The sequence below is a fragment of the Heloderma suspectum genome, chromosome 2 (genome assembly GCF_057233095.1).
Source record: "Heloderma suspectum isolate Gila_16-S chromosome 2, 16-S_ref, whole genome shotgun sequence".
Taxonomy (NCBI): Eukaryota; Metazoa; Chordata; class Lepidosauria; order Squamata; family Helodermatidae; genus Heloderma; species Heloderma suspectum.
The window spans coordinates 100,885,605-101,029,778 of NC_139459.1; the positions used below are offsets into that span (position 1 = coordinate 100,885,605).

The 144,174-nt window shown below is 43.2% G+C and overlaps 1 protein-coding gene across 6 annotated transcripts; it reads left to right on the plus strand.

Moving 5' to 3' along the window:
* Positions 1-18,542: 18,542 nt before the first annotated feature.
* On the plus strand, positions 18,543-108,144 carry CEMIP2 (cell migration inducing hyaluronidase 2). 6 transcript variants are annotated; one of them, XM_084834320.1, is made up of 25 exons: positions 18,543-18,656; positions 20,098-20,206; positions 44,681-45,020; positions 50,302-50,442; positions 52,461-53,022; positions 59,979-60,148; positions 65,912-66,100; positions 77,325-77,494; positions 78,137-78,346; positions 79,842-80,047; positions 85,730-85,799; positions 87,017-87,145; positions 89,263-89,351; positions 90,664-90,795; positions 92,654-92,689; positions 93,215-93,370; positions 96,731-96,908; positions 97,021-97,236; positions 98,559-98,770; positions 100,187-100,363; positions 102,794-103,013; positions 103,755-103,853; positions 104,949-105,097; positions 107,077-107,180; positions 107,447-108,144. In XM_084834320.1, exons 3-25 carry the CDS (start codon positions 44,693-44,695, stop codon positions 107,641-107,643), a joined length of 4,140 nt encoding a protein of 1,379 aa, XP_084690446.1. In that variant the 5' UTR covers positions 18,543-18,656; positions 20,098-20,206; positions 44,681-44,692; the 3' UTR covers positions 107,644-108,144. The 6 variants fall into 6 exon arrangements, 5 of the variants coding, with proteins under 5 accessions (XP_084690446.1, XP_084690445.1, XP_084690444.1 ...); XM_084834319.1 differs by lacking the exons at positions 18,543-18,656; positions 20,098-20,206 and adding an exon at positions 25,696-26,273; XM_084834318.1 differs by lacking the exons at positions 18,543-18,656; positions 20,098-20,206 and adding an exon at positions 25,696-25,821.
* Positions 108,145-144,174: the final 36,030 nt, after the last annotated feature.

Genomic DNA, 144,174 nt, shown 5'->3' on the forward strand with positions numbered 1-144,174 from the left:
CACAAACCGCGCGTACGCAAATGGCGGCACCCATGGGCGCCGCCATTTGCATACGCGCGGTTTGTTTGTTTTTTTAACTCAGCCGTGATAGGCTACATAAACATTTACGTAGCCTATCACGGTATTTTTTTAAAATCTAGCTGTGATAGGCTACGTAAATCTTTACGTAGCCTATCACTTTTTTTTTTTTTAACTTGGAAATGGCGGCGGTGGCAGCCAGTCGGAAGACCGGCAGCCGCCGCCACCGAACTGCTGCCAGAGCCGCTGCCGCTAGGGACATTCGCACAAGGTAAGTCCCGTCCCGGGGGGGGCGGGGGGCAGACCGTTTCGCCACTGGTTTTGGGGGGCCAAATGCGCTGGCATTCGGCCTCCCCGAGATTCGTGGCGAAATTCTCTGACATCCCTATTTCAGACTGAACTTGAATGCAGGAGAATTTGCCCCGCTGGGGCTGTTCACACAACATGGTAACCCACACTCAGTGGTTGACCATGAGTTGCTTTGAACCATGGGTTGTTTGTTGAACTATGGCTTTTTAACCATGCGGTGTGCCTTATTTTTCTCGAACAAGCCACCTTGAGGACCCATGGTTTGCTGTTGGGTTGTTCAGGGTGGTTGTCTGAACAAGCATTCAGACAACATGATAACGCACCCTGCGGAAAACATGCTGTGTTCAGACATCACGCTGACACAGTTCAACACACAGCCCCTGGTTCAAAACAACCCACAATCACTTGAGTGTGGGTTAGCATGTTGTGTGAACAGCCCCATTGTGTGGTTTGATAATACAGACAGACAGCTCTCACCCTGCTTGACATTGCCTCACAATGACTTTACAAGTGGCTGCTATGTGACATATTCATCTGTATACATCTAGAAGGATCTTGTGTAAAGTGGCCTGTTTGTACAGTAAAGAGGCAGACCATAGGTTCTGGATGTGGCAGACCTGTAGAATGTAACTGCTAGCATAAAAGGCTTTAATAGCATACACACACACCCTTTTCTATATATGAAGAAGCATGACTTATTATGCCATACCATGCCTAGTTCCTGATGATTTTTGACTAACCTGAGTCATGTATGTTCAGCATATATTGACTATTATGACTTGGGAGAACACTGATGCCACCTAGTAATCGAAACACAGGCTACAAAAATACACCTTCTGAAAATGTTGAGAGTAAGTTCAAATTTGCTTTATGTTTAGTAGAGTCAAATAGTGCTATTCAAAATACATTTTGCACAAGGCTTTGAGGAAGAGGAAGTGGAATGGAAGACTGCTGGCCTTTTTTGTCAAGAGAGGTAAGTATGGCTTTTAATTTCTTTACAGTAGAACTCTGCATGGATATTAAAGCCAAGCCCTGCTAACATCCAGTGGAATCTCCACCATTAAAAGTATGATTCTAGTTCTCGGCCATTTTATCAGGTTGCTAGTGGCAAACTTGATAAGTTCTGCAGATCCATGCGCCAATGAAAAGCCATTAACTAGAAATGTTCTGCCATCTTTTTGAGTTTGGTGCTAAAGAAGCATTGTGAGAAGGGAGGCAGCACGAACTATAGGACTGGGAGACTTTTTTTTTTTTTCATTCCTGTGCAATATCGAGCTGGGCAACTCTATGGTGTTCATGACTTTGGGGAAAAGCAGACTGTCCAGTTGAATCCCGCAGCCTGAGAACATAATGGGCATACACTGTCTGGTTTCAGGCTGAGCACTACCTCAAACTGTTCTTGTTACTTTAGGATAGTTGAAACTCCAAATTTGGAAATGTGCTTAGAAGATAATTATGGATGTGCTGTATTATTACAGAGCCTAAACTAGACAATGCAAGGAAGTCTCTGAAATGGAAATAATTTGTATTAAGATAAATCTAAAAAATGTTAGTCAACATTAATTTCTTTGCTTCTGCTCTTTCCCTTCTGTTAAGATTGGATTAATCCAAAGTCAGATCTAAGCTTTATCCACTGTTAACTCTGTTTAAAAACTCTGCTGATCATTGTACATTAAGACAACTCAAATAAACCCTAGCTTTTGACTATGCTGTTTTGACTTTTTGTGTGGTTCTAAACTTTATACCTCTTTTTCTAATGGGGTGGGGAAATATGTATAATTTAGTGCACAGAACTGTATTATACAGGAGAATGGAGCACTGCTTTTTAGCAACAACAATCTGTAGTTTTATAGAATCATGTATCCTACAGTTTTGATCTTGTTCTAGGAAAGATAATTGGAGCGTGTGGGGTTGAATTAGTGGTTGATTTTTGTGTGAATATTAACATGGCCCAAATGACGTGATGTTATTTATGTCATTTGGCCTGGTGTGCATCATTTTTAACATAAATTAATGGCAGGCTGTGGGTGGGGGAAACCAGATTTAGACTGTGGGTACCAGCGGTTAACCCTTGCCCCCTACCACAGTCCCATTTGGAGTGGGGTGGGGAGCAGTTCCGCCTGCAATTTGCAATAGGAAGAAAGTTCCCATTGCAAATAGGCAGCGGGGTGGGTGGGGGGCAATTCTAATTGGGACTGTGGCAGAGAAAAGGAGTAAAGGACCTGCTTCACCACCACACCACAGCCCCAATCTGGGTATTCCCCAGCCCTGCACCAGGAGTGTTTTTTAAAAGCACAAAGCCAAACCATCTGAATAGTATCACATGTGATTAGCCCAAAGCGTTTTTATTTCATTGACTGAATGTTATAAATGAGCTGTTTCATTTGATGAGCTTACACATTTATTGTGTAATAACTAGTGTGCATAAAAGGTATATTAGGGTAGAAACATTTTTCCTATTTAAAATTTAGAATATGAAAATGGTTTTGGAATTTACTATATAAGAAATTAAAAGTATCTAATTTAAAATTTGGTTTCATAATACTAGTAATAGTAATATATTGGGTTGGACCCAAACCTAGTCATGCTTAGAGTAGACCCAATGAAGCCAGTGGGACTTAAATCATTCTATCATTGATTTCAGTGGGTCCGCTCCAATCATGATTAAGTCTGGCTTTAACCCTCTCTATACATTTGAGTACAGCAAAATTAAATAGTTTTTTTTTCCTCCTGTGACAGAAGCATATACTAAGAAACTGAAATATTTAGAGATTCTAAAAATAAGCTATTTTAAGTGGAAGTCCCCCAGAGTAGTACAAACCACCACCATCAGGCATCTGCTAGGAAGGTAACTGGTACGCTATCAAAATTAGAAGTCTATTCCTAATCCCCCATACTACATACATAAAGTCAATTATAGTCTGCGCTGAAGAGTGATATATGGCAAAAGTATAGGAAGCACCCCACTCTAAGCTTGATGCTGGACTGTACAGGTGGTTTTAGTCAGTTCTGGGATTTAGCCCACTTACACCATCTAGTCAGCCTCAGCCTTTTTCCAAAATTAAAACTAGAATAGATGTTTTACCTATTGATTTGGCATTTACCTATACCAACCACAGCATGGAGGTTGAACAGAAGATAGGTGAGATATTAATGATAAATAGCAGGACACAAATGTTTTAAATAAATACATTTTTAAATAGGTGACATAGGAAAAGATACAGGCCATATATGGCCCTTGGCTGTATTCTCATTGTCTTCTCTACTACTTTAATAATAGTGAACTGTTTTACAGAATTTTAACCACATGAGTCTTTACATCACATGATTTCTAGACTAAACGCTGATTTGTACTATCGTTAGGTACATGAGAAATAATCTATGCAAACTGACTAGGGAATTCATGACAAGGGACACTTGAACACTCGCAGGTGCAAGCTGTAGCAGAGCACACTTGTGCTTCACCCACTTCAAGTAGTTTTCACCTGTAACAGGAAGACCTTGTTACTCTGCTTCACTCAGCAGAGGCTACTGTTCTGGTAGCTAGAAGTGGCAGTAGTTTCACAACAAATCTTGCATTTGTGAATTTATTATCACGGATAAAACAGTTTAATGTTATAGTAGAGTGCATTGGGGTCATTTGCGACAGATAACACCAGTCTGCTGCAACCTTGCAGTATCTCCCCGCACTCTTCTGTTTTTCCCCATTTGCAGTAGGGCTGCTTTTGCAATAAGTAGCCTCCTCTTCCCATTCCTAATAGCAGTAGCGCTGTTTCAATCACAATAGTGGAGTAGCCCGTTTATACTTAGTGCACAAAAAGAATACCCAGAGCTGAAGGAGAAAGGGCAGCCAGTAGCAGGAGCCTTCAGCTGCAGTATCTCACAGTCATGTTACTACGATACACCTTCAACTAAGGAATACCCAGAAGGGAAGGTGAGAGGGCAGCCAGCCACGGTGTTTCACAGTTGCACAGTACACCTACAAATTCACAGTTGCGCAATGCACCTTCAACTAAGGAATACCCAGAAGGGAAGGAGAGAGGGCAGCCGGCCACAGTATTTCACAGTTGCGCAATACACCTACAAATTCACAGTTGCACAATGCACCTTCAACTAAGGAATAACCAGAAGGGAAGGAGAAAGGGCAGCCAGTACAGCAAGGGAGCATGGACAGGGCTGGAAACAAACCTCCCCAATCATGGGATTGCGCTGGATCACCCCTTCAGAGGAGTGCAGCAGTTTGCTTTTTCCATTCACAGATGGCAGCCGCTGATTCGTTCATGTCTCCCCTTCAGAATAATCCTGTGTGTGAGAGTTTCCTGTGTATTTGTGGAGAGGAGGAGGAGACTTAATTTGTGCTGGGGAAGCAAAGGCAACAGCAGTAGTCACTGCTGCCAACTCCAGAGAGCTAGCAGAGGGAGGCAATTCTGGCCCTTTCCCTCTGTGCAGGACCTAGGCACCTCCTGTCGGTCTGTCCCCAGGCTTCAGTATTGCTTGTTCACAGTCAGTGGATGCGATGGGGAGAAGTGTAGGGTAAACTATCCAACATTACTCATGTGTTCCATTAAACTTCCCTCAGCAGTGGAGTGGGAGCAAGGCTCTCTCGCTGGCTGGGCAGCATCTATGGAGTTGAAAACGTTCACTTCTTCTAGCGGGACTCTGCCCATCCAAGTGCAAAGCAAGGTGGATTAAAGTGTAGTTTGACCCGTGAAAAGTGGGTTTGAAGGCAGTGTTTACTCTGCATTTTTTTGCTTCATGTGCCTGGGTTGGACCAAAAGCAATTTCATGAAAATCCAGATAATACTGGAAGCGCTTTTCATTCCGTTTCCATGTAGACCCCCCAATGATGATGATGATATTATCCATTCAGTCGTGTCTGACTTTTGGTGATTCTATGGATCATCTCTCTCCACGTTTCCCGATCTTGTACTATTTCTTTGAGCTGTTCCATGCTCTGGTTGGTATCAATTTTGATGGTATCTAGTCATCTTGTTCTTTGGCAGCCAGGTTTCCTTTTGCCACTAACCAATCCGAGCATAACTGCTTTTTCTAGTGAATTCCTCCGCATAACATGGCCAAAATAAGTCAATCGCAAATCATGATTTTTCCATCCAATGACATGTCTGGGTTTATATGTTCCAGTACTTGCTTATTTGTTATCTTAGCTGTCCAAGGAATGGACCCCCCAATAGTAAGATCCTATCAGTGCTTTTCAATGGAATCTCTTAACACACTATCAGTCATGAAATGCTAGTTATTAGTCATGAAGTGTACAGTAATCAAATACCGCCTAATCAAGTACTGTGCAAGTAGGTGTGAGCTAGGCCTTATGACCAGCTAAAGGATTGCAGCAGGCCTTCACGCTGCTCCTGTGAACAACTGCCTTCGCATGGTAGCTCATAAGATTATGCAAGAGTTCCAGCAGGCATCTAATAGCTACCTTTCAAGAAAGATTCCCTCCTGCTTTATTCAGTAGGCTAAGGCTGGAACCTGCCTGTTGTATGGCCGCACCCACATTGGAGGCAGCACTTCATTAAGTCTCAAGTATTGCATTTGGGGGATCCTAAAATGGCTACCATTTCAGGAGGATGGGAGCTGAGTGGCGGTGGTTGGTTCTGTAGTAACTCCAGAACTAGTGAGTTAGAGATAAACTGTCCTGCCTTGTTTGCTGACCATGGAATGCTCCTTGGTTAAAGTGAGAAGAAAATGTCTTTAACTGACTTAAAAGCAGGCATACATAACACATGATTCAAGTATATAAACTGTTGAAAGCAAATACAGTTGCTCCACCTTTCCTCCTCCTCATGCAACCACTTCCTTCATTCTGAACCAGCCTTGTTCTTGCTTAGGTGGCAAACCTGTGTGTAGGCTGTACCATTTCAGGCTGCAAGTGGAATGGGGCAGGGGGTGGGCAGACCCCTTCTATCTGGAACAGATTTTGCAGGGGGACAGGAGAAACTGCAAAAATTATGTTTTCCATTAGCAGAGACATCCGCTGGATCAAAATCTAGGGTGGCCATTCATGCATCACCAACTATTTATTCATTAGATCTATATATTGCCCAACTGACAAATGCCCTTGAGGTGGTTTACAATCATAAAACACCAAAGCGATAATAAGGTAACAAAACAATAATACAGCTGATGAAAAAAAAATCCAGATATTTAAAAAACGGAAAATATTAAAGAGTCAACAATAAAACTGATAATAAAAACAACAAATTGGAAATTAAATACCTGCCAGAAGAGGAAGATCTTAGTCTAAATGCATATATAATGAAGATACCAAGTGGATATCCCTGGGATGGGCATTCCACAAACAAGGGGCCACCACAGTGAAGGCTCTTTCCCTGGTAGTTGCCTGCTGTAAATTGTGGGCAGTGGCACCCAAAGAAAAGCCTCCAAAAATTATCTTAATAGTCAGGCAGGAACATATGAGAGAAGGAGCTCCTTCAGGTAGACCAATCTTATGCCATTTAGGGCTTTAAAGGTCAGCATCAACACTTTGAATCGGATCAGGAAACTGACTGATGACAAATGCAATTGATGCAGCACTGGAGTAATATGTTCAAAATGTCCAGTCCCAGTAAGCAGCCTCGCTGCTCTATTCTGCACTAACTAAAATTTCTGGACCATCTTCAGAGGTAGCCCACGTATAATGTATTGCAATAATCCAGCAGGAGGTTACCAGTGCATGAATAACTGTAGCTAAACTATCTCTGTCCAGGTAGAGTCATAGCTAGTATATCAGCCAAAGCTGATAAAAGGCACTTTGTGTCACTGAGGCCACTTGGACCTTAAGTGACAGAGCTGGATCTATGAGCACCCCCAGACTACCAACCTGTTCCTTCCAGGGGGAGTAGAGCCCAATTTAGAGCAGGTTGAACACCACTTAAAGAGACAGACAAACCATCTACTAACAGAACCTCTGTCTTGTCTGGACTGAGTCTCAGTTTATTGGCCCTCATTCAGCCCATTACTGAGTCCAAGTTCAGGACATCATCTGCATTTGATGAAAAGGATAGAGAGAGCTGAGTATCATCCGTATACTGATGGCACCTTACTCCATCCCTTTGGACAACCTCTCCCAGTGGTTTCATGTAGATGTTAAAAAGCATGGGTGACAGAGGAATCCCACAACAGAGTCTCCATGAGGCAGAACAGTCTCCCACCACCACCTTCTAGCTCAGCTGTCCAAATGGGAGCAAAACCATTGTAAGGCTGCCTCCAACTCTGAATTCAGACAGCCTCCCCAGAAGGATACCATTGTTGATGGTACCAAAAGCCACTGAAAGGTCTAAGAGAACCAGCAGGGACATGCTTTCTCCTGGCAAATGTCATCCCACAGGGTGACCATGGCAGTTTCTGTGCTAAAATTAGGCCGAAAGACTGATTGAAATGGGTCCAGATAATCTGTGTCATCCAGAAGTGTGTGATGTTGACCGGCAACCACCTGCTCAATCACCTTGACCAAAAATGGAAGGTTGGCTGCTGGTCTAAAGTTATTACAGACCTCTGGATCCAGTTTCTTCAGGAGAGACTGCACCACTGCCTCTTTTAAGTAGATTGGTAGTTGCCCATCCCTCAAGGAAGCATTGATTACTTAGGTCCTTAGCCCAGACCTACTAGCTGTAATCAGTCAAGATGAGCATAGAAAAGGCAGAAGTGCTCAATTCCTACTTTGGCTCATTCTTCTCACAAAAGAGGGTCTATGAGCCCCCTGGCAAAGGTGAAGTACAAGCTGAAGGGGCAGGATTGCAGCTTGAGATCGATAGGCATATGGTCAAGGATCACCTAACTACTTTGAATGAGTTCAAATCTCCAGGGCCAGATGAACTGCATCCTAGAGTAATAAAGGAACTGGCAGAAGAGCTCTCAGAACCACTGTCATTCTCTTTGCGAAATCATGGCGGACGGGGGAAGTGCCAGATGACTGGAGAAGGGCTAATGTTGTCCCTATCTTCAAAAAGAGCAAAAAGGAGGAACCTGGGAACTCCAGACCAGTCAGTCTGACATCAGTCCCTGGGAAAATTCTGGAGCAGATTATTAAGCAATCAGTCTGTAAGCACCTTGAAAACAACACAGTGATTACTTAAAGCCAACATGGATTTGTCAAGAACAAATCCTGCCAGACTAATCTGATCTCTTGTTTTGATCAGGTAACCTCCCTTGTGGACTGTGGGAATGCTGTGGACATAATATACCTCAACTTCAGCAAAGCTTTCAACAAAGTGCCCCATGATATCCTGATTAGCAAACTTGCTAAAAGTGGGCTAGATGAAACAACGATCAGGTGGATCCACCATTGCCTACAGAATCGGACACAAAGAGTGCTTAGAATCATAGAATAGTAGGGTTGGAAGGGGCCTATAAGACCATCAAGTCCAACCTCCTGCTCAGTGCAGGAATCTAAGTCAAAGCTTATCAATGGGATCTTCTCAAACTGGGGAGAGGTTATGAGCGGGGTACTGCAGGGCTCAGTCCTGGGCCCAGTGCTCTTCAACATTTTTACTAATGACTTGGAGGAGGAGGTGCAGGGAATGCTGATCAAAGTTTGCAGATGACACAACATTGGGCGGGATAGCTAACGCCCTGGAAGACAGAAACAGAATTCAAAGTGATCTTTGATAGGCTGGAGCGCTGGGCAGAAAACAACAGAATGACATTTAATAGGGATAAATGCCCACTTCTGCACCTCGGAAAATGAAACCAAATGCACAGGTACAGGGTGGGGGATACTTGGCTCAACAAGACTACAAGCGAGAAGGAACTTGGAATTGCTGTAGATCACAAGCTGAATATGAGCCAACAATGTGATGTTCATTGAACTTATTAACAGCGATGCAGCGAGAACTGATTTCTCTACAATGCCAGTTACAAAATTCTGGATCAAGTGTTTCCAGTCATATCCTGTTCTGTCTGAGACTGTGTTGTGCCTTCTTCTTCCATTTCCAACAACATATCTTTGTGAAACAGGGTTTTCCAGCTTGTTGGTTATCAAGTCTAAATACAGAAGTAGACTTGTTGTGGAAGATGATCTTCGTTGTGCTCTTGCAAAGACTGCCCCGAGAATTTCTGATCTGGTGAGAAAGAAGCAATCTCAACCTTCGCACTGACGTTGGCTTTTTATGCATACTGTCGCAAAATGTAGCAATGTAGTTTACTGGTGTTATATTAAGACTGTTACCCATGCTACACCATGCTTCAAGACAAAATTTCATTTATTTGTAATTAGAAATAAATATTTCACAATATATAATTACATATTGTTTTTGTGATTAATCACTATGCTTTAATTATGTTCAATTTGTAACAATGAAAATACATCCTGCATATCAGATATTTACATTATGATTCATAACAGTAGCAAAATTACAGTTATGAAGTAGCAACAAAAATAATTTTATGGTTGGGGGTCACCACAACATGAGGAACTGTATTAAAGGGTCGCGGCATTAGGAAGGTTGAGAACCACTAGTCTATGGAGTTCAAGTCATGATGGATCTGAGTGACTTTATCCTCAAAGTGCACCACAAACTGATCACAACAAGCAATTGAGGGTTCAATTAGATCTTTATTCTGATCAGCCTGTATAAGGCCATGAACTACCCAAAAAAGCTTTGCAAGGCAATTTCATGATGATGCAATGATAGTGGAAAAGGATTTTTTCTTTGCCACCCTCACTGCCACATAATAGGCTCAATCTGTGTTCAGTCAGATTTGGCATGAGTTTTCCTCCATCTACGTTCAAGCTATCTTCCCCTTTGTTTTGTAACCCTCAGCTCCACAGTATACTATAGTACCAAATGCGTTTGGCCAAAGGGAAGAACTCGCTCTGGAGCAATCACGTTAACTGCCCATGTCACCTCTATATCCCACTAGAAGACAAAGGCTTTAACAATGGGCTCCAGCATTCTCTGAGGCCAGACCATTCTAACAGATCACCTACCTTTGCAGAGGGCAAAAGGAACCACAAGTCTAAACCTCAATAGAACATGAACTGACCATGACAATGAGGCCCATGTAGGTCTCCCACTTCCAGATCACCATCCTCCTGCCCAGTAGTAAATACCAAATCCAGAGTGTGTCCTGACAAACATGTTGGGCTGATGACATGCTGGGACAGCCCTATAGTTGTCATGGCAGCCATGAGGTCCAGTACTACCCTGGAGAAAATGCATCACCACTAAATAGGGCATGGATTTGCATAAGATTTGCATATGCTAATTTATATGTATAGATGCACATTTAGAAAATGCTATAATTTAAACAGTAATACAGTCCATCTCACCGCATGGGCCTGATGCTCAGTTTGATGTCCAAGTGCTGTAGATGGGCAAAGTTAAGACTCCTACTGACCTTTCTTATGGTTCTCTTTAAAACAGGCTTGGAATGGACAAGCCTGTTGGACTCGATGGTCTTATAGGGGTTGGGCTCGATGGACTTATAGGCCCCTTCCAATCCTATGATTCTATGAACCCTTCAAATAGAGAACTGTCTTTTGTAAAGTAGGACACATGGCCACCCTATCAAAACCCATTCCATGACCAAAAGGTCACAGTTGGATTTGACCCACAAAAGCATATGCTATGATAAACCTTTGTCAGTCTTTGTCAGAACCTTGTTCTACCACATTCACGTTTTTTGCTGCAAGAGACTAACATGGGCTCCCCGATCCTGGAGCTCTCTAGATGTGCTGGGACTGTAACTTCCATTATGGGAATGATGGGAGTTGCAGTCCCAACACATCTGGAGGGTACCAGGTTAGGAAGTCTGGACTAACACATCTACCTGAATGGAATTTACCATTGAAAACAACAGCCTTTCACTTCTGAAAGAAAGCTAGGCTAGAACTCCTCATCCCGACATCTAACTTTTCCAGCTGGATGGATTTTTATTTTCTACTTTTCAGTATCGAGGTCCCACCTGCAGTCTTTTAATAGCATAGGTTTAAATGGTGAAAACTAGACCTTTGTGGCAGGATTTCTAAGCTGCATTTTAAATCAAATGGTTAGTAAGTCTTTTAGAATGAATATATGCCCTCTGCTGACACATACACGTATTGCAGTGGTTCACTATCAGAAGCATATTTATCAACCAGAGACCTTTACATTAGTGCAAAAAGAATTCCAAAAACTCAACTCACAAATTACAAACAAAAATTTGAAGGGGATCCCCACCCACCCTAGTCAAAACAATTACAAAACAAAAGTAGGTTTAAATCCCCTACAACAGGGGCAGGTAACTGCAGGTGGTTCAGGGGTCATTTTTGCTTCCCAGCCCCCCCTCCCTGGACCACAGTCTGGACCTTGCAGGGTGCCTTTTTTTTTTTTTAATGACAGTTTGTCATGACTAAGCCACCGGGGCCGCGGTGGCTTAGTGGTTAAGATGCTAAACTGCAGACTGGAAGGTCGGCAGGACAGCAGTTCGAGACCCGAGTGCTGCGTGACGGAGACGCGTTCCGTGCACCTCGGTGTTCAGTCATGCCGGCCACATGACCACGGAAGCGTCTTCGGACAGCGCTGGCTCTTCGGCTTAGAAATGGAGATGAGCACCACACCCTAGAGTCGGACACAACTGGTTGGGGACACCTTTACCTTTACCTTTTGCTACTGAAATTCGGCAGCCAACTACTCCAGAGCACTGTACTGCTACACAGGTTAAGTTTATTGTGTTTGTAAGCCAACTTCAACCTTTTTGGTGCTCCATAGCAGCTACTGAGTGCCAAAGAGGTCAATTTAGCTTGCAAACAAGTTTTATTTTATTTATTTATTATTAAATTTATTAATCGCCCATCTGACTGGTCACCCAGCCACTCTGGGCGATGTACAACCCACCATAAACAATTTAAAACAATAAAATTTTACCATAAATTTTTTTTAAAAAAATACCCTAACCCACCCCAAATGCCTGCCTGAACAACCACGTTTTTAATGCACGACGGAAGCTCATTAAAGAGGGGGCATGACGGAGTTCCCTAGGGAGGGAGTTCCACAGAGTGGGGGCCACCACAGAGAAGGCCCTCTCCCTCGTCCCCACCAGTCTAGCTGTCCTGGCTGATGGGACAGAGAGAAGGCCATCCGAGGCTGATCTTGTTAAGCGGCCTGTCTGGTGTTGCTGGAGGCGCTCCTTAAGATAGGCTGGGCCGGAACCATATAGGGTTTTAAAGGTCAAAACCAACACCTTGAATTTGGCCCGGAAAACAACTGGTAACCAGTGCAACTCCTTCAGCACTGGAGTGATGTGATCTCGCCGGCGGCTGCCTTTAATCAGGCGAGCCGCCGCGTTCTGTACCAGCTGCAGTTTCCAAACCGTCTTCAAGGGTAACCCCACGTAGAGCGCATTACAGTAGTCTAAACGAGAGGAGACCAGGGCATGTACTACCAATGGGAGCAGATGGTTGGGAAGGTAGGGGCGCAGCCGCCGTATCAGATGGAGTTGATACAGCGCTGTCCGGCTCACAGCTGACACCTGAGCCTCCATGGACAGCTGGGAGTCCAAAATGACCCCCAGGCTGCGGACCTGGTCTTTCAAGGGTAGCTGTACCCCATTCAACACCAGGTCAACATCCCCCAGCCTCCTCTTGTCTCCCACCAAAGTTAAATTTGACACTTTGCTCCAGAGTACTCCAGCGTGGTTTGCCCTTGAATTTCAGCAGCAAACTGCCATTTTTTTTTTGTTAAAATGTTTTCACCGCCACCTAATTCAGCCACATCGCAGGGGGCACAAGTAATCGATGGGACATGTGTTGCCCGCCCCTGCCCTACAACATAATGTGTCCAGTTTATATATCATTTAAAACCAGTCAGAGTTCTGGGACATGCTAAGCTAAACTATTACTTGGGCGAGCTTTTGAGTTCTCCAAAATATGATTTCATCAGCCTACAAAAAGGCAGGGGGTGGGGGAAGAAACAGAAACATAAAATAATTTTTTTAAAAAATGGCTAGATGTGATGACCATGAGGTCTGCAATTTAGATAGACCCAGTCTCAAAATGGAGGTTATAGACTGAATGAATTAGTCAGTGGTTGGTATTGCAGGTATCTGATTACACCTAGCAATGCATTTTGGGAGAGAGAAGTAGCAATGGTTGATCTCTATTTCTGAAAACACAAAAGTCCAGCTGTAACTCATCTGCTTCTTGCCTTGAACAAAACACATAGGTTTCTGAGCAGAGAAATAGGACAGTCCTTATATCAGCAACATCAGAGATTAATTTTAGGTGGTGCACTAGGTAAAAAAAGGCAATTGAGGCCAAATTGTATTATGTAGTAGTTCGAGATGCAGAACCCTCAGTTCAAAGTCTCTCTTCAGGTAGTAGAAAATAATCTTCCTCTGGTGGCACATTCTGCCTAGAATGGCTAAATACAGTATTTTCCAAAGCACATAAAAGAGCAAAGATAGATGAAGAGTTCTGGAAAGCTTGTATATTTTTGTGGCTCCTAATAAAGGAATTGTCTTACTGTGGATTTTAGATTTTCTTCTCATGGACCAGCACAGCTGTCTTTACTCTTTTTTTTATCTATTACATGCTGCAGCAGAAGCTACCTTTATTCTAAGCACTACCATATTTCTACAGCCTAGCTGGATTTGCAGGAATTTATGCCACATGCCATAACGATTTTTGAAGGCCCAAAGTATGGTTAACTTGTTTCAAGGAGAGCTGTCTAAAAGGTTCATAGAAACTTTGGGCTATCATCTTCAGTTGCCTCATCTCCACAATTTGCCACATCTTTGCTCTACTGAAATAATTTGATGTTTGCACTGTAGAACTCTTGAATCAGAAGATAACATAGGTTTTGCACTTAACATACAGGAACTCTGCTATTAATTCATAATTTAAAGTGTGCATATGATTTTTCTTGAGATACAGAAAGAGCTGAAAAATTAGTATTCTGAAATTACCACTTCCCATGCACATTAAAGGGACACTGATCAGTGGGACTTAAGTGCAGAATTTGCCTCAGTCCTTTAAAGAGGATTTAGGGCTGAAATTCTAGGTATTCCTAAATTTCTCTGGATTGTGCCCACTTGCTTAAGGGGATCATGGAGCAACTGCCCAACTGTTCACAAAAGCAGCAAGTACACAAACTCTAATTAATTGTTTCCTCCTATATTGCTCCTAAACTATTATTTCTTTGTTTTCTTAGATGTTTAGATGCTTGTTTAGAGTTATATCCAATATTGGTCCTTGTTAGTATAGACCCATTACAATGAACGGGAGTTAAGTTCAACTAACATTGGGTAGAACCCATTGGATACAACCCAAGATGTTATTTCACTGCTAATATTAGCCAATGGATTATCATAGCCTTATGTTTGCATTCCCTCACAGCAGGGGAAATAGCCTTAAATGAATGGTAACCTAGAATCCTGGAGGCTTGGTTAACAGTTAAGGCCAAAACAGACACAATTCCTTCCGTAAGATTTCTTTATAAAGTCATTCCTTCAAGTATGGACATCTTGGTGTTGGTGAACATGTGTTCAGGTGAGTCAGCCAAGTATGGGACCCAGCCATGGCCAATGACAGTTATTCGGAAAGTAAATTCTACGGGACAGCACAGCGCACACATGGTTCTTTGCCTTCTAAAGCCAACAATAGGACCTGGCTTGGTACGTGGTTTTCTAGATAGCAGCCAATATTTATTTGATATTTAAGTATGCCTCAAGGTGTATTTTATGGTGCTTCCACACAAACAGGTTTGTGATCGTCAGGCATTCTGAATCAGAATGCTGAGTCATGTCAGAGCAATCCATATGCTGAGGTGGATGATCCCCATTCCAATCTATTTTGATTGTTGTCAAAACAGCAATGATAGCTGGAAACCACTGTGCCAGGAAGTACCACACTGAAGACGCACTTCTGGATGCACTTCCTGACTGAATGCTACCATTGCTCATTGGGGTGACGTGAAGCTGCAGGAGTCCATTCTGTTAAGCAACTTCCAAGCAGACAAGCAATAACAAAGGCGGTAATCAGGACAATGGGTTGGACCCAGATTTAGGCCTGTGCAACTAGGTCGGTGGAAGCAGAATTGCCTGCCCTCCCCCAGGACATCCCCTCCAGCCCCCCTGAAAACGCTACACAGAGTGTCGGGAGATCCTGCTGAACAGGGTAGACTGTTACAGGGAGAAGGAAAGGGTTCCTGAAAAGAGCAGAGACAACTTTCCTGAGAAGAGCTCCATTCACAGAAGGTGCCTCTGCCCAATTTTCAAGAATCCTCCACTTCTCCCTGCACCACAGCGTGCCCCATTGAACAGTCCCCTGACCCTCTGTGCAGCATCAGGGGTCGAGGGTGGAGGTGCTGCTGTGGGGAGAAGGGATCAGGGAAGTCTGTTTCCACCAGCCCAGCTGCACTCGGCCAAATCTTGGCCCAACCCAATGACTCCACAGATGCTTGTTTCTCAAAGGCCCCAATTTGTCCTGAACTGCTTGATGGAAAGCCCCACTAAAGCAGGAATTAATTAATTAATGGAGGGTGGTGTGGATGGAAAGAGGAAGGGTCATCTCTTCTTTACTATCAGCTGCCACCACTGGTACATTCCTTTGTGCCTCATCTCTGCATCCTGATATATGTCAGCCAGCTATTATGTTCTTCTACTAAGTTGCCTTTAATCATAGCAATATATCAAATTTTCAACTGCTAACAGCCTTTTTAAGGGAAAGAGGAAGACAAATTATAAGAGATATTTGTTTAGTTGACCTTAACTTTTATTAGCAGCCACACACACTCACAAACACACACACACACACTTCTTTTATTGGGTCCTGCATTTTTCTGCACTGACAAGTGAGTACTATGGAAGAACTTTATAAAATGTTGAAATTTGTCCACTTGGCTTCTTTAGTAAGTGTATTTTTGTAGCATCAAAACAAGGAATATTAAGAGTCTGGCATGAAATGTTTTGTAGAGAAGAAACAATTGGCTTATACTGCAAGGAGAAAAAGTGCAATGTACTTACAGTTACGCATTTTAAAAATTGCAGTGATTTCATTCAGACAGAATTAAGCAAATGCTTAAAATCAATAGACTTTTAAAGTGCTTAAATCTGTGGCTGAATCATCCACAAAGCTATTATGAAGCAGCTGTCAAATTAATCATTTTCTTCCATGTTCTCTCATCCTATTGAAGTTCCGTATTATGTGTACCCCAAAGAAGAAGAAATACTAGATTCCAGTTACAAATTATGATTTTATTTATTAATTCATTCATTCATTCATTCATCCACTCATCTTGCAAGTTGCCTTATAGTCAAAGCTCTCAGGGTGACATACATAAATGCAAATTAAAACACAATAAAATCAATAACAGACAATTAAATACAATAAAAACTAATAGGAGCCACAAATCCAGTATAAGATAATGGAGACTAAAAGATACAAAAAACAGTACTAAAAAGATTTTTTAGAAATCCGTGGAAATATAAACAGTTAAATCCGGGCAATAGAGTGTACAGTAAGTTAAAAGGCCTGAGAGAATAGAAAAGAATTTTGCCTGACACCAAACAACCAACAAAGAAGGTGCCAGGCAGAGTTCTCTGGGGAGGGCATTCCACAACTGGGCTACCACTGAAAAGGCCCACTCACAAGTAGCCACCTCCCCGCCCCATCTCAGTATGTGGGGGCACTCAGAGCAGGGCCTCAGGCTCTGGTTATGATCTCAGAGCATGGGTAGGAATGTATCATGTCATATTCTTTATTAGGCAGGTTTCCTAGGTTTTATTTTTCCTTTAGCTTACAGTGGTCCTTCAGGAATTAAACAGTGATGTCATGTATCATTAAAAGGATTTGTGTATTCTAAAAGTTGTTGTCATTTTAAATCCCCTTTTTGAAAGATAGGTGTGCATGTAAACCAATTGTATTCAGAGAGGTTCTCCAGGGACCCATGAGTAAGATTGCATCACAGACATTCTAGCTTTCCAGTAATCGTTGGCATAGTTGCCAATGACAAAAACATATCAAGCGTCTTTCAGGAATCTCTGGTCATGTTGGAACTGACGTTTTCAACCTTCTTCCAGACTCTACGTCTGTAGATGTCTGGATGAAGAAAAATATTGTGTAGTGGCCATACATTTTATTCTCAATGTTTTTAAAGCATGGCACTAAAAGCACCGTTGAGGCTCATGCTATTCCGATGCATGCATCAATGTTTTTCATACAGGATAGAAACCAGAAGAGAACCACTGTAACATATAATAGCTTGGATCCAAAGTTACACTGTATGTTTGACAGCTGACACATACACGGTACAACACAAGACAAGCTGATCTATTTTGGACAGTCAGAGCTGCGCACTTGGCAACTTCGTAAATCCAACAATTAGAAAAAATTACAGGGACATTCACGCAGATTACCAGGGCAAAAATAACATTTCAGCCCCAATTTGCACAAATGTGGGGAGGGATTTATTTTTTTAAGCCACAAACTGTGAGCAGGAAATTTTTGGTGGCAGATTTTTGTTTAAGGGTTAGCGAAGAAGTGGTAGACCCTCCAAAGTACCGCTTGGGCACCATTAGAGGGGGTGTCACTCACTCATGGGTGAGGTCACTCGGCAAGAGTGGCAGTGGTTTCTGCTGCTCTTGCCATGCAGCTAACATGCCAGTGCCCACAGTCCATCATGGGTTGGCAGTGCCAGGCCCAGACAACACAGCAATCCATCGTGGGTTGAACAACCCCAAGAACAAGCCATGAGTTGCTAGGGTGGCTTGTGGCCCATGCACAAGCCACCTTGTGGGAATTGGTCCAGGTTCACATGACACAACAACCCATCATGGCTTGTCACCTGCTACGGGTTGTCATGTCATTGCAAACCCAGTCAGCCTTTCATAATCTGCAATGCCAAAAGTATAAACTCGAGTATAGATTTAGGTCCTTACATTAAACAGTGTCATCCTTGTATGCATTTACCTAGGAGTAAGCACTTAACGCAATAGGGCTTACTTTTGAGTAGGCATGCATAGGATTGTGCTGTAACTCACTTTACTTTGAAAAGCACCACTTATGATGGCAGTAATGCTTGTGACTCAAATGGTCGAAGAAGAATCACTTTACTAATATTTGGCTCCCATTAATGTGTCACATGAGACAATTCCTGTTTTTGTAAGTCAGAAAAATAAGAGTCTGCCATGACATCCTGAACAGAGAGTGTGACAGATAATGCTCTTCCTGTTGCTGGATCAAGCCTTTATATTCTTTCTTCTCTGTAAGCAAAAACAATCATTTGCTCATTTGTTAACTCTCCATATAGATAGCAAACAGCAGCTGAAATGACAAACCACTGCTTCAATTTTCTGCATTTTCAGTAGTTTGGATATTCCTAACCAAGCAGGTAAGTATAAAAAGTATTTTATTCTATTATGTACTTTTAAAAATTATAATTATGTTACATTCCATTTAAGTCAAATGTTGAAATATTGTCACAACGATCATATCAGAGTGTACAGGATTCTGACAATTGAGAGATCAAGCTAGTTGTACTTTGCTTTTGATGAGAAATCATTCTGCCATTTGGTCTCAGGTTTTCTGATTCTAGATTATATTGATTTTTCTCTAGTTCTGTTTCCAACTTTGGCTATAAAAGTCCAGTACTTTATATTCTTATACAAGTGCTCAGGTTTCTCAAGGTTATGGAAATCTGCTATATTTTCAGTGGAACAAACAACACTGTTTACAGAACAGAACAGGGTGTTAACTCACTGCAGAATCCAGATTTCTACCACCAAATATTTGGCATTTATGAGAAAGAAAAGCAACATCTTTGGTTTAATATTTTACACTGAATTGACTTATTTACCTAATCACAGCTCAGCAGAAGAATGTAAAATCAATACACATGGAAACTACAGAAAACAGAATTATGGAGCGCTTCTTACGTTTTAACCCCAGCACACATTTGCTTGAGCATCTAACTGCAGTCTTGATTTCTGTACTACCAGCCACACAGCTATACAAGTAGACATGGGGATTCAGTGAAAAGATGATGTGCTATTTCTCTTGTGAGTGCCTGAAGAAAACATTTACAGAAAGATCCTATTCTTCAATTTATCAATGCTGGGCAAGATGGAATTGATCCTAAGTCCTGCACTAGAATCACAGAGTTATAGAATAGTAGGGTTGGAAGGGGCCTACAAGGCCATCGAGTCCAACCCCTTGCTCGATGCAGGAATCCAAGTCAGAGCATCCCTGACAGATGGCTGTCCAGCCTTGTCTTGAACGCCTCCAGTGTGGGAGAGCCCACACTAATAGTACACAGGGCTATGGACTGAAAAATGAATTCTGTTGTAGTGATACCCTTGTGTCAGCAGGATGTCACTGCCAGTAGAAACATCATCCATGGGGAAAGCTGGGGTCGGGTGTGTGTGTAAGGCAGTGAAGTGGAATCTTATGAGGAATCCTATGCATGGCCCTACATTTTGGATCGTTATGCCTGCGAAGGAGATGGCATATGTTAAAACATTCCCTTTCAAGTCAATGAAGAACCCCAGATGATGATTGCTCCCTTAGCACCCCCACAGCTGTAGTGGAGGATGCGATTCCAACCAGCTCTGCAGCCAGGGGTATATCAGACCCAGCTGGGGAATGCAGGCCTCCTCTATCCAAGTGTGTGTCTTAGGGCAACATCATTCTGTCCTCCTCTCCTCTGAACTTAGGAGCACACAAGAGGGCATTTGGGGATTGGTACACTGCTGAAAGGGCACTCTGCCCAAACAGCCAATGCTCACCACAAACTGGGAAGGGCCTAGCTCTAACAGTGTTCAGAACCTTTACAGAGACCTTGATGAAGGACATAAATATCCACCTGCTCCCCTGAATGGTGGTTCTTTGAATCTCAGCTCTTCTGCTACAGCTGGAGGTGCAAGGACAAGCCACCTTACACAGGTAAGCACCTTACACGGGAAGAGTCAATGCCTCAGCGTCGGGCTCCCCATCATCCTGTACCCCCTATCATCTTCTTATTGTTGTTTATCTCATCCCAGTCCGTTTCCCGGTAAGGCTATGGCCAGGGATTGAACTGGGCATCTCTGGAGAGTTCTGGTGGAATATAGCCACACATTTGGCCTCTTTACCATGGCTCCAAGGGCATCATACACAGGGCTGGGGGAGAGGAAGCTGGGTATGTACGAAGGCCCCATCACAAGTCTTTCTATATGTTCCTGTGGCTGTGTGGTTATGGAGTTTCTCTGGGACGTTTGGGTGCTAGCCTGCTGTCTTCTCCCCACCTTTGGTACTACCTGAAATCACTATTGCTGGCAGGAAATCCAAAAAATTTTTGGATTTCCTGCCAGTTTTGCCTTGTGGTAGTTACATTAACACAGCCATTCCCATCCTGGTGCCCTCCAGATGTTTTGGACTTCATCTCCCATCAGCCCCAGCTAGCAGACATTCATCAGGAATGCTGGGCACTGTAGTCCAAAATATCTGGACAGCACCAGGTCCAGGAAGGCTGCTTTAACACCTCCTTGTGGTAAGACTCAAACAGACACATCCTGTTACACATTGCAGTGCTCTTTCCTATTGCGTCAGCAGGCAGCTCTTAGTGGTTACAGTGAGCTTCCTGTTGTCATTTCTGCTCTTCCTTGTGAAGATGCCCTTTTAGGAAAAATCACCATGTGCTGATTGTATCATGTCAAAGGGTACCATGGGAATTAAGTTGCAAGAATCCTGAAAGGGTGAAGAATGGTGGTCTTCTGAATAAGAACCACCTCCAAACATTAGGGGTTGAGACCTGCAAACTCTGTGATACTGTGTAGTTCAGATGAACTTTCTGTCTGTTATACTATTGTCAGCCTGGTACTATCGATATTTAATCATAGGTGAGCGCCTGGATTTCAGTGGGCTTTATGCCTAATTATAAGTACACACAGGATTGCAGTGTGTGGCATGACAATTATATCCCCCACCCATTCCCAATTCTATCATAATTGAATGATAGATGCATCTCTGAGAAACGGACACAGCTTCTGTGTAATTTCACAACCCTAGCATTGTTAAAAATTGTTGATGTTCGGCAAAGTGATAATTTGACAGTATAGTCTGCCAGTATCCTTCAGCATTTTTAGATCTGTGGCCATCTTAAGTTCATGCAGGCATGATGGGATCGAAATTCTTCCTTTTTGGCCTTGTATGTGTATGGTAGTAGTAGTGATGGTTGACACCACGGCTAATGGTGTAGACCACCTTGAGTCAGGTTGTGACCCAGTTGTGTCTGGTCCGGCACACACATGCAGTAGAATGAAGTGGTAGCATGCTGAGGTGCTAAAATGGACTGTACCATTTCAAAGACTGTGGGTGGGGGGGATCACTCATTAAAACACCACCCAGATAGAAAACCACACAAGTGGATAAAGGGCTGTGCTAGGACCTTTCTTCCCAAGGTCATTGTTTTCTATTTGTAGGGAGGTGTACGTATACATGTATTTAACATTCAAAAGGGGCATCCTTTACTAGTGGCTCAAAGTCATCCTGGTCCAATTCTACCACCTCACTCTGCTGCATGTCTAAGCACAGCCCATGGCGTCAGCAGTGCTGCCAACTCTGAGTGGCCCCAAAGATGCTTTGCTGCCCCGCTGTCTCTCCACCCCCATCCTGGTGGCTTGCTTGCCTGCTCTCCCACCCCCACCCCCATCCCCACTTAGCAGATGGCAGCAGGAAGGGAACAAACAGGTCTCTTTTCCTTTCTTTTTTCAAAACATTGCACAGGGGTTGTCAGAGCAAAGCTCTGGCACACCTAACAACCTCTGTAAAATGTCCTGGAGAAAAAAGCTAGGAAAAGAGACCCATTTGTTCCCTTCCTCCCCAGTCTCTTCCCTCCCTCCCACTCTTCCCAGCAGCGGGAGCAGGTGGTGGAGGCAGCACCAAACAGCCCCCAGACAGGCAACCGTGGTGGTAGGGCAAACTATGGTGTTCAGTAAAGGACAGTGCTGCAGCATTTGAGGCTGCAACCACACACCATTTTAAATCAAAGTATTTTCTTAGGTGTGGCAATAAGCTGAACCAATGAGACACTTCTTTGAAGATGGGCAGCCAATAAGGGCACTGGAGGAGCAAAGGAGCAGGCCTCTCACAGCTCAACTACCCTAATTGGACCTCCAAAAGGCAGCGAGATGATTGGTCCAGCTTGCTGCCACTCTCACATTTGGGAAAATACTTTGATTTAAATAAAGTGTTGGACAGTTGCAGCCTCGACTGCCGATGCAGCGCTTTCCTTTAATACACGCCATCTGCCACCTGTCTTTGGGGTCATTTGGGGGTCCTCCCACACCACGGGGCCCCAGACCTATGCCGTGTGGTCTGACCCTAGTACTTGCAGTGAATGGTGTCTTAGGTACAGTGCAGAGCTGCTTGTGCACTCAGGCACATCCACTTGGAGATTTTTTTAGAACAGCATTTTAAATGAATGAATGAAAACGGAATCATAAAAGACAGTTTTGCAGAAGTAACCGCAGGAGGTCTCTGACTCTGACTTTATCAACAACACAATGCACTGCTACTGTAGCAATAGGGGTCCTCACTGAGGTTACCTTTAAAATGTGCAGAAAAGTCTTAACATGGATCTAGTTGTGAAGAGGAGATAATGGCTAGGAAGTAGATAAGAAGTAAATAAAGATTTTCTTACTGTTATTAAGAAATTAAAAGTGCAGTCCTATGCAGGTTTAAACAGAAAAATGGCCTACAACTCCCAGCATGTCCCCAGCATGCTGGGAGTTGTAGGCCTTTTTCCTGTCCAACCCTGCATAGGACTGCGCCCTAAGAAGAAGCAAGCTGTGCCGAATCAGACCGAAAGCCTGTCGAATCCAGCATTCTGTTCTTACAGTGGCCAACCAGACGCCCATGAGAAGCCCACACTGGAGCATAACAGCACCCTCCCACTCATGTTCTCAAGCATCTGGTACTGAGACGCATAAAGCCTCCGGTACCGCAGATAATATTTACCTATCATGACTAGTATTTATTTCGCTTAACTATTTATTTATTAACATTTATATACCACCTGATCTGCTAAACAGCCATCAAGGCGGTGTACAACCATTTAAAACAATAAAACCTTAGGACAATAAAAACAAGAACATTAAGCACAGTAAAAACATGTAAACTGCCCATTTTAAAAGGCTGAATGGAAAAGACTGTCTTCACTCTCCTTCTAGTGGCCAAGAGAGAGGGAGCTCATCCTAGTGCTTGAGGGAGTGCGTGCTACAGCGCGCGGGGTGGGGGGGAATACAAGAGAAGGCCCTTTCTTGCGTGCCTATTAGCCTTGTCCTCCATGACTTCTACTGCTATCATGTGTTTATTTCCACACCACCGTTAAGACGTTCGTCTCCGGAAGTTCATCACGACCAGATCTGGAGAGCCACCCTAATCCTGCACCGCCCGTGCAGCGTAGACAAAAGACACGTAAACCAGTTTGGCAGCAGATTCTCCATTTGGCCACTAGAGGCCCATGCGGGGCCTGCGCAGCCAGGGGGCGGCTGGCCGGCCGGCCGGGACGCGGGTGCAGCCAGCGACAGCGCCAAGCCCGGCCCTTCCGAGAAAGATGCGGGCGCGGGTGGGGCGAGAGATTCAGACAAGGGAGCGTCCCTCTCCAAAAAAAGCCCTTGCTATTATAGGCTGCAGATGACTCAGAGGTGCCGCGACACCCCTGGCGCAGCCGTACCGGTCGGTTGCGGCGAAGACGAAGCAACAGAGGCCCGGGCACCCTGATAGACTAAAAGCGCAATCCTATGCATGTTCAGACGGGAAAAACATCCGACAACTCCCAGCATTCCCCACTTGCCGGGGAATGCTGGGAGTTGTAGGACTTTTTCCTGTCTGAACATGCATAGGATTGCGCCCTTAACGAGTGTATAGCGCGGATTGAATTTCCGTGCGCCAGGCCGCGCTACTTCGCACGAAAACACCAAGGACGTAGAACGAGCGAGCGGGAGTAGCGCCGCGGGAGCCCCCCGGCAAGCCTTTGCTTGGGGGAAGTTAAGAAATCCTTAGCTGGACTTTGCTACTGCAGACAGCGGAAAGCAGCGAAGTGCTGGTGAAGCGGGACCAGATGCCGGCTTTTGCGAAGACAGCGGGGTGCATCAGCGGAGGCTGGTGGCTCTGATTTCGGTGGGGCTGTGCATCTATTCTCGGTTTCAGTCAAAACCAGCCAGAACTCTAAAGGTGCTATCCAAAGTGCTGGACCTCTTTGGGGGATAGGGTTCAGCACCTCGGATAGCTCCTTCAGAGTTCTGGCTGGTTCCGACTGAAACCCAGAATGGATGCGCAGCCCCACCGACATGGGAGCCACCAGCCTCCCGTGGGTTGTATCCAATGTTAGTCGGACTTAAGTCCCATCCATTTCAGTTCTAAGTAGGACTAACATTGGGGACAACCCCGAGAGTACTCTGCCACTTGAAACACGGGTGCTGCGACCCTCGGCACATGGACTTGGAAGCAAGCCCCATTGAACGCTGCCTTCTGGGCAAGCCCGCCTCGAGGATCGAATTTGAGGAAGGGCTATTTCGCAGGCAAGCGACATCGCGCCCTACTTTGGCATGGATGCGTTTTCCCTTCGGGATCGATTGCAGACGGACGACCCGAGAGCCCGAGGAGGAAAGGGGGAAAACAGAAGAGGGGCCCGTTGCAGGGGTGTACGGACATCGGGTCGGATGCGCCCGCTCCGCCTGACCTTTGCTCAGAGTGAGAGACAGAGTTGGTGTCAGTTTTGTGCGTGTGTTTTCCTCAGAGAATTGGAAGGGGGAGTTTTGAATCTCACTCCAGTAAACAGTTGCTGCAGGACGTGGTACGGTTCCAACTCCCTGCAGAACCTCTTTGACCCGAGGCGGCCGCAGATCGAGAGGAAAGTGCGTGTGTTTGCGCACTGGTCTCCCGCTACTTTCAGCCTTGCTCGGGAGGGGGTACCCCTTAAGGCGCCAGTCCTAGCCAGTAACTGTAGTCCCATTCGGTCGGGCACTCCCGAGTAAAAGCGCACAGGGCCGGGAGGAAGAGGCAACCCGCCCCAGAAAACCGAGTCTCGCCGCGCGCGGGCGTCCGCGAAGGGCGCACTCGCGCCTTGGCCCAGAGAGGGTTTCCCCGAAGCCCCGCCCCACGAGGGCTTCCTTCCCGGCCCCGCTGGGGCTGGGCGCGAAGCCGCCGCGCTCGCCGCTTCCCTCTGTTCCTCCTCCAGCAGCCGGGCCGGAGCGGGGGGCGGCGCTCGGGGCAGCTCCTCCTCCGCCCTGTGAAGCGGGGGGAGAGGGAGGGAGGGGGCGCGGCGGCGGGGGAGGCGGCGGCGTCACAGGAGGCGCTTGCCGCCGGCTAGGCGGAGCCGCGTTGCGTCGGGCGGGGCGATTTCCCCGCCAGCAGGGCGGGAGGAAGGCGGGGGGCGCCTGGTGCCATTTGCGTGCGGGCAGAAGTCGGGGCGAGCCGGGTGCGTCGGGCGCGCGCGAGGAGGGGCAGCACCATGCCTCCGCCTTGACCGCGCCGCCGCCGCCGCCGCCCGCCCGCCGCTCGTCCCCGAGGCCACGGTGAGTGTCGCCTTCCTCCTGCTCAGGCGCCGGCGCTCGGTCGGCAGACCCTCGCCCCCGCTGCCTCGCGCGCTCGCTCTCCGGGCGCCCCGCGCTTCGCTCTCCTCGCGAGCGCTTCCAGGCTGCCCCCGCTCTCGCCCGCCGGACTCCCCGCTCTGCCTCCCGCCGCCGCCCCCTCGAGGCTTCCCATCCTGCCTTATCGTCTGCCTCGCCTTTTTGTTCTCTCCCCCCCTGCCTCGCCTCCCTCCGGGCATTGTTGCCTTTCCTCCTCCCGTCCGCCTTCCTCTTCTGCCTGCCCGCCTCTCCTCCTCTGCATCACCGGAGATTGCTTCAAAACCCGCAGCACCCCCCAGCCACCCTCGCAGTCGTGAACGAAAAGGAGCAAAAAGCCTCGTCTTCCCCTGAAAGAGAGTGGAAGAGGCCGCCCTCCCCGCTCGCCCATCACCCGGATTGTGAGTACGGCGGGGTGACCCGGGCTAGCGATAAATCCGTGGCAAGCGTGCGTCCACACGCCCGTCCTTTTCTCCCGGTTCTGTTTTGGGGAGTGAACGCCGAACGGCCGTCGCTCCGCTCCCGGTGTAATCTGGATCCCACAAGTTTTCCCAGCGCTGCCCTTCACTGTTGCTTTTCCTCTCGTCTTTTGCTCTGATTTTGCTGCTACTCCGGCTTGGTTGTTTGGGTCCTGCCTGCCAGCTCTAAAATATTTCGCCTCAACCGCTGCTACCTGTCAGTTGGGCCAGGTTATCGTTTTGTACTTCTCCGTGTTTAAAGGGGGTGGGGAGGAGAGCGGAAAAACTCAAACCTTAGCCTGCTCCTGCAGCCTTTCTCCTGCCTCTCACAAGCACTTCACCTCAAGAAAGTGCCTCAGAGGAACACAGCCTCCCGTATTCCTCAGCAGGTTGCTTGCTGCAAGCAGCAGTGACCACCTGCATATCTGCTGCCCCTCAGCTGATTTAAAGACGCCCTCTTCTCTGCTCTCTTGCAAAACAGTAAAGTAAAACCCCAGGCTCCCCCAGCCCGGTACCCTCCAGATGTGTGTAACTTCAGCACCCATCATTCCCAGCCAACGGTGCCATTGGCCATGCTGGCTGGGAAGCATGGGTTGCAGTCCAGCACATCTGGAGGGCATGAGGCCGGGGACCTCTGCTTTAGCCTTTTCCACTCCCCTTGGCATTGCAAGAAGGAAGCAGTCCACAAGTTACTTTGTCAGACTGCTGCTGCTGGGATGGGAACCTAGGAAGCTGCCTTAGGCTGAGTCAGACTATTGGTCCATCTAGCTCAGTACTATTTACACTTGGGGGGGAGGGAACCTGTGGCCCCCCAGATGTTGTTGGGCTAAAACTCCCATCATCCCTGACATCCCTGTTGCTGGGCTACAACAGAACTCTTGTTTCTTTTTTTAGAATAGTAATTATTTTAACTTGGTTTTATTCTTGTATCCTATCTGCTATTCACCGCTCTGAAATCTTTGGATGTGGAGCAGTATAAATAAAAGAAATAACTCCCATCATCCCTGTTGGAGACCAACAGCATTTGGAGAGCCACAGTTTTCCACCCTTTGGGCAGAATCTAAAGGGGCACTTACATCCCTGCCAATTCTTGTATCCCCGTCAAATATCCCACCAGTCCATTGCACAAGTGGCCCCCGCCACTTCCAGGGCACCCCAAAATGAGTGAAAAAGCTCATTTCTGGAAAGAGGCAGGTTGGCGGAGCTCACATGAAGGAGCTCCTCCAACCTGCCTCCTTCCAGAAACGAGCTTGTTTCAGGGCTTCCCCTAGGAAGCATTAACTCTCCCTTGTGTAAGTGGTGGGCTCCACTTGTGCAATGGAATTGGCGGGACCTACCACTTGCAGGAGGGAATCAGCGGGGTGGAAAGGAATCAGTGAGGGTGTAAGTGCCCCATTGGATGCTACCCTTAGTCTGTACCAGGAGTGGGGAATATGTGACTCTCCAGATGTTGGACTGCAACTCCCATCAGCCCTAGCCAGCATAGCCAATGGTGAGGGATGATGGCAGTTGCCGTCCAACAATATCTGGAGGGCTGTACATTCCCACCCCTGGTCTACACTGACTGGCAGCAGCTTTCTGGGATTTCAGACAGTAGTCTTTCCTAGCCCTATCTGAACATGCCAGGAATGGACCTGGGATCTTTTACATGCAAGGCGTGCACTGTACCATGGTGCCTACAGCTCTTCCCTGTTTATAGCTGGTGGTGCTGCAGGAGAAAGAGGCACTCAGCACCACCTTCATTAAATAATAACTGCACTAGGAAATAGAAGCCTCTCCTCTCTCCAGCCACCCTGTCTCCTATTTGATGAATTGCATCAAAGAAAATATTAACAATCAAAGAAAGCTGCACACGGATAACTTTCTGTGACACTTTACGTGAATCATCATGATATATCTGGCTAAAAAACCCCTGCGTCTTGAATTCTTAATTTAGTGGTAAGTATAAAAGCTCTTATCCAGGATTGTGTGCTGACTTCTGGCATGTGTGGATTCTTGTGGAAACTAAATGGAACATTCTCATTTTGTGAATTCCTAATAACAATTGAATTATAATGTGTTTGGGAAGACTTTACAAAAGTGATTTTATGAAATAAAAGGGAAACTTATTTACATAACTCTTCCACCACAACACATTCAAAGTGACACACAAGGATTAAAAACCTGACCAGCTTTGATCTAGTCTTGATGTTTATATTGCTCGATCTGCTATGAAGGATAATATTGGCAGCAAGGATACAGAAATGAGTTTTTACAGTCTTAATGCAATATGCTCTGTAAAATGCTTAAACAAGCCACCATAAAGCAAATCAATGGGAAATCTGTGGGTGAAGCCAGCAAACCAATAATAAAAGACTGTAGCTTAAGGCTAGTTGTAAAGCAGTTATAGCACAAACATCAGTACAGTCAGCTTTATTCAGATGACCTTTTCCCTTCAAATTGTGGATGACTTCCACTCAGTATGTGGTGTCATCACCATGGAATTTAAGTTATCTGAACTGGTTTTTGCTTAGGGCTACAGTATTTAATTAATAAATACTAAAAAGGTGCTCCTGATTCTTTCAGAAATGTATTTTTAATACAAGTACTTAAAACTGCAGATGGCTAGTACTATCAGAAGAGGCATTCTCCCTTTTCTCTTGAATGGGACGGAATGTAATCTCTTCTAAGAATATGTTGACTATGGCACATGGGTGCATTGTCTTCTAAAGCAGCCTGCCCCAACTTGGGTACCCAGATACTAAATTACAACTCCCATCATCTGGCCATTAGCCATGTTGGCTGGGGATGATGAAATGTATAGTCCAACATCAGCTGATGATCGAAGGTTGGGGAAGGCTGTTTGTAAAGTATACTTCTTGATTCAGAATTGTTGGTTTTAATTGTATACACATTTAATTGATTTATTTAATCAGTTAGCTAAAAACTGATGTGATTAATCAACTAAGATTTCTTAATCAGCTAAGGTTTCTTTAGTTGGGAGACAGCCCTGGTCTTATTATGTACTCCAGTGCCACCATACTTTCAGCAGGCGAGACTTCTGCAGTGGTTTGAAAGCATGCACGGGAGTCTGTCCCACTTCCACATGGAACTTGCTGCATGGTCAGTGTAAGTGGACACAGTTCTGTGGGGGTGGGGGAGGGGTCTCCACCCCTAGGCTTGCGTATTTTAAAAAAAATATGTTCCAATGTGATGTCTATGGATTGCTGCTTATGGCAAGTTTTGTACTTGAGTACAGTGGCTTATCCCTTTTCAGATCAGTAGCTCATGAGCCATATAGCTCAGTGATGGAGCACATGCATGCAGAAGGTTCCAGGTTCAATCGCCAATATCTCTAGGTAGGGCTGGCGAAGCCTTCTGCCTGAAACCCTAGAGAGCTACTGCCAGTCAGTGTTGACAGTACTGGGCTAGATGGATCAGTGATCAATAGGGCAGTTTCCTGTGTTCCTAAATACATGCACGTAGCACCCGGTAAACTCTCCTACCTGTGTGTGTGTTAAAAGAAAAGTTATGGACTTAGATCCTAACTAGCTGTCCACAAACACAGGGTCTCCTTCCATTCAAAGACCCAGTAGAGGATCCCACTGGCAGAAGGAGGAGGCAATTTTTGGCAATTCCTCCCTCCCCTGCAGCTCTCTCGTCACTGTTTTGGAGGGGCCCCCAATTCTCTGGAGCAGAGTTTCAGGGGGATAAATCAAAGTAGCTTCTCACCATCCCCCTTCCATTGGCAGGTGCTCAACTCAGAACCCAGCCATGGTTTATATATGCTTTTCACAACTGACTCCATGAATATATTTTATTCTTGGATATCTGTACCCAAGGATAAAAGGTATTGTAGAGAGCAGCCTCAGGTTGTTGAAACTGTATGGGATTTATTTTTACCATATCAGATGAGGTTTTATAGTCTTGTGATTATTGTGAGCCACCACATTGCTAGTTTGATAGTTACTTAAGGCGTTATTGTATCTAATGCATGTTAATAGCTGGTACTGTAGCCTGTACAAACTCTTGTACTTGCTTTCATGTGTAACCGGATAGCTAGCTGTATGCATGTAAGGGGACAAGAAACAGTTTTGATCTGGTCCTCCAAGTATTATGTGTGTTGTAGTTCAGATATCTTTTGAATACAGCATTTCTTACTAAGTAGTGAAAATGAGCCATGAGGAAGAATGTACAACCAACCATATTTGATTAATTAAACCACTTGTGTTGAATACAATAAGTCATGATAGAGCCAAGTCTCAGTGGCTGAAGGATGTAAGCTGTATGCTATTTAACTCCTTCTTATCTTTATAATTCCCAAGTAGTTAGTTGATTTACCTAATATCAAATGAAGGTAGCCTTTTCTTGGGTGCAGTTAAAGTTCTCCAACTTGGCAGTTTGGGGAGAGCATTCCTAAGAAGAATAGAGTTTGCTTCAGTAATTTTCCCATGCTGGCTGGAATGATGGGAGCTGTTTTCCAAAACATCTTGAAGACACCCAGTTGGCAAAGGATATTCTATATATTAAGGATGTCATATACTTGGACCTTGAATATAATACTTATAATAGCTCTTAATTAATTTGTAACCCTTAGAACAGCTACATTCCTTGTTTTAGACATGCAGGATGTGTGCAAGGGCTGTAGAGACAAATGTGAAACTACATTGGTATATTTTTCTTCCTGGAGTACCACTGGTTGATGTGTGTTCTCTGTTAATTGTCAGTGATAATGGTTGGGTTAGAATAGCTAATTGCTATATTGCAATAGAATTGACTGACTGCATTGAATAAGAGTGGGTCCCCCTATTTTTGATGCATTGTGAGATTCATGTCTCAGCTGATGCTACGGACAGATTTCTAGTCCTCTTCTGCGAGTAATATGAAATAAAATTTAGTTGGTGTTAAGGGATTCGGGGTGTTCAAGCCTCCTTGTACTTTAGGAGAAATAAGTTACGGATAGTAAACCTAATTAAGCAGACCTCCCGTTATCTTGGCAGGCTCCTACTTCCTGTCTCTATATCTGGGTCCATAGAGATGTGGTTTTTCTGATGCTGAAAAGGACTATGACATTTTACACTCAACACAGTTACTTCATAAATAGATGCTCATAGATCATATTTTAAACATTTATTAACATCAAGCAGATGCATTTTAGACAACTATAAAAAGAAATTAATACAGTGGTATTTGTTGACAAAGGTTACAACAGGAAAGGAAAACAAGGCAAAGCACAGTGCAAACATTATCAATACAGATTTCAGCCAGCAGAGATTACTCCCACTCTGGAGCAACCCCACCTAGTACCTTCCCTTTACTTTTATAGTTTAACAGTTAAACATGATATATGATGTGACTGCTTACTGTACTCAGATTGGCTATTGTACTCTTTTAATTTGTCCTGTTTGCATTTATGATGACATCTTGTTTTTACTTCTATAATTCCATAGAAACTTCCCAGCTTTTCCTTTGTGGTTTTGACCTGTCTGGGGCATGAACCTTATTGAGCAAAAATGTTTCTCATAATGTTCTCTTTTCCCCAGGTAAATTTTTCTGCCAGTAATAGGTCAAAAACAAACTTTGATTCAGATAGCCGTTTTAGCTATTCTTTTTTGATATGCTTGAAATGACCATTGCCTTAGAAACTGCCTACAGTATGCATTTAGATTTACATGAATCCATATTTATTTAAAACATTTAAATACTGTCCTTCATCCTATCAGGATTTCAGAGCAGTGTAAAATCAATTATATCACCAAGCAATAAAACAGCAGATAAAATCATTAGCAGTTAAAAAGCTTACAACAAATTAAAATGCCTGGTTAAATAAGAATGTTTTTGCCCGGTGTTGAAAAGAGGGAAATGTAGGAACCAGGCAAGCCTTTAGGGAAGGCATCCCATAACTAGGGCACCACCGCCAAAAAAGCCCTTTACTTTGTTATATAACATACTGCAGATTAAGAAGGCACCTGGAGAAAGGCCTCAGTAGGACATCTTAGCACATATGAAACCATCCAGTGCAACAGACATTTTCACTGGGTTCAGATGACACAATAACCCATGATGAATTAAATAACCCACAATGGTTTATTTAACCCATTGTGGGTTATTGTGTCACCTGTCAGGAATTTTTTAATCCACGATGGCCTCTTTGCCTAAAATAACCCACTCTGATAATCCATGGTCTGTTGTTGTTGTTGTTTTTCAGTTGTTAAGTGGTGTCCGACTTTTCGTGACCCCATGGACCATAGCACGCCAGGTCTTCCTGTCCTGCGCTCTCTCCCGGAGCGTGCTCAAGTTCATATTCATTGCATCGGTGATGCTATCTAGCCATCTCATCCTCTGCCATCCCCTTCTCCTTTTGCCTTCAATCTTTCCCAGCATCAGGGTCTTTTCCTGAAAATAAAATAAAATCTGTCACTGCTTCCATTTCTTCCCCTTCTATATGCCAGGAAGTGATGGGGCCAGATGCTATGATCTTAGTTTTTTTAATGTTGAGTTTCAAACCAGCTTTTGCACTTTCATCCTCAACAAGAGGCTCTTCAGATCCTCTTCGCTTCCTGCCATTAGGGTGGTATCGTCTGCGTATCGGAGGTTGTTGATAATTCTCCCGGCAATCTTAATTCCGACCTGTGATTCATCCAACCCGGCGTTTCTCATGATGTACTCTACATATAAATTAAATAAGCAGGGTGACAATATGCAGCCTTGTCGTACTCCTTTACCAATTTTGAACCAATCGGTTGTTCCATGTCTTGTTCTTACTGTTGCTTCTTGACCCTCGTACAGGTTTCTCAGGAGACAGGTAAGGTGGTCTGGTACTCCCATCTCTTTAAGAATTTGCCAGAGTTTGTTGTGATCCACATAACCAAAGGCTTTAGCGTAGTCAATGAAGCAGAAAGAGACATTTTTCTGGAATTCTCTTGCTTTCTCCATGATGCAGCGAATGTTGGCGATTTGATCTCTAGTTCCTCTGCCTCTTCGAAACCCAGCTTGTACTTCCGGTAGTTCTCGGTTCACATACTGCTGAAGCCTAGCTTGTAGGATTTTGAGCATCACCTTGCTGGCATGTGAAATGAGCGCAATTGTATGGTAGTTTGAACCCTCTTTGGCATTGCCCTTCTTTGGAACTGGAATGGAAACTGACCTTTTCCAGTCTTGCGGCCACTGTTGAGTGTTCCAGATTTGTTGGCATATTGAGTGCAGCACTTTAACAGCATCGTCTTTTAGGATCTTAAATAGCTCAGCTGGAATACTGTCATCTCTGCTAGCTTTGTTGTTAGTAATGCTTCCTAAGGCCCACTTGACTTCACTCTCTAGGATGTCCGGCTCAAGTTCAGTGAGTGCACTATCATGGCTATCAGGGACATTCAGATCTTTCCTGTATAGTTCTTCTGTGTATTCTTTCCACCTCTTCTTAATCTCATCTGCTTCTGTTAGGTCCCTGCCTTCTTTGTCCTTTATCTTGCCCGTCTTTGCACAAAACGGTCCCTTGAGATCTCCGATTTTCTTGAAAAGATCTCTAGTCTTTCCCATTATATTGATTTCCTCGATTTCTTTGCATTTTTCATTTAAGAAGGCCTTCTTGTCTCTCCTTGCTGTTCTCTGGAACTCTGCATTCAGTTGCGTATATGTTCCCCTTTCTCCCTTGCTTTTTGCTTCCCTTCTTTCCTCAGCTACTTGTAAAGCCTCATCAGACAGCCCCTTTGCTTTCTTGCATTTCTTTTTCTTTGGGATGGATTGAGTTGCTGCCTCCTGAACAATGTTACGGACCTCCGTCCATAGTTCCTCAGGCACTCTGTCTATCAGGTCTAATCCCTTAAACCTCCACTGTATATTCATAAGGGATATGATTGAGGTCATACCTGAATGGTTTAGTGGATTTCCCTACGTTCTTCAATTTAAGCCGAAATTTTGCGATAAGAAGCTCATGATCTGAGCCACAGTCAGCTCCAGGTCTTGTCTTCACTTAATGTATGGAGCTTCTCCATCTTTGGCTGCAAAGTACATAATCTGATTTTGATATTGACCATCTGGTGATGTCCATGTGTATAGTCACCTCTTGTGCTGTTGGAAAAGAGTGTTTGCTATGATCAGCGTGTTCTCTTGGCAAAACTCTATTAGCCTTTGTCCTGCTTCATTTTGTACACCAAGGCTATGCTTGCCTGTTATCCCGGTGATTTCTTGACTTCCTACTTTAGGAAGTTACTTTAGCATTCCAATCCCCTATGATGAAGAGGACATCTTTTTCTGGTGTTAGTTCTAGAAGGTGTTGTAGGTCTTCATAGAACCGATCAACCTCAGCCTCTTCGGCCTCAGTGGTTGGGGCATAGACTTGAATTACTGTGATGTTGAATGGTTTGCCTTGGATTCGTACTGAGATCATTCTATCATTTTTGAGATTGTCCCCCAGTACTGCTTTTCCCACCCTTTTATTGACTATGAGTGCTACTCCATTTCTTCTAAGGGATTCTTGCCTACAGTAGTAGATATAATGTTCACCTGAATTAAATTCGCACATGCTTGTCCATTTGAGTTCGCTGATTCCCAAGATGTCGATGTTCAGTCTTGCCATCTCATGTTTGACCACCTCCAGCTTACCTTGATTCATTGATCTTACATTCCAGGTTCCTAAACAATGTTGTTCTTTGCAGCATCGGACTTTCTTTTCACCACAAGACACATCCACAGCTGAGTGTGCTTTCGGCTTTGGCCCAGCCGCTTCACTCTTTCTGGCGCTACTTGGAAATTCCCTCTGCTCTTCCCCAGTAGTATATTGGACACCTTCCGACCTGAGGGGCTCATCTTCCAGCGTCATATCTTTTAGCCTTGTGATATGTTCCATGGGGTTTTCTTGGCAAGAATACTGGCGTGGGTTGCCATTTCCTTCTCCAGTGGACCACATTTTGTCAGAACTCTCCACCATGACCTGTCCATCTTGGGTGGCCCTGCACAGCATAGCTTATGGCTTCACTGAGTTACGCAAGCCCCTTCGCCACAACAAGGCAGTGATCCATGAAGGGGCCATGGTCTGTAGTAGGAGTTATTTAACCTACATGGGTTATCATGTCATCTGGCAGGCACTGTGGGTTATTTTGGTCGCCTGCAGAGTTGTGGTGCAAGAGCTTTAGCGAAAGAGCGCTTTAGTGAATGAGCAAAAGAGCACTACAGCTGTGTATGAAGGTTGGCAGTATCTATTGGGATACAGCTTCATACACTGCTGCAGGGCTCATTTGCTAAAGCAATATAGCAAAAGAGCACTACAGCTGTGTATGAAGTTTGGTTCCGATCCTGCAAACTCCCAAGGCTTTATAGCCAGCACCCCACTTATTGGTTCACCTGAGATTTTCACTTCTTTGAGAATAATTGCACAGGGTTTTGATAGTGCATCAGGTGCCTCCTGACTAGGAGATGCTGTGTGTGACCTTTGGTCCTGATCCTGCAAACCACCAAGCTTTCATAACAACCCTGCTGTACTTGGGATTTTCACTGTTTCGTGAGTGGGTTTTGATGATGGATCGGATGCCTCCTGACTGGGGGATGCTGTGTATCAAGTTTTGTCCGGATCCTGTGAACTTCCAGTACATTAGAGGTGAAACAGCGCCACTGCTGGGGCAGGAGGACTGCAGCGGGGTAGGGGGTGGGGGCGGGAGTCAAATTTCACACAGTAACTCCTGGACTCAGAACTATCACTTTGAGGCACAGGTGGACTCTGTGGCATGGAGTACCTTTTACCAGCTTATACCACGTACACCCTTATCTGGACAGAGATAGCCAAGCTACAGTTATCTGATAACCTCTCGTCTGGATTATTGCAATGTGTTTGAAGTCGGGCTGCCTTTGAAAACAGTCTGGAAAGTTCAGCTGGTCCAAAACAGGGCAGCGAGATTGTTAACAGGGACTGGCCAACGAGATCACATTACAGCAGTACTTTTCCAGCTGCACTGGCTGTCAGTCCATTTCCAGGCCCAATTCAAAGTGCTGGCATTGACATTCAAAACCCTAAACAGCTTGGGGCCAGGTTATCTGAAGGATTGCCTCCTCCCATATGTTCCTGCCCAGACTCTAAGATCATCTTCAGGGGTTCTTCTCCAGAAGCCCCTGCCAAAGGAATTGAGTCAGGTGGCTACCAGCAAGAGGGCCTCTTTTGCTGTGGCACCCTGGCTGTGCAATGAGCTCCCTAGAGGGGATTGCATGGCAACCTACGTTGTACTCCTTTCGGTGCCTTTTTATTTTCCCAGCATTTTAGTATCCCAGTCTTTTAGCGCTGCTGTATTAAATCTATATTTTAAATCTCTGCATTGCTGCTAGGTTTTATTCTGGTTGTACTTTTGTGGTTTTAAGCTTTCATATTTTATATTGTTTTGTTTTATGCTGCTGTTGTTGTTCAGTCGTTAAGTCATGTCCGACTCTTTGTGACCCCATGGACCATAGCACGCCAGGCCTTCCTGTCCTCGTTTTATGCTGTATCTTGTTTTAATTTTTGTGAACCGCCCAGAGAGCTTCAGCTATTGGGTGGTATAGAAATGAAATAAATGAAATAAAAAATAAAATAAGCTACTCACAGAAGCTTGTTAGCCTGAGCGTGTGGCAGGGCATCGTGGACTACTTAAAAATAAGCTACTGTGAGTATTATATTATTATTATTATTATTATTATTATTATTATTATTATTATTATTATTATTAAACCACCAAGGGGTATCGTGACATCTGAACATGGCCTGTATGTAGTCTGGTGCGAATACGCTTTAGGAAAGATAGTGTGCACCAGCTGGGGCAGTAGCTTGTATCTTTATATGTAGTATTTTTGTTCAGAAAACAGTGGAACAAGTATGACAAAGTGACCTAACCAACTACTATAGGCAAAGTGCTGGTGCACATACAGTTTTGGACTAGCATGAGTAAACATCACAAACCATATGACATTCAGTATTTTAATGAACGAAATTCAGTAAGCATATGGGGCGCAATAGGCTGCTGATGCACTCAAAACTCAGCATTGAGCCATTGAAACTACCCTGTAGACATGATAACTGCTCCTTTGCAGTGCCATGTGGTTTAGGGCACAATCCTATGCATGTTTAGACAGAGAGACGGCCTACAATTGGCTGGGGAATGCTGGGAGTTGTAGGCCGTCTCTCTGTCTAAACGTGCATAGGAAGGATTGTGCCCTTTCTGTAATATCAGTTGTGTCTAGAAGTACATACCAGCAAAGCTAGAAAATACAACATGGCATCTAACAGACCTGGTATTGCGCTTGGCCAGAAAGTGTGGCTTTGGATAACTGTTGAACCTGAGAAGAATGGTCGCAGAATTATGAGGTTGAATTAACTTGCTACCTACATGCAACAATTGTTTTGTTTTTCACATTGAAGTCCTCTAAGGTAGGTCAGCGGACTTTAGGCCTGCAGGATCTATGTTTTTACTAGAACCCTGATGAAAATACTAAAGAAATAAACTTAGAACTGAGGAATTGTGAGTCAGGAATTTTACCAGAACTGAAGGAAGCTCAAACAAAAATCCACTCATGGTTAACCCCCTCCCCAGCTTTCTTCTTTTCTGTTTAGGGCAAGGGGAGTCATTTTATTGTTGCTATTGTTAAACAGATGGGAGTCAGGAAATCCTTGCTTATCTACTGCAAATCACCCAGGAATCTACCAATACCAAACCCCAACCCTATCCCTGATCTACCTTTTGCCTGCTTTTGCCTTAAGGGCTATATAGTTCTGCAAGATTTTTCAGCAGCATTCTGTGCCACTGACCATTATATCCTTCTGGGCCAACTTGCTGGGAGGGGGGATTTTGTGGTGTCTCCAGCCCTTCCTTGAAGGTAGATTTCAGAAGGTGGTGCTGGAGGACTCATGCTCAACCCCCTGGCCTTTGAGGTTCACAGGGTTAGATTTTGTTCCCTATGCTTTTCAAAATCTGCATGAAACTATCCATGGATAGGGAGTGGGTTTTCATCAGTATATTGATGATAGACAGCTCTCTATCTCCTTTCCATCATATTCTAGGGAAGCCATGGAGGTTCTGTATTGGTGTTTGGAATCAGTGGTGGCCTGAATGAGGGTGAAATTAAATCTGGGCAAAACAGAGGTGCCATTGGTTAGGAAGACTATCGGTCCAGCAATAGGATGTGAGCCTGTTCTGGATGGGGTTGCTTAAAAGATCAAGTTCATAGCTTGCGAATTCTCCTGGACCTAGCCTTATTAGAGAAGTAGGGAGATCTTGGTAGCATGCTACTGTCATAAGCTAATATTAGTGTATATTTGTGTAGTTTATTCAAACTGAATCATTTTGGTAACTATGCTAAATGCTGTTCAGGTTTAAATAGCATATATGTTAAGTTAAAATGCGAGCAAAGTTTTGAAAGTAACTGGCTATTGTTGCTCAGTATTCCTCTCCCCATGCTTTCATGGTTTTTCTATTTTAGTATTCTTTTGAAAGAGGACGCCAACGCTGAACATTAACAGAACAGCAGAAGAAAGAGAAAATAATTTCAAAAGAACTAATCTAGCTACAAAAATGCCTTTGTTTCAAATTAGTGGCTTGGAGTAGGCATGTGGCTCTGTACTGTCTTTTGTCAGGCTCCAAAAGAGCACCAGCATCTGCACTGAAAGAGAAATGTCCAAAAAGCATCCCAGGACATCATGACTGTTCCAGGTTGTTCTGTTTTCAGAAGTTACTGTAGTTGGAAATGTGCATTCTGAAGACTGCAAGCTGTACTTCCTTAAAAGTTCTAATGCCTAATCCTGTTCAGATAACTGACCATTCCATCATTTGTGTCATTTTTGTTTCCTGTTTAGAACGAAGAAAAAGGATTAAGTAGTCCATGTACTTTTACTGGTTTTACTGAGGGCTCCATTTTGACTGATGTCTTGACTTGACGCCAGGAATAGGTGCAAGGAAAATGCACTCCTTTTTAATGTTTGCTTTCATTTTATGTGTTTGAATCAGGGTATTGTCAAGCTTGAAAGGGCTGAGGCATAATGATCTTACCGGTTTTGAAACAGTCTATTATCAGACTTTGCAGCTTTTGAAATGAAAAACAAAGTTCTTCCTATGTTTCTGCGTAATATTTAAGATTAGTTCTTAGATTATCTTTGTATTTATTGTAGATGCGTGGCCAGCTTTAGTTCTTTCTGCTAAGCATGCTGTACTCTAGTACACCAGGTTTCAGTTTGTCTAAGCCAGCCTTCCCCAACCTGGTGCCCCCCCGCTGGCTGGGGATGATGGGAATTGTAATAGAATACATCTGGAGGGCACCAGGTTAGGGAAGGCTTGCTTATTTATTTATTTATTTATTATTAACTTTATTAATCGCCCATCTGGCTGGTCACCCAGCCACTCTGGGCGATGTACAACATACAATAAAACAGTTTAAAACAAAATTCTACAGTAAAAACATTTTCTAAAATACTGTAACCCACCCCAAATGCCTGCCTGAACAACCACGTTTTTAATACACGACGGAAGCTCATTAAAGAGGGGGGATGGCGGAGTTCCCTAGGGAGGGAGTTCCACAGAGTGGGGGCCACCACAGAAAAGGCCCTCTCCCTCGTCCCCACCAGTCTAGCTGTCCTGGCTGATGGGACAGAGAGAAGGCCATCCGAGGCTGATCTTGCTAAGCGGCCTGTCTGGTGCTGCTGGAGGCGCTCCTTAAGATAGGCTGGGCCGGAACCATATAGGATTTTAAAGGTCAAAACCAACACCTTGAATTTGGCCCGGAAAACAACTGATAACCAGTGCAACTCCTTCAGCACTGGAGTGATGTGATCTCACTGGCGGCTGCCTTTAATCAGGTGAGCCGCCGCGTTCTGTACCAGCTGCAGCTTCCGAACCGTCTTCAAGGGTAACCCCACGTAGAGCACATTACAGTAGTCTAAACGAGAGGAGACCAGGGCATGTACTACCGATGGGAGCAGATGGTTGGGAAGGAAGGGGCGCAGCCGCCGTATCTGATGGAGTTGATACAGCGCTGTCCGGCTCACAGCTGACACCTGAGCCTCCATGGACAGCTGGGAGTCCAAAATGACGCCCAGGCTGCGGACCTGGTCTTTCAAGGGTAGCTGTACCCCATTCAACACCAGGTCAACATCCCCCAGCCTCCTCTTGTCTCCCGCCAAAAGTACCTCGGTCTTGTCAGGGTTCAGCTTATTCCTCCCCATCCAGCCACTCACCGTCTCCAGACATTTGGACAGGGATTCTACGGCCAACCTTGGTGAAGATTTGAATGAGAGGTAGAGCTGTGTGTCATCCGCATATTGATGACACTACACCCCAAACCTCCTGATGATAGCCCCCAGCGGCTTCACATAGATATTAAATAGCATCGGGGAGAGGATGGAACCCTGTGGCACCCCACAAGTGAGTGGCCACGGGTCCGAAACCTCCTCTCCCAGTGCTACCCTCTGGTACCTGCCAGAGAGGAAGGACCGGAACCACCGCAATACGGTGTCTCCAATGCCTAACCCCTCCAGGCGGTCCAGGAGGATGCCGTGGTCAACGGTATCAAAAGCTGCTGAGAGGTCGAGGAGAACAAGGAAGGAGCATTCACCCCTATCCAGAGCCCTCCTCATATCATCGACCAAGGCGACCAAGGCCGTTTCTGTCCCATGCCCAAGCCTGAAGCCCGACTGAAATGGGTCTAGATAATCAGTTTCTTCTAAGTGTGCCTTCAACTACATCGCCACCACCCGCTCAATCACCTTGCCCCAAAATGGCGAAAGTTGTTCAAAACTTGAGGATCCAAGGAGGGCTTCTTTAAGAGCGGTCTTATCACTGCCTCCTTGAGCTTGTCTAAGCTCTACGCACCAATAGTTAGTCTAAGCACCTCATCACTTTATTTGTAGATGATGTTCTAGTCTTTTTCTCTGTCCCTAAATCCATACTGCCTGTTTTTGTATAGGAGTTAAGTGATGATAGAAATATATCTGGGTTTAAAGTTAGTTAAGATTAGTCAGAAGCTATAGGAATCAAAATTCCATCTTAGGAAATGGAAGACCTACAGCAATCACCCCAGTTGAATAGATTGTCAAGTCTTGCTGGTAATTAGGAGTGCAATTTTTCCTGATGGGAGGGAGCTGTACAAGAGCAGTTACGGACCCTTACTAAATCAGTGAAGGAGGACTTGAATAAGTGGAACATTCTTAGACAGGTAGCACAAGTATGATGAAAATGAATGTCTTGTCCAGACTTCTTGTTCTTTTACAGCGCTCCCTCTAATCTATAGCAAGCTCTACTAGATAAATTTATTTATTACCACATTTATATCCTGCTTTTTTTCCTCTTGCAAGGAACCCAGGGCAACTAACATGGTCGTCCTCCTTTCCATTTTATCCTCATAACAACCCAGTGAGGTAGGTTAGGCTGAGAGTCAGTGACAGAGCCAAACCCAGTAACCTTCATGGCCGAGTGGGGTCTAAAACCCGGATCTCCCAAGTCCCGGTACAGCACTCCAACCACTACACCACACTGGCTCTCGAACCACACTATAGACTTATAAAACCAGACTTAAATATTGTGTATCAAACCTAGACAAAAGTGTTGAACTAAGCAGAAGAGCCAAATGGTTTTGGAGGCAAGTTTGAACTTGATTTGATCATACTGTACTTTGCAAACTTGCTAATCATCTTACTGAAGCCAGTTTTGGGGTCTAGAATGCTGGGTGGAAAATTTAGACTCCTGACATCCTGCCCATTAACACCTCTCTGGTGTTACAGGTTTCATCATGGTGTGTGATGCCTAGATCTCTGCAAGGCCTGCTTTCAGATGTATGAATGGCTGCTAGTCATGGTGGCTATGTGGAACTTCCTAGTGGCAGTAGGCCACTGTATATCTATTGTTCCAGGACAGTGGAAAGGGAGAACTGTTGACTTCCTTTCTTGCTTGTGTGGTTCCTGGAGGCATCTGGCAGGCTGGCTTCTTGTGGGAAGTGTGATGCTTGATTTAAATAGATCTTTTTTTTGATCCAGCAGGGCTCTTCCTATGTTCTTACATGTGCCACATACTAATAGAAGGGAAATATAACACCCAGTTAGCCTAACAGATCTGCAAATGGAGCTGGAGGTAAAAGACTGGCATCAAATCTGAAAGAGCTATCCAGCTCTTTCATTATGTGCCAGTATAAAAGAGCACTCTTACAAAATCCAGATGATTCCTCTTCTCTTTCCTTTTAAAACCATGATTAGGGTCAGGTTAATGCTGGAGAGGTGGTAAGTGAAAGGGCACGTTTTCCGCATACCATGGGAATTTGAAATTGGACAGAACTTTTGGCTTACTCTATTAGACCTGATTGGAGTATTACAGGTACCAACTTATATTTTGCTGCATTTTGACACCAACTAAATGATACCATCAGAACCCACCCTTGTTCCTTGTTTAGTTGGCAGCTAAGCTAGAGTTAGCTTTAAAAGTGGGCTATTTTATTTATTGATTTATATTATTACATTTTTATCCCACTTCTTTTCTTCTTGCAAGGAATCCAAGGCAGCTAACATGGTACTCCTTTGCTCCATTTTTACCCTCAAAACAACTCTGTGAGGTAGGTTAGGTTGAGTTGGTGACTGGCCCAAAGTCAGCCAATGAGCATCATGGCCAAGTGGGGACTAGAAAGTCTCAGTCCAGCATTCTAGCCACTAAACCATGCTGGATCTCTTCCTCCCACTCTCCCTCAGTTATTGAGCGGTTTGGCAAAGTGTGATATTTCTTCACCCCTGAGAGAACTATGCACCAAATTAGTTGGTATGGGCACAGTATTTTCACTTACCTGGAGTCCATTCACTGAGCATGTCAGAGATCTTGCTAGACCAGCAACAGTATCTGAAAAATACAAAACCATATACATCTGTTGAAGCCTTAATTTCACTTAATTCTGTGGTTTACTTTCACTGTCCGAAGTGCTTGCCATGCCATATTTATTTTTGCTCCGTAGCATGCTTGCTTTACCACCATGAGACTGATTTTTGTTTTCCTTCTTGTGGATCTTATTTCATGCTTATTTATGCATATTTTATTCTAGTTTTTAACATGGATATTTAAGCTATAGTCATGTTTTGAATTTTTTTATGTGAATTATAACAATGTTTTAAAGTTATAAATCACAATTGTCTGTGAAATCTGTAAAGCAAGAAGTTGAAAGGCTAAATTGGATATTTATGTATGTATTCGAACACTTGCATATCCTGCCTATAAAATTTTAAAGGTGGCTTACAAATAAAACAGCAGTAAAATAAAATGTCGGTAGACTAAAACAGAAATGACTACAATGTTTAGAAGCAGCAGCAGCAGCCACATCCTGACTAAAAACAATATTCAGAAGAAGCCTGTTGAAACAGAATATCTTCTATTATTCTATAATAAAAAAGAGCATTGATGAGGCCAGGCATAACTCATGTGTTGGGAGACTATCCCAAATCCTCCACACCCCAACCAATGTGTTCTTAGACACAACAAAAGTGCTGTGGTACCTTACATTTGCTAATCTGTTGCAGCACATGACTGTCATGCTCTGAGGTGCCATGAAACATTTTGCTACCACAGACCAGCATGGTCCCTGTTCTGAAATTAAAATATGAGGGGCCTAAAGCCTCCAGGAAAGGACTAGATCTGTGGCACAACTTAAGATGTCCGGCAGTGTTTCTTTCAGATGTGTTCAGTAATAGAGATGCACGTTTTGACCAACAAATACAAACTGACAAGTGCCAGACTCTAGAGATCGCGTGCCCTGTGGCATAAACCCAGCAGGCTTGGCAAAGAAAAGCATCATGTGAATTATCTGAACAGGATGCAGGTGATTAGCTTGTAAAATTATTCACTGATGCATTATCCTATCAGCCTACTTGTAAGTTAGAGTTTATGGCACTCATGTTAGTGTAGCGTCATTAATTACCTGTTGAAATAGGATAATAGTTTTTAACAGTGCTATACATTTTGAGGTATATTTTTTCAGTTTATATTTATTAGAATGACTAATCTCTGATTATTATTTTTAAAAAGGCAAAGTCAGCATAACTTGGGTATGTGCTTCGATTGAGAAATTAAAATATGCGAGCTTATGTTGTTGTTTTCGTTCAAGTTACTGGGGTATTTGTTTTTAATTTCCATCCAAAGAACTTGTGTGCTTTTGTCATAGGTAAAAATGGCATATGGTTTTGGCCTCTAAAATTTCTGCAAGATCATAGAATTGTAGGGTTGGAAGGGGCCTACAAGACCATCGAGTCCAACCCCCTGCTCGATGCATGTTCCTCTCTATGTTAGTTCTGAGACAGGTTAGGAGAATATATACTCCCAAATAAGCAATATAGGGTATAACTAAAAGTCGACTCACCTTTCAGCTCAAGCATTTAATCTCTCTGATTCTCGTTCCAGTGACTGTGTAACATGCAAGCCATTGATCCCAGGGGGAGTTCTCCTGCCTTCCTTCAACCTCAGAATGGAAGCAGCCATAAATCTTCTGGATATGTCCCAGGAAGAATTGTCCCGCTTCGTCCCCCACCCCCTCCAAAGAACCAAGCTTCAGCCAAATTTACTTCTGCAAGACAGGAAGCTCATGCAACAGTAGCCTCCTCAGTGGATGAGCAGCGCTTTCAAGAAGCAAGCAGAAAGAAGAGGCACAAAAATACACTCATTTGTTTTGCCATGTCTAGCTTTTCATTTTTTCTTGCACTTGGGATTATTTTGGGGATAGCATCAAAATATGCTCCTGATGGTGAGTGGTCACTTTCAGCATGCTATGGTCTTTCGTCAGTACCACTACTGAGCAGCACAGTTTTTTTTAAAAAGCAAATCTTGCTTCTGATGGTGACCTCTAAGGATTGTGATAACAGCACATTAAAATCTCATATCTCTTCCTGTTTCTCTGATACACAGCAAAAATCACAAAATGTATATAACCCTGGTAGGACACTTTGTCGAAATCTGCTCAAGGCGATGTTTTCTTGAGAGGCTTTGACTCAGTCTCACAAAATGATAAATTTTCTCTAGGCAATGTACAGGAGCGTGTTGTGTACTCTGTAGTAACACCATGTCTTCCAAGAGCGCTGGCAGGAAACATAGGAGATGCCCTTTTCTGTAGACTACCAGTCCTCATACAAAAGAAATGGTCACTCTAGAACAGGAGTGTGGAACCTTAGACCAAATCTGGCCTGCCTGGGGTTCCAGTTTGGCTCTCTGGGGTTCCCCAGATAGCCATGCCCCCTTCCCCTGGCTCCACTTCTTTCCCCCCAACCAACTGTTTGGTGGTTTTCCAGCTTTTTTTAAAAAGGCAAAGGCAGCATAACTTGAATATGCGCTTCGATTGAGAAATTAAAATATGAGAGCTTATGTTGTTGTTCCATCCATTCTAAAAGGTTGAAATGCCTCTCCTAAGGATGAGTTAGTGAGTGGCAGTAAGAGCTTTAAGCTACAGTAGGCTGATATTTTTGGCCCTGCCTCTTTGGACTTTGGCCCAGTCAGCACTGGAATGCAGTGCTTGAGAGCTTCTCCAAAATGGAGTTCAGCCCTCGGGAGGTTCAACACCCCTGCTCTGGAATGTAGCCCCAAGTCAGAATTTACTTTTTCAACATTTTTTGAAAGAGTAGAAACACAAAGGCTATCCAATTTAAACTGTAGTCTCTCCAAGTCAGGTGGGTTTTGTAGACTGAATATATAGTGGGGCAGTGCCATCAGATCTGCTATCCGTTCAGACCCATTCACTTCCATATGTTGGACAATGCTTAGGTACATATGGTCATATATGCATGGGCCTGATAACCACCTCAGTTGTAGTAGGCAATGATTGTGAGTTATCAAGCCTTTTTGTGCTGGAATCAGCACATGAGAACATGTACCATTATGAATTGCATCCAATGCAGGCAGGGGAGCCAAGCTTGATTTCCACCCCACCCACCCCATTGCACACTCTGCTCTACACAACAAAAAAATCTTGTGGCAGCTTAAAAACTAACAAATTTGTTCTGGCCTAAGCTTTCATGGACACTGTCCACTTCATCAGATGCACCTGATGAAGTCGACCGTGTCTTCGAAAGCTTATGCCAGAATAAATTTGTTAGCCTTTAAGATGCTATAAGACTCTCTGCTGTTTTTGCTGTAACAGACTAACACCACTACCTCTCTGTAAATTGTTACTACCCAGTGTGCCTGACACATCAGTAGGGCTCAGGTTCTCTTCGTATAATATTATTAAGGAATATGGTTCTTTATTCTAAATTAGAATGGTTGCTTAATTCAGAGTTGCCACGACACAAAAGTCCCCAATTCTCATCTGTGTTCATACCATATGTTCATTCTACTTCAAATGAAATCAAATGAAGTTACGATGTAATCATTTCCCCATGTTAAATCTCACTTCCCTTTGACTCCATGTTGAGACTGTAGCAAAGACTGCAGAGTCTTTGTTGTATATGCAGATCACTGCATCTCCGTTGTATGTAAGAAGTGGGGTGGTATGAACTATAGATAGATGGCTTTAAAAGAGGATTCGACAAATTTATGGAGGATAAGTATCAATGGCTAGAAGTCATGATGGTTATATGTTATCTCCAGAATTGGAGACAACATGCCTCTGAGTACCAGTTTGGGAGAAGAGGGCTTTTGCCCTCATGTCCTGCTTGTGGGCTTCTCCAGAGGCATCTAGTTGGCCACTGTCTGAAACATGATGCTGGACTAATGGGCCTTTGGTCAGATCCAGAAGGGCTGTCTCATGTTTTATTTATTTGAAGTATTTCTTGGCTGTCTTTCTGGGCAGGAGCACTCCCAAAGCAGCATACAACAATAAAAATACATAATAACCAATGCAGTAATAAAAACAGTAAAAACGCAACAGTAGCAAACGTTCTAAAAAACACCACCACCAGCATAAAATAAAACTTAGAACAGACAAACAGAATGAAGTGATTTTTCAGGGCTTTCTTAAAAGCCTGCAGTGATGGGGCCCGGCGGACCTCTGATGGCAACATATTCCAGAGGTGTGGGGCCCCTGCAAAAAAGGCCCTCTTATGTTCTTAGGTAGTGTGTCAGCTCCAGTGGTTACTCCATATTTACCCTTCTTCCAGCTCTATCATTGCCTATTTGTATTTAAACCTTTAAGGTTTTAGATCAATGCAGCATGAATTACAATGTGGAACCACAAAGATGTACCCAAAGAAAAAGTATGAGTATGGAAAACAGAACCGGAATGTGGTGGAAGATGGGCAAAGTGCTCTTTCATGCATTTGAAATAAAATTATTTGCCTGGAGCTGTCCTTGAAGATTGTTTAGAAAGTCTTAAATTCTATGGCTACCACAATCTGTCCTCTGACAGAGGGGCCAAGCACTGAAAGTATTTTACACCAGGGTTCCTGCATCTGCACTGGTGATTTGTCTTGTCTTAAGGGTACAACTCAAAGTTAGTTTTGAATCGTGTCGGGCTGTGGTAGGCAACCCGGTGTGGTGACTTCCAGATGTTTTGGAATACAGTTCTCATGAACCCAGCAGCATGGCCAGTACTCAAGGATTATGGGAATTGTAGTCCAAAACTGGAGGGCATCAAGTTGCCTACCCCTGATGCTGGGTATCAAGTGCTTTAGGACTTCCTAGCTTGTGTTCCATTCCTGCCACCACCACAATTTTCCATCATGATCTCTACAGTTTCCAGTGGATTGATAATGCTCTCTGTGTTATCAAGTATGGATAACAAAGGTGTGTAGGGAGGCATTCTCGGAGCTGCTCCATGCCCTTGGAACATATTTTGAGTTCTACAAAGTTCTAATATGAGCTTCTTACTTGACCTGGTTCATGATGGTAATTAAAATAACTCCTATCATTATTTCTGGGCTGCGTTCTTTGGGAAGTAAATCTGTTTGAGGAAAAGAGTTTCCAACTTAGCTGGAAGCTGTTTCTAAGTATATATGATTGGTATCAAGCTGTTAAAGTAACTTCTAGCATCTTTTATTGCAGCATGATGGAGTTGACCCCAAAGCATAGAATGGCTTAGAATTCTAAATACACCTTTTGAAAGAGAAATGTATTTTTTCTTCAAATACATCTATTTAAAACTAAGACGATGATGAAAATTGTGGCAGTATCTACTATTGTTTACTAAGCTGTTTTTAATAACTGAAATAAAATTTGGTAACAGTTTTGACCATTATTAGCATCAATGATCGGCACCAATGCCTTAAAGAAGGATATTTAAGGTATATAATTTATTTCTTAAAAGTAGTGGGAAAGGGTGGAGGGGAACAGAATACAAGACCGTATCGCAATACAGCTGGACATCCCTAGAGTTGGAGGATGACTTATGCACTATATTTTCCAATTAGAGGTTGACAGCATAAGAAATGCCCTGCTAGCTTGGGCCAAAGGTCTGCCTAGTCTTGCATTTTGTGTCTAACAACGAGTTGTCACAAATATGAGTAGTGCTCATTTCTAGATGTCTGTGAAATCATGTGACTGTCTAATACATATATTCTTTGTAAGCTACCACTGGGAGTCTCTGTAAAGAAGAATGATATATTTAATCTTTAAAATAAATAATGTAGCCACATTATTTCATTAAAAATTGTGCATTCAGGAGTCAGGAGTAAATGCCACATTACATGCAAATGTGCATAACTTCAGTAAATAGGTACCAAGAAACTAAAGAACTGTATAAATTCTATAACAATGAAGGAGAAAAGAGCTAAGCAAGAGTGGTAATCTAAGTGTGTGTGTGTTTTTAAATCAGCATGAGTCAAATAAGTTTAATAGCAGGAAGCAATTCCTAGTAGTCAAGTGAAACCAATTACAAAACCAACTCCAAAGGGAAGCAGAAACAACATTAGCTTGGCATTCACAATTTAATCAAAGCAAAGTATGGAATTGCTGAATCACTAAGGAGGAGGGGTGGAGAGAAGGGGAATAGAAAAGGCAGGATCACCTAGTTAATTAGTAACTTTCTGATAATGTCCATAGTCCCCTATTGGAATGATTCACACTGGAGCTAATAGCTGTAACTTTAACACTTTTCTCACAAAGGGTTCTTACAGAGGTTCTCCATTAAATTGGAACAGAAGATGGGTATCTTGGGCAGAAGAAACAGAACTTACAGTCTTGAGATTCGCTGTAACACTGGGGTGCCTAGAAAAATGGTATCGTCATCTACCAAAGCACAGAGGCGGAAGAGTCCCCGCCACCCCTATGAAATATATGCCAAGATGAAGAATGGGAGCAGATGAACTGCACAAAGTTCAGAATTTTGTATTGCCCTCTGAAATTTTCAATGCCTTGAAAAATAATCCATGTTATAGATAACGCTGACAGTAAGGATGACTATAATTAGGGACATCTGTTGGGCATTCATTGCCAGAGGCTAAATTGCTTTTGCTGAAACATGTCACAACTGCTGAAGCTGTCAGGAAATGAAATGGTGAAGAAGGGCAGAAGAGTCGATTGATTTGTCAGTGAGAAAACACAGATCATTTCACTTGAATGTGATTCAAATTCAAAGGAAGCCAGAGAGGAGTTCGAAGTTTTCCTATGAAAATCTGCCTGAATTAGGTGGCAAAGTTTTCTTAATGATGTTTGGAAAGCAGGTTTTATAGAGGCATCAGGCTAGAGCAGCCTTTGCCAATCTGGTGCAGTCTAGATATGTTGGATTACAACTCCCAGCATCCCCAGCCAGCCGTTGGCAATCTGGGGGATGCTGGGAGTTGTAGTCCAACACATCTGGAGGGCGCCTGGTTGGCGAAGACTGGCCTAGGTTATGCCTTATTCTTGATGTATGGAGGACTTGGTCAGGGATAGCTGACCCGTGTATTTTCAAGGGCCACTCTGTTCTGCAGACAAGAGTACATGGGCCAGAATTGTATTTTGCCAGTGCTGCAGTTCAGATAATGTCTGGTAATTGTTTTCAAAATCCAAAAGAAATGTAACATTAAAAAATCTCTTTTTGAACTAGACCATGAGCCAGCTAGCCCTGATCTGGAGAATGTAATGCTTTAATTATAACCCTGTTTCCCCTTACATTGCAGAGAACTGTCCGGATCAGAACCCCCGCCTTAAGAACTGGAATCCTGGACATGATAGAGAAAATAAAGTTGTCCTTCAAGAGGGTGATCTGTTTCGTCTGAGTATGGATGCTACAGTGCACTCTATAGTTATACAGGACGGGGGTACGTAAAGCGACACCAGGGTTTCAGCATGTTTGGGGACTAAACTGGACATGATGAGAGTAGCTTGGTTGTGTATGTGTTTGCCTTGTTCACATACAAAGCAGAATAGGTTGTGTGTTGCATCTACATTTTCCATTAAAAGCACATACAAGTGAAGGGACCTAAATCTCCCCCCACCCCCTAACTTTGCTGAGTTTAGTCATCTCAGGCACTTTTCTCCACACCCTGCTTGATTTACTTCTGGTATTAGAACTGGGCCTTCAGTGACAAAGTGTGCAGAGGTGAGCAGGGTTCAGCTCCCCTTAAAATACACAAACCTGTTGTTAAAATGATCCCCCACTTTATATCTGAATGGGGTACGCACATGAACAGCAAATATGGCTACTCTGTCAGGTCTGATTTGGCCCTTAAAGCACTCTTGCCTTTAATAGTTGTGGGCAGGTATAACTGAAAAGATCACACGAGTGTGGAACATCAACAAAAAGATTTCTGCCATTACATTTATTAATATGCATAAATGGTCCATTTTTTGTAATTGTTATCTACACTATTGCATTTCTTTCTTTTTTTAAGGGACCAATTAATTTTGGCATCATTTAGTATCTTGAAGTCTCATATGATTATTGCAGGGTGGGGGAATGAGGGTTGAATGATGTGAATTGGTTTGCTGCAAGTACTATTCTGTAATTATGTTCGCGCCGTTTCTCTGATTATAAATTCTATTTGACACATTGGGAAATGCTCTATTCTTAAAATGTGTGTTCTATTGTTATAGTTGTGGCTATTAACAGAGTTCCAAGAACTGATGTCTGTCATCCTGCAAATGACATAAATATCCATTTGTGAAGATTGCTTGGCAGTTGTTTATCTTCAGTGCCAGTGATGTTGGTACAGGGAACAAACCGAGCTGAATAACAATGAAGCATCAGGACAGATATTTGAAGTCAGCTTTTCCAAAAGGAAGTTCCCTCCCAGTTTACTTCCTGTGCAATGGAGAAAAAATAACACAGTTTTTTTTCATATGCAGTGGAGACAAAATAACACAATTATTCTCATAGGATTTAACCTAAGGTATTTCTGGGAAAGAGCAAAGGGAGAGAGTGCACACTGAACTATAACAGTAGGCCGTTCTACCAAGAATGTAAGAAAATTAACTTGGGAGAATTGGCATACTTACAATGCAGAGAGAGACATTTTCTCCCAATTTTATATAGCAGCACCTACCTCTGTGGTCTTATAGGCCCGTTCCAGCCCTACTATTCTATGATTCTATGATTCTCTTTTGCTCTCAAAACCCCTGCAGAGAGTGTGCCAGTAAGACAGCTTTTCCACGGCCAGTTTTGTCTCTATTCTACCACCAGTGGAAGTTGGGGCTAAGAACAGCTATGGCACGATGTTAGTAGCTGTCTTTTTCATATTGTAACTATAGTTATGATGCCTGCTGATCTCAGAAGAAAGAAAAGGTGGCCACGTTACTGTGGAACCTTTCAATTTATCCCCTTCCTCCTTTAAAAGAACCCTGAAGTCTATACATCTGCATAGCTTTCCTGTCTGGCTGTCCGCATTATTTTGTTACGTTGTTGATCTAGTCTGTTTTCAGCTTTTATTACTGTCTGGATTCTTTTGGTACATTTCCTACTGCTGTGCCAAGTGTATCAAATATAAACAGATTAAAAATACTGCTCAGTCATCAGTGTTTTAGGAGCCTTACACAGCAGGATTTGGTTGGTAACTTTGCAAGGACATGATCAGACTTGTGGAAAGCGGTGCAGAACATTTTGTTCAGCTACGTATATATGCTCTTTGTTCTTTGTATTTTCATTCCTCTGATACTCCATAACACGCTGAGCAATGCAGTTTTCCTTTTGAAAACTTATCTGCCTGTTGAGATTCAACACTCACTAATATTTGAATAGTTTTGTTGTTAGTACAGTGATTTGTATTCTTCTACTCCAAAGTAAAATTTTATCCCTCAAAATAGTAGTTGCATACTACTTATTGAATACTGTTTCCTGCAGGAATGCTTGTCTTTGGTGATGATGAAAAAGGATCTAGAAATATTACACTGCAAACACATTTCATCCTGATCAAGGATGGTGGAGCGCTTCATATTGGAGCAGAGAAATGTCGTTATAAATCCAAAGCAACCATCATCTTGTATGGCAAAATGGACCAAGATGATTATGTGCCAACATTTGGCAAAAAGTTTGTGGGTGTGGGCCCTGGTGGAACACTGGAGTTGCATGGATCTCAGAAGTTAGCATGGACTTCCCTGTCAAGGACTCTGCATTCCTCAGGGCTGGCCTCTGGCTCATATACATTTGAAAAGGAGTTTTTCCGTGGCCTAATTGTGAGAGTTATTGACCAAGATACTGCACAAGTTTTGGCAGTGGAGAGGTTTGATACTCATGAATCTCAAAATGATAGCAGGAGACTTCAAGATTTTCTAAAAGCCCAAGATTTTGGCCGCATTGTTGCTATGGTTGTGGGAGACTCAGTTGCTAAAAACCTCCTGGATGAAACCAGGACAACCATACAGAATCTTCTGGGAAGTAAGCTCATCAAAGGATTGAGTTACAGGTAAAAAATGAAATAAAAATTTTGTGTTTTTGCAAAAGAACAACATTTCCTGTATTAAAATGGTTTTCGAAGGCCCATCTTCCTTCTTCTGTTCTAGCTCAGTCCTCAGTTTATGAAAACATATGGATGTAAGGGGCTAAACTCTTTTGCTTCTGAATATGTCTTGAAGATGTCTCCCAAGGAAGATTTCCTTGCAGTATTTTGTAGTTGTTAACCCTTGCGAATTGAAACATCGTAGGTGTAATTCTGGTAATCTTACAAAAGTCACCCAAAACACACATATACAACTTCACCCTAATTCACAAAACCGTATGCCCCCTGCTACTGCCACCCAAACTAGGGTATTAAAATAAACTGTATGGCAATGGAACACCCCAAAATCATATCCTCTTGTTTGGATATTCCTACATAAGTGCCATCCACTTTTATATTCAAACTTACAAACTTCTTGCATCAATGTCTTTTCCCCTCTAACTTTAGTGATGTTCATTTCGAGTATTACGACTGGATTTTGTACAACATTTACGGTGGACGCACTATGGCAGTGGTCCTCTTGAGGTGTTTATTTGTGAACATTAAAACTACATACTTGGTACAAAAATCTTGCTAATTTTCACCTAAAAGTGTTGGAGGATTTTTGGCTGGGTGAGGGGAACTAATTCTTCAGTATACAACACATATTGATGCTTCCAAGCTGAAGCCGTGCACATGTTTAGTATTGATTATTTGGTATAAACAAATATAAGGTTGATCCAGATATCTTCCCATTGAAGGGCTTAGGTGGAAGAGGACTTTCCCATCCCCTCTTCCTGCCCACCCCCTGAAAATGCTTCTGTGAGGATCAGGGAACCCTGCTGAATGGAGTGAGATGGGCTGTGAGGGAAGGTAGGCAGAGATCACAGAAAACATGGGCAGAGGCATTTTCTGTGAGTGGAGCAGAAGGTGCCTCTGCCTCATTTCTTGCAATCTCCCCTTCCCTCTCAGTCCCTCATGCATGGCACAACCCATTCCACTAAGCAGGGTTCCTTGACCCTCGAAGGACTGTTTAGGGGGCGCTCTGGGAGCTGGCAGGGAAAGGAGGGGATAAGACAGCGAACGCCTGCCCGCCCCTTTCCATGGGTGGATATCTGGATCCAACCCATATTTTCAGCCATATGCACGAACCTACCAAAGTCTAAACATGTGGCAGCTTGCAGGAAAAAAGCCCAGTTTTTCTCTAATTACTCTTAAAAAGTACATTCTTTTACTATTTCAGTTCTTTGACTGTATATTTTAACAACCGATGCTATGAAAACCACTTCTTTTCCTTCGTAGGCCTGCAACCAGTACTACTGTAGTTGGTAGTTTGTCCCCCACTGTATGCAGGCACAGCAAAAAATGACACGTAGATTTGTTACATGTAACATTGTACATGCAGGGTACCCTCAGTTCCCCCATACCTTTGCAGGTAAAATCATCTTCTGAGAAGCAGCTGTAAGACACGTTTTAAATTGTATTCCTTCCATGAAGGATCCCGAAGCATACCTCTCCCATTAAAACCTCCTGATGTGCTTTTACTCTGTTCTGGAATGGCATGAAAAGTGATGATGAGAGAGGAAAGGAGGGAATGGAATCCAAGTATAATGATGAAACATGCTGTGATTGGTTTACTTGCAGCTTTTATACTCCTGAAACCAGTTGAGAGAGCAATCTGGAAAGGATTTATTTATTTATTTAGCCGGCGTTGTATCCAGCTGTGTCCATCTGCCAGCAGAGCCAAACACTGCTGGTGGAATGGATTCCCCTCCCCTTGGAGTCCCCTATGCCCCCCCCCAATCTCCTCCAAAGGGTTGAGGAATTCTCTGGAGCAAATATGAGGGATGGTGGGGAGGAGAGAAAGGGGAAGGCCCATTTCATGAGTGCAAGTTCATTTGCATGATGTTGGATGTTACCCTTATACCCCCTTTTTCCCCAAAAAGGAAGTCAAAGCAACGTACAGCAATAATATAGACATGCAATAAACCAAATCTACAACATGAATTAAACAACTATCAGAAAATGCCAACATCATAAAAAGCTGTACGTGTATATCTCCAAAATCAACAGAAACCGCAACCCCCAAAACCAAAGTGAAGGCACAGAGAAAGGAAAACAGGTTTAACATATTCATAATGAGGAGAGAAAATTTTCCACCGAAGGCCTTCCTAAACAACCAAGTTTTGGCCAGTTGCCTAAAACCATAATGCTAGTTTCAAAAGCAGTGGTGTTTCTTTGCCTAAACCTTATGTAACATTTCCTTAGCTGCCTATGGTTTTAGAAGACAGATGAACCTTTTCCATTATTTTTTAAACATTTTATTGTTTGCTTTAATATGTTATCTGGTAGTTCTGGATTTTATAAAATGGTGCTACTGCTTTATTTTATCAAGGCTGTATTTTAGGATGCTTTTTTGGTTTATTATAAGCCACCTCAAGGACTTTTTATAGTGGAAAAGCAGGGTAAAAAAATAAACTATGTACCAGTTCAATGTGTATGAAGTACTGGGTCACATAACTATATAAATGTGCAGAGCACTATTGTGTGCAGCACTATTATGCTGCGTGGTGTCAACTAAAGTTGCATATCTATAATTTCAAGTCTACAATGTCTGCATTGCTACTTCTCTCTGTCTAACCAGGAATCTATGTGTTTAAGGCTGGATGTGCGAACCTAGAAACTCTGGGTTGTTTATAGGTTAAACAACCCAGAGTTAATCCAACAACAAACCAGGGGCAATTGTTGGGATTTGTTGAGCTGTAGAGGTGAGGCAACTATTACACTGGACAAATGGAGTCCCACAACAAAAAGTTGCAATATGTTTTACCCCACCATTGCACTCCAGTGCAGATTTGGGAATGGTGGTGCTGCAAGCTGCTGCTTACCAAGTCTAAAACCTGAGTGGTAGCATTAAACCATTGATGTTCAAGGCTTGCTGTGTGGCCAGCTCTGAAACTCAGTGGTCCAGTTTGGACATGGGGTTGAGGGTGAACAATAGCTTATATGTTCATCCAGTGTAAGAGTGGGGGCGGACCCAAATAATGCCCCAACCATACTCCCCGTTCAAGCTAGAAAATGCAAGCCAATAGCAATGACACAGCCCAAACAATGAGATCGCTGGAAGTGACTGTGGCATTGAAATCCCAGGGATTCTGCTGGGCAACAAGGTGCGTGGGGAGCATGTGCCTTGTTTCGCAGCAGAACAGGACTCCCCATGGCCCACCAAGCAGCCGTCTTTGGGGGCCGTTCTCTTCTTAAACACTTTTTTTTTTATATACTTGGGAAGGGTATCCCCCAGATATGCAGAACCCTTATCAGGGTGGCCTCCTTTTGCTATCCTGTTGGTTGGCAGAGGATGATCCACTTTAGAGGAAATGATAAGCTGGAGCTCTGGGCTGCTTTGATTTTGGCAGAGGATGATCCACTTGAAGAAATCATAAGCTGGAGCTCTGGCTGACTGATGTGAACCCACATCTTCATCTATGTCATGGAGAAGGTGAGACTGATAGGAGGAGGTGAAGGCTAAAGGGAAAGATCCAAAAAGGACTTTTTCTGGCAGCTGTAGACAGATGCACCTTTCAGAACTCAGGTTGATGCGACACAGTTGGGTTTCATCTCGGGTTTCTAGCCAGTCAGGTTTGGTATGGGAGAAGGTCAGGGCTAATCAATACCTGATAACAAGCATTATCGCTTCCCAATTCTTCTATCCTGGCTGACTGAATTTCAGCCCTGCAAGGGCTGTCACCTGACACTTACACAGTGGTGGACTGGCTCTCTACTTACTCAGCACTGATTTTTTTTTCCTTATGGTTAGAACTGCTCCAGACCCAAGATCATCAGCAAACCTACTGATCTCATGGTTCGGGCTGTGTCATAGCTGTTCGCTTCCATTTTCTAGCTTGAATGGGGAGTGTGTTTGGGGCATCATTTGGGCCCTCCCCCACTCTTATACTTAATAATAGATTAATAATATAAGCTATTATTCTCCAGTGGGGTTGTGTGGGGTGGCAGGGAGTAGGGAGGCTGTCAGTTGAAACTTCTGGAGAATTCAAAATGCATCAGAGGAACATTTATGTGCCTGGCAAGTATATCTTCATAGTTCATAACCATTTGAAAATAAATGAAATAGTGATGAGTGAAGACATATTCAGAGCAGCCAATCTGACCGTTTGTCATAGATTAGGAATAAACTTGGGCGTGCTTTTTAAACCATGGGTGTATCTAATAAGCAAGATTAACCCTCCAGTTTTAAATCTGTGTCCTAAGAAGCAATTCCCAGTAATAGCCTGATCCTTTGCCCTAACTACAGATGAAAACAAACATGGAGTTAAAATACGGTAGCATTGTCCTGAACAAACATTCCTTGCTCTGAAAACAGATGCTTCAGAATCAAACCATATGAACCACATTCTAGAATTTTTGTATGTCTTCACCTTAAGATAGCCAGTGCTGCACCTGACATCCTTGTATGCTAGTTAGTATCTAATTAGCATCCTGGATAGTTGTCTGCCTATCTTTTTATTCATGGTTTTTTGATGGGTGCTGGACTTGTGTCCTGTTCCACTCATGCTTTCTGTGCTTCTCTACTGAAATCTGTTTCCTGACCTTCCCTGGTGTTGCAATGTCTTGATAGGTGGGGAATTTGTGGCATGTAAGCTGGGATGGGCTACATGGAAGCTGCCCGCAGGGGGTACCTTCCCCACCCCCCCTCTACCGGCACTTGCATGTGCGGTGTAGAGTGTGTGTGCTGCTGTGGTCTTCTGCACTGTTAATATGTCTTAAGATTCATGTTTCTGGAGCTCACCTTACTGCTTTCATTTTGGAAGAGAAGTAGACTAGCATTGCCTCTCCTATGTCCTTCCTACCCTCCCCCTTCATCATCATCGCTGGTGATGGAGATTCATCTTGTAATGAGTCTGTGAGAGCCAGTGTGGTGTAATGGTTCAAGTGTTGGACAGAGAGATCCAGGTTCTAATCCCCGCTTGGCCATGAAGCTCACTGGGTGACTTTGGGCCAGTCACTGATTCTCAGCCTAACCTACCTCAGGGTTGTTGTGACGATAAAATGGAAAGGAGGAGGACTATGCAAGCCAGCGTGGGTTCCTTGCAAGAGGAAAAAAGTGGGATATAAATGTAATAATATATAAATAAATCACCCACTCAGAATCTAGTGCAGGGAGTGGCCTTATGGCTGCTATGGTGCAAGATTATTCAGCGGACATCCTGTCCAACTCAGAAATCCCTTGAGACTGGAGAGCATTGGTCAGTAAATGATACAGCCATATCTGGAATGGCAGTAGGACTTTTTGTTTGTTTGTTTAAAACTGGTGACTGTATAAATTGTTCAGAAAGTACATGGAACAGAACATGGACTCAAGATATCAAGCAACAGCTTTCCTGAATAGGTTTGTGGTGCTTACATTTAGCAATCCAGTTCTGGAAGTCCTAGATGAAATAATTGCTGGAAACATTGATAGCACTTGGCATGCATCTTGAAGGGAAAGAGGGGTGGTAGGAAGAGAATGAAGTCCCTTGGATCCAGCACTGTTAAGTCAGAGCTGGCTTTGATTAGAGCTAATGGGAGGAAAATCAGGGCTAACCATAAAGGCATGAATGTAATGTCAGAGCAGTATAGCTTTTCAAAGTAGGAGCTGGGAAGGAGAGTGCAGAGGAGGATCTTGGCTTACTTTCTGACCTTGAGCAAGTAATTTATGGGGTGTCTACAATGAGGGCTTTATGCCAGCCTACTAGAATGTCCAGCTGCAGCACTAGCAATCTGTTATCAACCAGGCTCTGGGAACTGTAGGCACTGTGGCTTCTTTCTTTTCTCCCCATTATTGATGCTCCATGTAGGCCTACCTTAAGGATTTTCTTAAAGATGCCAAGGCACACATTTAGTTCTACTGTGATAGGAAACTCAGATCAAGTTTGCCTATTCATGAGGCACAATACATAATTCTTCTCTCTGCAACCCAGTTTGATCAAAACAAGCCATCATGGCTTAAACAAGCCACGATGGCTTGTTGTAAGCCACAACACATGCCAGGCATAATTTGCATAATCACCACCCTGCCATGGCTTATCGGGTCATCTAAACCCGGGTGGCATGGCTTCTTGAAGGATGAAAGAACCCTCAAATAACCCATGTGATTGGTTATTTGGAATGTGCTAATTGTTAATGTTAAAAAATAAACCCCCAAACCAAAATTGACTGAGTTACTGGTTGCAACTCTCAATATGCATAGATTCGGGTTTTTTAGCATGTTGATCTTGTTACAGGTTATTATATATTAGTGTTACAGTTCTTCTATGCACAGTCCATTCTTCCATTATGCAAAATGATGGAATTTTCTTACCCACTTCAGCTTCACCAATCTTTACAACACAATAGAAATTAATTCAGCCACAGATATATATTTTTTGACATAAGATATTTTGATTCTTTAATCATTTTCCTTTTATTATCATATGACATGCTTATAGATATGGCTTCAGTTCAGAGGAAAAAGGGGAAGTATGAGCTTGCAAACAACTACAAGATTTAATTAAAATGTAATATCCCCTCCACACACAGTTTTTTTAGCTGAGGTGTTACTGTTTTTAGGGGGGAGGGGTTTATATGCAATTAAGAGTAAAGGAACTCAAAACTAACACATACACGCTCAGAGAGGTCTGTACTTCCATAAGTATTCTTGGGAATACTTTAAAATATGACCAATGTTGCAAGTTCTTAGGACCTCACAAGTGAGATGATAGGAATAGCACTTACTACTTTAGGTGCCAACATCATGAAATGATGTTTTTATATGAAGATAGGGATTTTGAAGAGTGTTTGGGAAAATGGATAGTGTCCTTTCTCCTGATATTTTCTTGCAGGCTACTTGTTAAGACCTGTGTTTCAGGGAGGGCTTTGTCTTTAAACATGTGTTTTATTCTTTACAGGCAGGCCTGGGCTTTAGTTGGTGTAATTGGTGATAGAAATTCGTCTTGTAACGAGTCCGTGAGAGACTATGAAAATGGCAGCACAGGAGGCAAAGCTCTCGCACAAAGAGAATTTTTTACAGTGGATGGTCAGAAGTTTGCTGTGAGAGCTTTCAGTGAATGGATTGCTGGTAGGAATATACTTCTTCTTTAAAAAAAAAAAAAAGGTAATGAAATCATTTTCAACTATCTTGTACAGCTGGAACTACTTAACTTCAAATGCACCTTGCAGCTGTGCACCTGTGTTTTGTTCATGGCATGCTGTGATCTGGTTTGAAGCCAGAAGTTTATGTCGGCTCTAAAGTAAAAATCCAGATTAATAGGAATGTAGATTTTTCTGTCCCTGTGCTTATAGGCAAAACTAATAGAATACAGCAAGATGGAAGAGTAGACCAACCTACTGTTCATAAAAAACCTTACAGCTTTACAGATACTTATTTATTGCATTATTTTCATTTTTGGTTTCTTTACAAAATAACCTTTCAGACCTTCTGGAATACATTTTGGAAAGATGTTTCTGAAGAAACCATACTTGGTAGCTCTGACAGAATAAAATGCCTTGAGCTAAAGTGTTTTTACTAGCCACAGCAACGGAAGGTGGTTTAAAAAAACCTAGCCTTTTATAGAAATAAGTGTATGATGATCGCAAAGGGTCCCTAGCCACTTTCTTAACTTTAAGCAAGAAAAAGAAACTGTGGTCTTGGCAACTCTTTCATTAATGTACTGGAAGAGTAATTACCTGGCACCAAATGTGTTTTAAAAAGGGAAGCATACCTACTGAGGTCCATCTGACATGAAAGAGAAAGTAGGTTGTTATATTCCCTCCCAGAGTATATAAGCAAAAATTAGAGGTTCGTACAGAATGACGTCTCATAGCTGGCCACAGTCTAGATTTCGTTTACAAGTCTTTGCCTATATTATAATTACAGAGCATGTACTTGTGATGGACAGCTGTTTACACTGTACATGGTGGTTCAGTTGGAGGATTCTCCATAACTCTTCAGCTCTGCTGTCCCTTTCCTAACTCTCATCTGTGTTGTGTAAGAACTTCCTTCTGCCCCCTTCTCACTCGTTTTACAAAATAATAATAAATAACTAAAAGAAGTTTAAGGCCCTGAGGACTTATGGTGGGAGCTCATCCTCCCCAGTTTCCCCACACAATCATGGTGTGGGGATGGGGGAGAAAAGTTTAGGGATTCTGCTGGTTTACCATCCACTCCACTGCCCAGCAGTTTCCCTGCTTGAGCTGACAGAGATGGTCTTGGACTTGTGCTGTGGACTCCCATGATGATTGTCCTGTGGGACCTCAATATCCATGCGGGGGCTGTTCAATCTTGTGTGGCTCAGGACCTCGGGATGGCCAGTTGGGTCAAGGAGTTTGTAAATTCCACTTTGAAAGGAAGAGTGCTTAAAACCCTGCTTAAGGCCAAAAAGGAGTGTGCTCAAAAAGCAGGGTGGGAACAACTCATTCATGCTTTGAGGTCCAAAGATACAGCCTTCTTCTGGCGCTTGACTACAGTGCTTCCAGCTGTGGTCCAACACGTCTGGACTGTCGTATCTCTTCTGAGATATGGGAGACACATTTTCATGCAGTATATGCAGAAGAGGAGGCACCTACTTTCCGGATGGAGGGTATCTCAGGACCCCTCATTGAATCCTGTCTCAATCTCTGAGATCATTGATCTGGTAAACCAACTAAAACCTGGCAAGGCCTCTGGCTGTGACTATATACCTCCAGAGCTAATCAGAAGAAATATTGATTGGTGGGCTCCTATTCTAGCTACTCTCTTCACATACATAGATTGAACTGCCCATATTCCTCCAGATTGGGACTTGGCTATCATCATCCCCATCTTTAAAAAGGGAAGGAAAGATGACCCAGACAATTACCACCCAATCAGCGTACTTACCATTGTTAGCAAGCTATATGCCAGGCACCTCTATTGGAAATTTCAATCTTGGATGGAACATGAAAACATTCTGGCTGATGAACAGGCTGGCTTTAGATCAGGCCAATCCACTATGGACCAAGCTTTAATCCTTCAACATTTTGTGGAGAAACACATCAATAAATTTAAAACTTCCCTGTTCGCAGCTTTTGTAGATCTTAAATCTGCCTTTGATTCCATCTCCAGAGATAAACTTCGGCATAAACTTGAGGCTACTTCGGTGGATCACCACTTACTACTTCTTATGTATAAGTTACATAAAAGCACCACTTTAAAAATTAGATGCAACCCAGCAGGTCTGTTGTCTAGCCCTGTTTCAACATTCAAAGGTGTAAAGCAAAGTTGCAAACTTTCTCCTCTGTTGTTTAACTTTTACATAAACTCATTAGTTAAAGCTCTTGACTGTTTTGACATCCACCCTCCCAAGCTAGCTGATAGACACCTATCGGTGCTACTTTATGCTGATAATGCAGTAATCCTGTCTCAGTCACCTATAGGCCCTGGCCCAATATTGTCATGATGAACATCTGCAAATAAATTATCAGAAGACAAAGATCACGGTCTTCGCCAAAAGACCAAGGACATACAGTTGGATTGTTAATGGCCATAAGATTGAGCAGGCAAAAATCTTTAAATACCTGGGTGTTGTTTTCCAAGCCAATGGCAGCTGGAAGGCGCATGCAGAATATGTCACTCAGACAGCCCAAAGAAGTGCCACTGCTTTTTTAAATTTCTTCCGTACAAGAGGCAGTCACTGTGTACCGGCAGCGGTAACGCTGTTTGTGGCCAAATCATTAGCCCATCTCTTGTATGGTGCACAACTTGGCCCCTATCCCAGTTTTGTCCCCATGGAAGCAGTACAATCAAAATTCCTGAGAGCTGTCCTCCAGGTGCCCTGCTGTGTTTCTAACACTGCTTTGAGACTAGAAGTTGGCCTCCAGAAGGTTGAAACTAGGGCCTGGCTTGCCATTTTTAACTTTTGGTCAAAGTTAATTTTTTCCCCAGCAGGCCTAGCTCCATTAATCTTTCAGGATGTATCTGTCTTTCTGGACTAAAGTTTTATCACAAAAGCTTCTGTCTCATGGACTCTCCCCTAGTTATTTGATTTCTCTGGGGTATGAGAAGACCAGAGCAACACTCAGGCAACGCCTAGCAGATATTGAATATCAAGTTGACTTGAGTTTAACTTCAAATTCCACTTTAATTGATACTGCACTTCGACTTCACAAACCAGCAAATTACTTCTATTCGCTCTCAGTCCAGAAGTACCACAGAGCTTTTACATTGGCACGTCTCAATTCTCTCCCCTCAGCTGTCTTGGAGGGCAGGTTCTGTAAAACTCCCTACTATGAACGGAAGTGTCCCTGTAACTCAGGAGAGATTGAAACAGTGACCCATGTTCTTCTGTACTGTCTTTTTTATTGTGACATTCGTAAAACTTTTATTGATCCCACTTTATCTAAACTGCCAGGACGCTTCGATGCATATGTCCTTTTATTTCTCGCTGATAAAAAAGCATCCATTACTCTTATTGCTGCCAAATGTTTTGCAGCAGCAAGCAAAATCTGTCAAGAATTTACTCAACTCACTCAGTAAATATATATATATATATATATATATTCTTTGAAATGTCTAGAACTTTTCTGAAATGTCTAGAACTATTATAGTTTTTTGGTTTTATACATATATAGTCTTATTTCCTATTATTTGTCAATGTGTTTTATGTTGATTATTGTGCTCTTTTGGTCGTTTGACCGAAATAAAGAGTGAACTCCCCCACACACACACTTTGAAAGGAAGGGTGGTACCAGCCTCTTTCAAAGAGGTAGTAATCAGGCCACTCCTGAAGAAACATAACCTGGATCCAGAAATGGAGGACAGCTATAGGCCAGTTGGTAACATCCCCTCCTTAGGCAAGGTGCTTGAGCATTGCCAGTCAACTTCAGGCATTCTCAGAGCTGATTTTCTAGATCGTTTTCAATGCCACTTTAGCCTGATTTGAGCCCTGTGGGATTACCTTTGCCAAGAGAGAGATGGGGGAGCGTGACTCTGTTAGTTCTCTTGGACCTCTCAGCGACTTTCAGTACCATCAACCATGGTATCCTTCTGGATCAGCTGTCTGCGTTGGGAGTTGCGGGCACTGTTTTACAATGGTTCCATTCCTACTTGGATGGCCATTACCAGAAGGTGGTGCTCTGTTCCATGGCCATTATGTCATGGCTCAGTTTTATCCCCCATGTTATTCTACATCTACATGAAATTACTGGGGGAGGATTTCCAGGGATGTAGGCTGAGGTTCATCAGTATGCAGATGACATCCAGTTTTGCCTCTCCTTTTCATCTAACCCAGGTGAGGCAGTGGATGTTCTGAATCTGTGCCTAAGAGAGCAATCTTATGGCCCTTAGACAGTGTCTGGGGGGCCATAGGATAGTTCGGATTCTTGGATCTGAGGTTGGAGACAGTGCTCCGACCTCGGACACAGGAGTCCGAGCTCTCTGACCCCTCCTCCTCATAGCTGGCGTGGAAAGAATAGCATTGGCTGCTTCTCCAAGGTCGCAAAGGTGACCTTGGGGAGGAGGGAAAGGGGGCAGTTCTGTGGGTGAAGAGGGGACTGGGGAGGATGGCTTATGAAGAACCCTCTGGCCTTGCCAGCCTCCTTCCCTCCCGCTCCGCAAAGCCCCAGCTAGATGGGTGAAAAAGCCCATCTAGCAAAAATGCAGGGTGGGAGGAGTGCAGAAACTAAGATCACCTCTTTGCTCCTCCCGCTCTGCATAGGATATCTGTCAGTCTCCAAATCTGGAAGCTGACAGGCATCCCGATAGGATTGCACCCTAAGTAGAGTAATGGTTTGGATGAAAGCCAATAAGATGAAGCTCAATCCAGACAAGACAGAGGTATTGTTACTGGGTGGTTCATCTGCCTGGCTGAGTTCAGCCTGCTCTGGGGGGCGGGGGGGGGGTACACTCCCCCTAAAAAATCAGATATGCAGCTTTGGGGTGCTCCTGGATCCATCATTGCCACATGAGGTACAAGTGTTCTTGACTAGGAGCACCTTTTATCAGCTTATGTTGATATATAAGCTGCAACCCTATCCGGACAAAGATAGCTTGGTGACAATTAGCCATGCTCTGGTAACCTTCTGGTTGGAGTACTGCAATGTGTTGTACATGGGGCTACCTTGGAAGATGGCTCAGAAACTTCAGTTAGTTGAAAATAAAGCTGCTAGGCTACTAACTGGGACTGGCTGATATGATCATGTGACACCAGTGCGTCATCAGTTCTGAACCCAACTCAAAGTGTTGACCTTTAAAGCTCTAAACTGTTTGGACCAGAGTATCTAAAGGAACCTCTCCTCCCGTAGGTACCTGCTTGGACCCTTAGGTCATCTTCAGAGGACCTCCTTTGGGTGTCCCCGCCAAAGGAAGCTAGGCAGGTGGCTACAAGAGGAAGAGCCTTCTCAGTTGTGGTACCCTGTTAATAGAAAGCCCTCCCCATTAGTTTCTAATCTTCTGTTCTTGTGGGAGGCCTTTATGCATTTATACAGTGGTGGGTTTTTTTTCCTGTCCCCTTTTTGTTTTTTACACCTAATATTTTCCCTCATACTTTAGGGGATTCCCCTCAGTGTGAAAAAAAACTCCTACTTTGTTTGTGGTGGGTCCTGTATCACTGTCCTACTGGTTGGAATGGGACCACAAATTTGCTATTGGAACAATAAGTTGGGGGTGGGGCAGTGAACACACATGGGGCGGGAGGGAGGGAGGGAGGGAGATAAGTAATGGGTAATCTCACTTCAGCACTGAGTGATGATTTTTTGATTGTGTTGATTTCGTTGAATGTCTATGTAACTGTTTTGATGTAAACTGGCTTAGAGCACATGGAAAAGTGGCATAGATTTTTTAAAAACTAAAATAAAACCAAATAATTTTTTTTTTTATTTGTCTAAGGTGTTCCAAAGTGGGGTTTCCAGGTTGAAGCAGTGCATGGAGTGATACTGGATCTGTCAGATGATATTAGTACCTGGAAGCCTGAAGACCAGGTTGTTGTTGCAAGCACTGATTATTCCATGTACCAGGCAGAAGAATTCACCCTTCTTCCTTGTCCAGAATGCAACAGATACCAAGTCAAAGTTAGAGGTAAGAGCTCAAAGGGGCAGGGGTGGAGGGGAATAAGCATATGTTGCAAGCTTTGTATTTCCTTGTGATTTATGGCCCTGCTGCCTAATATTAATGCAGTCACAATGATATTCTGGCTCTGAGAACATTTTCCAGCTGCTTAATATCTACTCCTGTCTAAAATCCTCATTTGACCCTGACATGGCATTGTCTCTATCAGCACAGTGCTAATGGAAGGGAAGTTTCAGATCTCATGATGCATAGCACATGTTTAAATCTGTTTTGTGCTGGGCTTGATTAAAGTACAGCTCACCCTTTTGTGGGATAACCACTTCCTTTTTTACAGATTTAACTTTGTGTGCAGTTTCATCGCACTCACTTGTTTTGAGCTGCTTTCTTAGCAGTGTTGCCTGTCATCATCTTTTGTTGTGTTCACTGTTCTTTCTTTCTGTACTGTTTGCACCATGTCTGCTACAGGGGCACATGGCAGACCTTCTCATCTTGAATAGTGTGGACGCAGGTCAGGGAACTCTTCACTTGAGCTAAGAGATTGGGATCATGTTCTCTCTCCTACCAGCTCCAATCTTCTCTTCTCCCTCTCTCTATTTAGGATTTCTCTCTCACACTTCACCCACCAGCTTTAACCCAGTTAAGGCTAATCAGTGTTTCATGTCTTGCTTAAGAGGGAAACACCAGGCTCTCTTTACCTGTTACATTTCTTCCCAAGTTAGTGCTTGAAGGCTTCTTCTGGTGAATGAAGGAATTGCGAAGCAGTATACCTGTGAGGGAAGCCACATGAAGCACAAAAAGAAATTCTTCCCCTGGTGACTTATGTGTCAGTTCCAGTGTTGAAAGATGAAGGGGAACTGCCTTTGTAAAAATGTGTGTGTGTGTGTGTGTGCGCGCGCGCGCGCACGTGCGTTTTAACCCATGACATTGTATGGTGGATTAGTACTGCTTGTTGTTGTTGTTCAGTCGTTAAGTCGTGTCCGAGTCATCGTGACCCCATGAACCATAGCATGCCAGGCCTTCCTGTCCTCTGCTGTCTCCCGGAGCATGCTCAAGTTCATATTCATTGCATCGGTGATGCTATCTAGCCATCTCATCCTCTGCCGTCGCCTTCTCCTTTTGCCCTTAGTCTTTCCCAGCATCAGGGTCTTTTCCAGGGAGTTTTCTCTTTGCATTAGGTGGCCAGAATATTTGAGCTTCAGCTTCAGTATCTGTCCTTCCAATGAGCAGTCAGGCTTGATTTCCGTTAGGATTGACTGATTTGACCTCCTTGCAGTCCAGGGGACTCGTAAGAGTCTTCTCCAGCACCACAGTTCAAACGCATCAATTCTTGGGCGCTCAGCCTTCTGTATAGTCCAGCTCTGACAGCCATACAGTACTACTGGGAAAACCATAGCTTTGATTATACAGACCTTTGTCGGCTAGATGATGTCTCTGCTTCTTACTATGCTGTCTAGGTTTGCCATAGCTTTCCTCCCAAGGAGCAAGCATCTTAATTTCATGGCTACAGTCACCGTCTGCAGTGATCTTGGAGCCCAAGAAAATAAAATCTGTCACTGCTTCCATTTCTTCCCCTTCTATATGCCAGGAAGTAATGGGGCCAGATGCCATGATCTTGGTTTTTTTAATGTTGAGTTTCAAACCAGCTTTTGTACTCTCCTCTTTGACCCTCAACAAGAGGCTCTTTAGATCTGCTTCGCTTTCTGCCATTAGGGTGGTATCGTCTGTGTATCGGAGGTTGTTGATAATTCTCCCAGGAATCTTAACTCTGACCTGTGATTCATCCAACCCGGCGTTTCTCATGATGTACTCTGCATATAAGTTAAATAAGCAGGGCAACAATATACAGCTTTGTCATACTCCTTTCTCAATTTTGAACCAATCAGTTGTTCCATGTCTGGTTCTTACTGTTGCTTCTTGACCCTCGTACAGGTTTCTCAGGAGACAGGTAAGGTGGTCTGGTACTCCCATCTCTTTAAGAATTTGCCAGAGTTTGTTGTGATCCACACAATCAAAGGCTTTAGCGTAGTCAATGAAGCAGAAAGAGACGTCTTTCTGGAATTCTCTTGCTTTCTCCATGATCCAGCAAATGTTGACGATTTGATCTCTAATTCCTCTGCCTCTTCGAAACCCAGCTTGTACTTCCGGTAGTTCTCGGTTCACAAAGTGCTGAAACCTAGCTTGTACGATTTTGAGCATCACCTTGCTGGCATGTGAAATGAGTGCAATTGTACGGTAGTTTGAACCCTCTTTGGCATTGCCCTTCTTTGGAACTGGAATGGAAACTGACCTTTTCCAGCCTTGTGGCCACTGTTGAGTGTTTCAAATGTGCTGGCATATTGAGTGCAGCACTTTAACAGCATCATCTTTTAGGATTTTAAATAGCTCAGCTGGAATACTGTCATTTCTGCTAGTTTTGTTGTTAGTAATGCTTCCTAAGGCCCATTTGACTTCACTCTCAAGGATGTCCGGCTCAAGTTCAGTGACTGCACTATCATGGCTATCAGGGACATTCAGATCTTTCCTGTATAGTTCTTCTGTGTATTCTTGCCACCTTAATCTCATCTGCTTCTGTTAGGTCCCTGCCTTCTTTGTCCTTTATCATGCCCATCTTTGCACAAAACGTTCCCTTGATATCTCCGATTTTCTTGAAAAGATCTCTGGTCTTTCCCATTCTATTGTTTTCCTCGATTTCTTTGCATTGTTCATTTAAGAAGGCCTTCTTGTCTCTCCTTGCTATTCTCTGGAACTCTGCATTCAGTTGGATATATCTTCCCCTTTCTCCCTTGCTTTTCGCTTCCCTTCTTTCCTCAGCTACTTGTAAAGCCTCATCAGACAGCCCCTTTGCTTTCTTGCATTTCTTTTTCTTTGGGATGGATTGAGTTGCTTCCTCCTGAACAATGTTACGGACCTCCATCCATAGTTCCTCAGGCACTCTGTCTATCAGGTCTAATCCCTTAAATCTATTCCTCACCTCCACTGTATATTCATAAGGGATATGATTGAGGTCATACCTGAATGGTTTAGTGGTTTTCTCTATGTTCTTCAATTTAAGCCGAAATTTTGCAACAAGCAGCTCATGATCTGAGCCACAGTCAGCTCCAGGTCTTGTTTTTACTGACTGTACAGGGCTTCTCCATCTTTGGCTGCAAAGTACATAATCAATCTGATTTCGATATTGACTATCTGGTGATGTCCATGTGTAGAGTCACCTCTTGTGCTGTTGGAAAAGCGTGTTTGCTATGATCAGCAAAACTCTATTAGACTTTGTCCTGCTTCCTTTTGTACACCAAGGCCATGCTTGCCTGTTATCCTGGTGATTTCTTGACTTCCTACTTTAGCATTCCAATCCCCTATGATGAAAAGGACATCTTTTTTTGGTGTTAGTTCTAGAAGGTGTTGTAGGTCTTCATAGAACCGATCAACGTCGGCTTCTTCAGCCTCAGTGGTTAGGGCATAGACTTGAATGACTGTGATGTTGAATGGTTTGCCTTGGATTCGTACTGAGATCATTCTATCGTTTTTGAGATTGTCCCCCAGTACTGCTTTTCCCACCCTTTTGTTGACTATGAGTGCTACTCCATTTCTTCTAAGGGATTCTTGCCCACAGTAGTAGATACGATGGTCACCTGAATTAAATTCGCACATGCTTGTCCATTTTAGTTTGCTGATTCCCAAGATGTCGATGTTCAATCTTGGCATCTCATGTTTGACCATCTCCAGCTTACCTTGATTCATTGATCTGACATTCCAGGTTCCTAAACAATATTGTTCTTTACTGCATCGGATTTTCTTTTCACCACCAGACACATCCACAGCTGAGTGTCCTTTCGGCTTTGGCCCAGCCGCTTCACTCTTTCTGGCGCTATTTGGAAATACCCTCTGCTCTTCCCCAGTAGCATATTGGACACCTTCCGACCTGAGGGGCTCATCTTCCGGCGTCATCTCTTTTTGCCTTGTGATACGTTCCATGGGGTTTTCTTGGCAAGAATACTGGAGTGGGTTGCCATTTCCTTCTCCAGTGGACCACATTTTGTCAGAACTCTCTGCCATGACCTGTCCATCTTGGGTGGCCCTGCACGGCATAGCTTATGGCTTCACTGAGTTACGCAAGCCCCTTTGCCACAACAAGGCAGTGATCCATGAAGGGGTTAATACTGCTTACACAATGTGTGTAGAAGTGGCTGTTTATTTAAAGGGATAGTCACCGTTTGTTTTTAAGGTTTTTAATTTTATTTTAAACTTCAGGTTACCCATTTAGGGGGGAAATAAGACTGATGCTAGCTGAGGATGGCCAGAACACGCACTGACATGTGGTAATGTTTGAGCATGTTTGAATACAAACCATGGGGAACCAGTTGCCATAGAAATTATAACCATTCCAAATAATTCAGCTGTTTGGTTAACATCTGGAAGGTGCTCTGATTACCCTTACCATGGTTAACATTGATGCTGATGTAATGCTTAATCACAGTTGAGGATGCAGTGGGAAATTAGCTCCCAAGAGATTGGGAAAGTGTGTGCAATCCTGTGAGCTACTCCTGGTATCTTACCATAGCTAGGAGAACTCCAGTATTGTTTCTACACAGGGCCTTTATGAAAAGCAGCCCTTGGTCTGGCTTCAACTTTGCATAACAATCATGCTTGCTCTGGATACACAAGGATTCTGTTAGCATATCCTGCAAGTGTGAACAACAGATGCATGTTTCCATCTGGATGTTTATGGCCCAATTAGGACTTTAAGGATGCACTTCTCTCATTCCCCCTGTTTCCACTATGGAAAATGCCAGTATAACACTAGTGTACTCATAGATAGCAGGATTGCCATGTAAAGTGCTGTTGCTGTTTAGGCTTTGGGATGTACAAGGAATTCAAATGCAAATGGAGAGAAAATGCTCCATAAAAGCTTTGGCACTAATTCTTAATAGTTTCTGTGTTAAATTCAGTGTTTCTTACAGAGCAATCCTGTGCATGTCTACTCAGAAGTAAGTCTTACTATGTTCAATGGGACTTACTCCCAGGTAAGTGTGGGTAGGATTGCAGTCTTCATTATTCAAATATATTCAGCTACACTTAAAAACTACTGCTGTTTTGTGGACAAGTGGTTCTCATAGTGTGGTAGTAGGACCCGGAGGAGTACTACATTACTCATCTGGGAATACTTTAAAAATCTTGTGGTAGTGGACAGCCACACTCCTACTGCTGCTCTCATACTTCTTCCATAATCTTATCACATTTCCAAAACAATCCAGAGGGCAAAGAATTTTCTCAATTTCCCAAAGTTCTACAGTTATACACATCTTCCTGATAGACTTCTACTAGGAGGAAGACATGAGGAAAGAGCAGAATGCTCTCTCCTACTCAGCTGCCTTGTCCAGTCCCATCTAGAAAAAGTCATCTGATTAGTGAAGTGGTGGAAAAGTGAGGAACTTGTCACCAACTGGGAGCCATGATTAGCAATTACATTAGCATGTACTTGGTTGACTGGAGCATACTGGGATTTCAAGGTTTGGAAATGTGGGATGGCAGGAAGATTTGAGGTCACCCAAACCTGGACGTTGTAGCAGTGGCAGGAGAGGAGAAAGAACTGAAGCTAACATACACAGGGTAGGAGGGTGTACTGTAACACTTGTAGTTGTGTGCAAAGGAGCACATAGCCTAACATTCCAAGAACTGCCAACTTAGAGATTTCTATTTCCTCTTAGCGCCTGTGCCTTTAGTTTCATATGAATCCTGAGTATTCTCTGGGGCAAAATTTTTCTGGTGTAGTATGCTGCCCCTTCTGCTTGAAATACAGATATCATCATCTTAGCAGTGAAATTTTATTCTCTGCTTCTCTTAGTCCTCAGACTTCAGCATCTGCAGAAACCTTGTGCCAACTCTCTCACATGAATGAGGAAAGGCAAGCAAATTATTCCCATATGGAAGCAGTTCCTCGGCTTTCTATTCATTTAATATCCAGTTTCCTTCAGTGTTCCAAAAATCTGTCAAGAGCCTTATCCCTTCCTACTTCTCAGGCATATACAGTCTTGCTGGGGTTTGGTGCAAGAAATCACTTGGAGCTGTTAAGCCTCCGGAGCAGCCTCCTTTTACATTAAATTTTCTTCTTCTTACTTTTTAAGTTTGCATGTTCATATGAATTAATTCTGTATCTATGTTTGTTTGAAACAACTTGTATGGGGTGTGTATTGGTGGGCTGGGGGTGGAATTATATTCATTGTATGATTCATGATGAAAGAACCATTACAAAGGTGCTCAGTAAACATTTTGCAGGACTTCCCCAACCAGGTTAAGAGTTGGATGTAAACTTTTGTAAAAAGTAATTCAGAATTTAAGCTTTTATGGAAGCTAGACCAAGATTCAAAATAGTATAGCTTCTTCTTTTGGGGCTGTATTTGATTATTCTGTTCTCTCTGCCGTGAGGCCCATCCACTATTAACTGGGATCTTTACTATGGCAGAACTGGATTTTTATTTATTTTTTATTATTCTGATGAAAAGGCCATTTAACACCTATAAAATCATATTATCCCTTCAGTTTCTGAAGCTATGAATGTAGCTCGCTTACTATCCTTATCTACTGTCAGCATCCTATCCTAATCTTTGGGATAAATTTACAATTTACATAAACTTAGCGTGTTACAGAATTTAGAAGGACTTAATTATGGAGTGCCACATCGGATCTTCAGCTGGGTCATACATCTTTGGGTTGTCTGTCCATGCATAGACATAGGAGACGATATCTCTTTCATGAAAGTGTTCTCTCAAGTAATTTCTGTGACAAAAATCATACAGTGGAAATTATTATATCCGTATAGATTATTATGTGAGTCTTGTAGACTTACATCTAATGGGTTGTATCCAGATTTAAGTGTGTGCAACATGGCAGGCAGAAGCAGACTTCCTACTCCCTGCTCCCCATGACAGCTGCTCATGGAAGGTGCCTCCACCCTGTTTGGGGGATCCCCTTTCCTCCTTAGCCCCTACACCACAGCCTCCCTCATTCAACAGGGCCCCTAACCCCTGTGTAGCATTTTGGGGGGTGGGGGACCAGACAGTCTGCCACGGAGTGAAGGGGGAAGTCCACTTCTGCCAGCCCCAATGCGCACACCTGGGTCCAGCCCACCATCAATGAACAATGTAATGAGGTCTGGAGTGGTCTTTATTCAAGTTGTTAAGTGCGGGTTGTAAAATCCTGACATGTTTCTTATACAGTTGGGCCAGGATTACAGCATACCTGGTTATTTTCTTTATAACAAAGGGCAGAGCCAGTACCGGATCATATGGCACCCCAAGCAAGGAGACTCCTACCCCCTTCTATTCTATAGCCCTGCCTTTCTTTTAGCTGTCATTTAGAGGCAGTTGGGCTGCCAGCACCATTCAAATACCCTCCGGTGGCTGTCTGGCCACTGCATCGCTCTATCTTCCATCATGTGTTTCCGCATGTGCCCCCTATCATATGTTGGGTTTTAAGCATTTTGTTGGATGTTTGGCTTATCATCCAATGCCTGGCACTATACCATGGCAGGATGTTTTAAATTCAGTAGAACTACATGGTGAGTGGATCTGAGAGCTGGTGTGGCATTGTGGCTTAGAGACTGAGCTATTGCAAATCCCTCGTTGAAATCTTGTATTTGCTATAAACTCAGTGGCGGCCCGTAGGCAAACTGCTCTCTCTCAGCCTCAGCCCCTTTATCTGCAATATGAGGGATAATAATGCTGACTTACCTTACAGGGTTGTTGTAAGGATTACAACTAGATAATGCATGTAAAGCAATTTGAACACTTGAGAGCTATATACAAATGTTAAGTATTATGTATTTAAGAAAGACAGTTCTGATATGGAACTGAATGGTAAAAGGAAAAAGAAAAGCTACTGGCAAGTTTACCCCTCACCAGATGCCTCCTTTCTTTAGAGATTAAAATGGCAACTCTCCCTTTGTTTCATTGTTTAGGTATCATTATTGTAGAAATTTTAGCAAATGAAGCTATCTTCACAGTCACTCCAGGGTCTCTAGCGGAGCCTGCTTTTTCCGTAGAGTCCCGCTTCTACTGTAACTTCCCCATGGTCCTTTCCAGTAGACCTTCTTTCTCAGGGAAATTGCTGCTGTGTTGGTGTATCCAGATAACTTAAGCACTGCTTTTATTGCTGTTGTACAACCAATCTTCTTTTTGGAAAAAGAAATAGCTAAACGTGTGTGTGCGTATGCGTATCTCTCTCTGCGTATGTGGGTGGGTAGTAGCCAATAGTACTATTCAGAGTAGAACCATTGAAATGAATGAGCCTAAACTAAGTAGGACTACCGTTGGATGCTGCCCTGTAATTTACGTAGCCTTATCACAACATGTTGCAGTGTTGCCATTTCCAGTGCTCACTACCATCACTAGCTGGCTAATGAGAGAGTTGTGAGTTTTTGCTGCTTTGGGGTGATGTGTCAATAATATTAATAATTTGTCACTGAACAGGGTATTTTCTCATGCCACGTGGTTTTCTCTCTTTCTAGCTGGCAGCCGGCAGCTCAAGCAGAAGCCTGGGGTTTAGGGCCGCCATTAAGACATTTTGCGATGTATAGGCAAGGGCAATTAAAAAAAAAAAAAAGATCGACGTATGTGTACCTACTTTGCAGTGCAAAAATACAAATAACAAAAATAAACATGGACTAGAGAGCTTTTAAGAAATATGAGTAAGTCATAGCTCAAAGCACCTCATCATCATCATGGCGATCACTCGTGACCGAGTAAGATTGTCTTCCAAAGATAGAGTCTATATAGATAACTCTTTAAAAGGATTAGACAGATTCATAGAAGATAGGTCAATCAGCACATTAATCTCTAGCAGTGGGTCTGCAGGTGGCTGTAAAGGCTGATTCTGGATCTACAAAGCCTCCCACAGTGAGGACATAGGTTTCCAGGTGGAAGGCGGTCATGGTGAGGGTTTTCTTGACTTGCTTTCCACTGAGCTCGTTTCTCTCGTTTGCCCTGTACTCTTGCTTCTTCAAAGTCCATAGCGCCTTTAATATAGGCTGACCTCCAGTTGGAACGCTCATGAGTTAGAGCTTCCCAGTTCTCAATGCTTATGTTACATTTTTTTAGATTAACTTTAAGAACACCTTTAAATCTCTTTTGCTGTCCACCAATATTCCGTTTTCCATTCATAAGTTGGGAATAGAGTAACTGCTTCAGAAGACGATAATCAGGCATTCAAACAACATGGCCGATCCAGCAAACTTGATGTTGGAGAATCATTGTTTCAACGCTGGTGGTCTTTGCTTCTTCCAGTACGCTCACATTAGTCTGTCTGTCTTCCCAAGTAATTTGCAGAATTTTTCGGAGGCAGCATCGGTGGAATTTTTCGAGAAGTTGGGAGTGGCGTTTATAGGTGGTCCATGTTTCACAGGCGTACAGTAAGGTTGGTAGTACAATGGCTTTGTAAACAAGCATGTTGGTCTCCCTGCGAGTGTCCCGATCCTTGAATACTCTACACTTCATTCGGGAGAATGCTACAGTCGCAGAGCTCAGGCGATGCTGAATTTCAGCATCGATGTCGGGTTTTGTGGAGAGATGGCTGCCAAGATGAGAAAAGTGATCAACATTTTCCAGCATCCCACCGTTTAGCTGGATTGATGGTGCTACAGAGGGATTGGTTTGTGCTTGCTGGTAAAGCACTTTGGGTTTTTTTGATGTTAAGCGAGAGACAGAACTTTTCATATGCTTCTGCAAAGATGTTTAGGATAGTTTGGAGATTTTCCTCAGAATGTGTGCAGATTACGTTATCATCAGCATATTGAAGTTCTATGACAGAGGATGTAATTACCTTACTTCTTGCTTTCAGCCTACTGAGATTAAAACGTTTTCCATCTGTTCGATATATGATTTCTACACTAGTGGGAAGTTTCCTTTCAACAAGGTGTAGAATCATAGTGATGAAGATAGCGAATAAGGTTGGAGCAATGATGCATCCCTGTTTAATGCCTGATCCCACTTGGAATGGATCACTTTGAGAGCCATTGTTATCCAAGATTGTTGCTGTCATGTCGTCATTGAGGAGCTGCAAAATGTTCACAAATTTATTAGGGCATCCAGTTTTCAGAAGGATGGTCCAGAGAGCAGTACTATTTACAGTGTCGAAGGCCTTAGTCAGATCAATAAATGCCATGTACAGGGGTTGTTTTTGCTCCCTGCATTTTTCTTGGAGCTGTCGTGCAGTGAAGATCTTATCCACTGTCCCTCTGGAATGGCGGAAGCCATTTTGGGATTCAGGGAGGATGTCTTCTGAGATAGGAAGAAGGCAGTTTGCGAGGATCCTTGCCAGGATTTTGCCTGCCGTAGCTAGAAGGGAGATACCTTGATAGTTTCCACAATCTGTTCTATCACCCTTTTTAAAGAGAGTGATCATTATGGCATCCCTGAAGTCTGCTGGGATCTCCTTCCTCATCCAGATTTTTTCGATGAACTTGTGAAGCATATGTATAGCTTCAGGCCCATCTTCTTTAAAGACTTCAACAGGGAACCCATCGGGTCCACTAGCTTTATTGTTTTTCATTTGGTTAATGGCTTTACTGACTTCCTCCAAACTAGGGGATACTGCAAGCTCATCTCTGGTTTGTTTTTGTGGGATTTGCAAGAAAACCTCACCAGCTACAATAGAGTTACGGTTAAGGAGGTTGTGATAATGCTCTTTCCAACACAGTGCGATAGACTCTTTGTCCTTTAGAAGTTTGGCACCATCTATTGAGTGTAAGGGGTTTGTACCATGGTTTGTTGGTCCGTAAATGGCCTTTGTGGCATTAAAAAAGCCCCGTGCATCATGGGCATCTGCAAAATGCTGGATTTCTTGAGCTTTCTTTATCCACCAGGTGTTTTTAAGTTCTCTAGTTCTTTAAAGCAGATTCTAAAACAGTTACTGTTGTAAGTCAAGTAAGTCTGTCTTTCCAAAACGACAATGGAGGACAAATCCCAACACCCCTTTTGTTGATGTAAGAGACGAAGGAGGATTCTTGTTTAACGATCCCTCTTGCCAGTCTGCGTCTGATGCATTAATTGTTCAGACAATGCCAAAAACATCAAATTCTTAAGAGCTAATTCTGGATGGAATACAGGCAAAGGCAAATTCTTGGAAGGAACCCTGAGTCCGATATCTGTACTAACAGGTTACTTATATTTACAATAGAAAAGAATCAACTGTTTCATATTCCTGTCATTTGCTTTCTCTTTGAATGTAAATCTCTTTGAAACAGAAACTCCTCAGTTCCATCATATAGGAGAAGTCATTGATGGAGTGGACATGAGGGCCGAGGTTGGAGTTCTCACCAGGAACATTGTAATAAAGGGAGAGATGGAAGATTCCTGTTACACTGGCAAAGAGTGCCAGTTCTTCAATTATGATACTTTCGGTGGACACATCAAGGTATGGGGGAAATGCTCATTGCTTCCTGTCACATCTCCAGTAGCTTTTGCTCTTGTGGACATTACCTGATGGTGGGAATTTCTTTCAGTCATTAAAACACTGTGGATGGGATTGAGCAGGAAGAGTGTGAGATGCTGGGTGTATTTCAACATCAGGGTTCATAAACCCACCTATTATATGAAGGGTGGGCATGTTTTGGCCTACAGCTGCCATGATCCCTCAACATTGGCTCTGCTGACGAGGGCGAATGGGAATTGTAGGCCAAAACATCGGGAGGGCCACAAGTTGCCTACCCCTGTATTACATATTGCTGGTATGTGATGTTTGATTAACAGATGAAGTCCAAACCTAGCCCAGTACTGGCTACTCCAATGGGCAACAAGGTCCGGCTGTGCTACCAGAGCTACCTCTTTTAAGTAGAGCTGAACTTGGGACCTTACTCATTTAAAGTACATCCTCTTCCCCTTGCTCTTCACTATAATTGGATTTCACACATGACTGCTTTGGACACCCTTCAATATTGTTACATTTGTAACTTGATTATATGGATGTCCTAAAGGTTGTAACTTGACAGATGATTGTCGATCTGAAAAAATGTAATCGGTGAACAATCCATTTGATTATCCCTTTGTGCTCCTGCAGATTTTGAAGAATTTCACATCTGTTCATCTCTCCTATGTGGAACTCAAACAAATGGGTCAGCAGGTGCATGGAACTTACCCTGTCCACTTTCACCGCTGTGGAGATGTGGATGAGAAAGGAGGGTACAGCTACAGGACTTACGTAGAAGGCCTTTCAATTCATCATTGTTTCTCCAGATGTGTGACCATTCATGCAACAAATGGCTTGCTGGTAGGAACAGTGAATTAGACAAATGTGAAATTATTGTTTGGAAATGGGAGATGGGAAGAACAAAAATATGTATTTCTTTAACTAACTTTTAGAAAACTGTGGGCTTTCTGGAACCCTGTCTATCTGTCTTTTGACCGAAGCAAGGCACTGAGATTGCATGAGCAGCCTTGGTTAAAAACCTAATGACTGAAGTGAAGACATAGCACAGTGCAATCTAATCAAGATTAAAAGATCAGGAGTATCTTGCAGGCTCAACCTCTCATTCCCTTTCCTCTTCCTTCTTCCCTCTCCCTCTAGTCCAAGTTCCCCCTATTCTTTCCTCTTCAAACCAAAGTATGATTAGCATTACATTTGCACCAGTGTTTTGCTAACCACAAATAGCTCCAAACCACAGTCTGTAACCATGGTTAGAAATGGAGTTACAAACTGTGGTTAGTGAAACCACTGGGGCAGGGATAATATTAAGTATTCTTACATCTGAAAAGGGAAGAGCATTAGAGGGGAGAGCCTCTGAGACACTCCTGGTCTGACCTTAGCTAGGAGATTAGGTGGTGTTACATCTGCACCAATCTAAATTGTTGGTGGGGGAGGACTTACTGATGCTCTTTCTGTTCCCTTCTGATATTGGTGACGATGAAGTGGTGGTGTCATGACTGTCTGTAGGACTTGCTGGGCATCTATAAGACAGCTTGTAATGGCTTCACTCCTCTTCAGCATAGAGGGTGCAGAGGAAAATGGAAGATGAGACTTCACTTTGCCTAAGCTTTAGTACCTCCATATGGAAGCATGTGACTGTTTGAGCTGGCTTTTGGTGACTGAGACTAACGTCCACTTCACATATTACCCAGGCAGTATGGTTGCCCCCAGAAATCTGAACCACAAGGACACCTCTCCTTGTAATTAGCTGCTTGTGTGAACTGGTGGTCGATCTTTGGGCAAGTATTAACCAAGTCAGGGAAATGCCCTGTGGGGGCAGCATTTCCCTAGCACCATTGAAATCAACAAAACGGCTACTGCTGGTTTATTTGGCTGCCCATTAAGAAAGGTATCAGTGTGGTTTGGATCCCCATTGGCAACCATGTGGGTCCCCACAGTTACAGGTGATAATAGGCTTAAGCTGGTATCAGGTTGCTGTTGGAGCTTCAGTTTAGTTTTTCCTTGTTAATTTGTGTGCTAGAAAAATGTTTATATTCCCTTTAAAATCTGCATTTCACTCCCGAGCTTCACAACTATTGCTGTCTATCTATAGATGCATCTGGACAAAGTGAGGTGCAAATCACTGTTAATATATGAAATGTTTCTGGCAAGAATTCGAATCTTGAGCTCAACTCCAGAGTGGGGAGGTAATGTGTTTGGGTCATTAAATTGTTACATTGCTAACACTGAAGTGTCTGTCTTATTGCAGCTGTGCCCCCGAGATAGTAAAAATGTAATACGTTTCTCAAGTCTCACTCCAGGCATTTGGAAATGATATAACAAACTTGTATTTCTGCAGATAAAGGACACCATTGGTTATGACACACTAGGCCATTGTTTTTTCATGGAGGATGGCATTGAACAGAGGAATACACTGTTTCACAATCTAGGACTAGTTACCAAACCAGGCACACTTCTTCCAACAGACAGGAATAGCACAATGTGCACTGCCATGCGGGATCATGTCTATGGAAACTATGAGCCAGTACCAACCGCAGACTGCATGTGAGTAGTTGGCTAAACAAGGGGTAGAAAAAGAGATGAAGGTCCCAGTGCACATGCTGGGAGTTCTCCTGGACTCAGCACTAGCTGGGGAAGCTCGAATGGCAGTGGTGGCCAGGTTTAACCAGCTTTGGCTGGTATGCCAACTGTGACCTTATCTGGAGAGGATTGATTGTTTGTTTGTTTGTTTGTTTGTTTGTTTGATTTATTAGCTGCCCATCTGGCCAGCTACCCAGCCACTCTAGGATGGATCTTGCTTCAATTATCCATGTACTGGTGACATCCAGGATGGATTACAGTAATGTGTTCTTCATTGGGTTGTTTTCAAAGACTCTTCAGAAACTTTGACCAGTGCAAAATGTGGCTGCCTGAGTACTGGTGGGGGCTGGGTGGTTGGATCATGTGGCATCCCCATTGTACCATTTGCATTGGTTGCTGGGGTATTTCTGGGCCCAATGTAAAGCGCTGGTATTGACCTTTAAAGCCTGAAAAGGTTTGTCACCTAGATACTTGAAGGACCACCTTGACCCACATCAAGCTGGGTAAAGCTTTACTTACATGCCCACCTGTTGCCAATTGGGGGATATCAGGATCCATCACTGCAGGTCTTTAAAAGGGCTCTAAGGATGCCTTTGTTTTCCAAGGACTCCTGCCCTAGAAGGAGTCTGTTGGGTTGCTGAATGTATGATGTGGTTTTAACTGTAGTTGTTATTGGATTTTAATGTTTTTTCTGGGCTAGATGCTTTTATATTAGTGTTGTTGCTGATTTTTAAATTACTTATTAATTTCCGTATTGTTTTATAGTTTTTGTAATGCTATATTGTACAATTATGATCTTATTCAATCAAAGTAAGTCACAGTGGCTTATTGAAATTGTGACGCGTGGAGTGCGTGATTTCCATAATCACCACCTTGGCACTGCTTGTTGTGTCATCCAGACTCAGGTGGCATGGCTTGTTGGAAGGGGAAACAACCCTCCAGTAACACTGTGGCTTATTTTGATCATGCAAACTGGCCCTATATGTTGGATGACTCCTTGGGACAGTTTTTATTCTAAAAGGCACTCTACAAATATTTTCAATAAGAGAGAAAGAGATTTGTTATCTTGTACGTGGACAATTCCTTTTTTAGGGAATTACCATAAATCTGTGCATATTGGCTTAAGTGCTGATGATTTCTTTATTTTAGGGTGTGTGTGTGTGTGTGTGTGTGTGTGTGTATGCATATATCTATATCTATCTAATCACCTAAAATCCTCATAAAAAACAAAATTACAAAATTAATATCCATAGTTCAATAATACTATCAAAAGCCACTAATAAAATAATTAAAGAGCAGCAAAGATTTTAAATCATCCATTTAAAAGCCAGCTTCAAATTAATCAAGTAAAAGGTGATATGAACAGCCAGGTCTTTAAAACCTATTTAAAAACACACAGCTGGGGTGCTAAGCAAATTTTCTGTGGGATGGAGTTCCATAGTGATGGGGACAACCACTGAGAAGGCCCCATCTCTTTTGCCCACCCACTTGATGGATCTTCCTGCCAAGCCTGTGAGTCTTGAAAGCCAACCTTAATGGCCTGGCAGGGTTCTACGGGTATAGGTGGTCCTTCAGATAGCCTGGTCCCAAGCCGTTGCAGCTTTAAAGGTAGTAACCAGCACTTTGAATTCTGGCCAAAAGCGCACTGGCAACCAGTGCAGCCAGAACAGAATCAATGCTATATGTTCTAGGTCTGGTCATGGGAGACCCAGATTCAAATCACTGCTGCATGATGAAACCCATTAGGTGACTTTAGGCTAGCCTAAGGTAATTGACTTGTCTATCTGACAGTTTTGTCATAAGATAAAATTGGCTAAATGTATGTTGCAAGTTGCAATGTGCCTTGAGTCCTTAGACTACAGCAAGGAAGACATCTAAATAAGGTAAACTTTGACATACAACTGTGTGCTGAATTGTGGCTGTGACTTAATGGTTTGGATCCTGAGCTGCCATTCTGCAATTAGAATTGCGGAATTCTTTTTGCAGAATGGAAGACCCTTTGATCTAGTGAAGGCTCCACCTGATGGAAGAGGAGGAGGTGATATTAACAGATTCCCCTTCCCACTTGTGCCACCTCCCATACTGTTCCAGAGAGATCCTCAACCCTCTCTAGAACAAATCTTCAGGGGGCTGCAGGAGGATCAGCAAAAATTACCCTCCTCCCCTATTTCTGCCAGTGGGAGCATACCTTGAGAGGGGTTGCACTCATGGGTCTTGAGATCCAAGCCAGCATTCCTATTTTAGGAAACAAAATGCTCATTGTTCTGAACAACAGTTTGAACAAATACTATGTGTAGAGAAGGATTTTATTCACAATGATCTAGTTAAACACATCCTTTCCTCCAGATATGATTCAAACTGTATGTAATTAATTGCATTTTAAGCTCTTAATCCTCGTTATAGGAAGGCAAATCTCTATATAAAAGCCAGATAAGGCTATCCCAGCTTGTTGCCCAAAATGGAATTACTGGTTATGCACTGTTTAAACATTGTATCTCAATGTATGGGAGTTTCTTCCCCCAAATAATAATTAATATTGCTTAAATAAAACTATCTACTTTCTTGTTACTAGACCATGAATAGACCATCCATGATTTGATTGTGGATGAGGGGGCTGACCTGGTATGTATTACTGAGACCTGGGTGGGGGAACTGGGAGGGGTCACTCTCTCCCAGCTGTGCCCTCCTGGGTACTCGGTGCAGCACCAACACCGACTTGAGGGTCGGGGAGGGGGGGTTGCCGTGGTCTGTAAGAATTCAATCTCCCTCTCCAGGCTTCCTGCTCATTCGAGTGCAGATCTTGAGTGTTTGTACCTTGTGTTGGGTACCCGGGACAGATTAGGGATTCTGTTGGTGTACCGCCCACCCCGCTGCCCATCAGACTCCCTGCCTGAGCTGACGGAGGTGGTCTCGGACTTGGTGTTGAGGACCCCTAGGATGATGGTCCTGGGGGATCTCAAATTCCATGCCGAGGCCGCTGTATCCGGGGCAGCTCAGGACTTCATGGCCGCCATGACAACCATGGGGCTGTCCCAACATGTTATCGGCCCAACGCATATAAAAGGACACACGCTTGATCTGGTTTTCTTGACTGGGCGGGAGGATGGTGATCTGAAAGTGGAGGAATTAACATCTGTCCCTTTGTCATGGACAGATCACTTCCTGCTGAGGTTTAGACTCATGGCAGCCTTCCGCCTCTGCAAGGGTGGGGGACCTATTAAAATGGTCCGCCCCTGGAGATTAATGGATTCCAGAGGGCTCTGGGGGATTTTCCTGCTGGTATGGCTGGTGCTCCTGTTGAAGCCCAGGTCGCTCTGTGGAATGCAGAGATGACTCGGGTGGTTGACATGATTGCACCCAAGCACCCTCTCCCTCTGAGTAGAGCCTGGCCAGCTCCTTGGTATACACCTGAGCTGAGGGCAATGAAGCAAGAGAGGAGATGGCTAGAACGCAGGTGGAGGAAAACTCGTGCTGAGTCTGACTGAACACAGGTAAGAGCCCACTATAGAGCCTACTCTGTGGCGGTGAGGGTGGAAAAGAGACAGTTCTTTTCCACCAGCATTGCATCTTCTCAGTGTCGTCCAGCGGAGATTTTCCGAGTGGTTCGCGGCCTGTTACCGAGTGGTTCGCGGCCTGCCAGGGAGAGAGACGGTGGAACCCTCAGTAGCACGCTGTGACGAGTTTGCACGGCACTTTGAAGATAAAATCGCTCAGATTCGTCATGAATTGGACACCACCATTAATGCAGTTCCATTGGTAGAGGCGTTCAGAGCACCGTCTGGTCCAGTTTTATTGGATGAGTTTCAGTTACTGAGGCCTGAGGATGCGGACATGGTGCTTGGCCAAGTCCGATCGACCACTTGTGTGCTTGACCCTTGCCCTTCACGGCTTATTAAATCAAACAAGGAGGGGATGTCTGGCTGGGTCCAGGAGGTTGTAAATTCCTCCTTGAGAGAGGGAGTGGTGCCTGCTGCTTTAAAAGAGGTGGTAATCAGACCACTCCTGAAAAAGCCTAACCTGGACCCAGAGGATGTTAACAATTATAGGCCAGTGGCCAAAATCCCCTTCCTGGGCAAGGTGCTTGAGTGGGTGGTTGTAGGACAGCTCCAGGCACTGTTGAATGAAACGGATTATCTAGATCCATTTCAATCGGGCTTCAGGCCTGGTTTTGGAACGGAAACTGCCTTGGTCGCCCTGTAGGATGACCTCTGCCGGGAGAGGGACAGGGGGAGTGCGACCCTGTTGATTCTCCTGGACCTCTCAGCGGCTTTCGATACCATCGACCTTCTGGATAGGTTGTCTGGGTTGGGAGTTGGAGGCACTGCACTACAGTGGTTCCGCTCCTAATTGGATGGCCGATTCCAGAAGGTGGTGCTGGGGGATTATTGTTCTGTGCCATGGCAATTGTGCCATGGGGTTCCACAGGGCTCTGTTTTATCCCCCATGCTGTTTAACATCTACATGAAACTGCTGGGGGAGGTTATCCGGAGGTGTGGGCTGAGGTGCCATCAATATGCGGATGACACCCAGCTCTACCTCTTTTTCTCATCAAAACCAGGTGAGGCAGTGGCTGTTCTGAATCAGGGTCTGGGCACAGTAATGGACTGGATGAGGGCCAATAAACTGAAACTCAATCCAGACAAGACGGAGGTACTGTTAGTGGGTGGTTCGCCTGCCCGGCTAGGTGATATTCAACCTGTTCTGGAGGGGGTTGCACTCCCCCTAAAGGATCAGGTTTGTAGTTTGGGGGTGCTCTTGGATCCAGAACTGTCACTTGAGGCACCGGTGAACTCAGTGGCATGGAGCACTTTTTATCAGCTTAGGCTGGTATACCAACTATGCCCTTATCTGGACAGAGATAGCCTAGCTACAGTGATCCATGCTCTGATAACTTCTCATCTGGATTACTGCAATGCATTATACGTGGGGCTGCCTTTGAAAACGGTCTGGAAACTTCAGCTGGTCCAAAATAGGGCAGCAAGATTGTTAAGAGGGACTGGCCTGCGAGCTCATATTACGCCAGTACTTTTCCAGCTGCACTGGCTGCCAGTCCATTTCCGGGCCCGATTCAAAGTGCTGGTGTTAACATTCAAAGCCCTTAACGGCTTGGGGCCAGGTTACCTGAAGGATTGCCTCCTCCCATATGTGCCTGCCCGGACCTTAAGATCATCCTCAGTGGCCCTTCTCCATGAGCCCCTGCCAAAGGAAGTGAGGCAGGTGGCTACTAGGAGGAGGGCTTTTTCTGCTGTGGCACCCCGGCTCTGGAATGAGCTCCCTAGTGAGGTTCATCTGGCACCTACATTGTATTCCTGTCGGCGCCAGGTGAAGACCTTTTTATTTTCCCAGGCATTTTAGTATTTTAGCTTTCTAAATTTTTAGCTTTGATGTTTTAAATCTGTATTTTAAACTCCTGCGCTGCTGCTAGGTTTTTATTGTGGTTGTATTGTTATATTGTGGTGTTAATGTTCTATATATTTTAAATTGTCTTATTGTGTGTTGTTTGGTTTTAATTTTTGTGAACCACCCAGACAGCTTCGGCTATTGGGCGGTATAGAAATAAATAAATAAATAAATAAATAAATAAAATGAATCTTATGTGGATTTGCCATTTGCAATATGTCAATCTGTTCCACTAATTTCTTGCAGGGCTGTTTCAACATTTTGGATTGCTCATCCCAACAATCACCTAATAAGTAATGTAGCTGCAGGCTCACAGGTGAGGCTTCTGGTGCATTGTGATAAACTAGTCTTTTTCTACAAGACAGAAGCATAATATATAATGTGTAAATGTCAGTTTCTTATAGAGATGCCTCAGCTTTTATATTTAAACTGGTATTGCAGCATGCTGGTTGCAAAATGTTCAATCCTAGATATTCACAAAAGAATCTGAATGTCTCTTTTCAGAAAAGTTTATCATACCTGTATTAGAAATCATGTCATTTGCAGAATAACATTTTCACTTTACCAACATTTCTTCATGTACAAACATGATTTAGGAATGTGAGCCTGTATCTCAGTAGAATTGTGCTGGCTCTGATGAAATGCAAAATTGTTTTTCCAAAGAGAGCAACTGCTTTTAGTTAAATAAGAAATCATTAACTTAAGTGTAAAGCTGTGACTGGGTTCACATAACACGATCACCCATGCTCAAGGGTTGAGTATGGGTTGAGTGTAGGTTGTTGTTGAACCATGGGTTGTTGTTAAATCTGAGTTATTGTGTTGTCTGAACCCAGTCATGTTACCAAACCATGATTTGTTAACCACAAACAACCCATGAAGAGAATCCATGGTTTGTTGTTGGGTTGTGAACTGTGGGTTGTTTGTGGCTAACAAATAATGGTTTGTCATCTTAGCTGGATTTAAACAACAGATAACCCACAGTTCAACAACAACCGATAGCTCAGTGACAACCAGCTGTATGTCTCTTGAGAGGGGGTTCCATAGGGCAGGGGCCACCACCAAGAACCCCGATCCCTAGTGCCCACCAATCTTACAAATCTTAAAGGCAGGCCAGAAAATAATCTCTAGCTGAAATTCACCTCTCTTAAAGTTGCCACACACTGGGTGGACATTTTCATTGAGCTGTCCACCACGACTCAAGTTTTTTTGCCTCAATACTTTGATCAGCAATTTGGCATTTTGTTGGCCATTCATCCTGTCTGGGGAGATCCTTGCACTCTGCTTTCATTTTTACCACCCTGCATAATTTGCTGGTATCCGCAGCTTGGCCACCTCACTGCCCCACCCCCAAAATCAGACAATTTCTGAACAAGTTTAAAAGCAATGGTCTTTATATAGATCTTTGGGGAATGACACTCCTCTAGCTAAGATATAGGTGGGAATAGGAAATGTGTGATGGAGTGATTATGATGTCACCATGTTGACATCCAAAATGATTTACAACTAAAGTTATTTGTCTCCTCTTATGTCAAGGATGCGGGAATATGGTATATATTTCACAAGGTGCCTACAGGGGAGTCTCATGGATTGTTTCCTGAAACCAAAGCTGAACTTACACCTCTGGGAATTTTCTATAACAACAAGGTTCATTCCAACTTTAAGGTAAATGATCAAGGCTGCAGAATTATGTATGGTTTATAGTCTAAAGTAAATACAGATGAGGCTTGTATTTACCAGGGCAAGTAGTAATTTAGCCCATGGGGCATTCCTATGCATGTTTAGTCAGAAGGAAGTCCCATTGTTTCAACGGCACTTACTCCATACTAACTATGTATAAGATTGCAGCCACAGTCTCAAGTGGCATCTCAAGCCACTCTACAATACTCACATACATGTGAGCAGGTGTGCTGCTAAAGGTTTTTAAGGGCTAGCAAATCTTGGTACTTATATGCACATCTGATACACATCTGTGTGTTAACAATAAGCCCAGGTGCTTATATATGTTCTGGTTAATGTTACCAGGGATGCTTCATAGTGAGTAGAACCGAAAGAAAAGAACATTTTTTTACAGAACAACCCTAACACGGATGAATATCATTCTGTTAAGCACTATAGCTTTTGTTAATTAATACAAACTTATAATTTGATGTTGCATCAGTTGCACGCAGTCAGATCTTTCCCTCAAGATTAGTCCCACTGGGCAGGTAGTCAGAGATGAAGAACAGGTACAAAAAGCCACGCAAAACCATCTGCTGTAGATCATGGATTATTCCACTGTCAAGATATAAAGAAAAATAGTTAATTATGACATGTGCGCGCGCGCGTGCGTGTGTATAATTGAGGGGAATAAGTATTGGGTGGTTTGCTTGGCTCTTTGTACCTACTCTGCATCTCCAACTACCCAGCTAGTGGGACTATAGCCTTGACATCAGTCCAGCTGGTTTTTGATGTACATCCAGTGGCTTTTTGGTGCCCTTCCAATACCAGTCACCTCAAAGAAAAGTTTCATATTATTTTAGACATACACAGGAGGGCCAGTGTGGTGTAGTGGTGAGAGTGTTGGACTGGGAGCCGGGAGATCCAGGTTCTAGTCCCCACTCAGCCATGCAAGCTCACTGGGTGACTTTGGGCCAGTCACAGAATCTCAGCCCAGCCTACCTCACAGGGCTGTTGTTGTGAGGATAAAATGGAGAGGAGGAGGATTATGTACGCCGCCTTGGGTTCCTTGCAAGAGGAAAAAAGACGGGATATAAATGTAATAAATAAACAAACAGGAGGGTTTTGAATATAGAAAGGATACGTACTGACTTGCTCTTATCTATTGTCCCTGGCCTGGAAGTTTAGCTAAAAATAAATTTCAGTCTTTGGGCATGGTGACTTAATGCCATCATTTGGATGAAATGGCTGCTTGAGAACAAGTCGGAGTTTGGCTAACAGTGACCTAGGCTAGTGTAGCTAGCATATCAAATGGCTGGCGAACATTGTTTTTAATTGGTACAGGTGGGTTTTCTTTCTTACAAGCCCATTGAAACAGTCAGTCTTCTCCCCAGTGCATTCATTGCTATTGTAGTGTATGGGCTTCTGGGTCAAGGGCCAATATGCTTGCACTGGTGGCACTGTGTAAATCAAGGCTGGGCAACTTGTGACTCTCCAGATCTTTTGGCCTACAGCCCTAGACGGTATCGCCAATGATGAGGGATCATAGGAGTTGTAGGCCAGAACATTTGAAACCCCACAAGTTGCACAACATTGGTGTAAATAGTAACCAATAATAAAATAAGTTCTTTGTTTTTGAAAGGAGGCCTCTCAATTTCTGGAATAGGCACTGAACTGACCCTCGATAGCACTGATTTGATATCAAATCTTTTAGTTTGTGGCCATATTCCTTCTTTTAAAAGTTGGAAAGTATCAGATTAGTTGGTTGAGTAGAAACTGTATTGTTAATTATGTCAATGGACTAGCTCAAAAGAGTTTTCCAAGGGTTTCTTTATTTAGAGATGACAGAGCTTCCAGATTTTGAACCAGAGTCTGGCATCCAGCTCAGAGAGAATGTCAGTACATCTGCCTTTTGACCTCTTGATGGTGGGATTTTTTGAAATGTTTAGTGCCTCTTGTAGGACATAAGATTTCCCTGATGTCTTTTAATCTGAGAAAGCCTCAAGTGCATGTTCCCAGCCCTCTTTTCTTTCCTTATTGGATGGTCTAATTGAGATCTGTAAGAGCGTGTACACAATAGTGATTATAGAGAGGGTTAATTTGTCCATTTTTCATTATTGCAGGCTGGTTTATTCATTGATAAAGGTGTGAAAACCACCAATGCAAGTGCTGGAGATAAAAGGGAATATCTGTCTTTGGACAATAATGCAAGGTAGAACCCATTCCGTGGTGGGGGCGGGAACGATCAGGGATTAAATATAGAATGCTCTTTTGTGTTGTCGAAGATTGTATTGTAATATCTCACCTTATTACTTATTGGATCTCTTCAAGCAATTCTGTTGTGCACAGGTTTGGCTGCAAAATTCTCTAGTATTCTAGCCTTGCTGATCACCTAAACACTTCAAGCCATCCCTCCCCCACTTCCCCCCAAAAGACTGCCATCCAAGTGCATGCATCGGTCACCATCGCACTGTTTCATTCCATTCTGGGCCGTCTTTTGTGTTCCTGTCTGTTGAATTGCTAGCTGTGGACATACTTGCTACTGGGTGTATAGAGAGAGGTTGGTCAGTGTCCCAGTTACCACCACTGTCAGGGATTCAGACTGTGCACTGGGGCACACTGTACTACACCTGTGCACAGCCTCTGTAGCACAAGTGAGGAACCGTAGGCCTGCAAGCCAAATGTGGCCCGCATGGGGTCCCAGTCTGGCCCTCCAGTGTCCCTGAGATAGCCACACATCCTTTTTCTGGCGCGGCCCCTTTCTAGCTTATGCATGGTTTTTTCCTCATCCTAAATGCCTCCCCTAAGGCTTAGATACTGGCAGTAAGAGCTTTAAGCTAAAATATGCTGATGTTCTTACCTTTGGCCCCGCCCACCACAGGAATAATGCCCCCAAGGGCTTCTCTGAAATTCACTTTGGCCTTGGGGCTGAAAGAAGTTCCCCACCCCTACTCTACACAGCGGCATTAGAGCCTCTGAACTTTGTGCAGAGGATTTAGCTGGCTGTTAATTACTTCTAGCTCTCTCCTACTTTCTCTTGCTTTCTCGTACAGAAAAGGAGAAAGGCTCCAGAAGCAGTGAAGGGACATGAAATTCTCTCAAGGACAGAAACATGTCGTGGCATGTCCATTCTTGTCCTTTTCAGTTTGAGATTACTAGGGGATCTCTTTGTGGTATGGAAATTAGGCATATTTCAGGGCAGGGACAGGAAACCTGTGGTCCTCCAGTCATTGCACTCCAACTCCCATCATTCCCAGCCAGCATAGCCAATGATGGAATTCGTAGTCAGACAACATCTGGAGGGCCACAGGTTCCCCACTCCTGTCTTAGGGTGAAGTTCAGTGTGAATAAGCCCCCTTTTACTTCACAATTCAAACCTTTCAGCTTTTCTCTTCTTTTTTAGTGTTGGAGCTGATTTCTTTTACCGTCTGCTGAGCAGCGCATTTGATACTGTAAAAGTGTGTGCGGATTTTCATATATACAGAGTTATTTCTATTTTGTTTTGTTCTTTCTTCTTTTACAAGGTTTCGACCTCATCAAGATGCAAATCCTGAGAAGCCTCGAGTCGCTGCTCTCATAGACAGGCTAATTGCTTACAAAAACAATGACCACGGTGCTTGGGTCAGAGGAGGGGATATCATCATCCGGAATTCTGGGTGGGTGCCCAAGAGCAAATGTCTACATGTTGCTAAAGCAAATAGTTGTCTATACTGCAGGAGTTGATTGTACTGGTAAAACTTTGTAGTGTTAAATTCTGGGAATGTAAAGATAACAAGTATCAAAGCTGACCTACAAAGACTTATTGGTGTTGCTTCTTTCAAAGAAATGGAATGCTTTTGCAATGTTAGAACGGAATTTTACCCATGAACCTGGGAAAATGTCCAGAGTGGTTATGAACTGAGCCTGCCCCTGGCCATCCTAGAATTGCATCACAGCCGTTTCTAAGAACTATGTAAAAACATTTCCAGAATTCTTAAAGGAGCACCTGCAAAATAAATGTTCTAGCTTTTAGGGTAGGTGCTTTTTTAAATCTTCGCTCTAATTGTTTTATGTGCAGTGTAATGGTATGCGTGTCTACTCACAAATGAGTCCCATCATGTTCAGTTGGACTTACTCTCAAGTAAGTGTGCATAGGACTGAAGCTTGAGAGATTAGGGTGCAGACTTACACACACTTACCTAGGAGTCCTGTTGAACTCAGTGGTACTTACTTCTGAGTAGTCATGTATAGGATTGCACTGCACTGCTGCAGATCTGTGCATTTTTAGGTCAGAGTAAGCACCATTTAATTCAGAACAACTTACTTCTGAGTAAACATAGATATAATCAGGATGCTGGTATCTGATTTTTTTTAAAATGAAGTGTTCATATTGCTTTTTGTAAAGCAAATATTTTATGAAATGTAATTTTGTGTAACTTAGTCTGATCATAAGTTTTACCAGTTGTTTTCCAGGCCAAATTCAAGGTGTTGATTTTGACCTTTAAAACCCGATATGGTTCTGGCCCGGCCTACCTCAAGGAGCACCTCCAGCAACACCAGACAGGCTGCTCAACAAGATCGGCCTTGGATGGCCTTCTCTCTGTCCCATCAGCCAGGATAGCTAGGCTGGTGAGGACGAGGGCCTTCTCTGTGGTGGCCCCCACTCTGTGGAACTCCCTCCCTAGGGAACTCCGCCATGCCCCCTCTTTAATGAGCTTCCGCCACACATTAAAAACATGGTTGTTCAGGCAGGCATTTGGGGTGGGTTAGGGTATTTTTAGAAATATGATCTTTTAATGTAGTTATTTTACTGTTTTAAATTGTTCTTTTGTTGTACATCGCCCAGAGTGGCTGGGTGACCAGCCAGATGGGCGATTAATAAATTCAATAAATAAATAAATAAATAAATAAATTGTTCTAACGTCATCATAATATCACAGCTTGTAATTATGCCCCATCTAAGTAACATATTTGCCTTTTGGCCCACTTGAGGGCCAAGCTACACATTATAATCAACATACTTTCTAAAAGGCATTGAACTGGCCACTCTTATATGGGGGTGGGAGAGGGGGAGAGTACCTGCAGGATCCAGATGTGCTCCCTGTTTGGATCAGGGCCCCACAACTGTGTTTTTTCTTTCTTTCTTTAAAATAAAAGAGGTCAGTTTAAAGCACACCATTGATTGACTGATTGATTGATTGATTGATTGATTGCATTTGTGTCCCACCTTTTTCCTCTTTCAGGGAACCCAAGGTAGCTTACATTCTCCTCCTCTTCTCCATTTTATCCTCACAACAACAACCCTGTGAGGTGGGTTGGGCTGAGAGTTTGTGACTGGCCCAAAGTCACCCAATGAGCTTTCATGGCCAAGCTGGGAACAGAACCTGGACCTCCCGGCTCCCAGTCCAATACTCTCGCCACTACACCACACTGGCTCTTAAAAACAGTGTTTGTTGTAATGTGTAGTTTTGCCCTGAGGTTTAGGTAATCAAAAGCAGCTGCTTTCTGAAATAAATTATTTCTTTTCTCTTCTAGGTTTGCTGATAATGGAATAGGTTTAACTTTTGCCAGGTTAGTGCTATTTGGTTTTAATTTCAGTGTTTGGTACCAGTCATATTTATTGAAGAGCATTTATGTATTATTACATCTATATCCCACCTTTCTTCCAAGGACCCCAAGGTGGTGTACATGGTTCTCTTCCTTCCCCATTCTATACTCTCAGCAACTCTAGGTTAGCCTGAGAGACAGTGACAGGCTCGAGGTCACTCAGTGAGCTTCATGGCTGTGTGAGGATTTGAACCTGGGCCTCCCCAGGCCTAGTCTGATACTGTAACCATTATACCACACTGGATGAGGTGAAATACAATAGCCAAAGCTATGGAAGTGTTTTGCAAGAGCTAGTTATGCAGAGTGTTGCCAGAGATGTGAGCTGCAGTGTCAGGAACAAGCTTTGGATTGCCCATACACTATGGACATCTCAAATTTCCAAGAAGCCCTAAAGACCAAAATATTGCCTGACTCATGGAGAGACCCTTTCTGAATGTCCGCTTCTGCAGAACCACTGCTGAAAGTGATCTCTGGTTTTGTGTTTGATAGTGATGGAAGTTTCCCAAGTGATGAAGGCTCCAGCCAGGAAGTCTCAGATTCTCTGTTTGTTGGTGAAAGCAAAAATTACGGCTATGCGGGTGGCCAAAACAAATACTGGGGAACCGGAGGAATAAACAATAAAACTCGTACTCTGCCTAGAAACCGGTACGTATACAGTGCCTAAACACAGGTTATAGCTCATTATGAAACCTATTCTGTGGCAAATAGATAGTTATTTTCTATCACCTTTGAATCTTCTCAGTTACATCCAGCTGAGATTTTCCAAGTGTTCAGAGGCCAGTTATAATCTGGCCCTGAAATATATTTTGGAGCCCGTGGTAGCAGGCTGTGACAAGTTTGTAAGACTCTTTGAAGATAGTCGCCAACATTCGCCACAACTTAGACTTCACAGTTCCTGCAGCTCCATTAATGGTGGTGTCCAGAGCTCTATCTGTTCTTCTTTTGTCAGATGAGTTTGAGTTACTGAGACCTGAGGATATAGCCACAGTGTTTAGCCAAGTCCAACCAGCCACCTGTATGTTTGATCTTCTTGGCTTAGTAGATCTAATAGGGAGCGGGTGTCCCCCTGGGTCCAGGGGTTGTAAATTCCTCCTTCAGAGAGGGAGCAGTACTAGTCTCTTTAAAAAAGTTGGTAATGAGATCGCTCCTCAGGAAAGCCTGGGTCAAACAACAAAAACAACAACAACAACTGTAGCTGTTTGCTAATATCCTCTTCTTTCACAAAGTGTTCGAGCAGGTGGGTTCTATCAGGTTCTATAGAGCTCTTATTTTATCCCCTAAGCTGTTTAACATCTACATGAAAGGTGGAGATGTGGGCTGAGGTATCACCAATATTCAGATGACACTCAGCTCTCTCTCTCTCTCTCTCTCTCTCTCTCAATCTTTTTCATCACATTCAGCTGAGGCGATTGGTCTTCTGAATCAGTGTCTGGGCATAGCCATAGACTGGGCATAGTAATGTGCCAATGAACTGAGACTCAAACCAGGCAACATGGAGGTGCTCTTAGAGTGTGGTTCATCCACCTAGCTGAGTGGTGCTCAGCCTATTCTGGAGTGCGTTGCAGTGGTTCACCATCCACCCTGCAGAAGCATTGGCTCCCTTCCCAATCCTCTCCCCAAGCTCCTGCGCCCTGGAGACTAGCAGGGATAGGAAACTCTGCTGTTACCTCCGATCAGTGATTCCCCTTACTTAGTGATTCCCAGCTGGGAGAAGGAGTGGTGTGCCAAGTTCTTTGCCTGCCCTGTATCCTCCCAGTGAAGAAAGATGCGGGGCAGGTGAGACCAGCCCAGCTGAGGCACAGGGTGGAAGGAATCCACTTGGCACCCTGGCCAGGGAGGCTTCTTCAAAAGTTCACGGGCACCAAAACTGGGGCCATAGTGCACAGATATAGTGTGCATCCTGAGAAGATCTTGCACATCCCCTTGTGTAAAATAATAATTGATAGAAAGTTGTACTTGCGGAGGGAGACTCCTGTATCCATGGAGACTTCCCATGCAATTGACAACACTGGAGAATCAGAGTTCTCAATCATGTGGAGAACTTCAACAGATGCAGGAGGCTCTCCTTCTCAGAAAGTTGCCCTCCACAAATAGAGAGTGACAGAAATGCACGAGGACAGGGCTGGGGCTAGAACGCTCTCTCTCCTCACACATTTACTTTCAACAGATGTAGAACCCCTGAATAGAGCTAAAAGGTTAAGCATGTTGGTTGCTTGAAATGTTTGTGTAAATTACAGGTAACATAGACAGCAATGTAGATTCATACCTGCAAAGTAAATAGGCCTGCATGAAATCATTTGGTTCCTTGATGGAAAGTGGTATGTGTGTGTCGGGGGGGAGTATGCCTATTTTTTCTTACAATCTAAAGCAGCTCTGGTTCTGCTTCTCAGCATCAGCATTAGCAGTCCCTTAATTAATTGCTTCCTTAAGTTGTTAACTCCCAGAACGAGCTGTCTTTAATGTCCCTGACAGGAAAATTACCTTTTGGATTATAGGATTCAACTATGCCCTTGGAGTATTATTTTTTGTACCTCTTACCTGATCACAATCCCATGGAAAAAGAATTGTGCAAATGCTATAGTATTTTTTTTTTAAGTTTCGGGCTGCTGGTGCTTAGGGCTCTGAACGGGGAGTGGGGAAACACCAAGGCTTTCTAAAAGCAAGAGAGCAAATCCTTCCTGACGCGCCCATCAAGATTAGAAACCAGCTGAGATTGGGAAATCTCCTTCTCTGAAAAACAGCCTGCTGTCTCCCAGCTGTCAAGATCCACAGAGGTTATGGAGAAGAGAGGAAGAGAAAGAAACACTCAGTCCAGAGCCTCTTTATGGCTATCATACCTCTTGGACTGAGTGCACCAGGAAGCCCCCTGTGTTTTGCCACCACAAAGAAATGGCTGCTTTGAACTGTCCATTTTCTACCTGCGTGGCTCAGTTTGTAACTATCACAGCGTCATCCCTGTTTTATAGACAATATCCTTTAAAAAAAATAAGAACAGAAAAGCCACTCTGATCAAGAACTTGCAGTTACATTAGGAAAGAGAAGAGGAGAGGAGGAGGGGAATTATCCTTTGCCTGCCCACACAGGTATAACGTGTCCCACAGGTTTGGACAAAATATAGCAGGATGCCGACACACACAAAGCACTGTACCCCTCAGTGTCCATTGGAAAGTCCACTGCAATTCCTCCTGTAGCTTACAGCAGAAAAGCAACAATTTTATAGTGCTAGGGGCCCTCCATCTGGAAACATCCACAATCAAAGTGTATGTATCTACCAAAAAGCTGCTTTCAAACAAGACCCTTTGAAGGTGCTGGTTGTACCAGTTTAGCAGTATAGTGAGCCCTGGGCTGATCATGTTACTCTGAATAGCAGATGGTAAATAAGCAAGATCAGAGTGCACAGCACCGTCCAACTACCAGGCCAAAATCTACCTAGTAATGGTACCTGTAATGGCATCTTCACTCTCTGATTTAACCAGCTGCAGGGGAGTCCACTCACTGCACTGGCCCTTAGGACAATTGGAGTGGGAAAAATAAGGATAAAATTCATTAACAAGTCTGATTGTAATTCCAGTGCTTGAATAATGATTGTTTGTGGTGCACTCCTTTAAAACAGATAACACAAAATGTAAAAGATTAAAACCAGTGCTGAGCCCTTGGGAAAAAGCAGGAATAGCAGTTCCATTAAATAGGATGTGGCCAGAGTAAATACTATGTTTTTAAACGTCTCTGTTTGGAAATACTGTCTAAGCATTGTGTTCTTAATATTGAGTTCATAAAACAAAGTTTCCCATAATTTAAAAGCTATCTTGGTGACTTTAAGTCATGAATATTTAACAGTTACAGCTTAATCCTCTGCATATTTACTCAGAAGTAATTCTCACTGTGTTCAGTGGGGTTTACTGTCTAGTTTACTGCATTTAGGATTGTTTGCTTAGTCTGTAAATATCTATATTGGCAACTGTGCGTGTTCGTACAGATAAAAAGGTGGCTTTTTGCCTTTCACAGGACTTATCCAATCAGAGGCTTCCAGATTTATGATGGACCTATTCGTCTCACCAAATGTACATTCAATAACTTTGTGCCAACTCCAGACAGATTCACAAGCGCAATTGGGTTCCTGATGAAAAACACCTGGCAAATTACGCCTCAGAATAATATTTCCCTAGTGAAGTTCGGTGAAAAAGTAAGTTTTTACTGACTGAAGTTGCTTTACCCTGATACAGAGGGGATGACTGCTTGAAGATAACAGTGGACTAATTAGCAGCAAAAGACTAACATTCTTCTTGTCTTGTAAGGTTTCTCTGAAAGTCTTTTTTGGTAAGCCTGGCCCTTGGTTTGAAGAGGCTGATCTTGACGGTGACAAGAACTCAATATTCCATGATGTAGATGGATCTGTGACTGAATACAAGGACACCTATGTTGGTAGAATGGATAACTACCTGATTCGACATCCAGACTGCACTAATTTTACCATGTGGAATGGTGTGGTCTGCAGTGGGAGCTATGCTCAGGTTAAGAGAGATGCCATTTTTTTGTTCCATAATGTGCATAAAACAAACAGCAAAATTCTTTTTTGTCTTCCATTTTCTCTGACTGTTACAAAAACTATAGTAGCATTATTTATGCCCTTATTTATATTCAGACTCAACCTGTCCAGGAGGGTGGGGGGGGGGGTCAGTCTCATTCTCATTCTCTCTCTCTCTCTCTCTCTCTTTCACACACACACACACACACACACACACACACATATCTCCATGGTCCCAAACAGTTTTTAAAATCATTATTGCAAAGGGAACGGCAATGTTCTTTAAAACAGTGAATGCAGAGAGCTTGGATGAAGAGGAGATAAGTAGGATTAAATGTACAAAGACGGAATAAATTTTTCTTTATGTTGAATTGTCCGGTGAAATACAACTTTCTTTGTAATCTTTTCAGTTCTTAGGGTCAGGAAGCTCTGAATTCATTTCCCTGTTCTCATTTCACACAAACATTGAGAGAGGGCACTTTATTTTTTGGCTTTTACTCTTGGTCTGTGATAAAAGTGCTTCCTTTTATCAATTTTTCCTTTCACCAGTTTCACCAATAGAAGTGCTTTCATCAATAAAAGGTGCTTTCAAATGGTGCCTTCATCAATACAAATGCTTCCTTTCACTCATTTTTTTTCTTTCACCCATTTCTTTTCTTACCTGCCTTGTCTACAAAAACTGTAGGGCTTCCCTGGTTGCAACTGAGTACAGTTGAACTTCAGACTCCAGGAAGAGTATCTGTTTATACTGATTCTAGTCAGACGATCATAGTTTGGAGGATTAGACATGAGATACTGGAGTTCATGCTCTCTCTCTTCCACTCTCATGTGTGGGTTCCATCTTCATTTCCTCTTTGAGCACTAAGCTTGCCAGGAGCTTACCATGAGCTTGCCATGGCATCCAAATTGATATTAGCTATGGTTAGTGCTTTCCCTTCAAACTACAAATAATTCAAACTATGGCCTCTAATTTTGGTTCCCAATTCAGATGTCATGGCAAACTATGGGTACTGCTGAACTGGAAATGGAGAAGGAAGTCACGTGCAAGGGAGGGATCCAAACCATGGCTTTAATTGAACTGTTGTTCATATTCCTGTTTGTTCAAACTTTCCTTTCAATATATCATGTTATCTGGTATAAACAGCAGGGTTTTTTTATCCAAAGTTTTTATGTTACCCAAACTTCCCTGGATTTCCTCTAGGCCATTCAAAAACTTGAGGGAAGGCTGCATCTCTTCTTTTGATTTGTATTTCTTGTTGATCATGGTGTCCTCCATTCTAGTACATAGGTTTTGACTTTGCCTTTTAGGTGTACATCCAGACACGGAATCCACAGAATCTTACCATGACTATGGCGCGGGATGAATATCCTTCCAACCCTATGATACTGAGAGGAATTAATAATCAGAAAGCTGACTTCCAGCAATACCAGCCTGTTGTGATGCTTCAAAAGGGCTATACAATACATTGGAATGGACAAGCCCCTCAAACAACATCTCTTTACCTCATTAACTTCAACATGTATGTTTCCTTTCAACGTCCAATTTTGATTCACAAGAACAGATTGCTGTAGGACTTAAACCTGCGTTTTAGATGAACTCTCATCTTCATGGAACTTTGTGACAAAGTTAAGGGAAGCATAGATTTAAATGTTCATTTCTTTTAGTTTTTGCAGTACGTAATGTGACAAGACTAAACAAAAAGTTCTACCAGCAAGAGACAAACAACAAAACAGAAAAGGAGAAACCCATGGTTATATGATAGAAGAAGAAGAATTGGCTCTGATTGTACACCATAATAACTTCCCATTCATAAGGTGCATGCTGGTACAGCCTGCCTGTTCACTTCCACTTGGCTCCTCTTGTCCTTGGGAGTGGCCAAACTAACCAGGAATTGAAAGCTTAGCATGCCAGTTGAACTGGGGCTCCTGGCTTGTTGCATTCCTGACAAGCCAAAATCGTAAACCAAAGTGATAATGATTCTGGGCTTATTTGGGAGCGATTCCGGGCTTATTTCAGGAGCCCCAGTTCAGTCGATGTGCTAAGCTTTCAATTCCTGATTAGTTGAACTGCTCCCACTGCTGGTAGGAGCCAAGCTGGAGCAAAGGAGCTGCCTGCGCTACCAGGCATCCCATGAACAGGAAGCAAAGATTCTCTGGAATTCTGGCCTACCATTGTGCGCAAATGATACTAACCATTGCGTTGATTATACTAATTATCAATACAAATTAACTAGGTTAATCTTAATAAATAATTTACACTTCAAAAGAGAGTTAATACTGTGATTTTGTTAAAAAGCTAAGTGGTTTGTGGGTACAATCTACCCAGAAGAGCTGGACAAATCATATTGAATGCTCTTGTGCACCTCCCATTCATTTCAGCGGGGTTTGTCCAGGAGTAATAGTCAGGTGCGTTATATCCTTATCCAACCAACACAGTGTTGAACACGAGTATTTATTTCAGAGTCTTGGTTCAAATTGTAGCTTAGACAGTTGCTGAGGAACCTGGTACATTCAGTTATGGCTACTTTTACTTCCTCATCTGTAATCTGGGAACTGCAGTCACCCTTTTGCAAGGCTCTTGTGAGAGTGGTTGCAATCCAATCTTGGGAAGTTTTTGGTACTATAAGAGCATGCTGAATAACAGCAATAACAATAGTAAACCATTTGGCCACATAATGAGAAGACAGGATACCCTGGAGAAGATGCTGATACTAGGGAAAGTGGAAGGCAAAAGGAAGTGGGGCCAACCAAGGGCAAAGTGGATGGATGATATTCTGGAGGTGACGGACTCGACCTTGGGGGAGCTGGGGTGGCGATGGCCAACAGGAAGCTCTGGTGTGGGCTGGTCCATGAAGTCACGAAGAGTCAGAAGCAACTGACCGAATAAACAACAAAGTATAGGTGAATGGTAATGTTTTTGTCTCATTCTGTTTCAGGAATGACTGGATTCGGGTAGGCCTCTGTTACCCACCAGACACCTCTTTTCAAGTAACCTTTGACCGTAAGCAGGCATCTGCTTACTATAATGTGGAAGACTATGTTCCTGTATCTTCGATGGCAGAATTACAGAAGAGTCGAACAGAGAAAATTTTTTATTTTGATAACAGCACTGGGTAGATATTTACTGTAAAAGAATAATATTTGGTAGAATTAAATACTTAGTTTCATAGAGTCTGTAAGAACTGGTTGGCCTGATTCTTTGAGGGTGGAGAGTTGTACCATGAATGTAATTCCAAGAGAGAAATTTCCATGATTTATGATTATGGATGCCATAGTTTATCGAGTTGACATTTTTCTAAAGGTTACCATAATGTAGGCAGCTCTGAGTCCACGCCAGAAATGTGCATTTCCACTCAACAAGCAATTTCATTATCCAGCTTAAGGCATTCTGCGTAGGGCTCCCTCACCCCCGGAATTGAATGCCTTGTCACGCCGCTAGTCTGAGCTGCAATTGGTGCAAATGCTGCAGTCTGCAAAGAGAAAGAATTGCAGAAAACATGGCATGCATTTTTTCTGCGCAAGAACTCCTTCCTCTATATGTGGTCATTCACTAAGGCTGTATAACATACAGCCTGCCTACTCTAGTGTGTTTCTGCAGACTTAAATAGGACTACTGCTGAGCAGAGATGCAACTTTTTTTACCCTCTTCTCATAAATCAAACTCACCAGAGCTGCTCTCAGCTTGGAAGGGAGGAAGGAAGCTCCTTGTGCTAAGTATAATGATAACACAACTGGAGGAAAGGCATTCTTTATATTACCACCTGGTTTTAGAGTGCAGCACTTAAACTGATAACAGTGGTGTGCTTAAACAATATGTGTGTTTTATCCCCAGCCTATCTCTATAGAGCAGGGGTGGGCAACATGTGGCCCATGGGTCTCATGCAGCCCCTGTTGCCCCCTCCACCGCACCTGTTTTTATTTTTTACTGAAAAAAAGGAAGGAAATTCACCATTTGCCACTGAAATTCAGCAGCAAACCACTACGGAGGCTCAAAATGGACAAATGTAGGTTGAAAACAAGTAAAATTTGTCTATTCGAAGAGTCTATTCGAAATTTGCCAAATTTCAGTGGCAAACTGTGACTTTTACCCCTTCCCACCCCCCAGCAGCTGGAGTACAGTCTGGGGAGGGAGGAATTGCTCCCCGGACCACCTATAGTTGTTCACCCCAGCTATAAAGCAAGGCTGGGAAATGTGTGGCCCTCCAGATGACGATGGACTACAATTCCTATCAGTTCCAGCCAGCATGGCCGAGGGTCAGGGATTATGAAAACTGTAGTTCAACAACATTTGGAAGGCCACAGATTCCCCAGCCCTGATGTAGAGTTAGGAAATTGTACAGGTGCCAGTAGAATCCATTGTCATTCGTACCACTTTAAAGTTAGAGTGAGTTCTGCCTATGACATCCCCAGGATGAACAGAAGTGGCATCTGGCTTCTGTGTTATGCTCTTTTGTGTGTCTTGTTACACAGTAAAAACACAAAGAGGGCTGGTGTGGTCCAGAAGGTGCAGTGTTTGACTGGAACTGAGGAAAATTCAGTTCAAACCACTGCTTAGCCTCAGACTTGTTTACAGTATTTATATTCTGTCTGACAACGGGGCTCCAAAGTAGGTTACAATAAAAGAAGAGAAACAGACTCTTAAAAACGGTATTGTTCTCCATCTGCTGCTCTTTAAAGGTTATACACTGGGACATCAGAAAATAGCCCACCTCCTTGCCTGGGGCTGGAGCACAACTTCTTGGGCAGCTGGGTAGTCCGCAGCTCCTGGCTCTTCTTAGTAGTAGTGGGGACTGAAGCAATGTGGCAGGGGAGGGGTGTGAGGCAGAGAGGTGCTGTTAATTCCCCTTCCCAGGCCTTATGTCACTGTCGCTGCTCTTTGAAGGTTCTGTAATGGTCATGGGGGGAAATAGCACTCCTTCACCAAAAGTGAGCGATGCAGCAGTCAGTGTCACCGTCCACCGATGTGTGTGCATACCGAGCAGACTTTCCACATTGTCCTTTGTGTAAAATAATAATTGATGGGTAGTAGGGTTGTTTTAAAGATAAATGAAACAAGGATTAAGCACATTGGGTGCTTGAAATTTTTGTATAAATTACAGGTAACATAGACACCAATGCAGATATATACCTGCAAAGTAAATAGGTATGCATTAAGTCATTTGGTAGCATGATTAAAAGCAGTGTGTGGGCAGGTGCCTACATTTTTTATTATTGAAGTCTGCCTCAGTGGAAGCACCCCCTGGAGTCAGGAGGAGGATCTTTTAGGTGTCCATCTGATGCACACACAAGCCACGTTGGAACTGTGTTGCTACTCTGATTTCCCCGCAATCAAAATGGCAGGGGCGGGGCGGGGCGGGATGGGGTGGTAAATAGATTCTGGGTGCTTGGCATAATCCAAGTGGAGAATTACCCAGGGATTATAGCTGCATTAAAAACCCCACACACAAATGGTTCGAGGGAAGTGTGAAATAGTGCCACTGCAGCTGTTTGGTAACAATATGTGCTCTGTTTTGTGTTTGTTCCTTTTGTGTTGTCATGTGTAGGCTGCTGTTTTTGTTTCTTCAAGCCAAATATCACAGGAATGGTCACAGTTACTGTTCATCTCAGGGATGTGAAAGAATCAAGATTCAGGCCACCTTTCAGTCAAAGCCTGTCAGTAACTGCTTGACAAGAGCTTATCCAAAGTACTTCCAGAAGCCAACTGTTGTGACAAGAATGCCCACGAAAATTACAAGCTCTTGTCAAAAATGTGGCTCAGCTCAGGTGGGAAAAGAGTGCAAAATCAAGTGTATGTGAACTATTAATGCAGTTACTTCCCACCATCTTGGCATGATAGATAGTTACAGATATGGGTGGATGGGGCAGGATTTTAAAGGAAGAAGAAGGGCCAGATTTGTGTTTGCATAATAGGATTGGCACAATCGCAAGAAAATTAGGGACATCTCAGTCTTACTGGAATCAGTTTAAATGTAAGTGCTTCATTGTGCAGTTATGCTCTGATTCTTATTGGGATTGTTTTTCAGGATTACAGTTGATATTTAGTAAAGCTGGAGAAAGTTAAGTCCCAAGTACAACCAGTAGAATGGGTAGAAGTGAATATTTTTAAAGAAAAGAGGCTATTTGGTAGTCATCGAACAGGATGACTTAATTCTCTTAAATAGCATCTCTTCTACTGTTTTGTTTTTTGCTTGTGTGGTTACTTTCAAGTTGCTCTGTGCTGCATTGTTTTTCTGTGGCATGTTTTTAAACTTTCATCCGTTCACAGGAAACCCATACTACACTTAATACCATTGCTAAACTTCAACAGGAATATAATATTTACCCCTTTTCATTTTATTATGTTGCACACATGAATAGCCTTTTTTTTGCTTTTTCCAGTACCCAATAAAACGTCTTCAGTACAGTAGTTTCAATCACTCCACATTTCTGTTCTAAGGGGAGCGCTAGAATAGTACTATAAATACTTTAATACTTTTAAACATGAATTGTATCCTTCATATTCAGATGGCATTTACCAGTGATCCTCATAAAACCTACCTCCTTGTGAAAATTCAGTCCCCTGATAAGGTAGACTCACAAAGGAACCAAGGATCTTCTATTTCAGTAAGTATTCTTGTGATTTTCCTGTGCCACAGGCGTTTAAAGTTTATTTAACTTTGCGCAAGATTACTAGTGTTTGCAACGTGGAGCACTATCCCACCTTGACTTGCGTATGTGTTTGACAATGGATCATTTAGGAGCTAAGCATGTAATCGATGGACTTTAAGCATTTCTGCAAAAAGGTGGAAGAGACGTTAATAAGAATTTGACATCTTCAGCATTCCTGTTAGTTGCTACATAGTTTGATGTGACTTGTTTGCAAAATACTGTTGGGAAGTTTAAATGGTAGAAATAAATTCTGTACTAACGCATGATAATGTAACTGCACCAGGCCTCCCAACAATTACATGTTTTGTTAATATTCCTTAAAGCTATGATTACAGGAGAAGCAACATTGTGATTTTGATGTTTACTTCAGTTCTAGTGGTTTAAAGGTGGTGATGTAATATTAGTTCTCGGTCTGCTGCCACTTTTCCACTTTGAGACCAGATATGGGGCTGGGAAGTAAAGGTATGCAGGCATCCTTCAGAGCTTGAAGGTTAGAGTTTAATCAATACATACTGTAGCTTAATGCAGCTGTTGTCTTGGTGGACTGGTTAAAAAGAACTCTTTAGACTAGCAATGTGATCCCCCCCAACATGGCAAATTAAAGCTTCAGTGGTTGTTCTAGTCTGTTTAGTATAACTTTCCATTGAGAAGGCTTGTTAAGTTGGGAAATCTTTCACTGGAGCCGGTGGGAACCTCCCTTTTCATAAAGCCAACTAAAAGAATGGCTGGAACCCTACAATGACTGGATCAACAGCACTGTTACAGGACTCAGATGGTGTCCGTTGAATTGGCATGTTTACTTAACACTAGCATCAGTAATACAAAGAGAAAGGCCTAAGCAAGTTTCCTTGAGGACCATGGAAATCATATCAACATAACTTTGAAAGAAAGAAAAAGACATATTGATAGCAAATTGTTCACTGCCAGAAAGGCATTATTGCCATCTGTAAGCCAAATGATGATAAATGCAGTGGAACCATTAGTTACTGTATTTACACATTACTGTTGCAGGGAAAAGGGGAGTGCGATTTATGAGGTCTCTCATTTCAGGTCAACGGTGTTAAGTTTCCATTGAGAGGTGTGGGTGTACTCACCCTAGCCATTGATGCCTGTATTGGCAGAGTAACAAAAGAAACCTTTTTCCCCGAAGTGAACATCAAGCACCTAGAAGATCATATAAAAACTGGAATTCCCCAAAGGTATATTCATACAATATAAACCCATCAGTTTGCTAATACTGTGACCATTGCATTTTGGCTATCTTGCATTTCAGTTTAAAACGTACAAAGGAGCTTTGTCATAATAGCTACAGAACTACAGAGCTACAGAACTTAAGGGACTTCTCCTACTGCTCTGAATTGTTTGTGGCACTTCTCTTTTTATACTTGAAATTGTGGCAGGAACTCTTTTACGTTGGCATAAAAACTGGATGGCCACATGTAACATCTAAATTCTGTGCCAGTAAAAACAATTGATTCTGCAACCTGAAACTGTTATGCAAATCAGATGTGTACATATTTGTGGGGTTCTTTTTGTAATTTTGCTACTGTTAGCCATGTAAGAGGGCCAAGGAAATAGGCAGAGCATGTGCACAAAGTCAAGGCTCACTGTAGCTTGTTTCTGCGAATGCGCCTTACACCAAAGTGTGGATGAACTTGATGTGGAAATGCAGCCATAGAGCAAGGTAAGCCTATTAGAATATCACGAGTTCAGAACATACAGTCTTCATTATCTAAGACAGGAGTGGGCAACTTGTAGCCCTCCAGATGTTTTTATCTACAGCTCCCATGATGCTTCACTGTTGGCTGTGCTGGCTAGGACTCCTTGTAGGAGTTGTAGGCCAAAACATTTCGAAAGACACCAGTTGCCCACCCCTGATCTAAGAGATTAGGATGGTTGTCTTAACGTGCAAGAGGACATAGATTTGGAGTAAAAATATAAGATGACAATCGTTAGTTTTTACTTACTTTAATACTTGCCCTAGATGACATGAGCAGGCAATATATGGCTTAGAGAAGGTCCATAGCAACAAGTAATTGTGGCTGGTGTTAGAAGTCAAAGATCCTCCCACTCCCTTAGCAAAATATACTTTGAGGGTGGCACAAGAAGGTAAAACAATAAGGTGAGGGACTGAAATGGCAACTATTGCAGCAAATACTTTCCAGGAGGTGGAAGATTAAGATTGTTCAAACTGTTTCACAAAGTAGTTGGGCAGCAAGATATTATAGCTCAATATAAATTCATATCAGTTGATTATGGGAGGGTTTATCAAGATTAGCTAAAGGCAGCTATAGTACTTTGCAGCTGATTTTGTCATGAATATGCACATTTTGAAATTTGCATAGACTGTCTGCATACATATTTCATTTATGCCTATCACTTAAATCAGGGGTGGGCAAATTTCTCTGGCCTGATTTCGAAAGCCCCCTGCAAGTGATACATTCAGACCTCTGGCAAGAGCAATCTGTCCCCCGTCAGCAGGCTGCTAGGTGGAAGAGACAGAGAGAGACCTTCTTCTCACCATCCCTGCACCGTGCCGCAGTGCCTGCAGGTGCCGAATGGCGTATTCAGGCTCCAGCCACAGCTTGTCGTGTTGGCGAAACCCAGGCAGCAGGAGTTGTTCAAGGGTTAAAACATCCTCAAGTAACCCATGGACTCTTGTAGGTTTATTTGGGGGTTGTTTAACCCTCAGATGCCCCCTGCCGCCCAGGCTCGGACATCATGACAAACCATAACAACAACATACATACACCCCAGTCAGGGGTTGAATATTCAAAGTAGCACGATCACCATATTCAAAGAGCGTGATCACCCGAACCAGCCCAGTGAAGAAATGTGGCCCTCAACAGATAGAAGTTTCTGCACGCCTGACTTAAATGATGTTGGTTTATTATTTTGTCCAGATGCATTTCTTGTATTATTGAAATAAAACTGGACAAGCATTGATGCTACACTATGGCTACATGAATATTGCATTTTGACACTGACAATTTAAACTTAGGAGGAATTCTTTTTTTCTTGGAAAAAAGAGAAATGATTGTGAAGTATATTGACTTCATGCTAGTGTCAAAATCCAATACGTAGCATACTACTCTGTAAAATATAATCTGTATTAGTGGCAGTAAATCAGGGTTCTTCTCTACCCTCCAACCTTACCTCTTTATTGTCTTTCTCTCAGGTCTATAGTTATATTAAGCACCACAGGGAATATTAAAAATCTTAACATTTCTCAAGCCTTAATGACCCTGGGAGCAGCAAAACCAGCAAGTCTTCAGAACACAGGTTTGTTCTCTTTTACATATAGAATGTGCCTTTCCTTTTCTTAGACATCAAATTCTAAAGATGCTGTGTAAATTGCTTAGCTATATTCCATGTTTAACTAGTGTTGGACATTTTTCAAGGCAAATCTGGTTGATGTTAGAATTTTCAAGTTTGCTATGGTATTGGAACAGAAAGATTTTTTAATACTGATTCAATTATCTGTTGGTGATAACTGTTCTGTTCTGAAATATGACTTTTTTGGTTCTCTCTTCTGATTTATGTTTCAGGGAGCATTAGCTTTCTTGGGTTCAGAGGAAACTTTAAACCATCTTGGATAAAGCTCTTTACCAGTCCTGCAGGTCAGGGCTTAGGTCAAATTGAAAAGTATATCCCTTTACAGCTGGAAGAGTATGGTTGTGCCAGAGTGAACACTAGCCGACGGAAAGATTTGGAACTTTTAAAGCAGGCTATAAGAACACAGTAGAAATCAAGGTGCATGTGAGCACTGAAGACAATGTGAACTAATTTATTTATTTTATGGGATTTTAAAATGTACTATTATCCCGAGTACATCACTTTGCTGTTTTGATATGGACACATGCCTACGCTGAATGCTTGAATGCCATTCTGTGCACCTTTGGATTGTACAAAATATTAAAGAATTAAAATATTTGTTAAAAATACAGTTTTTTGGAGGGGGCAGGATGCTTCTAATGTTTGTACTTATAAAAAGTCTTTTGTCTTCTGCTTTCTTTGTGTTGCATTCTTGAGGAGAGAAGATGCTGGAAGTATTGGCTACCTTGGAGGATTTGATCAGAGCGTATAGCATTGTACCTTGGATTACTTGAAAGTATTTTAAAACGCTTGCATATATGTATGTTATAAGGAGGCCAGTTTGTACATTACAATCAGCTACTCATTTTTCTTTCTAACTCACTTGTGTGATCTGTGCGCATGAACAGTAAACACATGAAGCAGGAAATGAAGGATCATGGTGACAGAAATTTCCTTGGTAGAGGAAGTATGCTTTTGGCATTTCCCTGGTCATGACTCTGTGGTGGTCTCTCAGTTCACGTAATATGTGTGAGAGCCTCCTAGTGAGATGGGGGAAATGCAGCCAACTGTAATGCATGAAGTGGCCCTTCATTTGGTTAACTGTTAGTCTTCTTGTAGTCCATGCCTACTTAACAAATGTGACACAGTGCATCTACCCTCTTTTAGATGAAGAGCGTTAAGGTGGTTCCGAGTAAAAACCTGCCATGTGGTTGCTTTACACATTTGGGAAGCCAATCGCTGGTTGTCTCTGCTCAAGCAGTGGTGCATCCATTACCACAGTCCTAATTGTTCCCCAACAGTTGGTTGGCAGTGGAACAGGACTAGTGGGATTAACCATTATATGGCATCTCCAGCAAGTGTTCAGTTGCCATATATGTTATGAAACAAATTGGATCTAAGCATTTGCCAAGACTAGCAAAAAGCCAACAATGATACAAGGATGACTTTCTCTGTTTCATGTCCTGAGGACAGTCTCTTTACAGCTGGGGAAGACAAGGGTCAATCTTCTGACTTCACCAGAGGTAGGAACTCATTGCCTCCCACCTACAGACCAACCTCATCTTTTGACAGAACGAGGGTGTTTATAGAGCTCCTTCTGAATTCCAGTTTTTTAGCAGACTTATTTATTCCTTTTAGCTTTCCCTTCCCTATTAAGGCATGTGGGTCAGGGACATATCAAAGAGTGTGGCTTTGAGGAGAACTCCTTGGGGGGTCCATACTGTGAGGCCTTCCCTTCTGGGCCAAGACAGCACAAAAGCCAGCACCTGAGGTAGTTTAAAGCTCTTCAGTGTGGTTTCCTTTGCCTTTCTTTGCCTCACCTCCACAGTCAGCCAGAGGCCTGTTCCCACCCAAGCAGTTGTGTTGGAATGCCTGTTGTTGTTGTTAAGTCATGTCTGACTCTTCATGACCCCATGGACCATAGCACGCCAGGCCTTTCTTTCCTCCTCTCCCGGAGTGTGCTGAAATTCATATTCATTGCATCGGTGATGCTATCTAGCCATCTCATCCTCTGCTGTCCCCTTCTCCTTTTGCCTTCAGTCTTTCCCAGCATCAGGGTCTTTTCCAGGGAGTTTTCTCTTCGCATTAGGTGGCCAAAATATTTGAGCTTCAGCTTCAGTATCTGTCCTTCCAATGAGCACTCAGGGTTGATTTCCTTTAGGATTGACTGATTTGACCTCCAGGGGACTCGTTAAGAGTCTTCTCCAGCACCACAGTTCGAAAGCATCAATTCTTCAGTGCTCGGCCTTCCTTGTAGTCCAGCTCTCACAGCCATACGTTGGAATGCATAGAACACCATCAAAGAGGCAGACTTGGGCAAGAGGCATAACCCACAGCACAGGAGAAGTCTCCACTCTGCTTCCTGTTACTTGAATCAGCAGGTTTGGGGGAAGATGAGACCCTTAGCACTTGACCAGGATCAGATCTTCACTCTCTGCTGTGGCTGAAGGAGAATACCCCAGATAAGGCTCAGGGTAAAGGTGACCTGCATTTCTTTTCAGATTGTCTGCAGAGAAGTCTAACTGAATACTAATATGCCAGAGAGAGGTGTCAGTGCTAAGAAAGGTACTAGGTTGTAGGAACAAAAAGAAGGTCTTAGCATGTTCTCATATTTGCTTGGATTATAATTTCCGTTCTGTAAACAACAGGGTTTTCTTCATGGAACAGGATTTTCCCATCTTCCCTCTGCAGTAAGCTGTGCCTCTGAAAATCTACTCCTGAGGTTTGGGGGACCCCTGGGAATAGTGAGGGATATGTTACAGGGGCTGTACAGGTGCAGTGGGGAGTCGATGGAAATCACTCCTGTTGCACAAATGGAAGAGCAACTCCCAAGGCATTGTTTCTGAAAGCTGTAGTGTGAGAACATTCCATAGCTCATAGATTTCCTGTGTGGAAGTTTAACTGGGTGTTCACAGCAGTGTCCTCCATTTGAACATTTATTGAAGGGCCCTGTTGCAGTATGTCATGAAGAAAATGTTTTAGTTGCTATCCCTTCAGCATATCAGGTGTTTACACTCTGGACACTGTTAATTAACCAAGAGCTCTGTATTTTCTCTAAGGATATGGTGGTGCTCAGGCGAGAACCAGCATTTGTACTGAGGTAAACCCTATTTTCCATAGGAGTCGATTCTGCATGGATTTACATCTCACCCTGAGGATCTACAGCCCAGATATAAAGAATAATCTATAGACTCTTAGGGATGAGAGAGGAAAGTTCTTACGCTAAATTCCTGTTCTTTTTGGTGTCCAAGGAACAGTCTACCCACACTCATAAGTATATGTGAGGGAGATGAGTAGAATCTCACAGGAATGTTCCTCCCTTAAATTCTTGGATCATAATTTCCTCTCTTAAGAGATTGACAAACTTATTGTGTAGTATTTATGCTCAAATTGGCAACCGTGAGCAGAGTTGGCAGTTTTCCTGATCTTCCAAGTCCAGTCTGGGAGGGGAGGGAATTTCTCCCCATGGTAAAAATCAGACGATTGACCCTGACTTCTGACCAAAAGTTGATGGTATCTCAATTGCAACAATTGCCCTTTGGATACCTAGAATGTACATTTATGGTAACTTCTCCCCTTCTCTGTCTTCTGAAAAGTAACCTACTAGTGTCTCTATAACTTGGAAAACAAAACAAGTGTAAGATTTGCTTTGTTGACTTCACAGACTACATAGGTGATATATTTACATGCAGCTACACTTCACTGTTTTAATAGTAATGGAGAAACATTTGAAATCAGATACATAGAGGATAATCCTGTGGGCGAGGAGTCCAAACAACAGTCTGCTCTGAGGATCCATTTCTGTTTAGTCCTGCCAGAGCTCACCTAACTTCCGCTCTGTGCCAATGACATGGTTGTGGGCTGGGAGGGCTTAGGATCCCTCAAATCCTCAGCTGCCCCCTCCCTGCCCACTGGCATACCCATATACCCCATTGTCCAAGGTCGGAGTTCCAACCTCAGAGGGAGCCACTGCAGAAACCTCTGTGGTGGCTGGGAGGAAACAGGAAAAGGTCAGAGCTCTGTTTTAAGACATGGGTGGGGAACCTCAGGGATAAGGGCCAAATCTGGGCCTCCTGGGATCCTAATCCAGCCCTCCAGGCTTCATCAGGTGGCCATGCCCCCTTCCCCTGACTCCAACCCTGTCCCCAACCACCAGTCGTTTGGTGGTTTCCTGGTGTTTGTGCAGTTTCTTCCCCATTCAAAAAGGCTGAAATGGCTCTCCTAAGGCTTAGCTGCTGCCTACTGGCAGTAAGAGCTTTAAGCTGCAATAGGCTGGGTTTAATGTTTTTTAGCTCCACCCCTTTTGCCATCAGCCCCACCCACCACAGTCCCTGACAGCTTCTCCCAAATGGAATTTGGCGCTCAAGCTGAACGAGGCTCCCCATCTCTGATCTAAGACCTCTGAGGGTTTTTTCCCCCTGAACAGTGCCATGGCCTCTGGGACACTTGTCCAGGGACCATAGCATTGCTCTCTAACTCTACCTACATGTTTCTTTTCATGTGCACAAATAGGATGCATATTTTACTTTGTGGTAGGAATTCTAATCAAGCAGTGTCTCTACCTTTTTTATTTTTGTCTCTCCTTAAGCTTAAACTTGATAAGATTTCCACATGTGGGACAAGGAATAGATTAGGCATCAAATCACATAAAATCCATATCGAACCACTGCAGTTTCCAAACACACAGGTTCCCAGATACTGTTCCTGTTCATCTTGGATGATGAATATTTTAACATATGGGAATGTGAACATCACAAAGAGTTGGGCTGAACACCAAAATTCATCCAGAAATCCTAAAAAGAAAAATGAAGGTGACTTTTCTATTCATTTTCCCACTGGTTATCACCATTTCATATATCATTATTAGTTTCTTTTTAGTTTTTATTTTAATAAAAATAAAATTTTTATTAAAAATTTTTAATATTTTATTTAATAAAATAAATTTTAATACAATTAAAAATGTCGAAAACATGCTTTTACAGGTATTCACTCATAAAATATATATTTTTCCTCCATCATGCCTTTTATGCAAGAAATACGGAAGAGCCAAGTTGGTTCATCATGTTGCCTTGCATAATCTGCTACCTCAGTCATTGCCAATAAATAATTTGTGGTGATAATTTCCTTTTTGTATTGCAATTTCTCTTTTCTTTAATATGACATGCGTAACCAAGCAGTTGCCTGTGTAATCAGAACATAATAATGCAACGAAACACTCCCTCAACAAATTGCTCACTCACTGAAATAATAAGGAAAAAATGAGTTTTAGGCCTCTCCTTTGAGCACTTTGTCAGAGCTCTCCCTTATGGTTTGCATGGACACTGTGTACACAAGTCATCAGTCTCCATCAGGAGAGTGTCCCACATCCTGTGAGCAGAGAGAACAGGATAAAATGCAACATGGAGGTAGGAGACATCCTTTTATTTCCATTAGGTAGGGGCTAAGCTACAGCCATTTTTGGTAACTCCTGCAAGTGCCTGAGTGAGCCTTTTCCTTCCTGCTAGGAATACAGCACGTTCTCAAACAGAATGTTATCTTTTTATCTATTATCTTGATACCCCGTATCTCCCCAAAAGAGCTCAAGGTGGCATACCTGGCTGGCTCCCTTCTTATCCTCACAACAACTCTGTCAGGTAAGGTAAGCTGGGAGAGAGTGATTGGCCCAATATCACCCAGTGAACTTCATGCCTGAGTGGAGATTTGAACCCAGGTCCCCTTGGTCCTACTCCAGCAGTCTAACCACTATGCCACACTTGCTCTCTACATTGCTGCCTGGGTGAGTCTTTTCCTGCCTGCTAGGCATGTGGCAAGTTTTCAAGCAGCAGCAAGGCGACCAGCATGTCTCCACAGAGCTTTTCCTTTGCACACTCCTCAGACCTGCAATGAGCCTGCAGTCTGGCATCCCTCTGACAGAGCCTGATGCTTCATGCACAAATGCAGAAAAATCTGCATTGGCCTCCAGGACCTCCACACCAAAACTAGAACACTAGAAGTTGAAGCTGTGGACTTAAGTTGTTTCTCTATGTCCCTTCTCAGGTCTGTAGGTACTTTAACATAGCAGTTGCAGCTTCACTGGCAGAATTCTGCCAGAGTCAAAGAATTGTGAGTTCGGGAAATACGTTGACCTGCTATCTGGGATCCATGTATGTCTTTACTAAGACATTTTGCCCTGGGCTTGAAATGAGAAGTAAATGCAATTTGGCAGAGCTGTATCCTACAGTCCCCATTTCTAGTATCACCATCAATTCACCTCTTGAGCCTCTTTTTCAGTTACTAGAAGATGGAGTGCTAACATTCTTAAGAGTAACTTTGCTTCTTGGGTGAATACTGCTTCATGGTTTCTGTTCATTCTCCTGCCTGCTCATGGAAGCAAAGTAAGCTGATTAGGGATGTAGAGTTTAGCAGCTGTCCAAATGTAATAAATTAGACCCAGATTTGTAAATAAAACTTGGAAGCTGTGCCTTACCTCCCACAGTTTTTTGGTACTCGGGACTTGGGTTCCTGCCCATTTCTAGCCTTGAAACGTTTTCTTGTATTTTAAGAGAACTATGCAGTATGGTTTGATTAACTGCAAATTACGAACTAGGGAAAAATGAAAATAAAACCAATACTTCCACATGATAGTTTCTAAAAAAAAAAAAAAAATTGAAAAAATGGGTAAGCGTTTTGGCAAAAGTAGATGATACAACGCCCATGGGCCACATCTGGCTGACTGGGCCTTTTCACTTGACCTCTGCAACTTACCTCTGCTGCCACATGGCAACCCAGTGCAGCTTTGAGATGGAGAGAGTAGTACAGGGGGACAGTTTCTAAGGGACCCTTCCCACCCCACCCCTGGCAGCTAAATACATCCTTTGGCTCTATCAGGACTTCTGAGAGCTTATAAAATGGATAACATGTACTTAAGGCATACTCGTGCGGAAAAGCTTAGTCATGTCATTTTGACAATGCCCTATTATAGCAGGGGTACAGAACAAAAGGTATGTGTGTGGGGGGGTCATCTGCAGGCCAGATGACATCAGTGGGCATGGCCATACTCAGCTGATGTTGCCCCCACGGGAAGCAATTCGGCTGGCACCAGGAAGCAGGGCCTCTCTTATCAGCACTGGCTGAGCTGCCCACCACCTGCATCCCCACTGTTATTGCTGATCTGAGATTGGAGATAACATAGGGGCTTCTTCCGGGGGGTGGGGCTTGGAGGCCAAGCCCCACCCCCAGATGAAGCCAAGGAGGCTGTGTTGGTCACAGCAGGCCAGTGGGCAGGAGGTTCCGCATCCCTCCATTAGAACTAGTAGTGCAACTCTCACCTGAGATGCATTATACTATGGCCACATTTTCCTCTGTCAAGAAGTACTTGGCCTTATGTTAAACACTGGAGCCCTCTTGGCTGCAATATCATTCATTTCCCCTTTCTCCTCTCTCCTCTCTTCATCAGTTTAAAATATATATTTAACATTTATGGGAAGATGCTTTCACATGCTTGCCTGTGGGCTGTAGATTGCATGGTGTATGGTCTTTACCCATGATTCCCATGAACTAGGCATGTCAGCTACGTTATCGCGAAGGAACAGCATGCACAGAAGAATCCTGATGATCTAAGAATGTAAGAAGAGCTGTGCTGGGTCAGGCCAAGGGTCCATCTAGTCCAGCATTCTGTTCTTACAGTGGCCAACCAGCTGCCCATGGAAAACCCACCAGCAGGACATGAGTGCAACAGCACCCTCCTGCCCATGTTCCCCAGCAACTGACACTGGAGGTACCATAGAGGCATCAGGACTAGTAGCCATTGATGGTCTTATCTAGATCAGGGGTGGGAAACCTATGGTCCTCCTGATGTTTGGCTACAACTCCCATCATCCCTGACAATTGCTCACGCTGGCTGGGATTGATCAGAGGGGCATTCCAGCAACATCTAGAGGACCACAAATTCCCTACCCCTGGTCTAGAAGACTATGTGAATAGAAAGTGTTGAAAACAAAATTGCCCCTCCCCTCACTCCCTGTATAGGGAGAGAAAATGTGAAAATAGTTTTGTGTGCTGATAATATCAACATTATAGATTATATATATATATTAAGATTATATATATATATATATAGAGAGAGAGAGAGAGAGAGAGAATATATAGAGTATATGTATGTATATATGTATGTATGTATCACAGATACATATGCACACACATACAAACATACATACATACAGAACATAAGAACAGACCAGTGGAGGATCATGGCTCTGATGTCAGTGAGGCAGTAAATCTGCTCTGGGTTTCAGTCAGAACTCTAAAGGAGCTATCCAAGGTGCTTCACAGCACCCAACTGACATCAGATCTGCCAGCCTCCACTGGCGGAGACCTGCTGGATCCACTCCAAAGTGCATCTAGCTCAGCATCTCGTTTCCTACAATCGCTATTTAGATTCCTCCAGGAAGCCTCCAGGAAGGCAGGAAGGTGCTAGTCTTCCTCCACTGTTGGTTCCCAGTACTTCATATTCTGTGCATAGTATCACTGAACTTACAAGTTGAACTGTTCATTATCATAACTAGAAGCTGCTGTTGATAGACTCATCCTCCATAAATTTGTGAAAACCTCTGTGTATGGTTTTAATGACTATGATATTGTAATGGGTGGGGGCAGGGTTGATTTTGTTTGTTATTATTATTGTTAATGTTATAAATTTCATTATTATTATTTCTTTGTAAATCAGTTCTGTACTCCTTTTGGTTGTGTGAAGTGATATATAAGATATTTTATAGTAATAAACAGCACAATCTGACATATGTCTTCTCAGAAGTAAGTCCTAATGAGTTCACTAGGGTTTCCTTCCAGGTACGTTTTTATAGGTTTGCAGCCTTAAGCTGGGTTCTGTCAACTTCAACATGACCTTCATTATACTAGACACTGTGAACACAATGAGAGATCAACAATTCAAGGAGGCTATTTATTCCATGAAGGCTAAAGCTATCAATGGATACTAGTCTTGATGGCTAAATATTACGTCCAGTATCAGAGGCAGTTGCTGAGGAACTTGAGCATGCAGGTGCTGTTGCACTCATGCCCCACTTGTGGGTTTCTCATGGGCATCTGGTTGGCCATTGTGGGAATAGAATGCTGGACTAGATGGACCTTTGCTCTGATCCAGCATGGCTCTTCTGTTTATTTAGTTTATTTAAAATATTTTTAGACAGCCTTTTAGGATAGTTCCTCCCAAGGCAGACAACAGCACAAGTAGGTTACTGCTGTGCATGTTAAAATGTTTTCTTTCTCCATCAGTCAAAATGGAAGGTTTCTTTACTGTAATGTTCTATCATGTTTTGCTCTCTATTCTCCTGTGGAAAAAAAATCCTTTTGTTAGTCCACAGTTGACACAGTGCTAACACAGTCCAATTTTTCTAAGGGGCCAACACAACTTCTTCCGTTTGGGTCCTATGGTTACCCTTGAACTTTCCCCAGTTGATAATCTTAAGTTTCCTCTTAGGAGGTTCCTTATCTTGCTCCAGTTATTCTGTTTTCTTCACTTCCTTGTCATTATTTTTTACTGCATTTCAGAAATAGAGAAGAATGGTTAAAACTTTCCTGTCCCAGAAAGCATTTATCTTGTCAGGCAGATGATGTTTAGGTGATGGACCTTCACGTCAGGAGTATCGGCTGAGGCCATTTCCATTTTTATGCTGTTGTTTCATTTCTTTTGTGGGATCTTTTTTTTTTTTTTTAATTGTTGGAAGCCACCCTGAGCAAATGCATTTGCAAGGCAGAGTATAAGTTCTCTGTCATCTGTCTATCTATCTATCTATCTATCTATCTATCTATCTATCTATCTATCTATCTATCTATGCCTATTAGCTATTGAGCCATATTCAAGGCCTTGTTGGTAGTTCCATGACCAATAGAGTGTTGCCAGTAAACAGCATGTAAACAGGACTTTCTCGGTAGTAGCACCCACCCTCTGGAACACCCTCTCACGTATTGTTTGATAGGCAGAGTGGGTAGTTTTAAACACCTCTTGAAGACATATTTGAAGACATATTTGTTTACATGACTTGTAATGTTGTATACTGTATATTTGTCTATCAGTTTTATGCTGCATTTTATATATGTGTGTGTATATTGTGAACTGCTTAGAAAACTTAGGATATTAAGTACTATAAAAGAAGTATAAACAAGCAAACAAACAAAGTTTGATTTATCTGATATCATCAGATATGCTGGGATCTGTAGCGCTTTTTTCTGTCTAAACATAGACAACCACTTTCCATTTTAAAAGCAACATTTTCAAAGCCAGGATCCAGAGATGATGCCTACACATGTAGGTGAGAACCACACCCATTTTCAGGGCTGCTTTTGTTGTTTTTGATCTCATCTCAGAAGCTAAGCAGGGTCAGCCCTGGTTAGTACTTGGATGGGGGACTGCCTGGGAATCAGATCCTATGATTCTATGCTGAAGGGAACATGGACTGTTCAGTTTAAAAACCTTCTAGGTGAATTTATTTTAAATCACAGCCATTTAAATGGCTAAAGCAGTAGCACACTTTGATCATGCAGAAAGCATTGCTTCATTTTGACCCATAAAAGCTGGTAGTACAAGTGGTGCCTGAGATGTATTCCAGGCACATTTTCCTCCTCTCCAAGATGTACTTGGCCTTCTGTAATAGATAAATTACCATAATAATAAGTAGAGTATGTGTACGATTGTGACCTATTAAAATGAGTGATATAAATGATCAGGGTGGAGAGAGAAATTTAAATACATTTTATGATTTATGCATTTCCTGATGGAGTGTGGATGCTAATTGGTGGCTGAAACAATTAAAATTAATGTTTAGTTGATTTACAATTAAATAGAGCCCTTATACTACATAGGAACAGAATCTAAAATCCTGGTCATGCTTTTTGCCCTATATTTGTTTAGAGACAATAGGAAATGATGGATCACCATATGGCTCTCTCCACACATATTCAACAACACTGAGCAAGACCATTTACTTGAAGTCAATGGCTCTGTTTGAAGGCAGACTTGGTTGTGCTGGATTGTGGCATAAATACCCAGGTCTGGCAATTACTGGGCAGAACAATGTTTCTCACTGAAACAGGAAGTAAATGCCCACATTGTTTGCTTCCTGCGGTCATAAATATTGATAACTTGCCATAACAATAAATATATGAATTATTGCAACATATTGAGTTGCTCTCAAACTGACTTTCTTCCCCACAGTGGAACCTTTTACTCAGTGTAACCTATACTCAGTGGGACCTTTTACTCGGTACATTTGTGTGCATGTAAAAATGTAATGGATTCAGTTTAAATAAATGATGTGTAGATAGAAGGGATGGACAAATCTCTTTGTATTGCTTTCTATAACATCCAATTTTTTTCAAGAACAAGTCCATTCCATCCTATTTCCAGGTCAGTCTTCCATTTTTAAAAAAGTTTGCATGAAAATTCATATGCATTTCCTTGTGCATATTGGCACACACACAGAATTGTACACATTTCCCCAATTTTGCAAGGAATTTCCCCTAATACATACCTTTTTCATGCTATTTCCTTTTTTATACTGTTTTTCATGCATTACAAAATGTGGAGAAGTGCAAAAACTGACTGTTAATTGCATTCTGGTCCGCATATACAGGATGTGCAATAGTCCGTTTGTATTAAAAAATGCAAACCAAATTAATTTCTCCCCATCTCTCACAACATGGTTTGCATCAGACTCAGAATTCACTTTAAGCCAGATTACTTTTACTAAAAAGTAAGTATAATATGTTTATCACAACTGAAATTGTTATATATATATAATAGATGTCTGCATTAAAAATAAAGAAGTTCCATTGAATGTGCAGGGCATACTCTCTCACTCTCTCTCTCTCTCTCTCTCTCTCTCTCTCACACACACACACACGTGTGTGTGTGCATGCACAAATGTACACACACACCAATTATGCACATATCACACCTTTGTAATCACAGTCACCTCAGAGAGGCTGCTGTGAAACGTGTGACTATTAGATGCCAGAAAATTATCATGCGGCCCTCTCGAGCCAATTAACTTGTTAAAGCAAATCAAATGTTGTAGACTTTGAGCTTCCTGTCATAAGCACCAGACTGGCCTGTTCGTGTTTTCATTTTTGAATAGGGAGTTTGTTAAGTGTCGTATTAGGGCTAAGTCTGTGGTGGCGAGGCAATAAGAATAAACAGCACAGTTGATTTGAGAAAACATTGCTTCCTTGGTCTTGCTTTCCATGGTTGGCTAGTGTGCTGCACATTTGTCTGCCAGACCTGTGCAATTAATGTGAACCATTTAAATGGAAGCCTGAGATTTCATGACACCGTTGTTAAAAGTTACACGTGAGCCTACTTCAAAACTAAGGTTAGTCAGTTAAACAAACATTAATAAGCATGTGCTAACAGATGCTGTTTATGAGGTGTAATAAAACCTAGAGCAGAACAAAGTATGCAAGTGACTGCTAGTGTGTGCATGTTTCTATATATACCCACAGTGCACGCCACTAACCCTATAAGTGCTTACAATGCAGATCTGTTTGTTTTGGAGCAAAAACAGTCACCATTAGCTGTAGGGTGGACTGATGAAAGCTCTGCTTATCCCATCTGCTTCTTTCACTGGGCGAAATTAGACTGAACCATGCCTGATAGGATCCACTGGTCTGGTCAAATCAATGATACTTTCCCACCCTATATACAAACAACCGTCTTCTTAAGCACCCATAAAAGACTAGCCTTTATCAGAACTTCTCGGAAGCCTGTCACACAGGTTGAGTCTGGGGTGGCCAGGAAAAGAGTCACAGGTACACAAAGGGAGCAGTGATTTTCAGAGAGTTCCATCTGGACCAGTATAATGTGATTGAAATTGGGGTACTCCCAAGTCCAGGAAAATAACTTTTTTTGAATGTAAGAAGTAAGATTGTATCTGCCTCTGATTGGACTCCTGCACTTTGGCAGGCATGTATTTGGGTTGAACTGGTCAGTCCAGCATATCCCAGTGGGAGAGAGATGCTGCTGACTGACACTCTCCATTAATCTATTTTACATTCTGGCTTATCCTCAAACTGGGCACCATGCAGCTAGGTAATTTTAGACCCTAGGTGGGGTTGGCCTGGGGGAGGGGAGGCTTTTAAATGGACATGAGCATTCCTTCAGTTGTGAAGCACACAACTAACATTTTTCTCCTCCCCCGACACCACCATTCCAAGATTTACAACTGATTCCTGATATGTCAGAGCAAAAAGCAAAAACAACTGTTTGCCAATCCTGATTTAAAAAACAAAACAAAAACCATATAGTTGGAGCATGAGCATTTTAAGCGAATATGCTAGAATTGAAATAGAACTAACACCTGTAACCATGTACATGCCCATCTGGCCACCCCTGGCTATACAGTTTTAAGAAAATAAGAAGGAAGGCAGGATGCTAAAGAGACCAGCATCAGCCGCCAGCATCTCTGTACTGACCCAGGTGCTGACACCAGGCTTGCTTGGCACAGCCCCCACCAGCTGCCACTCTCTGGATCGTCATTTGGGGGTCCTGGGCCTTGGGCCCAAGTTCCAGCACTATGGACCCACTGACAACATGGGCATGAAAGCAGCACTGCCTGCCTGTGATGGGGTTATGGACCAGAGAGGGAACCCCGTTGCCCGTGTGGAGTGCCACCTCCTGGTTGCACCACTATGGGGAAGACATGCTAGCTGATAAAGAAAAGAAGCGTTGGCATTTGTTGGCTTCCCTACCTTTTCACTTGGTCTTTTTTTTGTCGTGTTACATGTGTTTGGACTGTAGGGGTGTTCTTTGCCTGTCTCCTAGTGATGGATGGTGTAGCTGCCACTCTTGGAGGAGTCTTTTTAAAAGATGTTCTGGCAGGTAAAGTTTTCTCTTTATCTTCCAATGGTCATCAGAGGAGGAGTAACCACCACACAGGCATGGGACTACAAACAGCTGGGTTAGAGTTTGAAACAGGTGGGCTAGAGTTTGCCAAGTACTTCAGGAAAGCAGAAGCTGCCAGTTCAAAGCAGGAAGTGTACACCATGGGTACGCGTCATCTTTTATTCCCATCGTCAAAAGTGACACGAACAGAAGCTTGTTTCCTATTGGTGTTCCATAGAAGTGAGGAGTTAGCTGGTGATGAATGAGGAGCAGGGAGTCTGTCCAGCTCTTAGCACCTGAAATGCAGAGCTTCCACTCCAGAGAAGCATTGAGTTAGGAATGCAATAAATTTGGTATTCATTCTGCTCTTTGGGCAGGGGAGGCTGGTGGATCCAATTTCAGTGGGGCAGATATTCCATTCCTGGTTTTAGTTACAACCAGCCAGAAGTCTAAAGGAGCTATCCAAGATGCTGGGCCCATTTGGGGATAGGGTCCAGCACTTTGGATAGCTCCTGTAGACTTCTGGCTGATTGTAACTAAAACCCAGAATGGAATTGCCAACCCACCGAAATCAGATCCACCAACTCCCATGTCTTTGGGTAAAAACAGCCCTGGGTATCTTCCCTAACATCTTAGAGCAGCAATGTGTCCTCTTTTACTGAGGGCAGTCCTCTATTTGAAGTAATTTTCTATTGGAAAAGCTGTCCAGTCCAAATCAGGCTTAAAGATAAAGAACCATCAGAAGAAGAGCTGGGCCTTGAAGTTGTCCATTGGCAGCACCTGGACAGCAGACTGAACAAGACACACAAGTCACCTGGTCACAGTCTTCCACACCATGGTATGAGATGTATTGTGAATTTTATGCAAGTTGGTATCCTCTTTTGTCTTCTTTTTTGGTGATGCATTGGTGTTACATTTTTTAGCAATTCATAAGTGGCCACCGCACACTTGATGGTGGACAGAGGTACCACTGTTTGACTCCCTTGACTAAACAAGCTGTCGGAACAGCTTTGCACTATTGAATGTGTTACACTACTAATGAGTTTTGCTCCAAGGATTGTGCTGAGGCAAGTGGGACATCTTGAACTTCAATCCAGGTATGATTGTTGTTAGATAATTTCTAACAAAGGGAATGGAACTGTTTGAGTCTGTACCATATATAATTGGTTATCCTAATAGAGGGGGGGGGGAGAGAGAGAGGAGTCCAGGGAATTGTTGCAATCATCCAGGATCCAGAAAGCAAGAATATCATGAAGATGCACAGAAGAGAAGGTCTTTCCAACTAATCTTTCACAAGAGAAACATTTCTGAGTCAGCCTAAACAGCCACAAAAGGGAAATAACTCCTCAGAAAGGAGGTGGTCTGAAGTGGTTTGAATGGAGTTGTGCTAATTTGTTTGAGGGCCAAGCTGCAAAAGAGTGTAGCAAGTGAATCCACACCCAGAACTGAAACAAAGAGGAAGTCATAGGCTGTGACCTAGTGCTTCCTTGGATTTTCTCTTTGAACTGGCTGTAGCGTACCCTGTTGAGATTGCAGAAGAAATTAACAAAACCAAGGGTAATTACATGCACAGGGCCATGCGGTGCAGTTAGGAATGTTCTGGGTTGCAAACTCTCCACTTGAAAAATGGCGACTGAGCACCTGGTTCTTTTTAATGTTGTATTTTTTTTTTTTTAAATAAGACCAGCTTGATGACCTGATCATGCCGGGAACATTTGGATAATATACTGAGAGGGCCACAAGAGGAAGGTCTTGTTAATTTATTAGTTGAGTACCCCCACCCCAATGAACTTGAGCACGCTCCGGGAGAGAGCGGAGGACAGGAAGACCAGGTGTGCTATGGTCCATGGGGTCACGAAGAGTTGGACACGACTGAACAACAACACCCCCACCCCCAAATACTCCAGATAAGAAACACTGGGTAACAGTGGCACTTCTGTAGCCAGAGCCTGAGTAGACAGTTGACTGTGCTTTCTGAGCCATATTTTGTCTCACTGTCATCAAGGTTGCACAGTTTTGATGCCTAGTTATTCATTTATCTTTTTGTTTATGTAACAAATGAAGATATTCCAGATTTCATTTTATTGCACAAGACCACTGAAATGAAGAAACATTGCAACCTCCCCCCACCTCACCCCCTGGACCTTATACTGGGCACCCCACATCCTTCAGCATTAATGCAACCTAAATCATGGCACCCCCACCAGTATCTCAATGAGTTGGTCATGGCCATTTAACTGCCAAGATTTTGTGAACATTTTAATGTGTTAAAACTCTATTGGGAATTTGCGTTTCAGCCGATAGCTAAAAGAGGGAGCAGCGGAGGAAGTTATAAAGAAAGATGCTATCTCAGAAGAATACACAAATCACAAGAACGCTAAGCTGCCAACAGGCCTCCAAAGAATGCCTATGAAGGCTGGTGAAAGTTAGACTGTTTCTTTTCCCAGGGAGAGCACATCACAAACAGGGATGGATCCATGTAAAGGGAATAGCTCTTCTGTAAACAGGGTCAAAGCGCAGAGTATCATGATCTGGCAGCAACTATGACAGCACAAGAATGATCATTGATCAGGCAACTACAGATTTCCTTCCTTTGTTTTGTATGTGTATACACACACACACACACACACGTGTGTGTGTGTGTGTGTGTATATATATATATATATATATATATAGAGAGAGAGAGAGAGAGAGAGAGAGAGAGAATCTTAATCCAAAAAAGACTGAGGTGCTCCTGGTCAGTCGAAAGGTAGATCAGGAAATATGGATTCAACCCGGATGGGGTTCCCAGTGGGGTTGCCCTCCCACTGAAGACCTAGGCTTGCAGTCTGTACGTGCTCCTGAATTCAGCCCTGAGCCTGGATGCCCAGTGGTCAAGAGTTTGCACAGCTGAGGCTAGTGTGCCAACAGTGCCTGTTCCTAGAGATGCCTGAGCTGGCCACGGACAGATATGCTTTAGCAGGGATATCTGCAATGGATCCAAATGAGTTCAGATTTCTATGTATCCAACCCCTGGATTCCACAGCAGACTAGCTTTTTCAGAGTCACACTGGTTCTGCAGACTCACAGACCAGTTTTTTCTTTGAAGGGAGATTTGGGCTATTTTGCATTAGTTTGTTAATGCAGACGAATGTGAATTAGTGCTAATGTGAATTAGCACAAATAGAACTGAAATCTGGTTAAAAAAACCTGATTCCATCGATGAGTGGACAATGGAATGAAAGATGCCCAACAATCCACCAACTATAGATGGAATTAATTTAACAAAATCCGTACATCTCTATGCCTTGGTTACATCCTGTTTGGCTACTGTAAGACACTCTACGTGGGGCTTCTTTTGAAAACTGTTCAGAAACTTCAGCTGATCCAGAATGCTGCAGCCAGGCTACTGACCGGGGTCAGTTACAGGAAGCATGTGACTCCCTTGTTACAACAGCATCACTGGCCACCAGTCTGTTTCTGGACACAATTCAAAGTGCTGGTTAGAACTTATAAAGCCAACATGGCTTGAGACCAGGCTACTTGAAAGACTGCCTTCTCCATACAAGCTTGCCTGGATTTTAAGGCCTTTGCCAGAGGCCCTTCTGTTGGTCCTGCCGCCGTTGGAGGCATGCGTGGTAGGGATGTGAGAGAGGGCCTCCTTGGTGGAGGCTCCTAGATTCTGAAACTCACTGCCAAGAGAGGCTAGGCTGCCACATGTGTTGTTCTTCCACTGGCAGACAAATTTATTCAGGCAGCCTTTGGCACGTAAGCTAGTCTGTTGCTGAAGGGGGTATAATTGGTTGGGTGCTCTTTATTTCTTTAATTGTTCTGATTTTAATTGTGTTTTTAATTTATTTGTTTTCATGTTATATTTTAACAGAGATTTTGTTTTTAATCTGTATTTTATTATTAGCTCTCTTGAGTGTCATAAATATAAAAGCTATGACTCAATCAATCAATCAATCAATATCCTCCTCTTCTAGGGCAAATGCAACACTATTTACAAGAAGTTTAAAATCCTAACTTCATGAAACAACATAAAACAGCAATCAAGAGAGACAGGGACAGCAGTTAAAACCAAGCCATAAAAAACATGTCTGCCTCACAGAACAATGGATTGTCAGAACAAAAAAAGGTCTTTAATGTCTGGCAAAAAGCAGCAAGGGCAGAGGCCAGCCATTCTTCATGGGGCAAGTTGTCCCATCATGTCGGTGCAGCTACTGAAAAGGCACCCTCTCTTGTCCTATCCTACCATGTTTCCATCATAGGCAGAACACAAAGATGAAGCTCTGCATCAGATCTTAGGGAGCAGGATGATATGGGAGGACCTGGTCCCTCTCATCTTGGACCTTGGGTATCTTGGACCTAAGCCATTGAGGGCTTTAAAGGTCATCACCAACACTTTGAATTGTTCCTGGAAACAAATTGCTCACCAGTGCAACCAGTGCAGGATCAAGCGCTCACCAATATCCTTGCATGTCCAACTGAAGCTTCCAGAGAGTCTTCAAAAGTAGCCCCGTGTTGCCACAATCCAGGCTAGGCGGAGCTGAGGCAAGCATTACCATGGCCAGGGCTGACCTCCTCAGGAACAGGCACAAAGACTTCATGTAACCAAATACATTGTTCCCAGTTAAGCACAGGGACACTTAATTCTTGGGAGGTTCTGCCGCAATACACTTGAAACAATGTGCATAAACAATTTGTCCGTGATGCGTGTCACCATGTGCAGCAATCCACAGTAATGGGTACTTCTTTATACTATATAACCATTTTCCTGATTCGTTCATGTGTATGTTCTTGTTGTCCTTCCTAAGTATTTAGTATTGTTTAGGGTTGCATTGTCCAGAATATGCTTCTTTCTTCTTGGGTCATTTTCCCTCTAGAATATATCACTTCAGCCTTCCCCAGCCTGGTGCCCTCCAGATGTCTTGGACTACAACTCCCACAACCCCCCAGCCAGATTCTTGGAACTGTAGTCCAACCCATCTGAAGGGCACCAGGCTGGGGAAGGCTACATAAAATAATAAACCTAGTAACAGATATCAGCAGCAGATACAACGGTGCAGTAAAAAGAGCTGCTTGTCTCTTGTCTCAGCTGGAAGGAATTGTGCTTACTGACAGTGGAGGCTGGTGGTTCTGATTTTGGTGGGGCTGTGCATCCATTCTGGGTTTCAGTCAGAACCAGCCAGAACTCTAAAGGAGCTCTCCACAGTTCAGAACCCTATCCCCAAAATAGATTCACAGCCCTACCGAAATCAGAGCCACCTGCCTCCACTGGTAACTCTTCCACCTAAGGATTCCAGGGACACATAGCTTGGTCCTATAGACAAAACATGGCCTGGTGCTTTCTACAAGGATCGTTTGTTGCAGCTGGTCTTGGCACATACCCAGCAGAGGCTGCCGCCCAAACAGAAACTCTCCCGAGGACAAAGAGAACCAGACAAAAGGGCTCCCCATCATCCCAACTGATTAAGGTGAAGCCTTTCTCATAAAAGGTCACTTTAATCATTCAAGTTAATGTATGCCACTAATTTGAAACTATAATGAAGGAGGGTCTTGAAGTAACCTCCGGTTCAACTGAATTAACACCACTTGCAGAAGTTCAGTGTAAAGAAATACAAAGAGCTGTTGCTATGGATACCAGCAAAAAGACGTCTGGGTTAGAGGGTGGATTAAAACAGGCACTACAAATTACATTGACTAAGAAGAGAATTTCCATTTCTGTAGCTCTTACTCAGGAGAATTAATTTCTAGATGTAATTTTCATTACCAGATCTTCAGCAGATGTGCCTCATCAAAGGGAACTTGTGCATTTGGGAGATTTTATAAATACTTAGGACCATCCACCTCTGTATAATTGGTGAAGGATGCCACTTTTTCACCTCTTATATTTGTGGGTGATCTTACATGACCCAGATAGTTTCCTGTGCTACAGATCTGATTAGAAGTGGATCTGCTTTCTAGTTACTAAATGTTGACTTTTATGGCCAAATTTTTGACTAGTTATTTAGATTATTTTGTTTGCTTTTTTTAGGGTATTGTCCACCACCATTCAGCTTTAGAAGCCCTTGATGCAGCTTACAAAACAAAACAAAAAATCACATAAGACTTGGATCTGCAGTACTTTTTTCCAGCGGTCACATACCTGGGTCAAGTCAGTTTCTGGATTGTGTCAACTGACATTTGTCATGTTTCCATCACTCAGTGCCTGATGGATGATGAGAAGCTATTTAATACTTGCTGTGGGATGAGCAGTTTGAATATCTGAGAGCCAGTGTGGTGCAGTGGTTAAGTGTGTTGGAATGGGACTTGGGAGACCCGGGTTCTAATCCACACTTGGCCATGAAGCTCTCTGGGTGGCTTTGGGCCAGTCACTGACTCTCAGGGTTTTTGTGAGGATAAAATGGAGAGGAGGATCATGTACACCACCTTGGAGGAAAGGCAGGATACAAATGTAATAAATACATAAATGAATATTTCAGCAGATTTATTGCAGTTGTTTGGATTTCTGCGAGTCTTTTATCTCCTCAGGGCCAAAGCACATGTGTGTTTGTTTCTTTTTTTACTCTAAAGTAAACACAGGGGCCCTGATCTAAATTAGGACCCTAACATGGGAGGCAGAGGGACCTGATCCAGATCAGAGCCCTGTGCACCGGCAATATAGTTTTCCAAATAGTGATCTGTTTGCTTTAATGGATCACTATGCGGCAATATATTGCTGGGGTGAGGGGGGTCGATCCAGACTGGGACCATGGTAGTGGGAAGGGTTAATGTCCCCCCATGGTAGGTTCCAATCCAGATCAGGGGCCCTGTGTTTTCTTCAGAGTAGCTATGTCTTTGAAGTAACATGTGCTTTGGATCTCAATATGGCCACAAATGCACAGTAAGTTCAGGAGACAGTTCTGGGAGTGGAAGGAGAGGAGCGAAATGTTGGCCAGACCAATGAAGGGGTCCTTCCTCTCCTTCCTCTCCCTCTCTTGTAGCCAGGTAGAACTATATTAGAATAGAACAACCTTCCTCAACCTGGTGCCCTCCAGATGTGATGGACCACAAGTTTCATTGTCTGTCCCTATGTTGGAAGAGGGAGCCAGGCTAGCAGCCAGATTTAGTCCCGCCTGCTCCCTCTCTCTGCCCAGCATCATGTGTGCAGAGCTAGTTGTTATCCAGTGCACGCTATTTTGGGCTTATTGGTATATATACCAGCACTATGAATGGTGCTCAGAACCTCACCAGGAACCTGGGGGACAACTCTCTCTCTGCACAGTTTTCCTTCTCTGTCTTTGCTGGACAAATCTGGCAACCACAGTTTGCAGGAGAACAGTATAGTCAAGGAGGGAGGATCTTTGCCCATTTCTCACCCAGTTCCCCCAAAATTAACTAATTTCATAGTTGGGTGGAACAAATGTTTTTGGAATTGTTGTTCCTCTTAGAATGGAAGAAATGAATGGCCTGCCTAAGGTTAGATGCACAGAAGCAAAGTGTATGCATTAATGTATTTATTTGGGGTATTTATTTTAATCTGCTCATTAAAAATGGTACATCTCCTTCTTTCTCAAGTCATCTAATCTCTTAGGACCAATCAGGAATGCAGGTACTTTAAGGTTTGTTAAGCTGAAATAACTGGAAAATTTGCCTCTTTCTTATTTTTAAGGACAAAGTCAGCAGGACTGCAGACTGCTTGGGAAGATTTGCATGTTATACAGAAATCACAGTCATGTGGTGGTATTATACTCTCTTCCCTGCTCAGGCCTCCTTATTTCAGCAGAGGGTGATGCCACCATAAAACTGCTGGAGAGCTGATTAGCACTAAATGTTGCCTTTGATTGTGCTGCCATCTACATACTGAAACCACATACTGAGTGGTTTTAATGGTGCCCTTCAAATGTGTTTGCTGGGGGATATTGGGAGTTGTAGTCCAACACATCTGGTGCACATCAGGTTGGGGAAGGCTAATCTAAGTGAACATATATTTCAAAGGGAAAGATCCCAGTGTCTGTCCACTCAGGTTCCTTTTTCCTGTTTTCTAAGATTGCATAAACAATCAATCTTCATGGTTCTTCATTTGTTTGTTACATTTATCCTTCCAATGTTGTAATATCAGTCTTTTAGCTGTCAAAAGAGCACACAAAATCCATTTACGCTGACTATTTATGTCCAAGAGGCAGGTAGATAATCTAAAACAGCATGTACATCAGTGAATATTAAAGACTGTTCCAAAGAGCAACAGAAATGTAAGGAAAACAGTGAGACATTGTGTGTACAATAAATGCATAATTATTGTAATACCAGCTACAAGCTTCCAATGTAATGACTGGCATTATCATACCACTCTATGAATGGTCACTATAAATAAAGGTTGACTTGTTTATTTTATTTTTAAGTTTGTGACAGCTTGTTTTTTTTTTCACTGCTTACTCTCTATGTTGTATGGTATTAGGCCCTTTTTTTCAACACATTTCTTGTAGTCAGACAAGGATTGTTAGGTTGTTAAAATAAACATTAAAATTCTTTTGTTAGTTGTTTTACTCCAGAAGCCAGGAGAACATGCACTATAATCCCCCATTGGAGAAGATGCATTATAAGGAAAGCACCAATAAAATGAGACAATGGCCATGTTTACACATAACAATAAGTCAGGATTCCTGGCTTACTATGAATGTGGCGTGTGCTGATGCTTGCAGCCCAATCACTCCCATTTTGCTTCTCCTGCTCACACAGGTGGATAAACGAATCAGAAATGGATAGCTTATCATGACATCCAAATCCATTATCCTGGTTCGTTGCTCCAAAACAAGCAAGGGCTGCAAGCCGTCAACATACCAGGGTTTGTTCTTGGCTTACAAATCCTGGCTTGTTTGGGAGCAACAAACCAGGATCCTAGGTCTGGACATCATAATAGGTTATTCATTTCTAGACTGGTTTATACAAGCAGGAGGAGCAAAGCAGGAGCAAATAGGTTGCATGCATCAGCACTCTGCTTTTTCACAGTAAGCCAGAAGAAGCCAGGAATGCCAGTTTAACATTATGTGTGAACATGACTAATCTCTTGTATAACATTCATTTATTTAAATGATTTATAATTTGCCTTTTAGAGTAAACCAGCAAAGACACAACCCTATGAATATTTAGACAGAAAGACGTCCTATAATTCCCAGGATTCCCCAGCCAGCATGCGTTGTGCCCTAAGGATGCAACCCTGTCAGATCCACCCTGGGTACTCATAAGCATCCAAACTCAGAGGTTTACGAGTATCCGGTGCAGAGTGGGAGGCGCTCTGCATTTGCGCTAGACCAGTGTTTTCTTGCTTTGGGGAAGCAAGGGGAAGGAGGCTGGGGCGGCCATAGGGTATGTTGCATGGCTGCCGCCCCAGTCTCTTCCCCTCCTTGCCCTTTGGAATACCCCATTTCCCCTGACTCTACATTCTGTTTTCTGAGCATGGAGTGGTAGCCAGAATGGTTCTTTCCACACTGGCTATGAGGGGGAGGGTGGGCAGGGAGAGCAGTTTCCTGGCTCCAAGGTCAGAGCCCTGCTTCCGACCTTGGAGCCAGGAAACCGAAATATCGTCTGTCCCCCTGATGCTGTCTAGGGGACATAAGATTGCTCCCTCCATGTACCTGCTGGTGAAAGGTAATTAAAATGGTGTCTGCCTTCATGCACTTGCAAATTCCTGCTTATCACATGTAACCTACTAAACAACTGGAAAACAAGGAGGAATATGTGAATTGCAGGAGGCCCATCATAATGAAGGAAACACAGAACTATATCACACTTGTGGGGCTGTGTTATCTCCTGCGGTAGAAACTGGAAGTTTTGGTATTTCTTAAGTTCACAAAAGCATTAGGAGCCTTGGAAGCCAGCTCTGCCATTGGCCTCTCTTTCTCTGTGCTGTATGTTTTAGAAATAGTTGTATTTATTTTCCAAAGATTCCTCTGTGCTGTATGATAGCAATCAGTGACTTACAATGCAACTTTTATACCACAAGAGCTGGAAAATTCACAATTAAGATGAAATAGCTCATACCGAGGAGTTGTCATTTGGATTAAGAAGGGCTGCTCCGTACAAGAGCAAGCATAAGCCAAGCACTGTAAGAGCGGCTGCAGGCATTAACGAAAAGGCACAGCCAGCAGAGTGAGGGTGGCTCCATCCTTCGGGTGGAAATAGTTCATGCAACACTGGACCGGGGATTTGCATATCTTTCTCTGTGGCCGGATTTGCCAACATCCTGCATTCAGCTCAGGATCATTCTCGAGTAATATATAAAGCTGCTCTTGACATCATTTGTAAATGTGGCATTCATTAAGGTATTTCAGCATGCCATAAGTCTTCACACTGAAATAATAAAGAATTCCTGGGTGGAGATCAACAGCTACACTACTTGGGTTTAGGGATGTGCAAACTGAGAAAACTCGAACTTGCTGAAGTTTTCTGAATTCCAGTAGCAATCTGACTTATGTTTGTATCATATAGTTATCTTCATTTCCCCTCCTTTTTGAATGAAAATGTGTGTGTATTTTTGTGTGTATCTTTCCAGATGGACACATCAGTTGTGTGCATTTTAAATGTATGCATTTTTATCCCATTGATTAAAGTGTGTTTGTGTGCATTTTTATGAAGTTCACATTTTTTCATGTACATTTTTCAAATGTTGTTAAACTCATTTTGGAGGGGACCGTAAATGGTATAGCAGAAATGTATACGGACTCCAACCACAGATTGCATTTGAGTCTGCATGTGGGTACAGGAGGTGGAAATTGGATAAGTTCTGGTAAAAAATGAACTGAATTTTTTTTTCTTGCACCCCCACTCTGGTTGTACTCAGCTCAGGGCCTTAGAATAAAAAAGTCAGGATTAAATCTAGTATTAGTCCTATTCAGAGTAGATCCACTGAAATGAATGGGACTGAAGTTAGTCATGAGTTATTTAAATCCCATTCATTCCAATGGTTCTACTTTAAGTAGAACTAACATTGGATTTAACTCTAAAAAAAATTAATGGCTAAAATATAAAACCCTGTGCTACCACCCACACAAATCTGCTTTACCTTGGCCAATGTAAATGGTAGCTCAAGTAACATATTTAGGGTGTAATCCTATGCATGTTTACACAGAAGAAAGTTCTACAATTCCCAGCATTCCCCAGCCAGTCATGACAGGATAGGGTTGGAATTTGGAATGGGAAAGGTTTAATCTTAAAGAATTAACAATAGCTTTGCCACAAGGTGGCAGAAGTGGCTTAACCTTGGGCTGAAATAGAGGCTAGAGCATGGAGTTTAGGGATGTTAATAAGCAAAGCAGAAAATGCATGCCAAATAATGTTCCTCTGTGGGGAGTTCATTCATATATATATATATATATATATATATGAACTTCTCACAGAAGGAACATTATTTGGCATGCATTTTCTGCTTTGCTTATTAACATCCCTAATATATATATATATATCCCGAAGGACATGAATGGAGGCAGGACTGTTCATTGTCAAATGTACAGAATTCTTTTGCAGGAAACATAAAAATTCTATGTCTGCCATCGCGAAGTCAGGCTACGCTGTATTAACACAGCTTGCTTGCTGTTACCAGCTTGGTGAGATTAATGACTTCTCCAGCACACTGGGAACAAAAGCTTTCCTGCTGAAGAGATTTAATTACTGTGTCCTTATAATAAAATGCACTAATTATACAGCTGGTGCTTATGAAAGGGGAAAAAACACCAAATCAAGGGAGAGGTTACCTGTTGCCATGTGAAACCTTTGGGCTTTCTATCAATATTCCCAGCAGGACCAGCCTTCCATTAAATGAAAATGTATACATATGTGTCTGTGTAGAAGAGACAGGAAAACACACAAAATAATAGTGTTTATTATACTGACTTCCGTTACAATTGTGGAAGGTTTTCTCCAACAATTTCAGCTGTTGCCTTACCTCAGAGAAATCAGTTTTCTCTACCCACCAGCTGAAAGTAAAGCACTATTATTCATGAAGCTGGCAGATATCAAGCTACATGGGTACAGGATTTCTGTTTATTGTGAAATGTGGTACCCATTTATTGATGTACATGCTCATTTCAAGGACAATGCTTCATGCATATGACAAACCAGACTGTATTCCATGAGAATGTAGCCCTCAACAAATACTTTATTCTTTAAGATGTGACAAGACCCTTTTGCGCCGATCCAAAGAAAACAAAGCAGGCAGAGTTCTGCTCGCTCAGCCCGGGGGGCAATTGGGCCTTCCCTTACCCACTGCAGCCTCTTACATCCCTGGACATTCCTGAAGGTTGAGAGAACCTCTGAAGGGGAATGCAGTGTGGCAGAGAGGTGTGAACCCTGGGGGAAAACAGGCTGAAATTGAAGACACACACACCCTTCAGTGGTGGAGTGATAAATTTTGAAGTACAGGAGCACATTATGACGGTGAATACACATACACACCCAAGAGCAGGGGTACATTGCATAATATCCAGTTTCTTAGGATTAGCATGACTACAATCCTGTGCATAGTTACCTGGGAAGTAAGCTCCATTGAACTCAGGGTTCAACAAACCTGCATAGGTTCAACAAAAGATCTCCATTCAGCCAGTTGTAATGCAAACAGTGATGAGGTTCAGATGATCACCAGAAGAAAAGAAGCCACTCTGGCTTCTTTTCTCCACATGCCTGCCATTCCCCTAATTACCCTCCCTGTGCTGTGGATTGCCATGTCGTCCAAATCCAGCAAGGTGCATGGTGGGGGTGGCTTCCAAACCACCCAGTAACTGCTACAAGCCTTCTTTTCCCCACTAGCATCCGAACCCAGCCAGTCTCTCAAAGGTGCTGTCATTTAAACTGCTAGCATGAAGTCGGCACCCCAAGGAAATAACCCTACTAATTGAGGGTTATGCGAGGGTTGTTTAACCCTTGAATAACCCATGATGACTGGGTTCTCACAACATTCCACAAGCCCCGATCGCCCCAATTGGGCATTGCATATTCAAAACAGCAGCCATATGCACCATGGCTCATCGTGGGTTAAATAACCCACGATGAGCCCACCGTATCAGGCAGATGACACATTGCTCCTCTCTGAATAAAGTCCCAGAGCTGTGTTCCTGGGCATACCCCCCTCCTTTATACTACTGTCCTCCTTGCCCAAGCAGAAGTGATTTCCAGCAATTCCACTTGAATCCAGGCTTATGTTGCTTTTGCTATTACAGACTAACACGACTAACCTTTAAAATACATTTTCAGTCTTGACTCAGTCATCTCAAGAGCTAGAAATATAGATTTTGAAATTAAATTTGAGCTCTTCATACAGCCACTTTGGCATCTTTAATTGTAACACACAACATGGACTAACAGAAAAATCTCAATATACTTTCTGCATTTTTGCCCATCATAAAGGAACAATTATCCCACAGCGACACCTCTGTGACCTGGGCACCTTTGCAAACATATGTTTGTCACATTCATGCCGCACTTCCTTGAAAAAAACAGAAACAAAATTCTCTCCCTTCTTTCTGCTAGTCACATTTTTTTTGTGTTTGGGAGAGGAAGACAGTAAAACTAGCCTACCATTTTATAGCACAATTAAGTCAAATGGCTCAACAAATCTCAGCTAAATCTAGAGATATCATCCTGGTTGAAAGCATGATGATCTTCCCAAGCTTTTTCATTAGTGTGATTATGATCAGGGGACCTTTTGGTATCTTAAATGGTTCTGGTGGTGAAGCTGTCTCTCTCCAGAGCTGCCTCCTGACAGAATCAAGGCAGTAGGGATCTGTCAAGCTGCAAATGGCTGGAAAGAAACTGAGGAAAGGAAAGAGTTGTTACCATTCCCAGATTACCTTGAAAAACTCATACTCGAAACATCCCATTTCCCCCCTCCCTCTCTACAAAGAGAAAGAAAATGTGAGGAACTTTGATCATTCAGCAAGCCCTTAAGCTATATGAATGCTAGTGGGTAACACTGATGTAAATGTATGCATAGCAGCTAACTCCTGGGATCAGCCATGTTCTAGTGTGACCAAACTACAGCACCAGGGCAGCCTATGCATCAGATAGGAGCTGGTTCTGTTTTCAGTGGTTCCTACTGAGTACTATGGGACAAAGTAAATAGGCTGTTATTTGTTTGTTCATATCAACCCAGTTTGGCAATGAAACAAACAAAATGGAAGGACCCTGTTACTGCAATAGCTAAGCATTTCTGTGAATAGTTCATGCATCTGAGAAATGGGTTGTGGTCAATGACAGCTTATGCCAGAATGAATTGTTGTTGTTGTTGTTGTTGTTCAGTCGTTCAGTCGTGTCCGACTCTTCGTGACCCCATGGACCATAGCACGCCAGGCCTTCCTGTCCTGCGCTCTCTCCCGGAGTAAGGTGTCATCGAACTCATGTGCTCCCACCCCACCCTCCCTATAGGGTCAGGCACATTGGATAGCTCTTTTAGAGTTCTGGCTGGTTCTGACTGAAACCCGGAATTGATTTACAGCTCCACTGAAATCGGAGCCACCGGCCTCCACTGTCTAGTTAGAAATGTAAGAATAGCAGAGTTCTAAAAAGCAGTCAGAAGGAATTGCAGATGCAATGCTGTTAGAAAACTCAATGTTGCACTATGTGTGTGATTTAACAGAGCACTCTTTTCTGTCTTTTTCCCATATTGGCTTTGCCTCTGCAAAGTTCAACAGGCAGCTTTTATTAGGTTTTCACTAAAGCTAGCTTATAAATTATGACCTACCTAAGGTGATCTTTATGAATTTGTGTCCTCCCTTTTTCTCCTGGATTATTATTCTTATTTTAAACAGTTGCTGTACTATGGTTTCCTGCCATCAGTCCCAGGTGAGAGCGAGAGAAAGCCAAACAAAAGCCTTCCTGTGGATCACATCAGTTCTTTTTCTTTTTTTTTAAGAAATTGAACAGTTCACTTGCTTCCAATTCAAGACAAGTTCCCTATTGAGAGTCAGGTTTTTCCCTTGCTGCAGGAAACTTTTCTGATCTTGAAGTCTGCCTGCCTATCAGCTGTGGGAATCAAGAGAAGAGATAGCAATTCATCTCTATTTGTCCAAACGTGAACTGGCAAATCTCAGGATTAAAAAGAAAAGCAAAGCATCCGAAGCCGTGGCATGACAACCTCACAGCAAATGTGTTGAAAAGGAATTGCATAGGTTTTCTATATAATTTCCAAAATCTATGTAATATCTTTATTAGGCCAACAAAAAGTTCATTAAAAATGTGCAAGCTTTTGTGATCTCCAGATCTCTTAGTCAGGCAAGTTGTTGCAAAAAGCAGGTTGGCAGTGGGAGGGTGGGGGAATAGCTGGGGGGAAATGTAGTCCAGATGTCTGCATAGTCAGAGTCTGTTTTCCACATTACACTACACGGATGTTGGAACTTTTCTCATGGCCAACACAGCTAACTTTGTATTTGGTATGATCTAAATAACTTGCAATGAAACAAGAGTTTTTCAGCTAATTATGTCATCAATAGCTTTCTTGACAATAATCAGACTGCAATCTACTAAAACTTGCCATAGAGGTGACAACATAGAACAGCCTTCCCCAACCTGGTGCCCTCCAAATGTGTTGGCTTGCAACTCCCATCATCCCCAGCCAACAGCCATGCTGGCTGGGAAGTATGGGAATTGAAATCCAACACATCTGTAGGGAGCCAGGCTGGGGAAGGCTGACATGAGGCCATATCACACGTTACATAGCAACACGTCTTGCTTTGGAGGCGGGTGGCTCTGATTTTGGTGGGATTGTAAATCTGCTCTGGGTTTCAGCCAGAACCAGCCAGAACTCTAAAGGAGCTATCCTAGCTGCTTAACCCTATTCTCAAAATAGGTTCAGCACCATGGATAGCTCCTTTGGAGGCCTGGCTGGTTCTGAGTGACAATGGATTCACAGCCCCCACTGAAATCTTATTCATTCATTCATTCATTCATTCATTTCATTTCTATACCGCCCAATAGCCGAAGCCACACACACCCGCTGCACTGAATGAACACTCAGAAGGGAGACTGCAGCCAGCGACACCTCTGTGACCTGGGCACCTTTGCAAACATATGTTTGTCACATTCATGCCGCAAACTTTGAGGTGTACTTCCGAAAAATGTAACATGAGGGCAGCCCAAAGACAATACACATGTTCCACAGCCTTATGTGAGGTTATTTGTTAGCGACGGTGGGGGATCCAATGATTGAATGCTGTCTTGTGTTTTTAAAAAGCTCCCTGCGCATTCAGAGCTAGCATGGTGGGAGGGCACCGGGGCAGAATCCCTCAACAATCCTTCTGTGTAATCCAGACCACACCTGCCGTGCAGCTCCTCACTCCAGCATTAAGTTAGTTTCCCAAGCACTGGAGCGGGCAGTGGGAAGAAGTCAGAGTGCTCCCATGCATTGCAGATTTCTCCTGTTTTCCCCCATGATGCTGCTGTCATTCCCACACTGTACTTGGCCTAATTTGCTCATGTGAATTAAGGCTTGACACAAGAGAAAGCTAAGAAGAATCATACCCGTGTTGGTGGCTATAAAACACATGCATATCCCTTGATTTCCTAAACGCCAGTCATTTCTCATTTGGCTGTTTTTTCCTTCTAAATTCCAGCTTCTAAAGCACCTCTTTTCCACAAACAAGACAGCATTTCCCAGGTTCTGCAATGGCAACCAATCTGCCAGTCGTTTGAACTTCTGCAGTCCAAGACAGAAGACAGCATCTGGTGCAGTGTGTTGGCGGTAGGCCACCTGGTGCTTCTCCATCCCTCATCTAAAGTGTGTTTGTTTGTCTTTTACCTCATCTACTGGTCTCTCTGCATCAGAGACCATTTTTTAGTACATGCAGGTTTGGCTTGAGAATAGAAGTATGGAGAAGGGGAAACATGACAGGAGAGTCAATGAGCTTTTCACAGTGGTGCAGCTGGGCGTGCGCCTCAGGACCAAAGTCCAGCCACTGCCCTGAAATGACCACCCAGACAGAGGCAGCATCAGCGCCTGAGCCAGGGCATGCCACGGCCCGCCATGGCTGACGCTGCTCACCACAGCACCCTGTCTTCTTATTTTTAAAAGGGGGTGGACGACTGGGCATGTACACAGTTACAAAGGCTCAGCTTATTTTTTTTTAATTTTAAAATACATTATCCTTTTCTCCAACAAAATGGTGTTTATTCCCCAAAATCAGGACAGCAGAACCAAACTCCATTTGATTCCGGCAGTCACGACAGTGGAGGCTGGTGGCTCTGATTTCAGTGGGGCTGTGAATCTATTCTGGTTTTTACTCAGAACCAGCCAGAGCTCTAAAGGAGCTATCCATGGTGCTGGACTCTACCTCCAACATAGGTTCAACACCTTGGATAGCTCCTTTAGAGTTCTGGCTAGTTCTGACTGAAATCCGGAATAGATTCACAGCCTCACTGAAATTGGAGCCACCAGTCTCCATGGAATCATGACGGTGCCATGATTTCAGTGAGTTTAAAATGCAAAACTGCACATGCTCGGAGTACCTCTTTCTTTTTAAATCAGGGTTGGCATATGGGGTGTTTTGTTATTTGTTTGTGTTTTGCTCTAATGTGTTAGGAATGTAGAAGCAGTTATAAAGCATGGAATGATGCTGGGTATGTGCAGTGGGGAGAGAACAGGTAACAGAAATTAGTTGGTTATGTGCTTCACCACTGAAACAATACATATGGTCATCAGTAGGACTATTACCTAGCTGCACCACCAGCTGTTCTGCAGTGGAAATGACTGCTTCAGAAAGTGGTGGATTCTTCTTTGACAAGTAGAGGCTTCAAGTAGAGGCTTGGATGGCCACGTATCAGGGGCAGTGTAGCAAAGGATTTCCTGCATTGGCAGGAAGTTGGACTATACAGTCTTTGAGGTGGCTTCCGACTCGGTCATTCTTATTGTTGTTTTTAATAGCTAAAATAATCACAATGCATTTGTATCAGTGATGTCTCTACAATATACGAGTGCCACAGTATGAGAATAAAGCCTCTTTCAATTCACTGAAACTTTTCTTGTAGGGTGGAGCTCTGGTAGTCATCAGGCCTGCTTGCAGGGGGTAGAGGATATAGAGGTTGCCATTTACGGGTTTTTGAGCAATTCTTCTGATGGATGTTTTATACGGTAAACAAATGGAACGTGGGGTCAATGTTTCTTTTTATTTTATTTTCACTGGAGTACTGAAAGCTTTCCCATACATAGTCTCATGTCTTTTGGATTGTTGTATTTCTACTTAGGATTTCACTTTTTGCAACAACAGATATTGATTTTTGGCAAATCAGTGAATGTTATTTCAGCCTAAAAGACAGTGCAAGCCTGCTATTTCTAGAATAGTCAACCTTTTAAGACCACACAGTCGTAAGCAGCTTGAAGTTAGTGGAGATGCTAAAGTTCAGGAATCTAATAGCTGAAAAACCCAAACTTACTTTAAGAGCCTCTGGGCAAAATAATAATAATAAAATCCTCCTGCATTCCACCAGCTCTGTTCTGGTGAGTTTGTCCATATAATGACCCTATCATAAGTGAATATTCACTCTAGATTAAAAGATACCCAAGGCAATGGAGATATGTTGCCACAGCAACGGTACTCAAAACTTGCTTAACATCCTTAGATGCTGACACACCTGGAAGGCTCAAAAATGAAATGACGGTTTTTTTTCAAGGGATGCTGACCTGACGGTAGCAAAACTTCCCAGCTTCTAACTCTTACCCTAGCACTGATCCATGATAAGATACAGTTTCTGGAAGTAATGGGCAGTAGAGGATTTTTTGAAAATGTTCTAGGAGAAGGGATATAATTTTGGGGCCTGAGTGTCTTGATTTAACAGAACTGAGAATATGAGAACCTCACACACAGGATGCATCTAGCAATTTGTAACAACCAGGAAGGGCTTCAAAACTGATTTAGCTTTGGGGTAGGAACAAATTTAGTCTGCTATTAATAAATTACTTGCTGCATGGTAATTAGAAGAACTCTTCTTTATTAGTATCTTATTCTTTGTGCTTTTCACAGGCACTTTTAGAGTGCAATCCTATATATGCCTACTCAGAAGTAAGCCTGATGCCGCTGCACTCCTATACCCACTTATATGTAAGTCCCATTGAATTCAATGGGACTTATTTCTGAGTTGATATACATAAGGATTGCACTGTCAGTTATGTTTACTGATTTAGGGTGCAATCCTATGCATGTTTAGACAGAAACATGGCTGGGGCATGTTGGGAGTTGTGGGGGAAGAGGGTGAGGCCAGAGGAAGAAGGTGTGACCATCTGGGGAACCCCAGATAGCCACATTGGGATCCCAGAAGGGCCAAATTTGCCCCTTTTGTTCCCCACCCTTGTGATAGATGAATGGCACTTCAACTGTGGTGCAAGGACTGCTAGTACCTTTCCACTTTAGAGTAAGAAAGTGGCTGGATTCAGACAACATGATAACCCTCACTCAAAGGTTGAGAATGGCTTGAATGTGGGTTGTTGTTGAACTGTGGGTTGTTGCTGAAACACGGGTTATCGTGTTGTCTGAACCCAGCCGCAATAGCAAACCATGGTTTGTTAACCATCAACAGCCTACAGTTCACAACCTAACTATAAACCATGGATTCTCTTCATGGGTTGTTTGTGGTTAACAAACCATGGTTTGTTAGTGTGGCTGGGTTTAAACAGCATGATAACCCACTTTTCAACAACAACCCTATGAGAGAAGGTTATAAATGCTGGGATTGATTAGCTTGGAAAAATGCGAGTAAGGGGAGACATAACAGAGGTGTACAAAATTATGCATGGTGTGGAGAATGTGGATAGGGAGACATTTTTCTCCCTCTCTCATAATACTAGAACATGCAGTCATCCCATGAAGCTGACTGGTGGGAGATTCAGGACAAATAAAAGGAAGTTCTTCTTCACACAGCACATAGTTAAACAATGGAATTCATTTCCACAAGATGTACTGATGGCCACCAATTTGGATGGCTTTAAAAGGGATTAGATAAATTCCTGGAGGAGAAAGCTATCATCAATGGCTACTAGTCCTGATGCTATATGCTACCTCTGGAATCAGAGGCAGTATGCTTACATACACCAGTTGCTGGGGAACATGGGTGGAAAGGTGCTGTTGCACTCATGTCCTGCTTGTGGGTTTCCTGTCAAAAGCTGGTTGGCTACTGCGTGAACACAATGCTGGACTAGATGGACCCTTGGTCTGATCCAGCATGGCCCTTATGTTCTTAACCCACATTCCAATGACAACCCAAATTAACCCATACTCAACCTTTGAGTGTGGGTTATCTTGTTGTCTGAACCAGCCAATGTGGTGATCCTCAAAGAACAAACCAGAACCATAGCCTTTAATACAATTCCTAAGGACCACTTTTAGATCTTCCATTATATTTAGTGTGCATGCACCAATGTTAATTTCCCTTCTTATGGCTTTTCCCAGATGTAAGCTGTAAAAATGTACAATCATAGCCCAATAAAATGTATGTTGCACAATTAAACACACAGAAAAAACAGTCAAAATATTTAATTCAATCTCTTATCCATTCAGATGTAAACAAGTGTATTGGCCCCAGGCCTGTAAGCAAGTCACCTGTAGTTCTAGAGGGGCCTAGAGATCCATAATGCTTTGCTTAAGTTCATTATTAGTGCAAATCCCTTGCTAGTGGGCCTCTGAGCATGTGAGATGAGTCAAAGGTCGACAGTAGCAGCCTCAGCACATTCCATGCTAATGGAGGCTAGTATCTTATCAGGGCCTAGGATGTGCCTGGGAAGTGAGGCTATGTTTATGCCAAGCTGCAGGTGTCTGTGCTGAGAAAGCTCCGGTTTTCCTTCTGAACAAGCACTGTTAGTCTATGGTGGGAAAGCTGTAGATGAACGCTAATTAATGCTTGCTGTCGTCATGCTGCCTCACTGCTAACATGTATAGTATAAAACCCATTTTACCCCATGGCTCTGGGTTTAAAGAAGCTGTCTGATCCAACCATTGGGTACACATGTGTGCTATAAGTTACTCAATAAACTACTCCTTGTAAGTAAACCTGGATCTGATTTATCACTATCTCGGCACCTCTAAATTAAGAGTTTGAAGCCTACTGTAGGGGCAATATAACAAGCCACATCAAGAGAATCTAAGAGGAACCTAAATAAAATATTTTCTGAGAATCAGGCACATTGATTCAATGCACTCAGCACTCACCATCCACAAGGGGACTGGTCTGTACTTATCTCCACACTGTCCTAATAGCTGAAAGAGGAATTAGCAAAGGCAGCATTATTGGCCCCAGTCCTGGCTTAAGGTTTTGGAGGGCCCTTGGGCAAGACACCCTCAGTGGGCCTCCTCTCTCAGTATATACCAGTTACCAGTTAAGAACATAAGCACATAAGAAGAGCCAAGCTGGATCAGAACAAGGGTCCATCTAGCCCAGCATTCTGTTCGAACAGTGCCCAACCAGCTGTCGACCAGGAACATGGGCGGGGAGGTGCTGTTGCACTCATGTCCCGCTTGTGGGTTTCCTGTGGGCAGTTGGTTGGCCACTGTGTGAACAGAATGCTGGACTACATGAACCCTTGGTCTGACCCAGAATGGCTCTTCTTATGTTCTTGTGTTTTAGTGAGTCTACCTTCTCACCGCCATTGTCACCAGCTGCTCTTGCTCCTCACCCTCTCTCTCATCATTGCCACCACTTGCTGGCTTGACAGGCAGCGAGCCAGGCAGCAAGGAGGCAGGGGCAGCTACTGCTCCTCCTTCTCACCACCACCACTGGCTGGGCCAGAGCGAAAGGAGGGTGAACAAGCAGGTTGCAGCGGCAAAGAGGAGGGGCAGCTCCAGGGGGTCGTGCAGGGGGGTCTTGCCTGGCCGTGCCTCCCTTCACACCAGCCCTGATTGCCTCTGTCCAAATGAGGGATTTGTCAAGGGTTCACACAAACACTGTGTGCAACTTCAGAACTGTTATCCACAGCCAATGATTCTCACACTTCAGCTTTACTACTGCATCATGCAAACAATAGTTTAGGAAGCTGCCATCTGGATGTAGCCACACAGATTGTATGAACAGCTATTTAGCGGCTATCCATCATTTTAACTGATGATTATTTGTAGAGTTTGGATTGCCGTTCCCTATCACCAAAACCACCATGCCTCAAACCTTGCGGGGAGGAAGACCGACGTTTCCTGTGGTGGTGCAGAGCTCCCTGGCCTGACCATGCCCTCATCAGTCTTCTTTTAATATATCTTACTAATTAATCTACTTCAGCACAAAGGACCATGTTCCTTAACACTCTTTGACTCATTTAAGCCCTTTCCTTGGCACAGTACTTCATTATTTTCCTTTGAAAAGGGCTTAAGCGTATCACACATCAGTAAACCTCCCTTCACAGAAATGAGCTAATATGCACAGCAAGATGTTCAGCAAGGGCGCATGCCAGCTGCTTCCGAGAGAAAAATGTTTGATGCCAAATGCAAAGCTGCCAGTAGAAATATGGCTGTTTAATGCAAAGCATTTCAGTCTGGATGACTTGGGAAAAAACCTGAAAAGCTTTCAAGGCTATGCACAAATTAGCGCTGTGGAAAGGAAATGGAGTATGTTATCTTAGGCTACAGCAATTAGCACCTTATTGTGGCTGCATAAAATTGTTTGTGCGCTTTCCTGGTGTTTTGCTTCCAGTCTGCCTAAAGCAAGGACGCTTACATTGGGACTTTTGTCTCATACAAAAGCAATTTAGAGAGTCTAGAAAAAATGGTCTAGGTGTTTGTTTTAAATTAGACAACCATCTTAAAAATATTTGCTGACTGGCTCATTATTGCAGAGGGCAGGAGTGGGGAGACTGGGTAGAATTTAATAGAAATAAGCATGGGGACTGAAGAGTCTTAAAAGGTTCATCTGATGAACCTGACTGACAGCATGTTCAAGACAGAAAGCGTACTGCATCATGTGATGAATAATTTGCTTAATTCATCGCTACAGTGTGTTATTATTTTTTATCATTGCATTGATATGCCACCTTTCTTCCTCTTGCAAGGAACCTATGGTGGCTTCCATGATCCGCCTCCTCTCCATTTTATACTCACAACAACCCTTTGAGGTAGGTTGGGCTGAGAGTCAGTGACTGGCCCAAAAGCACCCAGTGAGCTACATGGCTGAGTG

Coding starts and splice junctions, on each gene's coding strand:
- CEMIP2 (XM_084834320.1), top strand. CDS start 44,693: ATGCAAGCCATTGATCCCAGGGGGAGTTCTCCTGCCTTCCTTCAACCT. Junction 53,023..59,978: donor ATCAAAGGATTGAGTTACAG/GTAAAAAATGAA, acceptor TATTCTTTACAG/GCAGGCCTGGGCTTTAGTTG. Junction 107,181..107,446: donor AGCAAGTCTTCAGAACACAG/GTTTGTTCTCTT, acceptor TTTATGTTTCAG/GGAGCATTAGCTTTCTTGGG.